This window comes from Muscardinus avellanarius (assembly GCF_963383645.1).
Source record: "Muscardinus avellanarius genome assembly, chromosome: X".
NCBI classification, from domain to species: domain Eukaryota; kingdom Metazoa; phylum Chordata; class Mammalia; order Rodentia; family Gliridae; genus Muscardinus; species Muscardinus avellanarius.
Window position 1 is genome coordinate 40,299,901 of NC_137792.1, and position 126,975 is coordinate 40,426,875.

At 48.7% G+C, this 126,975-nt stretch overlaps 3 protein-coding genes and 2 pseudogenes across 7 annotated transcripts; 2 read left to right on the forward strand and 3 right to left on the reverse strand.

Annotated features, from left to right (window-relative positions):
• Positions 1–26,288: 26,288 nt before the first annotated feature.
• On the reverse strand, positions 26,289–28,657 carry NDUFB11 (NADH:ubiquinone oxidoreductase subunit B11; the record flags this gene model as incomplete). Its single annotated transcript, XM_080718760.1, has 3 exons — positions 26,289–26,412; positions 26,586–26,716; positions 28,451–28,657. 3 exons carry the CDS (start codon positions 28,655–28,657, stop codon positions 26,289–26,291), a joined length of 462 nt encoding a protein of 153 aa, XP_080574886.1.
• A 711-nt stretch (positions 28,658–29,368) lies between these two features.
• Positions 29,369–74,521, forward strand: RBM10 (RNA binding motif protein 10; the record flags this gene model as incomplete). Of its 3 annotated transcripts, none has more annotated exons than XM_080719374.1 (24): positions 29,369–29,453; positions 31,133–31,274; positions 56,259–56,484; positions 57,990–58,220; positions 59,865–59,934; positions 61,642–61,715; positions 63,056–63,142; positions 65,277–65,337; positions 65,469–65,645; positions 65,919–66,079; positions 66,252–66,349; positions 66,436–66,523; positions 67,224–67,410; positions 67,513–67,652; positions 67,768–67,885; positions 67,964–68,055; positions 68,154–68,318; positions 72,213–72,362; positions 72,455–72,520; positions 72,596–72,784; positions 72,877–72,951; positions 73,998–74,104; positions 74,183–74,312; positions 74,396–74,521. In XM_080719374.1, 24 exons carry the CDS (start codon positions 29,384–29,386, stop codon positions 74,519–74,521), a joined length of 3,030 nt encoding a protein of 1,009 aa, XP_080575500.1. The 3 variants fall into 3 exon arrangements, with proteins under 3 accessions (XP_080575500.1, XP_080575501.1, XP_080575502.1); XM_080719375.1 differs by having other exon boundaries at positions 29,384–29,453; positions 56,301–56,484; XM_080719376.1 differs by lacking the exons at positions 29,369–29,453; positions 31,133–31,274; positions 56,259–56,484; positions 57,990–58,220 and having other exon boundaries at positions 59,901–59,934; positions 65,919–66,076.
• On the reverse strand, positions 37,897–52,680 carry LOC308279406 (HIG1 domain family member 1A, mitochondrial-like; annotated as a pseudogene). Its single transcript has 2 exons — positions 52,664–52,680; positions 37,897–38,208 (listed from the first exon to the last, which is right to left on the reverse strand). The product of its transcript is annotated as an HIG1 domain family member 1A, mitochondrial-like (transcript).
• A 362-nt stretch (positions 74,522–74,883) lies between the features above and the next one.
• LOC308278856 (small ribosomal subunit protein eS1-like) lies at positions 74,884–86,550 on the reverse strand (annotated as a pseudogene). The gene is made up of 6 exons: positions 86,547–86,550; positions 82,908–82,993; positions 82,602–82,758; positions 82,015–82,369; positions 81,604–81,750; positions 74,884–75,069 (listed from the first exon to the last, which is right to left on the reverse strand). The product of its transcript is annotated as a small ribosomal subunit protein eS1-like (transcript).
• Positions 86,551–104,711: 18,161 nt separating this feature from the next.
• On the forward strand, positions 104,712–118,434 carry UBA1 (ubiquitin like modifier activating enzyme 1; the record flags this gene model as incomplete). Its single annotated transcript, XM_080719110.1, has 25 exons — positions 104,712–104,828; positions 104,953–105,011; positions 105,108–105,276; positions 105,368–105,502; positions 106,216–106,322; positions 106,558–106,648; positions 106,759–106,891; positions 107,392–107,489; positions 107,585–107,731; positions 107,816–107,992; positions 108,101–108,205; positions 108,290–108,370; positions 108,728–108,883; positions 109,627–109,792; positions 109,933–110,129; positions 112,949–113,013; positions 113,252–113,447; positions 114,302–114,376; positions 114,481–114,670; positions 116,160–116,248; positions 116,520–116,612; positions 116,738–116,929; positions 117,872–117,973; positions 118,073–118,173; positions 118,299–118,434. The coding sequence occupies 25 exons, from the start codon at positions 104,712–104,714 to the stop codon at positions 118,432–118,434; spliced, it is 3,177 nt and encodes a 1,058-aa protein (XP_080575236.1).
• Between the last annotated feature and the right edge of the window lie 8,541 nt (positions 118,435–126,975).

Consider the following 126,975-nt stretch of genomic DNA (forward strand, 5'->3'; position numbering starts at 1 on the left):
CAAATTGTGTATGGATACCCAGGCTAAAACTCAGCCTGCAAAGGTGATTTCACTACGGGTCTCCAGGAAACATGGAGCACCTGAAACCCCGGGCTGGCCTCCTCCTCCTCCTCACCCCAACCCTCCCTGCCATCCACTAGTTGTCTTGTCTCTAATCCCATCCCTATTTCTCAAAAGAGAGGCCTGATGAGTCGGATCCCTCTCCCTTCCCCACGTGATCTCACAGCGAAGGCAGGAGGCGGAACCCTGGCGGTGGAGAGTCCACTCAGCAGACTACAGATATCGCGAGAGAAGCGGCGTTCTCACGCTTAGTCCCACCCCCAAGTCACCCCCTTTTAAGAAGCAGCTTTTGCACTCTGGCCTCAGATGGGCCTGCTGGTCGCCACTAACTCCGAGAGGACAGCACCACCCACCGTTAAGAGCTGATATAGGCATACTGGACTCCTCTCCTGTTTTACACCGCCTCTCCACACAAACCCTAACAAGGCCCAGAGAGCAGTAAGCAGAGACAGAGAGCTTCCCAGCTCTCCTAAGAGGGCATGGAGAACCAAGCGTGGTGCGCGCCTGTAATCTCAGTACTTGGGAGGCTGAGACAAGAGGATCGCAGGTTCGAGGACAGCCTCAGTAAGACCTTGTTTCAAAAACTAAATAAATAAACCAGCCACGGTGACCCACGCTTTGTAATCCCAGCATTTGGGAGGCTGAGACAGGAGGATCACAGTTAGTGGACAACCTCAGCGACTTAGGCCCTTTGCAACTCAAGGAGACCCTGTTTCAAAATAAAGAATAAAAAACTAGGGTTGGGGGTATAGCTCAGCGGTAGAATGCCCCTGGGTTCCATTCCCAGTACCGTAAAAAAAAAAAAAATAAATAAATAAATAAAAATAAGCCGGGTGTGGTGGCGCACTCTTGTAATCTCAGCAATTGGGGGGCTGAGACAGGAGATTAGCGGTTCACGGCCAGTCTCAGCCTCTTGGTGAGGCCTTTTGCAGCTCAGTGAGACCCTGTTTCAAAATAAAGAATAAAACTCGCCGGGCGTGGTGGCGCACGGTTGTAATCCCAACATTTGGGAGGCTAAGACCGGAGGATCGCGGTTTGCAGACAGCCTCAGCTACTTAGTGAGGCCCTCTGCAACTCAGTGAGACCCTGTTTCAAAATAAAGAATAAAAAATAGGCCTGGGGGTGTAGCTTGGCAGTAGAACACCCCTGAGTTCCATCCAGAACCGAAAAAAAAAAAAAAAGAATAAAACTCTAGATGAAAAAGGAAATCCTATGGAGGAGCAAACAAGACAACCTTTCAAGGAGGGGGGAAGAGGGAAATCTCTAAAACACACAATGTACTTAAACATATCGAAGTCAACCTCTAAGCCAAGCAAGGAAAGGACGGACAGGGAGGGAATGGGGTGGGAACTGGGTAGGGGCTAAATCAGCGATGAGTACATGTATGTACACAAAAGTTCTTTACTCCAACATGATGTATGAATATAATGCACCAATAAAAAATAAAAAAATAAAGAATAAAAAATAGGGTTGAGGATGTAGCTTGGAGGTTGAATGCCTCTGGGTTCTATCTCCACTACTGCAATAAATAAATAAATAAATAAATAAATAAATAAATAGTGAGCTAGGCGTGGTGGAGCACACTTGTAATCCCAGCATTTGGGAGGCTGAGACAGGAGGATCACAGGTTCGCGGACAGCCTCAGCTACTTAGTGAGGCTCTCAGCAACTCAGTGAGACCCGGTTTCAAAATAAAGAATTAAAAATTAGGGCTGAGGGTGGAGCTCACAGGTATAATGCCCCTAGGTTCAGTTCCTAGTAACTTAACACACACACACACACACACACACACACACACACACACACAACATAGAGCCCTTTATTGTGGCCCCTCAGAAGAATCAAAATGATCTGAAACCCAAAATGGGAGCCCTCCCCCGTGCAGCTGGCTAGCCTCCCGGCCTAGTCCCTCCTGTCCATTGCCGTCAAGGTGAGTGGGAGAGGAGCGAGTGCCCCGCCGGCGCCCAGTGTCTTTCTGCTGCAGGAGCCTGGCCTGGGAACCTAGTGCCACGCATCTAATTATTTAGGATTTTTTTTTTTTTGGTATTGAGAATCGAACTCAGAAAGTCTATTTATTTATTTATTTATTTATTTATTTTTGGTCCTGGGGATGGAACCCAGGGACTTTCTACCTCCGGGCTATACTCCCAGACCTATTTTGTATTTTATTTGGAAACAGGGTCTCACTAGGTTGCTGAGAGTCTCAGTAAGTAGCTGAGGCTGGCTTCGAACCCGTGTGATCCTCCTGTCTCAGCCTCCCAAGCGCGGGGATTACAAGCGTGCGCCACCAAGCCCACCTAGGAACAGTCTACTTCTAAGCTATAACCCTTTTTTGTTTTCTATTTTCTTTTCTTTTTTTTTTTTTTTTAGGTACTTCAAATTGAACCCAGGGGCATTCTAACTTCGAGTTACACTCCCAGCCCTATTATTTTTTTCTTTTTTTTTCTTTTTTTTTTTTTGGCAGTACTGGGGGTGAAACCCAGGGTAATTCTACCTCTGAGCTATACCCAGCCCTATTTTTTATTTTTTATTTTGAAACAGGGTTATACTGAGTTGCAAAAGGCCTCACTAAGCAGTAGCTGAGGCTATCCGTGAACCGCGATACTACCATCTCGGCCTCCTGAATGCTGGGATTACAAGGGTGCACCACCACACTCCACCCCCAGCCCTATTTTTTATCCTTTATTTTGAAACAGGATCTCACTAAGTTGTACAGTGCCTTACTCAGTAGCTGAGGCTGGCTGTGAACCTGTAATACTCCTGTCTCAAGTGCTGGGATTACAAACCTGCGCTGCCATACCTGGTTTATTCTTTTTTATTTTTTTATTTTTTATTTTTGCAGGTCTGGGGATGGAACCCAGGGGCATTCGACCTAGGAGATACACCTTCTGCCCTATTTTTTTTATTCTTTATTTTGAAATCGGGTCTCACTGAGTTGCAGAGGGCCTCACTAAGTAGCTGAGGCTGTCCACGAACCGCGATCCTCTGTTCTCAGCCTCCCAAATGCTGGGATTACAAGTGTGTGCCACCATGCCCAGATTGGCTTATTCTTTATTTTCTCTTTTTCTTTCTTTCTTTCTTCTTTTTTTTTTTTTTTTTTTTTTGTGTGTGTGGTGCTGGGGGTGGAACCCAGGGGCTTTCCTACTGCCGGGCTATACTCCTAGACCTATTTTATACTTTATTTGGAAACAGGGTCTCATTAAGTTGCTGAGAGCCTCACTAAGTAGCTGAGGCTGGCTTTGAACCTGCAATATCCTCCTGTCTCAGCCTCCCAAGTGCAGGGATTACAAGTGTGAGCCACTACGCCTGGTTTATTCTTAATTTTCAAACAATGTCTCACTAGGTTACTGAGGGCCTTGCTAAGTTGCTGAGGCTGGCCATGAACCTGCAATCTTCTTGTCTCAGCCTCCCAAGTCAATCAGAATTCTAAAAAGCACATCTGGTTGACAGTAAATCAAGACATCTGGTCAATCTGTAAATATATACCTAAGGTAAATGCCCACATCAGAACATGGTATCAAGCCAGGCACATTGGCCCACATCTGAAATCCCAGTACTTGGGAAGCTGAGACAGGACAATCACAGGTTCAAAACCAGCCTTGGCAGTTTAGCAAGACCCTATTTCAATATAAGAAGGGCTGAGGGCATAGCTTGAAGGTAGAATACCCCTATGATTAATCCCCAGTCCTGAAAACAAAAAATCTTGTCAAACCGCAGAGCAGGCTGTCTGGTTGATCTGCCAAAAATCAATCTGCCAAGGTCCCTGAGGGTCCCTACACATTCTTGCCAAGAATGTAAGACCTCGACCCCTCTTTTCGCAGGCAATTTATCAGCAAGCTCCTTTGGGAAATGAGGTAACCTTTCCTTCCAGACAAAAAGCAGACTTGTTACTGCTTTTTATAAAAGCAATGAATCCTCTGCACTCAGTGTCCTTCTCCTGCAACAGACATGCCTCTAGGCCCCCCGCATCTGGCCCTGACAGCTGGGGCCATGGAGACCTGCCCGAAAGACATGCTCATACTATGGCTACTGCTGTGTGTGGGTGTGTGTGGGTGTCACTGGGGATTGAACCCAGAGGCATTCTACCTCTGAGCTAAATCCCCAGCCCAATTGATTGATTGATTGATTGATTGTATTTGGTTCTGAGAATTGAATCTAGGGGCATTCTACCTCCAACCTACACCCCCAGCCCGATTTTATTTATTATTTGGAAACAGGGTCTCACTTGATCGTGGAGGGCCTCACTAAGTAGCTGAGGCTGGCTTCGAACCTGCGATCCTCCCGTCTCAGCCTCCCAAGTACTGGGATTACAGGCATGCGCCACCACGCTCAGCTTTAGCCTATTTTATGTTATGTTATGTTATGTTATTTACTTATTTATTTGCAGTACTGCTAATAGAACTCTGGGGCATTCTTCCTCTGAGCTACACTCCTGACCTTTTATTCTTTATTTTGAAACAGGGTCTCACTAAGTTGCAAAGGGCCTCACTAAGTAACTGAGGCTGTTCTTGAAATGCAATCCTCCTGTCTCAGCCTCCTGAATGTTGGGATTACAGGTGTGCTCCATAACGCCCGTTTTTTTATTTTATTTTATTTTAGTGGGTTTAGGGATGGAACCCAGGGTCATTTGACCTCTGAGCTACTCCCTCTGCCCTATTTTTTAATTCTTTATTTTGAGACAGGGTCTCACTAAGTTGCAGAAGGTCTCACTAAGTAGCTGAGGCTGTCCGCGAACCAGGATCCACTGGTCTCAGCCTCCTGAATGCTGGGATTACAAGCGTGACCACCACGCTCGGCTTTTTTGTTTTGTTTTGTTTTGTTTTTTATTTTAAAGCAGCATCTCACTAAGTTCCTGAGGGCCTCGCTAAATTGCTGAAGCTGGTCTCCAACCTGCGAACCTCCTATCTCAGCCTCCCAAGTACTGGGATTACAGGCCTGCACCATCACACGGGCTATTGTTTTGGCTGTGAACAGCAACTCCTTCATCTCTGACCCAGGCATCTCACATCTTCTGAAACAAAATAGTTGTCCTGTCTTCATCCTGGCAGGTATCAACTCCTGACTTAGGCCACCAACCACTGCTTCCCAGTTGCCACTGCAGACGCGAAATCTACACTCTCAGCTCTAGAACCTAAGTCCGACTTTTTGTTTCCAAGACTAAATTTTAGCTTCTTCCTCTAGAGACTGAGTCCTCGCCTCTCCTGCCAGAAATCAGGCTCAAATCTCGATCTGCAGAGGACAAGTCCCAACTTATCCCACCAGCACCAGCTCCCAAAATTTCTTCTCCAGAGGTCAAACCTCCAGTCCAGCCAGGCGTGGCGGCTCACGCTTGTAATCCCAGCATTCGGGAGGCTGAGACCGGAGGATCGTGGTTCACGGACAGCCTCAGCTCCTTAGTGAGGCCCTCTGCAACTCAGTGAGACCCGGTTTCAAAATAAAGAATAAAAAATAGGGCAGGGGGTATATATAGCTCAGAGATCAAATGTCCCTGGGTTCCATCCCCAGACCCGCAAAAAACCCAAAACCAAACAAAAAAAACTCCAGTCCTCCTCCAGATACTATTTTCTGATTCCAGCCCCGAAGTCTAGACCCTACTACTGTGTATGCATGTGTGTATGTGTGTGTGAGAGACAGACAGACAGAGACAGACAGAGAGATAGATAGATGCTGGGGATTGATACCCCCAGCACAATTTTCTTTGCTTTTTTTTTTTTTTTTTTGTGGTACTAGGGCAGAACCCAGGGGCTTTCTACCTCCAGGCTATACTCCCAGACATATTTTTTTTTATATTTTATTTGGAAACAGGGTCTCACTAGTTGCTGAGAGCCTCACTAAGTAGCTGAGGCTGGCTTCAAACCTGTGCGATCCTCCTGTCTCAGCCTCTCAAGCGCACAGATTATAAGCGTGCGCCACCACGCCCGGCTTCTTTGCTTTTTTTGTGGTACTTGGGATGGAAGTCAGGGGCATTCTACCTCCTGTCCTATTTTTTATTCTTATTTTGAAACAGGGTCTCACTGAGTTGCCAAGGGCCTCACTAAGTAGCTGAGGCTGGCCGCGAACCGCGATTCTCCAGTCTCAGCCTCTCGAACGCTGGGATTATAAGCATACACCACCACATCCAGCTTCTATTTTTTATTTTAAAACAGAGTCACACTAAGTTGATGATGGCCTCACTAAGTAGCTGAGGCTGGCCGCGAACCGCAATCCTCCAGTCTCAGCCTCTCGAACGCTGGGATTATAAGCATACACCACCACACCCGGCTTCTATTTTTTATTTTAAAACAGAGTCACACTAAGTTGATGATGGCCTCACTAAGTAGCTGAGGCTGGCTTGAACCTGTGATCCCTCCTGTCTCTGTCTCCCAAGTACTGGGATTATAGGCATGCAGCATCACTCCTGATCTGATTCCTTTTTTAATTTTTTTTTTTTTTTGGTACTAGGGATAGAACCCAGGGATGTTCTACCTCCAAGCTGTACTCCCAGGCCTTTTCATTTTTTATTTTGACACAGGTCTTAGTCGGACCTAGTGGTGCACGCTTGTAATCCCAATACTTGAGAGGCTAAGACAGAAGGATCTGTGTTCTCAGACAGCCTCAGCTACTTAGTAAGACCCTCTTTCAAAATTAAAAAAAAAAATGTGCTGGGGGTGTGTAGTCTAGACGTAGAATGCCCCTATGTACAATCCCCAGCACAGGAGAAGAAGGAGAAGAAGAAGGAGAAGGAGGAGGAGGAGGAGGAGGAGGAGGAGGAGGAGGAGGAGGAGAAGAAGAAGAAGAAGAAGAAGAAGAAGAAGAAGAAGAAGAAGAAGAAGAAGAAGAAGAAGAAGAAGAAGGGCATGGTGGTCCATGCTTGTAATCCCAGTATTTGGGAGGCTGAGGCAAGAGGATCACGGACAGCCTCAGCTACTTAGTGAGGCCCTTTGCAACTCAGTGAGACCCGGTTTCAAAATAAAGAATGAAATATAGGGCTGGGGGTGTAGCCCGGATGTAGAATGCCCCTGGGTTCCATCCCCAAAACCACAAAATAAAAAAATAAAATAAAATAAACTGGAGGCACTGGCAGAGGTACCCCTGGAAACTCCCAGAGAAAACGCACGCTCCTTTTAGAACAGACTCCAGGGAAGGGAGGAGCAATTAGGGTCCCTGAAGCTGGGTGTGGTGGTCACATCAGTATTTGGGAGACTGAGACAGGAGGAGCACAGGTTTGAGGCCAGCCTCAGCAATTTAGTGAGACTTTCAGCAAGTTGATGAGATCCTGTTTCAGAATAAAAAATAAGCCAGGAAGCTAGGCGTGGTGGCGCACGCTTATAATCCCAGTACTAGAGAAGCTGAGACAGAAGGGTCCGGATTTGCGGCCAGCCTCAGCTACTTAGTGAGGCTCTCTGCAACTTAGTGAGACCCTGTTTCAAAAATAAATAATAGGGGCCAGGTGTGGTGGCGCACACTTGTAATCCTAGCATTCGGGAGGCTGAAACAGGAGAGTCAGGATTTGCGGACAGCCTCAGCTATTTAGTGAGGCCCTTTGAAAATCAATGAGACTCTGTTTCAAAATAAACAATAAAAAAATAGGACTGGGGGTGTAGCTCAAGTAGAATACCCTGGGTTCCATCCCCAGTACCACAAAATAAATAAATAAATCAATAATTCCAGGCATGGTGGCGCACGCTTGTAATGAAATTGGAGGATCACATTTTGCAGACAGCTTCAGTTACTTAAGCCCTTCTCAACTCAGTGACACTCTGTTTCAAACTAAAGAATAAAAAAATAATCCAGGCGTGGTGGTGCACGCTTGTAATCCCAGCATTTGGGAGGCTGAGACCAGAGGATCGTGGTTCGCGGACAGCCTAAGCTACTTAGTGAGACTCTCTGCAACTCAGTGGGACCTGGTTTCAAAATAAAGAATAAAAACTAGGGCAGGGAATGTAGCTCTGATGTTGAATGCCCCTGGGTCCCATCCCCAGTACTGCAAAAAAAAAAATCTATATGTAAATAAAATAAAGAATAAATATCGGGAAAAAATAAAATAAGCCAAGCATGATGGCACATGCCTACAACCCCAGTACTTGGTAGGCTGAGACAGGAGGATCCCAGATTTGAGATCATCTCAGTAAGTAAGTGATGAGGAGGTAGAAAGGAAAAAGGCAGATAGGGAAAAGTCCTTGGTAGAAAAAAGCTAATTTCCTGAGTTTCCTGACAGGCGACAAATGCCTGAAACTCCAAAGGCTCAGAGATAAGAAGGCCAGAGCTTCACAAAGCCATCTGTTTACTAATCAACAAACCCAGGAGCCAGCACAGAGCAAGTGGACACTCCTACTGAATGAAAGGAGAAGAGACCCTTCAAAGGACTTGCAAATACCCTATGCAAATTCTCCTTGGAATCCCAAAAATCACCCTAACCAAAAGCGGACATGCAAACGGTGAGGCCTTGCCTGACCTAACCACAAAGGGGACTTTCCCTCTCAGGACCCCCTCCCATTTTGGGGAGCTGTTCTCTCTCTTACAGGTTGTGTTGGCCCTGAGAGAAGGCAAAGTGCATCTGAGGGCACGTGGCTCGGGCGACTCTGGAGTAGTGACCTGAAGGCCTCTGCTGGACATCATGGCTGACCAGGCCCCTAGGGGTGACCTGACCTGAAGGCCTCTGCTGGACATCATGGCTGACCAGGCCCCTAGGGGTGACCTGTACCTCTTTTCTGGCAGATCACGTGGACTCTGGGAGAAAGTAGTTTGCAACTGATGGGCACTTGGCTCGTGTGACACTCTGGTAGTGACCCTGAAGGCAGCTACTGGACCCTGGAGTTCCGACAGCCCCTATGGGGTGTTCGGCCACTTTTCTCTATTCCCTTCTGGCAGATCGCGTGGACTCTGGAAGAAAGCAGCCTGCACCTGAAGGCTATGTGGCTTGGGCTACTCTCAAGTATTGTCCTGAAGGCAGCTGCTGGGCCCAGAGTTCCAGCCCCTTTGGGGTGTTCAGCTACCCTCCCCCCATTCCCTGCTGCTTCCAATAAACCTTTTACTCCCCTTCCTGAGGTCTGCGGGTGTCATTCTTCGCTCACCATAGACAATAACTCACCGGGTTTCCTCTCAAGAAACCCCCATTTCAGTGAGACTCTCAGCAACCTAGGGAGTCCATTTCCAAACAACAACAAAAAATTTTTGTTGTTATGGGTGTGGTGGCACACACTTGTAATCCCAGCATTTGGGAGGCTGAGACAGGAGGCTCGAGGTTCACGGCCAGCCTCAGCTACTTACTGAGGCCCTTTGCAACTCAATAAGACCCAGCTTCAAAATGAAGAATAAAAAATAGGGCTAGGGGTGTCGTTCAGAGGTAGAATGCCCCTGGGTTTTATCTCCAGTACCAATAAAATAAAATAGGGCTGGGAAAGTAGCTCAGAGGTAGAATATCTCTGGGTTCAATTCCTAATATCACACACACACACACACACACACACACACACACACACACAGGCTGGGGGTATAGGTTGGAGGTAGAATGACCCTGGCTTCAACTGCCAGTAATGCACATGAAAATAAATGAATAAAAAAACAACCAACCAACAAAAAGGGCTGGGGGTGCAGCTCAGAGATAGAATGCCTCTGGATTCAATCCCAGTACAACAAACACACACACACACACACACACACACACACACACACACACGTGGCTGGGGGCACAGCTCAGAGGTAGAACGCCCTAGATTCAACCCCCAATACCATAAGAAAAAAAGAAGCCGTGAGTGGGGCCCCCATACTCAGGCTGGCTGGACTTTAAACAATGCAGGCAGCTGTTGGCTCCATTTTAAAGGGGTTTTGAGAACAGCAATGCTGACACGTGACAATACCAGGGACCAACATTAAGTGCGCAGAGGCCATTTAGGAAGGGCCCACTAGGGAACAGAGACAAACCCACATATACCAGCACGTGCTTCCCCAGCAGAGCCAGGACACATGCACCCTGTGCCTGGGCACCTGCTGGCCCTGTATGTTGGTACCGAAGGAAAGAGTTTGGGAACAATAGCACACACTGGCCCTGGCATTCACCACAGCAAGTGCTGTGGCCTTTCAGAAGGGCACTACAGGAAGTGGGGGACTGAAACCCCGAGAAGCATGAAACCAGCTGGCTTTCCCATAACCAAAAACAATAAAATGAAAACTAAAAAGCCAGCCGGGCGTGGTGACGCACGCTTGCAATCCCAGCATTCGAGAGGCTGAGTCTGGAGGGTTGTGGTTCGCGGACAGTCTCAGTTACTGTGAGACCCTGTTTCAAAATAAAGAATAAAAAATAAAGCCAGGCATGGTGGCGCACGCTTGTAATCCCCGCGCTTGGGAGGCAGAGACAGGAGGATCGCGGAGGTTCGAAGCCAGCTTCAGGTACTGAGGGAGGCTCTCAGCAACTTAGTGAGACCCTGTTTCCAAATAAAGTATAAAATAGGTCTGGGAGTATAGCCTGGAGGTAGAAAAGCCCCTGGGTTCCATCACCAGTACTGCAAAAATAAAATAAATAAATAAAAAAAGAAAAGAAAAACAAAAAAAAAGAAGTATAACATCTTAAAAAAATAGAGCTTAGAGCTGGGCATGGTGGCGCACGCTTGTAATCCTAGTGAGGAGGTAGAAGGAAATAGGCAGATAGGGAAAAGGCCTAGGTAGAAAAAACTTAATTTCCTGAGGGGCAAATAATATCAGCTCTTCAGTTCAGAGATAAGAAGGACCAAAGCTTCACAAAACCATCTGTTTACTAATCAACAAACCCAGGAGACATCACTGGAGCAAGTCTGACACTCCTACTGAAAGGAGATGAGACCCTTCAAAGGACATGCAAATACCCTATGCAAATTCTGAGAGCTGCTTCCCAGAATTCCCAGAAATCCCCAACTCACCACAACCAACAGAGGACATGCAGACATATATAAACCCCTAGCACAGTCACCAAGACGGGATTTCCGTCTCTGGGAATCCCTCCCCTTTGGGGAGCTTTTCTCTTGCAGCGTTAGCCCTGAGAGAAGGTGGAGTGCAACTGACAGCCACGTGGCCCAGGCTACACTCGGGTAGTGGCCTGAAGGCCTCTGCATCAAGGCCGACCAGGGCCCCTAGGAGTGACCTGCACCTCTTTTCTGGCAGATTGCGTGGACTCTGGGAGAAAGCAGCTTGCAACTGAAGGCATTCGGCTTGGGCTACTCAAGTATTGTCCTGAAGGCAGCTGCTGGACTTTTCCGTATTCCCTGCTGCTTCCAATAAACCTTTTTACTCCCCTTCCTGCGGTCTGCGGGTGTCATTCTTCGCTTGCCGGAGACAAGAATCCAGTAAGGAAACGCCGAGTTTCTTCTCAAGAAACCCCCGTTTCATCTTGGGGGCTCATAAGAAACCCCTGTTTCACTAGTACTTGGGAGGCTGAGACAGGAGGATCCCACAGGCTTGAAGCCAGCCTCATGTACTGAGTGAGGCTCTCAGCAACTTAGTGAGACCCTATTTCCAAATAAAATAGAAAATAGCTGGGCGTGGTGGTGCACGCTTGTAATCCCTGCCCTTGGGAGGCTGAGACAGGAGGATCGTGCAGGTTCAAAGCCAGCCTCAGCTACTTAGTGAGGCTCTCAGCAATTTAGAGCCTGTTTCCAAATAAAATATAAAATAGGTCTGGGAGTTTAGCCTGGAGGTAGAAAGCCCCTGGGTTCCATCCCTAGTACCACAAAATAAATAAATAAATAAATAATAAATAGATAAATAGAAAGAAAATAGGTCTAGGCGTGTAGCCCGGAGAAAGCCCCTGGGTTCTATCTCTAGTACCAAAAAAAAAAAAAAATAGGGCTGGGGTGTAGCTCAAAGGTAGAATGCCTCTGGGTTCCAACCCCAGTACCACAAAATAAATAAATAAATAATAAAAAGGTAAAATGCTCCTGAATTCAATCCCCAGTGCTGCACAAAAATAGATGATAGATAAGAGGCTCGCAGGTCCAAGGACAGCCTCAGCAACTTAGCAAGACCCTGTTTCTAAATAAAAAATAAAATAGGTCTGGGGATGTAGCCTGGAGGTAGAAGGCCCCTGGGTTCAACTCCTAGTAACCCCCTCACACACAGAGGACACAATTAAAAACATAAAAAGGGCTGAGAGTATATAGCTCTGAAGTGGAATGCCTTTTGTTTAACCCCCAGTCACACACAAAAAATTTGTGCGCACACACACACACACACACACACACACATCCTAAGAATGTGTATTTTAAAAAGAGTGGAAATGTATTTTGTCAGAGATAGAATTCCTACAGATTGCAAGGGCCATCTGAAACTCCAGACCAGTGTCCCGGTCACTCTCCTACGGAGTGCAGGGTCTGGAAGGTAGATTGACTTACTCAGACCCCCAGGGCCTGCACCTTCTTGACTCTAGCAAAAGGGCCGGGGGCGGCTCCTGCAGCCCAGGAGGCTGCTCTTCCGCCTCCCCCAGGGCCTTTTGGGCCCTGTCTCTGGTCTCTGCGGGGGAGCTCAGAGAGACTGGAACAGGCTGCTGGGCCTTGACAGGCTCCTACTGTGCTCAGCAGGACCAGGGGCCTCCTCAAAGGGTACAGAGGCCTTTCATGTGTGTGTGGGAGGGCGGTACTGGGGACTGAACCCCGGGGCACTCTACCACTCAACCATATCCCAGGCTGAGAAGTTTTCCTTCTGAAGCAGGGTCTTGCTAATTTGCCTAGCTGGCCTTCAACTTGAGATCCTCCTGTCAGCCTCCTGAGGATTTAGGATTCCGAGAACTTTTTCTCCTTTTTTGATATTGGAGATGAAACCCAGGGGCATTCTACCTCTGAGCTACACCCCCAGCCCTATTTTTATTCATTTATTTGGAAACAGTGTCTCACTGAGTTGCAGAGGGCCTAAGTAGCTGAGGCTGTCCGCGAACCATGATCCTCCGGTCTCAGCCTCCCAAATGCCCGGCTTATTTTTTTATTTTGAAACAGGGTCTTGCTAAATTGTGGAGGGCCTTGATAACTGCCGCGGCTGGTGGTCAATCTATAATCCTCCTGTCTCAGCCTTCCAAGTACTGGGATTACAAGTGTATACCACCACGCCTGGCTTCGGAGGCCCTTTTGAGGGGAGACTCGACATTCAGGGATGGGTCCTGTATCCAGACAAAGCTCCTGCAACTTCAGCAGAGTAACCATGCCTGCCCAGCCTGGACTCAGCTGGGAAAGATCAGTGTGCCCAAGGCCTCCACAGTGATTGATGAAAGAAGGCTTTAAACCAGGTGTGATGCCGGGCATGGTAGCGCACGCTTGTAATCCCCGCGCTTGGGAGGCTGAGACAGGAGGATCGCACGGGTTCAAAGCCAGCCTCAGCTACTTAGTGAGGCTCTCAGCAACTTAGTGAGACCCTGTTTCCAAATAAAATATAAAAAAGGTCTGGGAGTATAGCTCAGAGGTAGAAAGCCTCTGGGTTCCATCTCCAGTACCACCAAAATAAATAAATAAATAAAATAAAAAAAACAGGTGTGATGGCACATGCCTGTAACCCCAGCAATTTGGGAGGCTGAGGCAAGAGGATCACAAATTGGAGGCCAGCCTGGGCAATTCAGCAAGATCCTGTCTCAAGATAATAAGAGCCGGGATGTAGCTCAGCAGTAGAGCACATACCTGGCATGTGGGAGACCCCGTGTTCCATCCCCGGCTCAGCAAATCAAAAACACCAAGAATTCTCACTTTGTGCGAGGGTTTGCTTGCTTTGAATAAAGTGTCACCCACGCGTTAAAGGCTTGGTCCCCATCTCATGGCACTACTGGGAGAAGGTGAAAGAGTGGAGCATTGCAGCCCGGGCGTGGTGGCGCACGCTTGTAATCTCTGCATTCGGGAAGCTGAGACCGGAGGATCACGTTCGAGGACAGCCTCAGCTACTTACTGAGGCCCCCTGCAACTCAGTGAGACCCTGTTGCAAAATAAAGAATAAAAAAAAATAGGGCTGGGGGTGTAGCTTGGAGGTAGAATGCTCCTGGGTTCCATCCCCAGTACCACACACACAAAAAAAATTAAAATGGTATTGGAAGTCCTTACTGGATTTATCAGTGAGTTCTATCAAATATTTAAAGAGGAAAAAAAAAAGGCCAATCCAACACAAACTTTTCCAGGAAAGATACGACATACCATAAAATTCAACATCCATTTATGATAAAAACACTGCAGAGAATTGGAATAGAAGGAACATATCTCAACATTATTAAGGCAATCTACAATAAGCCCACTGCCAACATCATATTAAATGGGGAAAAACTTCAAGAATTCCCCCTAAAAACTGGAACGAGACAAGGATGTCCACTATCACCACTTCTCTTCAATATAGTACTAGAGACTCTAGCCAGAGCAATAAGGCAAGAAAAGGAAATCAAAGGAGTACAAATAGGAAAAGAAGAACTCAAGCTTTCACTATTTGCAGATGACATGATACTATACTTAGAAAACCCAACAAACTCAACCAAAAGGCTTATAGAACTGATCAACAAATTCAGCAAGGTATCTGGATACAAAATCAATCTTAAAAAATCAGAAGCTTTCCTGTACACCAACCATAAATCCACTGAAAAAGAAATTCAGAAAACACTTCCACTCAGGATCTCCCACAAAAAAATAAAATACCTAGGAATAAACTTGACCAAGGAGGTAAAAGATCTCTACAAAGAAAATTATAAAACACTGAAAAAAGAAATCGAAGAAGATCTTAGAAGATGGAAAGACCTTCCATGTTCATGGATTGGCAGAATAAATATTATTAAAATGGCCATACTCCCAAAACTGATCTACAGATTTAATGCAATGCCCATTAAACTACCAAGATCATTCCTCACAGACATAGAAAAATCAGTCCTTAAATTTATCTGGAATAACAAAAAGCCCAGAATAGCCAAGGTAGTTCTCAGCAACAAAAACCACGCAGGAGGAATCACAATACCTGACTTTAAACTATACTACAAAGCCATTGTAATAAAAACAGCATGGTACTGGCAAAAGAACAGATATATAGACCAATGGAGCAGAATAGAAGACCCAGAAACAAGTCCACACACTTTCAGCCAATTGATTTTTGACAAAGGGGCCAAAAACATACACTGGAAAAAAGATAGCCTCTTTAACAAATGGTGTTGGCAAAACTGGTTAACCATATGCAGAAAATTGGATGTTAATCCCACTTTTTCACCCTGTACAAAAGTCAACTCACGATGGATCAAAGACTTGGAAATTAAACCAGAGACTTTGAAGCTCCTTGAAGAGGGCATAGGTCCAACACTACAACACATAGGCACAGACAAACATTTCCTCAACAAGACCCCAAAGGCACAACAAATTAAAAGGAGAATCAATACATGGGATTGCATGAAACTGAAGAGCTTCTGTTCAGCAAAGGAAACTATCAAGAATCTCAATCGAGAGCCAACAGAATGGGAGAAGATTTTTGCCACCTACACCACTGATAGAGGACTAATATCTAGAATATACAGAGAACTCAAGAAACTCAACACTAAGAAAACAAAACATCCAATAACAAAATGGGCAAATGAACTAAATAGACACTTCACAAAAGAAGAAATTCAGATGGCCAATAAATGCATGAAAAAATGCTCAACATCACTGGCAATCAGAGAGATGCAAATCAAAACTACCCTGAGATTTCACCTAACTCCAACTAGAATGGCCATCATTCAAAACACAAACAACAACAGATGCTGGCGAGGATGTGGAGAAGTGGGAACTCTAAGACATTGTTGGTGGGATTGCAAATTAGTGCAACCACTTTGGAAAACAGTATGGAGAATCCTCAGAAGAATGGGAACAAATCTACCATTTGATCCAGCAATACCACTGTTGGGTATCTACCCAAAAGAAAAGAAACCAAACTATCAAACTAATGCATGTGTATCTATGTTCATAGCTGCACAATTCACCATAGCCAAACTATGGAACCAGCCAAGATGTCCATCAACAGATGAATGGATTACAAAACTGTGGGATATGTACACAATGGAATTTTACTCAGCCATCAAAAAAAACTCAATTACATCATTTTCAGGGAAATGGATGGAGCTGGAGGACATTATGCTAAGTGAGATTAGTCAGGCACAAAAAATAAGAAATCAGATGCTTTCCCTAATATGTGAGAGTTAGGGAGAAATGGGTCATAGGAGGAACTCTTGGAAGAGCATCAGTAACTTTTAACTCTGTTTACATTGTCTTTGGATATACAATATTTTTTTATTTTTTAAGGGAGTTTATTTACCCTTTTGTTGCCTGTGCCATTGAAATCATATCCAAGAAATCACTTCCAATTTCAATGTTGTGAGGTTTTATGACCCAGATTTTCTTCTAAAAGCTGATAGTATTAAGATTTATATTTAGGTCCTTTATCTATTTTGAGTTAATATTTGTATATGTGTTAGGTAAGGGTCCAATTTTATTATTTTTCATTTATTATTATTTTTCAACAATATTTAGTTAAAAGACTAGTATTTCCTCCACCAAAAGTTCATGGAAACCTTGTCAAAAATAACTTGACAATGTATGGAAGAATTTATCTCTAGGCTTTTATTTAGCTCCAATGGTTTATATATCTGCCTTTAGAACAGTACTACACTGTTTCAATTATTGTAGCTTTATATGGTTTGAAATCAGAAAATATACATCTTCTAGCTTTGTTCTTCTTTGAGACTTTTTTGGGTATCTAGAGCCCATATTCCATATCAGGATAGATTTTTTTTCTGAAAAATAAATAAATAAATGTATGATAGTTTCACCTAAAAAAAAAAAAAGAAAAAAAATATTCTCTGGTAAGAAAGAAAGCAAAAAGAAATATTGAAATGTTATCTTTAAGTCATCAAAAGTTTGGTACCAGACAAATGAAACTGTTATGTGAGATTATCAATGTTAATATTGTATAAATTGCTATAATACTAGATGTCAACCACTAAGCCAAGCGTGGGAAGGAGGGATGGGGAGGGAATGGGGTGGGGATCGGGTAGGGGCTAACTGGGCGATGTGTGCATGTATGTCTACAAAAGTATCTTATTTATACCACTATGATGTATGAATACATTGCACCAATAAAAAATAAATTTAAAAAATAAAATAAAATAAAATAAAATAAAATAAAAAAATAAATAAAATCTAAAAAAAAAAAAAAAAAAAAGAAAAATGATAAGCCTCCCACCAATACTTTCACCCTCTCCTTCTAACTGAATATGAAAGACCGTGATGTGATTTCTCATATTTTAGGACACAGATTAGGATTCCTTTGCTGGTTATGGTGGTCATTGTACTACAATGGTGTGGCCACCTCTCAGGCAAAAAAATGGTTTTCTTTCAGATATGCTTTTGCATTTCTCTGTGCTTTTATGAAACAGACTGAATCGTCATGTCCTGTGATTTTCTTTAGGACTTACATACAGGTCAGGGAAGGCTGGTGAAGAGGCCTTGCAATTACTTAGGTAGTGTCACATGTATCATTCAAAAAAAAAAAAAAAAAAAAAAAAAAAAAAAAAAAAAAAAAAAAAAAAAAAAAAGATACGACATACCTGAGATTGCACAAATAGTATAAGAAGGAATCGTGTCAGAAACTATTTTTTTTTTTTTTTTTTTTGCAGTACTGGGGATGGAACCCAGGGGCATTCTACCTCTGAGCTACAACCCCAGCCCTATGTTTTTTATTCTTTATTTTGAAACAGGGTCTCACTAAGTTGCTGAGAGCCTCACTAAGTAGCTGAGGTTGTCCTCGAACCATGATCCTCTGGTTTCAGCCTCCCAAATGCTAGGATTACAAGCATGCGACCATGCCCAGCTCTGAGAAACAATTTTACATGAAGAAATGCACATGCTCTTTCTGGACGCACCTCCCACAGTCTCAAATACCATTCCCTTTTGAATGCATACCTCAAACCTTTCTGCAGAGTTCCAGACACACAAATACCTATGGAACATTACCAAGTGGTTAGGAATATATGAAATTTATTATACACACAGCCGGATAAGGTGGTGCACATCTATAATCCTACTACTTTAGATGCTGAGACAGAAAGATCACAGGTTCAAGGACAGCCTCAGCAACATAGTGAGACTCCCAGCAAACAAGCAAGACCGTGTTTCAAAACAGTGCCAAGTGTGGTGGTGCACTCTTGTAATCCCTGCACTTGGGAGGCTGAGACAGGAGGATCGCACGGGTGCGAAGCCAGCCTCAGCTACTTAGTGAGGCTTTCAGCAACTTAGTGAGATCCTGTTTCCAAATAAAATAGAAAATAGGTCTGGGAGTGTAGCCCAGAGGTAGAAAAGCCCCCCGTAACACACACACACACACACACACACACACACACACACACACACACACACACGGGATTGATGGTGCAACATGGAGAACTGATGGTCTAGTTTGGGCTAGAATGCCCCTGAGGTCAATCTCCAGCACCACAAAAATAAAATATATATACAGAGAACATATATTTTCTGTCTACGGGAGCTCAAAGAGAACAAAGTCTTTGCCTATCATGTTCACAACTGTGAATGTTAATCGGTGCTTAACACAGTATATGCCTAAAGTGTGTCTTTTTTTGTGGTACTGGGGGTGGAACCCAGAGGCTTTCTACCTCTGGGCTATCCTCCCAGCCCTATTTTTTTATATTTTATTTGGAAACAGGGTCTCGCTAAGTTGCTGAGAGCCTCACTAAGTAGCCGAAGCTGGTTTCAAACCTGTATTATCCTCCTTTTTCAGCCTCCCAAGCCGGGGATTACAAGCGTGCGCCACCACGCCCGGCTCCCTAAAGTGTTTCTTTATACCTGGATTTCGTGACACAGGTTTGTAATCTCAGTACTTGGAAGACTGAGAAAGGCGGATTACAGGTTTGCAGCCAGCCTTAGCGACTTGGTAAGACTCTGTTTCAAATATAAGATGTATGACTGCAATGCAGCAATAAAACAATTAAAAAAAGAAAAAGGAAAAAGAAAAAAAAAGAAAAAGAAAATAGGGCTGGGGGTGGATCTCAAAGCCTCTGATTTCAAACCCTAGCATAGAAAGAAGAAATGAAGGAAGGGAGGGAGGAAGGAAGGAAGAAGAGGAAAAAAAAAAGAATTGAAGATTGAACAACAGAGCAGGTAGCAACATCCCCAGCCCTGTGTTATTTTGAAACAGGGTCTTACTGAGTTGGTGAGAGTCTCACTACTTGTTAAGGCTGATTTTGAACCTGTGATTCCCCCGTCTCAGCCTCCCAAGTACTGGGATTACAGGTGAGCATCACGACATCCGGCTAAAGCAACAGAATTTTGAAAAAATGGATGAACACACACACACACACACACACACACACACGAAATGTGCTCTCTTATGGTTATGGAAACTAGGAATGTGAAGTCCAGTTGTCAGCAGGACTGAGCTCCCTCTGAATCCTGTGGAGCAATCCCTCCTGGACTCTTCTCAGACTCCTGTGGCTTGCTGGCAATCTTTGGTGGGTTTTGGCTTGCAACTCTATACCTCTGAGCTACACCTGCAGTCCTTTTTGTTTTTTGTTTTGAAACAAGGGGCTCCTTAGGTTGTTGAGTCTTGATACAGTTTTTTTTTTTTTTTTGCAGTAGGGGGGGAATGGAACCCTTAGGGCATTCTATCTCCAAGTGACACCTCCAGCCCTATTTGTTTTTTATTCTTTCTAATTTTGAAACAAGGTCTCACTCTGGCTTAGTAGCCAAGGCTGTTCCTGAAGCCTCCGCAATGCGTGGGCTACCAGGCCTGGTTTTGATACATTGTTAAGGCTGGATTCCAACTGTCATTATCCTGTTTCAGCTTCCCAAGCACTGGGATTGCAAGCATGTGCTACCACACCTGGCTTTATCTCAGCAATTCTGAAGAATTAATATCAGATTTGTAGCCAGGTGTGGTGGTACATGCTTATAATCCCAGTACTTGGGAGGCTGAGACCAGAGGATCTGTCAGTTCCAAAACAGCTACAGCAGCTTTAGTGAGGTCTTGCTTCAAAGTATAAATAAAAAATAGGGCCAGGCATGGTGTCGCACACTTGTAATCCCAGCATTTGGGAGGCTGAGACAGGAGGATCGCGGTTCGCGGACAGCCTCAGCTACTACTTAGTGAGGCCCTTTACAACTCAATGAGACCCTGTTTCAAAATAAAGAATAACAAGCGGGCGTGGTGGCGCACACTTGTAATCCCCGCGCTTGGGAGGCTGAGACAGGAGGATCGCGCAGGTTCGAAGCCAGCCTGGCTGGCCTATGAGACCCTGTTTCCAAATGAAATATAAAATAGGTGTCTGGGAGTGTAGCCAGGAGGTAGAAGGATTCCATCCCCATACCACCACTAATAATAATAACAACAACAACAACAACAACAACAACAAATAGGGCTGAAAGTGTAGCTTGTAGGTAGAACACCCTGGGTTCCATTCCCAGTACCGCAAAATAAATAAATAAATAAATAAATAAAATAAAATAAATTAAAAAAAAGATAGGGCTGGGCGTGGGCGTGGTGGCACACACCAGCATTCCGGAGGCTGAGACAGGAGGATCATGGTTCGCAGATAGGCTCAGCTACTAAGTGAGGCCCTTTGCAACTCAGTGAGACCCTGTTTCAAAATAAAGAATAAAAATAGGGTTGGGGGTATAGCTCAGAGGTAGAATACCCCTGGGTTCCATCCCCAGTACTGCAAATAAATAAATACATAAATAGGGCTGAAGATGTAGAATGCCTTTGGATTCAGTCCTCAGTACTCCCCCCCCCCAAATAACCAGATAAGTAGGGTAGGGTAATGGTGAAATCGTGTTCTTTAAGCAAAATAAGCGTCAGTAAAGGACTCTGCTTTTTCTTCAATCAGCTGCCCTGCCTCCAGCTCAAGGAGACAAGCTTGTTGGAGACAATAAGTGGGTTGGTTAAGCAAGAACCACCGCTTTACTCCCCAAAGACACGTGCTATTCAGGGGCCTCTGGCGTTATGACTGGCTGGGAAGATTATCAATCAAGTCTGAATCCCCGCCCCCTTCGCGCGGGATAGGGGCGGGTGCAACCTGGATCTCACCGCCCACCCCGTTTGTCAGTCCGCCCTCCTCCACCAGCTCAGCGCATCCCGGCGCCTCAGAGCAGTCTCGGGGCTCTTGATTGGTCCGCCCGGTCCTCTTTCATCTTTCAACCCACCCTTTAAAGGCGTCCAAGCAGCTTCAAAGACCAGAAGATGAACCCCAGGGCTGTCCCTGGCTCACAGACACCTGTCGCAACTGGCTCCGCTTCTTCCTACATGTCTGCGGGCACCAAGACTGCTGGGCCTGGAAAGTGGCTTTGAGCCTATCCTGGCTTCTCTCTGCAGGTGACTTTTAAGATGACTTGTTCCATGTCCAATGTCATTCGGGGAAGGGAGACAGCCAGGCAGTGTTGGTTTTTGTGACTGTAAATTTGCAGCCACTGTATGGGAAAACAAAAACCTGGGGGAGGGGCCCAAACACTGAGATTAACTTGTGCTGCTGTCTCAGTGTCCGCTTAAGGTGTTGGTTTTTATCTAAACAGCTAGGATTGAATCTTGGTATGAGATATTATGTGTGTGTGTTTTAAATATATATATGTATATTTTTGCGGTACCCAGGAGCTTCTACCTCTGAGCTACACCCCCAGCCCTATTTTTTATTACTTATTTTGAAATAAGGTCTCACTGAGTTGCAAACAACCTCACTAAGTAGCTGAGGATGTCTGCAAACTGTGATCCTCCTGTCTCAACCTCCCAAATGCTGGGATTACAAGCGTGTGCCACCACACCTGGCTTAAAGATATATTTAAATTTGATAAAACAATTTTTTATGGGATCATATCCCAAACTGACTTCTCTGAACTCATTTTTTTTTCAAACTGAAACCTTTCCCAAAGAGTTCACATTTGTAGGGCAAGTAGGATTTTTTGGAACAAGGAGGAAGAGAAGCCAGGTGTGGTGGCGCACGCTGTAATCCCAGTACTTGGGAGGCTGACACAGGAATATTTCAGGTTCACGGACAGCCTCAGCTACTTAGTGAGGCTCTCTGCAACTTAGTGAGACCCTGTTTCAAAATAAAGATTAAGCCGGGCGTGGTGATGCACGCTAGTAATCCCAGCGCTTGGGAGGCTGAGACAGGAGGATCATGCAGGTTCGAAGCCAGCCGCGCTGGCTTAAGAGACCCTGTTTCCAAATAAAAATATAAAAAACAGGTCTGGGAGCATAGCCCGGTGGTAGAAGGGCTTCCAGGAACCCCAGTACCACAAAAACTAAATAAAGATTAAAAATAGGGCAGGGGGTATAGCTCGGAGTTCAAATGCCTCTGGGTTCCATCCCCAGTCCTGCAAATAAATAAATAAATAGAATGGAGATTTCCTGAGAACCCAAGAGCTTGATGAGGCAGAGCCTGGGGGAATGAAAAGTAGTTATGCTCTGGGGTGTAAACCTTTAGGGCATGGATAAAAAGAGGATGTCACCTACACAGGAGATCACATACCAAATGTTTATCAAGAACACACTGTTCTGATCACTGTGGTAAGTGAGCAAGTGAGCAGAGCCTACCTGAACTCATGCCCTTCTGCCTTCTGAAGTGTGCAACCTGGGGGAGGGGGAGGGGAGTGGGGCTGCATTCTCTGCGCCACAGACTGAGCTTTATTTACTTTTTGGTTCTGGAGATTAAATCCAAGGGCATTCTACCTCCAAATTAAACCTTCAGCCTTATTTATTTATTTATTTGTTTATTTGCTTACATTTTTGTGGTACTGGGGATGGAACCCGGGGGCATTCTACCTCTGAGCTGCACCTCCAGCCCTATTTTTTGTAGTTTTTTGTTTTTGTTTTTTGGTACTGGGAATGGAACCCAAGGGTATTCTACCTCCAAGCTACATCTCCAGCCCTATTTTTTTATTCTTTATTTTGAAACAGGGTCTTACTGAGTTGCAAAGGGCCTCATAAGTAGCTGAGGCTGTCCTTGAACCATCATCCTCCTGTCTCAGCCTCCCAAATGCTGGGATTACAAGCGTGTGCCATCATGCCTGGCTTGTAGTTTATTTTGAAACAGGGTCTCACTAAGTTGCAAGGGCCTCACTAAGTAGCTAAGGCTGGCCGCAAACCTGTGATCCTCCTGTCCCATTCTCCCAAATGCTGGGATTACAAGTGTGTGCCATCATGCCCAGCTCCTATTTTATTTTAATTTTGAAACAGGGTCTTGCTAGATTGATGAGAGTCTCACTACTCGCTGAGGCTTTCCTTCAAACTAGCAATCCTCCTGTCTCAGCCTCCCAAGTACTGGAATTATAGGCATGTGCCACCACATCTGGCCAGACTGAGGTTTATTATAAGGACATTCCTCTGGTATACTTGGTAGTTGGTGCTGGACTATGGTGCCCCTTTCACTTTTTTTTTTTTTTTTTTTTTTTTTGGTACTGGGCATTGAACCCAGAGGCATTTTACCTCTGAGATGTACCTCAGCCCTATTGTTTTATTTTTTATATTTTTATTTTTTGCAGTACTGGTGATTGAACCCAACGGCATTCTAGCTCCGACCTACATGACCAGCCCTATTTTTTTATTCTTTATTTTGAAACAGGGTCTCTCTAAGTTACAGAGGGCCTAAGTAGCTGAGGCTGGCTGTGAACCTGGATCCTCCTGTCTCAGGCTCCAAATGCTGGGATTACAAGTGTGCTCCACCACATCAGGCTTTTTTTTTTGCATGTCTGGGATTGGAACCCAGGGGCATTCGACCTCTGAGCTACACCCCCAACTCTATTTTTAGTCTTTATTTTTTTGTAACAGGGTCTCACTAAGTTGCAGAGAGCCTCACTAAGTAGCTGAGGCTGTCTATGAACCACCGATCCTCTGGTCTCAGTCTCCCAGCCTCCCAAATGCTGGGATTGCAAGAGTATCCCACCACGCCTAGTTTATACCCGGCTATTATTATTAGTATTAGTATTAGTATTAGTATTAGTAGTAGTAGTAGTACTGGGGATGGAACCCGGGGGCCTTCTACCTCGGGGCTACATTCCCAGACCTATTTTTATATTTTATTTGGAAACAGGGTCTCTTAAGCCAGCTGAGGCTGGCTTCGAACCTGCGTGATCCTCCTGTCTCAGTCTCCCAAGTGCGGGGATTACAAGTGTGCGCCACCACGCCCGGCCGGCTTTTATTCTTATTTTGAAACAAGGTCTCACTAAATAGCTGAGGCTGTCTGTGAGTCGCAAGCCTCCTGTTTCAGCCTCCCAGATACTAGGATTACAAGTGTGTGCCATCATGCCCGGCTTTGCCCCTTTCACTCTGTAGTCTCAGCAATTACAGGCTGAAGAGCGCTCCTCTGGGCAATTGGGGGATTGGTGGTCCCACAAGAAAACACTCCAGGTGACCTCTCACAGGAAGGCTCATATTGATAAGGTTCCTGCCTTAGAGAAGCAGGGCCAAGGAGGGAAACAGATTCACATGCACGGAGGGGGATCTTTTGTCCTGCAGTACTGGGGATGGAACCCAGGACCTCATAATGCCGGGCAAGAGCTCCATCATCCTGAGGTGTGTCTTGAGTTAGAGCATAACCCGCTTTGGGCAGAAGAGAACAGACAGGCGTCCAGACTAAGACACAAGACAGAAGCAGAAACCCCAAAGCCCAGAGAGAAGCAGAGAAGGGAGAACGCGCTACTCTCATGCAGTATCCTCAACCTCTGGTTGCCCCAGCCCATTTTCAAATGTAGGTGAGAGCTGGGTATAGTCGGACATGCCTATAATCCTAATAATTGGGAGGTTAAGGAAAGAGTATTGCAGGTTCAAGACTAGCCTCAGCAACTTAGTAAGGCTCCGTATCAAAATAAATAAAAGCAGGGGCCGGGTGTGGTGGTGCACACTTGTAATTCCAGTATCTGGGAGGCCGAGACAGGAGGATCACAAGTTCGCAGTCAGCCTCAGCTACTTAGGCCCTCTGTAACTTAGGGAGAGTGTATTTCAAAATAAAGAATGAAAAATAGGGCTGGGGGTGTAGCTCCAAGGTAGAATGCCTCTGGGTTCCATCCCCAGTATCGCAATAAGTAAATAAGTAACATCAGGCTGGGGGTGTAGCTCAGAGGTTGAATGCCCCTGGGTTGAATTCTCAGTACCCTTCAACACACACAAAATGTTAAGAGCATGGCGTGGTGGCGCATACTTACAATCCCAGTACTCTGGGAGGCTGAAAAAGGAGGAGCACAGGCTCCAAGGCCAGACTCAGCAATTTAGTGAAACCTTGTTTCAAAATAAAAAAAAAAAGGGGGTGGGAGGTATAGATCGGAGGTAGCAAGCATGCCATTGGTTCCATTCCCAATTCTAAAAGTGGCTGCCATCGATTTCTTCCTATATGCTACAACACCATCCAGAGGAGCCCTGAACAACCCTGGAAGAAGCCCACTCTGCTGGAGAGAGACACATAGAAGTAGCAGAACTGTGAGTGAAAAAAAAAAACATCTTAAGCAGGGCACAGTGGTGCACAGTTGTAATCCCAGCATCCGGGAGGCTGAGACTTGGAGGATTGCGGTTTGTGGACAGCCTCGGCTACTTAGTGAGGCCCTCTGCAACTCAGTGAAACCCTGTTGCAAAATAAAGAATAAAAAATAGGGCTGGGGGTGTTGCTCAGAGATAGAATGCCCCTGGGTTCCATCTCCAGTAACACACACACACACACACACACACACACACACACACACACACACAAAATATCTTAACACATCCAGCCCAAGCCAGGTGTGGTGGCACACGCCTGAAATCCCAGTACTTGGGAGGCTGAGATAGAAGGATCACAGCTTTGAGACCAGCCTCAGCAACTCAGCTAGAGAGACCCTGTTTCAAAATTAAAAAGGCCCCCCGGGTATAGCTTAGAGGTAGAATGCCCCTGGGTTCAATCCTCAGAATCATAACAGAAAGTTCAGCCCAGTTGAGCCTTAGATGTCTCCAGTCCCAGCCATCATTATGTGCAACCACCCAGAACCCCAAGAGGAGCCACCTACCTCAGCCCATGCAACTCACAGGACCTTGAACAATAATAGTGTTCTGTGGTTTTAAGCCATTAAGCTTTAGGGCATGTGCTACATAATGACAGATAACTAGAACACCCAAGAAAGGCTGCAGTGGCACCCCCCCCCCATAGTGGCCTCACAAAAAAAGCAACAGTAGCCAGTCAGACTTTCAATCCCTTTAATTCGGTGCTCTAAGGAGCTGGCAGAACAGCAGGCAGAGGATGGGGAAGGAGATGTATCTTGAGCCCGGCTCAGCAGCTTGTCAGTCATCGTCTGGCAGCTGGATCTTGCTAGGGTCGAAGCAGTTGGATTCCATGATGGGGAGGCCATTGGCCTCTCGGTACTTCAGGACCCTCTCAGCTTCCCGACGGGCCCATTCCCGCATCCTGGAGGCAGCATCAGTGGGAATACATGTGAGGGAGTCTCACTAGATACCAGTACCTCACCTCAGCACGCCATTCCCCAATGGTGCAGAATCAGGATTCCCAGAAGAGACCCCTTCTATCCCCACCCGGTTCTCTGCCCCCTACCCATCCCACTGTCTCAGACAGCCCTGCACCTGTAGTCTGGCAAATAAGCCACAAAGGTGGTGCCTAGGACCAGGACGATAGAGACGCCAAAGAAGAAGACGACTCGCATGTTCCAGAGGTCCACAACAGGGTCCCTGTCAAAACCATGAGAGTCTGGGTTCTGTGGACAAAAGAAGTGAATGAGCGTTTCCCGCCGATACAGTCATACGTTGGCCCTGCTTAACCTGGTCTCCATCTCTGCTCAGCCCCGTCTCCTCCCACTCGAAACTCATTCCCATCACAGGGCCTTTGCACTGTTCCCTCTGCCTAAAAAGCCCTTCCCCTAAATTTACTCATGGCCAGCTCCACCCGCATCTCCTCATTCAAAGTTTAATCTTCATTGTCAAATGAATACCTGGCTTTGCTGATTCTTTTAGAAGGCATCCCCTAGTCACTTTGTCTCTTAAGTGGAACCATAAAAAAATCTTTTTTTTTTTTTTGGTGGTACTGGGGTTCCTGGAAGCCCTTCTACCTCCAGGCTACCCTCCCAGACCTATTTTATATTCTTTATTTGGAAACAGGGTCTCTTAAGCCAGCGAGGCTGGCTTCAAACCAGCACAATCCTCCTGTCTCTGCCTCCCAAGCGCGGGGATTACAAGCGTGCGCCACCACGCCTGGCTAAAATCATTATTTTTATAGGTTAAAAATAGCTGAATGCTGGCAATTCCCTATGATTCAGCCTAATAAAATATCACCCTGCACCCAAGTTGCTCTTCATCTGCTTATCCTATACACCCAAGCCCCTCACAGGTGTTGGTGAAGTACTTATTATAAGCCAGTCCTTTTCAAACACCCAGACCTCACTATATCTCACTGTAGGGAAGGTGGCAATAACAAACACCTTCTAGTTCTGGGTACCTTTGAAGTGCCAGCTGATGTTCTGAGCTTCTGTGGAGGTGTGGCACTGGGGCTTGAACTCAGGAGCTTTCTGCCTCTGAGCTATACCCCCAACCCTATTTTATTTTTAATTAATTATTTTTTTTGCGGTACTGGTGATTGAACCCAGGAGCATTCTACCTCCGAGCCACACTCCCAGTCCATTTTGTATTCTGTATTTTGAAACAGCACCTAAGTGGTGGAGGGCCTCATGAAGTAGCTGAGGTAGGCTGTGAACCTGCAATCCTGTTTCAGCCTCCCATGTACGGCCACCACATCTAGTTTGTTTTGAGTATTTGGGCCCATTTTATTACATGGGAGCAGGTGTATTTTAGTTTTAGGTGTCCTATTACTTGTCCTATTTTACAAAGAAACGAAGGCACCAAAGGGTAAAGTTACTTGCCCAAGGTCACACAGGTGAGTAACTGTCAGTGCTTGGATTCCAAAGCCGGCTTTCTGACTCGAGTATCTATTTATAATAACACCCAGTATAATTAAACCAGGTAGCTCTAAGTTCAAATACCGGTTCCACCGTTTATTCAGTTACGTGAGCTTAGGCAAGCAACTTCACATCTTCGTGCTTTCAGTTCCCTCGTCTGTAGAAATGGAATAGTGCCTCCCAGAATCGGGTTGTTTTGTGGACTAGATTAATTAATGTATAAAAAGTGTCTAGAACAAATACTGGCACCGGGCAAACGCCGTGTCAGTGATAGTATTATCGTGATTCTACTACTCCTAACCGTTTTGAGCGCTGCGCTCTTCCAAGATTCTTTTTGTCTCTAAATTAAGGCCAATCCTTACTGTGGCTCCTGACCGAAGATACTATGGCACAAAGACAAAAATAAGCTAGGCGAAATCCCAAACTCTTCAAAGATTTCGCCAGAGGCGCGTTCCTCTGCCACCTAAGAACGTCCTCTACAACGCCCCGTCCGCCGGTCCCCGATTGACCCCTCCGGCGTCCCGTCATCCCCCCCCTCACCGACTCATAGAGGTTTTCCTCCTCGGGTTCTGGGTCCTCCTGCCAGCGCATGGTCGGTTCCGGCTCCCGCTTTCCCGCCATAGTGGAAGGAGCGACCACGGCCCTGGAGGAGCTGGATTGCCAGCGAACGCGGGCCACCGGGAGCCCTCGCGTCGCCGCTGCCGTCCAAAGGCGGCGAGCGCACAAACCGAACAGCTCCGCCGCCATGATGGAGTGTGCTGCGGGCCCCAGGGGGCGGGGACGGAAATGCGACTGCACGCAGCTGCAGTAGCTCCAAGTGCAACCAATGTCGCTCCGCTCCACCTCGCTAAATAGATCCCAGGGCTGGAGCTTGGGTTCAAATAAGGCGGGGCGTCGGGAAGCCCTCCTTCGCTAGCATGTCACGGCCTCTTGGGACCAACCATTTTCTCATTCTCTCGGTCAGGCTGAGAAATTTCGTCTTGATAGGAAGAAAGTCGTGACATCGGAGCCGTCCTTTGGGAAAAGAGGCGGAGCTTCCGCTTGTCTTTCAACTTCAAAGGAAGCCAAGCTTCTAAAAAGCGGGTCTTGCCCGATTGGCCAATCACTACTCTTTTTCGGAGTATCAGGGCGTTCCCATGGGGAGTGGGGAGGTGGCATGCACTTGCCAATCAGAGGAGGCCAGGGCCGGCCGATGGCGGGCGGCGACCAATAGACAGGGCCGGCCAGAGCGCGCTCCCATAGTAGGTGGATGGTGGTCGGAGCACCGGCTCCCTTCTCCTCGTCGCCATTTTGTGCTGGTGATTGCGGCCGGCTGGGAGTAGGCGGCAGTGAGTTTCCCTGGGAGGGCAGCGCGCTTGGCGCTTCTCCCCTCCCCCTCCCCTCCCTTCGGCCTCCAGCTTTGGACTTGATTGTTGCACGCTCCGGCCTCCACTGAGCTGGGAGAGTTGAAGGAGGTGGCGGTGGGCCGTGGTGATGCCTGGGAGCCCTCCTTTGACAGCCCGGGCCGAGAAGGTGAGCGTCGACGCTGGTCGTGGGGGCGGAGGTAAGGGGCCCCGGCCGGGGAAGGGTGCACAAGAAGAGGCGCGAGTGCGGACTGCGGGGTTCGGGGTACGCGCGGAGCGGAGAGATGTGTGCATGGCCTGAACCCAAGAGGGGCTGTCTTTTTTTTCTTTTTTCTTGTGCGAGCAAAAGCGCGTGCGCGATTGGAACACGGGATGGGTGCACGCGGGTTGGGGGAAGGGAAGGGACGAATGGGAGTGGGTTACTGTTGCTTAGTGCGTTTGCTACACCGAACTTTATCGGTGGGAAGGCGCATGTGTGCGACTTTGTTTTTTATGTACCTGGGAGGAGGTGCGGTGGCTGATCCGTGTTACTTTGTTACTTGTTTGGCCAGGGGGAAGTGTCCTGTATCTCGTCCTTATTCGTGGGGGTGGGGGCGGGGGAGGGAGCGGTTGCGGAAAGAGAATGTGACTCTGGTCTTTATCCTTGGGGTGTGTATCTGTGACTCCGGTCCTCATTTCGCCTGGGGGCTGGCTGTCCTATTACTTGCCCTAATCCACTTAGTGACTTAGAGGTGTGCTGGGAATGTGTGTGTGACTTTTGCCCCTTCGTCTGGAGAGTTAGTATCAGTGTCGCGGAGGTTCGTCTGTTGAAAGGGGGCTCGGGGTGTGATTACGGCCCCTATTGTGGGTTCCTTTCGTGGTTATGGCCCGATAGCGCTCCCGTCTGTAACTTTGGCTTCCGTCTGTGTGAATGCCAGTTGAGTCTGGCCCCTTTGCCAGAGTCTGTTGAGGGTTTTGTGTCTGGCTCTCAGCTGCTGGGGCTCCTGGTTGTAATTCCAAGTATTACCCATCTGGGAGCAGGTAACTCTGGTTTCCCGTGGCTTGTGGAGGAAGAGAAAATCAGTGTGTGTGCTTGGAGGAAAGGTGTGGTGGCAACCTAGTGTTGGGCAGGTGCTCTAACCGCCTGGCTTCGCCTGATTCAGAGGGCGGGGACTGAAGATTCTGGGGTGTTTTCTGACCCTTGGCTGGATCATATGGCTCTCAGAAGTCCCTTCCTTCTCAGGGCAACCCTTGAGAGTTGGATGAAGCAATTGCTTCTCCATCCCAGCAGAAGAGCACAGTGTTTTGGAACAGCCTCAGAAAGGGCCCCTTTTGCCTCCGGAAAACTTGGCCTCAGAGCCCTGGGGAGAGAGCCACCTTGGGACCCGGCAGCACATCAGAGCTGAGCTAGTTGTTGTGTGAGGCCAGGGCTGTGTTGGCCAGGAGCCCAGGGAGGTGGCAGGGGAGTTGCCAAGTTAGCCCCTTTTCACGCACAACCTGAAAGCCTTTTATGGCCATGGTCTCTGACTGCCTTGTTGAGGGCAGCCAGCATCTTTTTGAGAGGCCGTAATGATACCTTGGGTGGGTAGAAGGAGTCTGGCGGGGACCGGAGACTTCCAGTGTCATGAAATGTTTGTTTCCATACCTAACGTGAGATGGACAATTGGGCACTGGGAGACCCCTAGCAGCCTGTCCCAGGCTTGAACTTTTCTACCCGTCTCAGGTGACAAAACCTTCGTTACATGGGCTCTCTGCAAGATGTATGCACAGGAGCACTAGGAGGTGAAAACCCAGGTCCCTGGGCTAAGGGACAGCAGACAGCTCTGACAATCAGGGTCTTTCAAGGAGGTCCTCTCTGCCCTAACTGCCCTGACCCCTTTCTTCTTTCTGCTCTTCCCAGAGTCCCTGCAGGAGGCATCACCCAGGCTGGCAGATCATGGTGGCAGCAGCGGGGGTGGCTGGGAAGTGAAACGGAGCCAGCGGCTGAGGAGGGGCCCCAGCAGCCCCCGCAGGTCCTATCAGGACATGGAGTATGAAAGACGGTGAGTTGTCCATTCCCACCCCTCCCCGAGTAGCCTAAGCTGTCCCCACGTGAGAAGTGACCCGGGGGATGCTAGGAAGGACTTGTGGGCAGAGGAAACAGCACAGCAGATGAGTGATTTCTCTTCATCACACATGTATTTGACATAGGCTGTGAGGCAGGGGCCGTGCTCTGGAAGTGCAGTGATGAATGACACCTAAGATCGCAGGTCTTGGCCGGGCATGGTGGTGTATGCCTGTAATCCCAGAACTTGGGAGGCTGAGATAGGAACATTGTAAGTTTAAGGCCAGCCTCAGCAAGTTAGCGAGGCCATGTGTCAAACTAAAAAAGGCTGGGGGTATAGCTTGGAGGCAGCTTGCCCCTGGGCTCAATCCCCACTACCACAAAATAAACCTTTGTGGGATAAAAATAAACTCTTGCAGCTGGGCGTGGTGGCGCACGCTTGTAATCCCCGCGCTTGGGAGGCTGAGACAGGAGGATCGCACGGGTTCGAAGCCAGCCTCAGCTACTTAGTGAGGCTCTCAGCAACTTAGTGAGACCCTGTTTCCAAATAAAATATAAAAAAAGGTCTGGGAGTATAGCCCGGAGGTAGAAAGCCTCTGGGTTCCACCCCCAGTACCACCCAAAATAAATAAATAAATAAACTCCTGTGTGTCAGACCTCCTTGGTACTCAGAGTCTCACAGAAGAGACCTTACGTTTCACAGGTAATTACAAAACAGCTTGACAAGTACCATGGTTGGATGTGAGGGTGGGAAGAGATCAAAAGAAGGAGAAGCTGAGGGCCAGGTTTCCCGCTTGGGTGACCCGGATAGGTATGTGGTACCATTTCCCAAGGTGAAGGCAACCTTTACACATCCTGTAGATGTGTAATGGAGAGGGGGAGAGGCAGATGTCAGGGTTACGGCCTAGGGTTTGAGGGGTGGGTGGCAGTGGTACCTTCAGAGTCCAGAATTTGCCTTGGCGACAGCTGTGTGGTAGCACATGCCTGTAATCCCAATAGTTGGGGTCTGAGACAAGAGGATTGCAGGTTTAAGGGTAACCCCAGCAACCTAGTGTGACCCTGTTTCAAAACAAAAAAAGTAAGCCAGGTGTGGTGGCGCACGCTTGTAATCTCAGCCTTTGGGAGGCTGAGACTGGAGGATCGCGGTTCGCGGACAGCCTCAGCTACTTAGTGAGGCCCTCTGCAACTCAGTGAGACCGGTTTCAAAATAAAGAAGAAAAAAAACAGGGCAGGGGGTGTAGCTGGAAGGTCGAATGCCCCTGGGTTCCATCTCCAGACCCGCAATTAATTAATAAAAAGAGCTGGGGTGTAGATCGGAGAGAGAATGCACCTGGGTTTCATCCTGGTGTGTGTATCTGTCTGTCTGTGTCTGTCTGTCTCTCTCTCTATCACACACACACACACACACACACACACACACACACACACACACACACGTTTTTGCCCGGGAAAAATGTGAAATGAGCCAAATCAGATAGTGGGAGAGTCCAGAGACAGGGTGGGCTATGGTTGCTATGATACTTAGCTTGGAAGGAATATTTACATAGAGTTATTTTTTTTCAACTCTGGTAAAAACAAGAAACATTTGGAATGCTGGGTACAATACAGAGATCCAGCTGGGCATGGTGGTACATGCCTGTAATCCCAGTACTTTGGAAGGCAGAGGCAGGAGCATTGCAAATTTGAGGCCAGCCTCAGCAACTAGCAAGACACTGTTTTAAGATAAAAACAAAAAGGGCTGTGGGGCAGTAGTCCAGAGATAGAAAACCCTGGGTTTCCTCCCTGTCTTTTTATTCTTTATTTTGAAACAGGTTCTCAGCTGATTGTGGTGGCGCACGCTTGTAATCCCAGCATTCGGGAGGCTGAGACAGGAGGATTGTGGTTCGTGGCCAGCCTCAGCTACTTAGTGAGGCCCTCTGCAACTCAGTGAGACCCTGTTTCCAAATAAAAAATAAAAAATAGGGCTGGGGGTGTAGCTCAGAGGTCGAATGCCCCTGGGTTCCATCCCCAATCCCACAAAATAAAATACAATAAAATGGCATTTGATTGGAAGCCATAGTCACTAGAAGCCGCTCTGTGGCTATTTTGAGTTTGAGTAGGTGACAAAATTGCCTCAGGCTTTATTCCCAAGTAAAGTCAATTGCTTTCTTTTGGCTTTTAAAGGACCTGAAGTGCTGAGGTTTGAGTTAAGCACACTTTTTAGCGCGAGGTAGATTTCTATTAAAGATCAGTCTGCACAAGCCCTCCTCTTGTGTTTATTTTTTTTCGTTTTTATTCCCAATTCCCACCTCTGTGGGCAGCTGCAATGTTGTGCTTGATCGGTAGCCTTCTAAAATAGAGTGTCTGCGCTTTCAATTTACACAAACTGCATAGTGCTACAGGCTTGTGCTGTTTCCTGAACTCCGTATTACTCAGCGCTGTATTTGCAAGCGCTTGTCTATTGCCACGTGTGTATTAGTGCCTGGCCTCTAATCGCTGCCAAGGGCACCATGGGCCGTGCCTGGTGCATATTCCTTAATGATTCCCCAAGGATGGATTACCTGTTCTGAATTTTGCTGTGCTAAAGTCATTACTCTTGTGTCTTATAACTTGTTCTTCCAGAATCCTCTCTCTTCCTTCCCTAGATTATAAAAGATTCGTTCATTCTATCGTTTTCTATTTTGCATTCAGGTCTTTAATCCATCTAGAGTCCATTTTTAATATGGACTAAGATAGGTCCTGATTTTGTTTTCCTTCATTATACGGTGGGCACTTTGCCCAGTACCACCTCGTCAATAGTCCGTCCTTTCTCTATTGATTGGTGCTACCTTGTCTGATTTCAAGTTCCTTTATGGACATGGATTTGTCTCGAGTTATCTGTATTGGTCCTTTGATCTATTTGGTTATTTTTTTTTTGTACTGGGGCGGAACCCAGGGGCTTTTCTACCTCTGGGCTATACTCCCAGACCTATTTTATACTTTATTTGGAAACAGGGTCTCACCTAGCTGAGGCTGGCTTTGAACCTGTGTAGTCCTCCTGTCTCAGCTTCCCAAGCACTGGGATTACAAGCGTGTGCCACCACGCCCAGCTTTTTTTTTTTTTTTTATACTCCTGATGATTAAACCCTGGGACAGTTTGCCTCTGAATTACACTCCAGGACTTTTTATTTTGTTTTATTTTTATTTTGAAACAGTTTTGCTCAGTTGCTGAGGGCCTCACTAAATTGCCAAGGTTGGCCTCAAACCTTTGATCCTTCTGTCTCAGCTTCCTAAATGCTGAGATTATACACTTCTTTTTTTTTTTAACTGAAACACACCTCCAGCTCATAGAATGTCTTAACTCCCTCTTGGCTCTTATTTTTCAAAGCTGATTTAGCTATTTGTATAGCTTTTGTTTTTTGCAGTACTAGGAATTGAATCCAGGGGCATTCTACCTCCAAGGTACACCCCAGCCCTATATGTTTTTTATTTTGAAACAGTCTCACTAAGTTACAGAGGGCCTCACTAAGTAGGTGAGGCTGGTCACAAACCTGTGATCCTCCTGTCTCAGCTGCCCAAGTACTGGGATTACAAGTATGCGTACCACCACATCCAGTTTATCTTTATTTTATATAAAAAGCTCATCAAGGGGCTGGTGGTGAAGCTCAGTGTTACAGCCTGTGCTTAGGATGCATGAGGCCCTGTATTCAATCTCTAGCACCACCAAAAAATATTTTTAACTCCCTCGGAAACGGTCAGCAAGAATTTGGATTGAGATTGCATTAGGTTTCTATATTTGGGGGAAATTGTCATCTTTGTAAAATAGTCATCTTGTGTAGGACCTATATTTGTTTGAAAAGCATAAAAATCTGAATAAATAAAAATAGAGGTTCTCTCTCTTCGTGTGTGTGTGTGTGTGTGTGTGTGTGTGTGTGTGTGTGTGTGTGTGTTACTGGGGACTGAACCCCAGGGGCATTCCACCTCTGAGCTACACTTCTGGCCCTAATTTTTTTTTTTTTTTTTTTTTTTTTTTTTTGCGGGTCTGGGGATGGAACCCAGGGAGAATTCTACCTCTGAGCTACACCCCAGCCCTATTTTTTATTCTTTATTTTGAAACAGGGTCTCTAAGTTGCAGAGGGCCTCACTAAGTAGCTGAGGATTACAAGTTTGCACCACCACGCCCGGCTTCCCAGCCCTATTTTTTTTTTTTTTTTTTGCGGGTCTAGGGGTGGAACCCAGGGTTATTTGACCTCCAAGCTACACCCCCTACCCTAGTTTTTATTCTTTATTTTGAAACCGGGTCTCACTGAGTTGCAGAGGGCCTCACTGAGTAGCTGAGGCTGTCCGCGAACCGCGATCCTCCAGGTCTCAGCCTCCCGAATGCTGGGATTACAAGCATGCGCCACCACACCCGGCTATTTTATTTTTATTTTGAAACAGTTCTCACCAAGTTGATGAGAATCTTACTACTTGCTGAGGCTGTCCTTGAACCTGCGATCCTCCTGTCTCAGTCTCCCAAGGACTGGGATTACAAGCGTGCACAGGCACCACCACGCCCTTCAAGTTTTGTCTCTTTTTTGTGACATCCTTAAAAATTTTTCATGATGCTATTTCAGGGTTGAAAAAAGCTGTTGTGTTTTGTAAAATGTTAGCTTATTCCAACTGTACTCTTTTTTTTTTTTTTTTTTTTTGGCAGTTCTGGGGTGGAACCTAGGAACAGCCTACCTCCGAGCTATACCACCAGCCCTATTTTTTATTTATTTTGAAACAGAGTCTCACTGAGTTGAAAAGGGCCTCACTAAATAGCTGAGGCTGACTGTGAACTGTGATCCTTCTGTCTCAGCCTACCAAATACTGAGATTATAAGAGTGGGCCACCACTCCCAGCTCTTTTTTTTTTGGGGGGGTGGTACTGTGGGTGGAACCCAGGGGCCTTCTACCTTTGGGCTACACTCTCAGACATAATTTTTTTTATTTTTATTTGGAAACAGGGTCTCTTAAGCCAGCTGAGGCTGGCTTCAAACCTGCGAGATCCTCCTGTCTCAGCTTCCCAAGCAAGGGTATTACAAGGGTCTCTTGTTATTTTTAATAGTCCATTGTTGACTCTGTTAGTCTGAGGTAGTTGGTCATGTTGAATGCAAATACACTCTGTTACTTATTTTTCTTCTATATAGTACTGTCTAGAATTTTGAATACTTTATTATATAGTATCAGTGATTCTAGATACACAGATGAAGATTCCTTTTGGGAGCTGGGCCACTATGGTGGCTGCATACTTATAATCCCAGTACTTGGGAAGCCGAGACAGGAGGATTGTGGTTTGCAGCCAGCCTCAGCTATTTAGTAAGGCCCTTCACAATTTAGTGAGACCTTGTTTCAAAATAAGGAATAAAATATAGGGTTGGGGTAGCCAGGCATGGTGGCACATGCTTGTAATCCCAGCATTGGGAGGCTGAGATTGGAGGATCGCAGGTTTATGGGCAGTGTCAGCTACTTAGTGAGGCCCTCCGCAACTTAGTGAGGCCCTGTTTCTTTTTTTTTTTTTTTTTCGGGTCTGGGGATGGAACCCAGGGGCATTTGACCTCCAAGCTACACCCCCTGCCCTATTTTTTTTAATCTTTATTTTGAAACCGGGTCTCACTGAGTTGCAGAGGGCCTCACTAAGTAGCTGAGGCTGTCCGCGAACCGCGATCCTCCAGGTCTCAGCCTCCCGAATGCTGGGATTACAAGCGTGCGCCACCATGCCCGGTTTACCCTGTTTTAAAATAAAGAATAAAAAATCGGGCTGTGGGTATAGCTTGGAGGTAGAATGCCCCTGCAGTACTGGGTTCAATATTCAGTACTGCAAAAACAAAACAAAACAAAAAACAGGGCTGGGGTGTAACTCTGAGGCTCAACCCCCAGTACTGAAAACAAAAGGAAAAAAATAGCTGGACGTGGTGGTGCACACTTGTAATTAATCCCTGCGCTTGGGAGGCTGAGACAGGAGGATAACACAGGTTCGAAGCCAGCCTCAGCTACTTAGTGAGGCTCTCAGCAACTCAGTGAGACCCTGTTTCCAAATAAAGTATAAAATAGGTCTGGGAGTATAGCTCAGGTAGAAAAGCCCCTAGTTCCACTCCCCGTACACCCCCCAAAAAAAAGGAAAAAAAGATTCAATGGAAAATCCAATGAATAATGGCTTAAACTAGATTAACTTTTCTTTTCCATATAGGCCACCTACAGAGCCTGGTATCATAGCCAGCCCTGTAATTACATGCCTGTAATTTCAGTACTTGGAAGGTTGAGACAGGAGGATCACAGGTTAGCAGCCAGCCTCAGAAACTTATCAAGGCCCTCTGCAACCTCGTGAGGCCCTGTTTCAAAATTTAAAAAAATATAAAAATAGGGCTGGGGATATAGCTTGGACATAGAATACCTCTAGGTCCACCCCCCCACACACACACACAAAATGACAGTAGAGATTCCAGCGCTTATAGGCAGCCCCTTCTGTATCGCCATCCTCAGCACCTGGTACTCAAGGAACATGAAGAAGATGGGAATAAAAGAAAAAATTTCTTCTCCTAAGAACACTTCTTAGAATATTTTATTTACTCATATTTGCCAGGATTTAACTACGTGGTCTTTAAGGATAATCATGTAGGCAGGTGCGATGGTGCATGCCTATAGTCCCTGTACTTGGGAAGCTGAAACAGGTTTAGGTTTTGCGCAGAATCCCTTATACATGGAATAGCCCATACAGCGTCTCTGCACCTACTACGAAGCCTTGGGCAGCCACAAGCATGTGGATCAGGTGAACGGATATCTTAGTATTTTTCCTGCTCTTCCGCTTGCATAATCCATACACAACATAATCCATACACAACAATTGCTGTAAAACCTGCCGTTCCAATTGGTACAAATGGTACCTCTTTTGCTTTTCGGGTAAGTTTAGATCCTTGATCTTCATCATGTGAAGAAAGGGAAACATCTTTACTGGATGACACAGTGATTGTTTGAAGAAACTTCCAACACCAGTGAAACCCCTCCCTGCCCAACTGGCTTCTCAAAACAAAAATTTTAAAAAGGGTTAGGGATATAGCTTGGAGGTAGAGTGCTTCTGGGTTCAATCCCCTGTGCTCCCGAAAAAAAGAAAAGAAGAAAGGTGAAGGGAGGAATGGATAGATAACCATTTAGCTGGTGCAGTGGTGTATACCTGTGATCTTAATCCTTGGGAGGCTAAGACAGGAGAATTATCATAGGTTTGAGGCCAGTCTTTGCAATTTAGACCCTATTTGAAAATAAAAATAAGCCGGCATAGTGGTACATTCCTGTAATCCCAATACTTAGGCTGAGATAGAAGGATCTTGAAGGTTCAAAGCCAACCCCAGCAACTTAGCAAGGCCCTCAGAACTTAGGCGTTGTTTCAGAAATTAAAAAAAAAAAAAAAGCTGGCAGTGGCAGCACATCCCTGTAATCTCAGTACTTGGGAAGCTAAGACAGGAGGGTTGCAGTTTTGAGGCTACCCTTGGCAATTTAGCAAGGTCCCTCAGCAACTTAGCAAGACCTTGTGGCAAAATAAAAAGCAAAATAGGGCTCTGGGAGCCTGGTATGGTGAGCCCTTTAATTCTAGTCCTTGGGAGGGTGAGACAGGAGGATCACAGGTTCAAGGACAACCTCAGCAACTTAGTGAAGCCCTCAGCAATTTAGACCCTGTTTCAAACATTAAAAAATAAGCTGGAGCTGGGCGTGGTGGTGCACGCTTGTAATCCCTGTGCTTGGGAGGAGGAGACAGGATCACGCAGGTTCGAAGCCAGCCGCGCTGGCTTAAGAGACCCTGTTTCCAAATAAATAGTATAAAATAGGTCTGGGAGTGTAGCCCGGAGGTAGAAGGGTTTCCAGGAACCCCAGTACCACCAAAAATAAAAAAGCTGGGCGTGGTGGTGCATGCTTATAATCCCAGTACTTGGGAAGCTGACAGGAAGATCGTAGATATGAAGACAGCTTCAGCAAGTAGTGATTCTCTTATTAGCCTAGTTTGAACCTGTTTGAAAATAAATTTTAAATAAATGGTGCCTGGCAGTTAGAGGTAGAATGCCTCTGAGTTCAACCCCCAGTACCCCCCAATTAAAAAAAAATAGGGCTGGAGTATAGCTCAGAGGTAGAATACCCCTGGGTTCAATCCTCTATACCACCAAAAATGGGGGATGGGTGAGCTGGGGATATATCTCAGAGTTAGAATGCCTCTGGGTTTAGCCTTCAGTATCAAAAAACAAAACAAAACAAAACAAAAATTAAAAATAAAATAGGATGTCGGGCGTGGTGGCGCACGCTTGTAACCCCCGTGCTTGGGAGGACTGAGACAGGAGGATTGCACAGGTTCGAAGACAGCCTTAGCTACTGAGTAAGGCTGTCAGCAACTTAGTGAGACCCCGTTTCCAAATAAAATATAAAATAGGTCTGGGAGTGTAGCCTGGAGATAGAAAAGCCCCTGGGTTCCACCCCCAGTACCACAAAAAATAAAATAGGATTGGGAATGTAGCTCAGAGGTAGAATGCCCTGGGTTCGATCCCCAGTACCACTAAAAACTAAAAAGAGCTGAGTGTGTAGCTTTAAGGTTCAATCTCCAGTACCAAAAGAATATAGAATCCACAGAATTAATTAACATTTTTATTTTTTGCAGTCCTGGGATGGAACTTGGGCATTGTACCTCTGAGGTACATCCCAACCTTTAGTTTTTATTCTTTAATTTGAGGCAGGGTCTCACTGAGTTGCAAAGGGCCTCACTAAGTAGTAGGAATCTAAAGGGCCTGGGCTGGGGTGAGCTCAAAGGTAGAGTGCCTATCGTGGTCAAGGTCCTAGGTTCAATCCTCAGTGCATAAAGAAAGCGGAAAGGGGAAGGGAGTAAAATATATTGGGGACCAGATACAGTAGGCATTTTTATTTTGTCCCTAATTTTAAAGGAAGTGTGCGTAAAGTTTTTCCATTAAGGATCACATGTACAGAAGGTTTTTAGAATGTAGCCTTTAATAAACCAGAAGATTGTCTATTATTAGTTGGCTAAAGTTGAACGTGGTCGAGCGCTTGCTAGTGTGTATGAGGCCCCAAGCGCCATGAGTACTGAGCTTCATAATCATGTGTTTTCTTCTCTTGTAGTCCATTAATTCCACAAATTGCTTTCATGAGCTAAATCTACTTGATTGTGATTTGTGTATGCATATTTATAACTTATTTAGAAAAAGTTCAAATATCTAAAAGTTATAATTACCAGGAACTACTCTTCTACCCACAGTCACCACTTATGTGTGTTTTACTATATTTGTATTATCTATACGCATAAACACACACACTAGTTTTTTGTCTGAATCATTTGAATTAGTAGTAAACATAACCTTTATTTTTTGTGTGTGGTACTGGGAATTGAATCCTGGGGTGTTCTGCCACTGAGCTACATTCTCAGTACTGTTTCTTCGTGTGTGTGTGTGTGTTACTGGGGATGGAACCCAGGGGCATTCTACCTCCGAGCTGCACCCCCAGCCCTATTTTTGATTCTTTATTTTGAAGCAGGGTCTCATTGAGTTCTGAAGGGCCTCACTAAGTAGCCGAGGCTGTCCTTAAATCATTATCTTCCCTCCTGTCTTACCCTCCCAAATGCTGGCATTACAAGCTTGTGCTACCACTTCCGGCCTGTTTCTCTTATTTATTTACTTACTTACTTATTTGGTGGTACTGGGGTTCCTGGAAGCCCTTCTTTCTTCCTCCTGGCTACACTCCCAGACCCTTTTTTTTTTTTTTTTTGGTGGTACTGGGGATGGAACCCAGAGGCTTTCTACCTCTGGGCTATACTCCCAGACCTTTTTGTATATTTTATTTGGAAACAGGGTCTCACTAAGTTGCTGAGAGCCTCACTAAGTAGCTGAGGCTGGCTTCGAACCTGTGCGATCCTCCTGTCTCAGCCTCCCAAGCGCGGGGATTACAAGCATATGCCACCACGCCCGGCTCCAGACCTATTTATTTATATATATATATATATATATTTTTTTTTTAATTTGGAAACAGGGTCTCTTAAGCCAGCATGGCTGGCTTCGAACCTGTGCAATCCTCCTGTCTCAGTCTCCCAAGAGTGGGGATTACAAGCGTGCACCACCACTCCTGGCACTCTTTTTATTTTAATTTGTAACAAAGTCTCAATTCTCCTATCTCAGCCTCCCAAATACTGGAATTCACGTGTGAGCCACTGTACCCAGCTAGAGATAACTCTTTAAGCCTGGCAGCTTGTATATCCCAAGAACAAGGACTTTCTCTTGTATAACCACAGTACATTTATCAATATCAGGAAACTCAGCAGTGACATGCTTTCCTCTTGTTTAAAGCCCACGCTTCGATTTTATCGGTTATCTCAATAATGTCCTTTGTAACTGGTTTTCCTCAATCCAGGATCTAATTCAAGATCAGGCATTACATTAAACTAGTTTTAGTCTTCTTGAATCTGGAATGGTTACTCAGTCTTTGTCTTTTATGACATTGGCATTGGTTTTTTTTTTTTGTTGTTGTTGTTTTTGTTATTGTTTTTGCAGTACTGGGAATTGAACCCAGGGGTGTTCTACCTTTGAGCTATACCCCCAGCCCTATTTATTTATTCTTTTTTTTCTTTTGCGATATTGGGGATAGAACCCAGGGGCTTTCTACCTTTGAGCTATACCCCCAGCCCTATTTTTTATTCTTTATCTTGAAACAGGGTTTCACTGAGTTGCGAAGGGCCTCACTAAGTAGCTGAGGCTGGTTGTGCACTGTGGTCCTCCTGTCTCAGCCTCCCAAATGCTGAGATTACAAACATGAGCCACCACACCAGGCTCTTTATTCTTTATTTTGCAACAAGGTCTCACTAAGTTGCAGAGGGCCTCACCAGGTAGCTGAGGCTGTCTGCCTACCATGATGCTTCTGACTCAGCCTCCCAAGTACTGGGATTACAAGCATGTGCTACCATGCCCTGGCTCATTGGCGCGCGCGCGCGTGCGCGTGTGTGTGTGTGTGTGTGTGTTTGCAGTACTGGGATGGAACCCAGGGGCGTTCTAAGTAGTAGCTACACTCCCAGCTCTATTTTTATTTATTTATTTATTTATTTATTCATTTGTTTATAGTACTGGGTATGGAACCCAGAGGCTTTCTACCCTCTGGGCTACATTCCCGGACCCATCTTATATTTTACTTGGAAACAGGGTCTCACTAAGTTGCTGAGAGCCTCACTAAGTGGCTGAGGCTGGCTTCGAACCTGTGCAGTCCTCCTGTCTCAGCCTCCCAAGTACTGGGATTACAAGCATTCTCCAACACACCAGGCTTTTTATTCTTTATTTTGAAACATGGTTTCAATACGTTGGAGAGGACCTCCTAAGTAGCTGAGGTTGGCTTGGAACCTGCCATCCTCCTGTCTCAGCCTCCTAAGTACTGGGATTACAAGCGTGCACCACCATGCCCAGCTTTGACTGGCATGTCTTAAGGTCAGTGGTTTCATAGAAAGATTCTCAGTTTGGATTTTATTTAATATTTAAGAAATTTGGGCAGAAGTTACACGAAGTGATTTATGTAGTTTTAAGACTGCTAGATTTGATTACTGTGTTATTTAGGATACTGATTTGGGTTCATTCTTATCACCACATTGTTTCTGGTTTGTGTGGGGTTTTTGTGGGGGGTGATCCTAGGGATGGAACCCAAAGGCCCTCTTATCACTGAGGCCAGGTCTTGCTAAATTCCCAGTTCCCTAGACTGGCCTCCAACTTGGATCCTCCTACCTAAGCCTCCCGAGTAGCATCCATGTTTATCAGGGAGGTGGACCTATAATTTTTTGTATTTATTTGGCCTTTGAATAAAGGTAGCCTCATGACACAACATGAGTAGCTTTTGCTGTTTCTCCATTTGGAAACTTACCTATTACCTAAGAATTTATTTTACCTTGAAAGTGTGTGTGTGTGTGTGTGTGTTTTACTGGACATTTACCCAGGGACATTCTACCTCTGAGCTACATCCCCAGCCCTATTTTTTTTTTTTTGGTGGTACTGGGGGTGGAACCCAGAGGCTTTCTACCTCCGGGCTATACTCCCAGACCTTTTTGTATATTTTATTTGGAAACAGGGTCTCACTAGGTTGCTGAGAGCCTCGCTAAGTAGCTGAGGCTGGCTTCGAACCTATGCGATCTTCCTGTCTCAGCCTCCTGAATGCAGGGATTACAAGCATGCGCCACCACGCCCGGCTTCTTTTTCTTTTTTTTTTAAACAAAGTCTCAAGGTCTTTCTTTGAAACAAAACCCTGTTTTATTTATTTATTTTTTGGACCCAGGGGAATTCCGCCTCCGAGCTACACCCCCAGCCCTATTTTTTATTCTTTATTTTGAAACAGGGTCTCACTGAGTTGCAAAGGGCCTCACTAAGTAGCTGAGGCTGTCTGCGAACTGCAATCCTCCTGTCTCGGCCTCCCAAATGTTGGGATTACAAGCCTAAATGCTGGGATTGCAGGCACCACCACGCCTGCCCCAAAACCCTGTTTTAAAAACAAAAAAACTGGAAATGTAGCTCAGGTAAAATGCCCCTGGATGATTCATTTCCCACTACCACACAAAAAAAGTGGGGGGAGAGCCAAGCATGGTGGTGCACGCTTGTATTCCCCACGCTTGGGAGGCTGAGACAGGAGGATCGCACAGGTTCGAAGCCAGCCTCCGCTACTTAATGAGGCTCTCAGCAACTTAGTCCCTGTTTCCAAATAAAGTATAAAATAGGTCTGGGAGTATAGCCCGGAGGTAGAAGAAAGAAAGGAAAGAAGGAGGTAGAATGGTCCTGGGTTCCATCCTCAGACCCGAAAAAACAAAATAGCGGGGGAAGTGGGGGCTGGGAATGTAGCTTGGTGTTAAGAGTCCCCCTGAATTCAGTCCATAATACCATTAAAAAAAAAAAAAAGGAAAGCTCAGCCGGGTGTGATGGCTCATGAGACCAGAGGATCATGGTTCGTAGACAGCCTCAGCTACTACTTAGGCCCTTTGCAACTCATTGAGACCCTGTTTGAAAATAAAGAATAAAAAATAGGCGGGGGGGTGCAGCTCGGAGATAGAATGCCCCTGGGTTCCATTCCCAGTACTGCAAAAAAAAAAAAAAAAAAAAAAAAAAGGAAGGCTCTGGGTCTGGGTTTTTGTTTGTTTTTGCAGTGTTGCAGTGTTGGATAATCAAGCCCAGATTCTTGTGCATGCTAGGTGGGTGCTCTACCACTGAGCTACACCCCCAGCCCATGGCCTAGGTATTTGGTTACCATTTCATCTCTTTTGCCAGTTTTTGTGTTTTATGTTTTATAAATATGCTCATTTGCCGGGCGTGGTAGCGCATGTTTGTAATCCCAGCATTCGGGAGGTGGAGACCTGAGGATCACAGTTCGTGGCCAGCCTCAGCTACTCAGCGAGGATCTTTGCAGCTCAGTGAGACCCTGTTTCAAAAATAAAAGACTAAAAAGTAGGGCTGGGGTGTAGCTCGGAGGTAGAATGCCCCTGGGTTCCATCCCTGGTACTGAAAAAAAAAAAAGAAAGAAAGAGAGAAAGAAAGAAAAGAAAAGAAAGCCGGGCATGGTGGTGCATGCTTGTAATCCCTGCGCTTGGGAGGCTGAGACAGGAGGATCGCACAGGTTCGAAGCCAGCCTCAGGTACTGAGTGAGGCTGTCAGCAACTTAGTGAGATCCTGTTTCCAAATAAAATATACAAAAAGGTCTGGGAGTATAGCCCGGAGGTAGAAAGCCTCTGGGTTCCACCCCCAGTACCACCAAAAAAATAAAAATAAAAAAATAAAAATAAAATATAAAATAGGCCTGGGAGTGTAGCCCAGAGGTAGAAAGCCTCTGGGTTTCATCCCCATTACCACCAAAAAATAAAAACAAAAAAAAGGAAAGAAATATGTTCATTTTATCAAATTCCTAATGTATTGTGATTCATTCTAACTTCCTACAATTTTATTATAAAAGAAAATCTATCTTTGGAAAATGTTTATTCAAAGTGATCTGTGGCCTATTAAAAGTATTCTTCACTATCCAAATATGTTTTCTTCCTTAGTTTATATAGCAAGAATTTAATATCTAAAATTCTTGGTTTGGATTTTGGATGTCAGAGAGCAGGAATTCATCAAATTTAGGGGGGAAGGGGTATAGTTCAGTGTTTAGAGCACATGCCTAGCACGTGTAAATCTCAAGGTCTAATCCCCAGCATTGCCCAATAAATAAATAGGTACATAAATAAAAATAACCTAGATGAGTGTGGTGGCGCACGCTTGTAATCCCAGCATTTGGGAGGCTGAGTCGGGAGGATCGTGGTTTGCGGACAATCTCAGCTACTACTTAGTGAGGCCCTTTGTAATCAGTGAGACCCTGTTTCAAAAGAAAGAATGAAAAAATAGGCTGGGGGTGTAACTTAGAGGTATAATGCCCATGGGTTTCATTTCCAGTACCACAAAAAAGTAAAAATAAAAATAACTTATTCAAAGCTGGGCGTGGTGGCACATGCTTGCAATCCTAGCATTCGAGAGGCTGAGACCGGAGGATCTGGGTTTGTGGACAGCCTCGGCTATTTAGTGAGGCCCTCTGCAACTTAGTGAGACCCTGTTTCAAAAAAAAAAAAAATACAGGAGGGGGTGTAGCTCAGAGGTAGAATGCCCCTGGGTTTCATTCCCAGACCGGCAAAAAAAAAACAAAACAAAACAAAAAAAAAACCCCTTATATCAACTCAGTTCTTGAATTCTGTCCAAATAGCAGGAGATAACTATAAAAGACATGGGAAAATTGCATGCATAACCTTAAAAATATTTGTGCCGCTGACACTGACTTCTTTTTCTTGTGGTAGTACTACAGATGGAACCCAGAATGCTCTGCCTCTTACCTATAGCCCCAGTCCTTCTTTCTTTTTGATTTTGAGACAGAGTCTCCCTAAGTTACCCCACGCTGGCCTCAAACCTCTGATCCTCTTGCCTCAGTCTCTCAAGTACAGGGGCTGCGGGCATGCATCACTACACCCGGCTGACAGTGACTTCTTGTCTCTAGACTTCTCAAAAAGGAAATGATTTGGATTATCAGCAAAGCTCAGGCGCCCAGAGGAAGCTGGGGGATTTCATTTTCTTCAGAGCGGTATCTGTAACACCTAGGATGGTGCCTGACTCATTGCAAGTGTTACATTAACACTTGTTGAATGATGAGCAGTTGCAGAAAATAATAAACCAAAACAAATGTCTGGAGACTTGTTTGGGTTCCTTTTTACTTTTTAATGCTGCAGATTGAACCTAGGGCCTTCAGCATCCAAGATACGTGATCTACCACCGAGCTACACCCTGGCCCTGGCCCTTTTTTTTTTTTTTTCTTTTTTTCTTTTTTCTTTTTGGTACTGGAGGATTGAGCCCAGGAGCAGTCTGCCTCCAGCCTACACACCTAGCCCTTTAGTTTTAAACAGGTTGCCGAAGTTGCCCAGTCTAGCCGTGCACCTGTAATCCTCCTGCCTCAGGCCTTTAGGTTCTTGAGATTACACACATGAGCCGCTGCGTCCTTATGGAAAGACTCTGAAACGATATTTTTCCGTTTGTTCCTTATCGTTTAACGTTATGCTTCTTTCCCCATATTTTTGTATGGAATTTCCAGCATGTAGCACAGTTGCAATGAATACATGTCTTCCTAGCCACTGGATTCTACGTATTACCGAAAATGCTTTATCCCGTGTTTCGGTTCATTTCTCTCTTACTTTGTGTGATACTAGGGGTTGAACCCAGGGGCGTTCTACCTGAGCTCCACCCCTAGCCGTATGTATGTATGTATGTATGTATGTATGTATGTATTTTGTGGTGCTGGGGTTGGAACCCAGGGGCATTCTACCTCCAAGCTACACCCCCAGCCCGATTATTTTTTTATTCTTTATTTTGAAACAAAGTCTCACTAAGTTGGGGGAGTGCTTCACTACTAGCTGAGGCTGGTGGCGAGCTGGGATCCTCCTGTCTCAGCCTCCTAAGTACTGGAATTACAGGTGTGTACCACCACACCTAGTTTCCAGGTGTGTGTGTGTGTGTGTGTGTGTGTGTGTGTGTGTGTGTGTGTTTATGTGTGTGGTATTGGGGATTGAACCCAGAGGCATTCTACCTCCAAGTCATGCCCCCAGCCCTGTTTTATTTTTTTATTTGGAAAACAGTGTCTTGGTAAGTTACTGAGGCTGGTCTCTAACCCGCAATCTTCCTGCCTCAGCCTACCAGGTTCTAGGATTACAGGTGTGTACCCCCATACCCAGCCTCCTGTTTCTTTTAAGTTGTCTCTTCTTTCTTTCTTTTTGGTGGTCCTGGGGCTGGAACCAGGGTCTTCTGCTCCTGAGTTACATATATCCCCAGCCTGATTTTATTCTTTTATTTTGTGTTTGTGTGTGTGTTTGGTTTTTTTGGTACTGGAGATTGAACCCAGAGGCATTCTACTTCCGAGCTACACCCTAGTCTTATTTTTTATTCTTTTTTTTTTTTGTACTGAGAATGAACCCCAGGGGCCTTCTACCTCCGGGCTATACTCCCAGACCAATTTTATATTTTATTTGGAAACAGAGTCTCACTAAGTAGCTGAGGCTGGCTTTGAACCTGCTCAATCCTCCTGTCTTAATCTCCCAAGTACTGGGATTATAAGCATGTGCCACCACGCCCAGCTTTTTATTCTTTATTTTGAAATAGGGTCTCACTGAGTTGCAAAGGGCCTCACTAGGTAGTAACTGAGGCTGTCCTCGAACCGCAATCCTCCTGTCTCAGCCTCCCAAATGCTGGGATTACAAGTGTGTGCCACCATGCCCAGGCTCTCTCTCTCTCTCTCTTTCACTCTCTTTCTCTTTTTTTTCTGTACTGGAGATTGAACCCAGGGACATTCTACCTCTGAGCTACACCTCCAGCCCCATTTTTTCTTCTTTTATTTTGAAACAGGCCACGAACCTTTGATCATCCTGTGTCAGCCTCCCAAGTACTGGGATTACAAACGTGTACCACCACGCCCAGCTTTTTTGTCCTTTTCTGATTTGGAGGGGATTTTGTGGTGGTGGTTTGTTTTTACAATGCTAGGGGTTAAACCCAGGGTCCCAAGCATGTAAGCATGTTAAGCAAGCACTAGTACAAAAGTACACGCCCGCCCTTTTAAATTTTCTTTCTCAATTGATCAAGCTGACCTCAAACTTGGTGATCTTCCTGCCTCAGCCTCTCAAGTGGCTGGGTATACAGGCTCATTCATTATCACTTTGCCTGGCTTCTTTACTATCTTAAATAGACTTTAAGATGAATAATGTCTTGGCACACATGCAAGTATATCTGTATGTTAAACTCCTAAAAGTAGAATTGTGGATCAGAGGGTCTATAGATTTTTAGTTTAGCCAGCAATTGCCAAATCCTTCATAGAGATTTTCCATCTTTACCCCGACTAGCCCAATTATTGAGAGCTTATTTTCCACACACCCTTGCCAACAGAGTCAAACATTTGGACTCTTGCAGATCTGTTGGGTTAAAAATGATGTCACAAGCCTTCCTTACAGGAAACTTCCAAATAATATTTGTAGCTATTCACCCCCACACACCCCAGGAGGGAGAGCCAGTTCCCCCTTCTAGTGTGACTGGTCTTAGTGACTGGCTTCCACTGAACAGAGTATGGAAAGGCACAAACCTGGCCTTCACCAAGTCAGTCGATTGTCTTTCTTTATGGCTGAGTAGAATATACCTGTTTTTTCGGCCATTCATCTGTTGACGGACACCTGCTTTGATTCCATAACTTGGCTATTGTTAATTGTGCTGGTATGAACATGGGTAGACACTCAATTCATCGGAAGCCAGTCACCTAGGCCAGCCACACACAAGAAGGGAATTAGCTCCCCATCATGGTGTGTGGAGGGGGGAATATCTACTCGTGGAAGGGGATTGAGATGGGGAGGAAACAATTGAAATAAAACTATGAGGCCAGGCGTGGTGGTGCACGCTTGTAATCCCCGCGCTTGGGAGGCTGAGACAGGAGGATCGCACAGGTTCGAAGCCAGCCTCAGCTACTTAGTGAGGCTCTCAGCAACTTAGTGAGACCCTGTTTCCAAATAAAGTTTAAATAGGTCTGGGAGTGTAGACCGGAGGTAGAAAAACCCCTGGGTTCCATCCCCCCCCCCAGTACCACACACACACAAAAGAGAAAACTGACGAATATGTAAAGGTATTACCCGCAATTGCACTGGCATGGGGGGAGGGAGAGGGGAAGCAGGGTGGAATGCGGAAAGAAATACACCCCAAACTAGAACTGTGTGTATGTGCGCTTGTATCACGTTGAACCTCGCTATGATGTATAATTGCAGTGCACTAATAAAGATGGGTTTTAAAAAAATTAAATTATATAAGAAAAGAAGCTCTTAACAGACTTCAACTCTTAACAGGCCAGAGACTAATGGGACATGATGACTCTAAAAGCATTACAGGAAGCCGGGCATGGTGGCGCACGCTTGTAATCTCCGTGCTTGGGAGGCTGAGACAGGAGGATCGCATGGGTTCGAAGCCAGCCTCAGCTACTTAGTGAGGCTCTCAGCAACTTAGTGAGACCCTGTTTCCAAATAAAACATAAAATAGGTCTGGGAGTATAGCCCGGAGGTAGAAAGCCTCTGGGTTCCACCCCCAGTACCACCAAATAAATAAATAAATAAACAAATAAATAAATAAAAAGCATTACAGGAAAAGGACCTGTGTGAGAAAACTGGTGGAATCCTAAGACAGTCTATATTTATTTATTTATTTATTTATTTATTTATTTATTTTTGTGGTCCTGGGGATGGAACCCAGGGGCGTTCTACCTCCAGGCTACACTCCCAGACCTTTTTGTATATTTTATTTGGAAATAGGGTCTCTTAAGCCAGCTGAGGCTGGCTTCAAACCTGCGCGATCCTCCTGTCTCAGCCTCCCAAGTGTGGGTATTACAAGCGTGCGCCACCACGCCTGGCTTAGACAGTCTATACTTTAATCTCTTAGTTTTGGAAAATGTGCCGTGATTCTGTGAATATTATGAAATGCTTGGTTAAAGGTATTCAGGGTCCCTGTTATTCTTAAGCTTTTCTGTAATCAAGAATTATTTCAGTTGGGTGTGGTGGCACATGCTTGTAATCTCAGTACTTGGGAGGCTGAGAAAGGAGGTTCGCAGGTTCATGGCCAGCCTCAGCAACTTAATAAGATTCTCATCAACCTGGTGAGACCCTGTGTCAAAATAAAACAATAAAATATGGCTGTGAGTATAGCTAGAAGGTAGAATGCCCCTGGGTTCAATCCCCAGTACCACACACAAAAAAATTTCAAAATAAGAACTTTGACTTGAGCCAGGCATGGTTGCATATGCCTGTAATCTCAGTACTTAGAAGGATGAGACAGGAGGATCATAGGTTTGCGGCCAGCCTCAGCTACTTAGTGAGGCTCTTTGCAAATTAGGCCCTTTTTCAAAATAAAGAATAAAAATAGGGCTGGGGGTATAGCTTGGAGGTAGAATGCCCTCTGGGTTTCATCCCCAGTACTGCAAAAAAAAAAGAAAAAAAAAGAAGTAGTTTGACATTATGAAGATTAGAAACTTTTAGCCAGGTGTGGTGGTGCACGCTTGTAATCCCCACGCTTGGGAGGCTGAGACAGGAGGATCATGCAGGTTCGAAGCCAGCCTCAGCTGGCTTAAGAGACCCTGTTTCCAAATAAAAAAGTATATATATAAGATAGGTCTGGGAGTGTAGCCCGGAGGTAGAAGGCCCCTGGGTTCCATCCCCAGTACCACCAAAAGAAAAAAAAAATTAGAAACTTTTGAGCCAGGCATGGTGGTGCACAACTGTAATCCCAGTACATGGGAGGCTAAGACAGGAGGATGGCAGGTTCAAAGTCATCCTCAGAAACCTTGGGAGGTTTGCATCAATTCAGCAAGACCTTGTTTCAAAATAAAAAGTGAAACAGGTTCAGGATAGAATGCTTCTGGGTTTAATTTCTAGCACCACACATACAAAAGGTATTTAAGCCAGGTGTGGTGGCACATGCCTGTAGTCCCAGTACTTGGGAGGCTGAGACAGGAGAATCACAGGTTCGATGTCGGCCTCAGCAACTTGGCGAGACCCTGTTTCAAAATAAAAACAATATAGAGCTGGAGAGAAAGCCCAGAGGTAGAAGGGCCCTCTGTACCTAAATAAATAAATAAACAAATAAATAAAATAGAGCTAGGGGTATAGCTCAGAGGTAGGACTCCCTGGTACCATTTTTTTGGTGATACCAGGGCTCAATCCCTGGTATCACCAAAAATAAATATTTTTAAAAAGGGCCATACATGGCCGGGCGTGGTGGCGCACGCTTGTAATCCCTGCACTTGGGAGGCTAAGACAGGAGGATCACACAGGTTCAAAGCCAGCCTCAGCTACTGAGTGAGGCTCTCAGCAACTTAGTGAGACCCTGTTTCCAAATAAAATAGAAAATAGGTCTGGGAGTAGAGCCCAGAGGTAGAAAGCCTCTGGGTTCCACCCCACAGTACCACCAAAAAAAAAAAAAAAAAAAGGACCATACATGGAGTGGGCGTGGTGGCACACGCTGGTAATCCCAGCATTCGGGAGGCTGAGACAGGAGGATTGTGGTTCGCAGCCAACCTCAGCTACTTAGGCCCTCTGCAAGTCACTGAGACCTAGTTTCCAAGTAAAGAATAAAAAAATAGGGCTGGGGGTGTATCTCGGAGGTCGAATGCCCCCTGGATTCCATCCCCAGTACTGCAAAAAAAAAGGGGAGGGCTACACACATGGTGGTTCATACCTGTAATCCCAGTACCTGGGAGGTTGAGAAAGGAGAATTTCAGATTTTAGGCATGACAGAGTTTAGCATGACAGAGTTTCAAAATAAAAATTGCTGAGTGCAGTGGCACATACTTGTAATCTCAGTAGTTGGAAGGCTGAGACAGGAGGATCAATGGCTCAAGGATAGCCTCAGCAAGTAGTGAGATTCATCAACCTAGGGAGACCCTCTTTCCAAATAAAACTAAAATAGGACTGGGGTGTAGCTTGGAGGAAGAATGTCATGGATTCAATCCCCAGTACAAATAAATAAATAAATAAATAAATAAATAGGCTGGGAATTTAGCTCAGATAAAATGCCCCTGGGGAGCCAGGCATGGTGGCACATTCGTGTAATCCCAGTATTTCAGAGGCTGAGACAGGAGGATTGCACAGGTTCGAAGCCAGCCTCAGCTACTTAGTGAGGCTCTCGGAAACTTAGTGAGACCCTGTTTCCAAATAATATATGAAAATAGGTCTGAATGTGTAGCTCAGAGGTAGAAAGCCCCTGGGTTCCATCCTCAGTACCACAAAATAAAAATGCCCGTGAGTTCAATTACTAGAATGCACACACACACACACACACACACACACACACACACACACGTCCATGCATCAAAGTACACTTACGCCAGGCCTGGTGGCATATGCCTGTAATCCGAGTGCTTGGGAGGCTGATGCTAGAAAATAACATGTTTGAGTCTAGCCACAGCAACTTAGCAAGGTCTTCTCCAACTTAGTGAGACCCTGTTTCAAGTAAACAATAAAATTGGGATGGGGACATAGATCAGAATACCTCTGGGTTCACTCTCCAGTATCATGCCCCCTCAAAAAACAAAAAAAGACAGAAGCAAGAGACTGAAAAGACAACACAGAATGGATCGAATGGGAGAGTATATCTACTAATATATCCAGTAAGGAATTAATATCCAGTATATGTAAAGAACTCTTACAACCAAAAAAAAACAAAAAAAAAAAACCCAGGTCAACGTACAAGGGCTAAGGGAGTTTAGTTCAGTGGTATAGCCCTGCTTATCATTTTGAGTTCATGGGTTCAATTCTCAGCACCAAGAAAAAATCGCAAAGAAATTCTTCTGAGCCAGGCATGGTGGCACATGCCTGTAATTATGTAGGAGGTTGATGCAGGGGAATGCAAATCAGTGAGGCACTGCTTCCAAAACAAAAATAAAAAAAAGGGCTGGGAGTAGCCAGGCATGGTAGTGCAAGCTTGTAATCCCCATACTTGCGAGGCTGAGACGGGAGGATTTCAGGTTGCGGCCAGCTGCAGCAATAGAATTAGGCCCTCTGCGATTTAGTGAGACCCCGTTTTAAAATTAAAAAATAAGCCAGACATGGTGACCTGTAATCTCAGTACTTGGGAGGCTGAGACAGGAGGACTTCAGGTTCAAGGTTAGCCCCAGCAACTTGTGAGGCCACCCGCAACTTACTGAGACTCTGTTTCAAAGTAAAGAATCAGCCGGGTGTGGTGGTGCACCCTTGTAAGCCCCGCGCTTGGGAGGCAGAGACAGGAGGATCGCACAAGTTCGAAGCCAGCCCAGCTGGCTTAAGAGACCTTGTTTCCAAATAAAGCAGTATAAAAATAGGTTTTGGCATGTAACCTGGAGGTAGAAGGGTTTCCAGGAACCCCAGTACCACCAAAAAAAAAAAAAAAAAAAAAACCAAAGTAAAGAATCAAAATAGGGCTGAGGGTATAGCTTGAAGGTAGAATGTCTCTGGGTTCAACCCCTAGTACTACAAAAAAAGAGAGAACAAAATACATAGTATAATATAACATATATACTACAAATGCACCACTACACCCTGCTGTTTAGTCACTTTTTTAATGTTGCTGGTGATCCATCCCAGGACCTTCCACATGCTGACCACAGGATCAACCACCTAACTGTATCCCCAGCCCCATTATTATTAAATATGGGGTCTCACTATGTTGCCCAGGCTGGCCCCCACCGTTCCTCCTGTCTCAGCCTTCTGAGCAGTTGAGACTACAGGCATAATATTTTTTTTTCTTTTGGCAGATTGAACCTAGAGCCCTGTGTATCCTAGGCCAATACTACCACTGAGCTATACCCTAGCTCCCATGGCAACTCTTTTTATTTTTATTTTTTGTGCTGGAAATTAAACCTAGTGGCATTCTATCTTTGAGCTCTACCCCCAGCCCTTTTTATTTTTTATTTTGAAACAGGATATTTCTAAGTTGATGAGGCTGGCCTCGAACTTGAGACCCTCCCATCTCCACCTCCCCAGTACTGGGATTACTTACCATGTGCCACTGCACCCAGCTCCCCCCAAATAAATTTTCTTAACACATTAAGGAAATGCAAACTAAATCAACTTTGAGGCAATTATTTTACAGTTATTGCAGTAGTGTATATTTGGGGTTGCTGGGGGTGGAACTCAGGGCCTTTCACTTACTCAGCAAACTACTAAGCTATACACCCGGCTTCATTAGATTTTATGTATGTGGGTGGGTACTAGGGATTAATCCCAAGGGTATTCTTCTACTAAGTTGTACCCCTAGCCCTTGGTTATCTTTTTTTTTGAAACAGGGTCTCATTATGTTGCTGAGGCTGGCCTTGAACTTGTAATCCTATTGTCTCAGCTCCCAAGTCCTAGAATTAAGGGTACACCGCTGCGCCCAGCTCCCAGTTATAGAATTTTTAGCAAAAGACCTGTCAGTGGAGTAGGGTACCGCAGTCCATACCTGTAACCCCTTACTTGGGAGGCTAAGACAGGAGGATTGCAGATTTGAGGACCGCCTCAGCAAATTAGCAAGATTCTGTTTTAAAATTAAAAGGGCTGGGGGTATAGCTCGGAGGTTTTCTCTAAAGTGTAAAAAAAAAAGAGAGAGAGCTAGGAATCAAGGTGACTGTGAAACAGACGTAGCTTGGCATGTGTGATGAAGCAGACAGGGAAAGAGGTTGGACAGGGACCTCACTGCGCACGGTACCCTGCGGGACCTGGTGAGATCTTAGTGAACATTTTGGTGTTTTATCTGGAGACTAGAGAAAGAGCCATCAAAGGGCATGGTGAGGTCAATTTTGATTTGCTTTGCCTTGGAGAACACACACGCTTGTATTTGGAATGCAGAGTCTGAATTGGGGGAGGTTTGGATATACCTGGCATGAGGGAAGCCTGAGGTGTGGTGGTGAGAGGTGGAGGGTTGAGCCAGGCAGGCTGGCTTGAGAGCGATGTGGCGGTCAGCCCACGTTGTGGGGTGAGCTTTTCAGAATCGCTATCTGCAGGCGGGACTTCGGGGTTTCCCTTGCCTCTTGCGCCTTTCAGGAAGGGTGGCCTGGAGCCAGGTGCAATGGTGGACACTTGTAATCCTAGCGTTTGGGAGATTGGAAGATCACAAGTTCGCAGCCAGCCTCAGCAGCTTAGCGAGGCCTCTGCAACTTAGACCCTGTTTCAAAATAAAAGAAATAAGCCGGGCGTGGTGGCGCACGCTTGTGATCCCTGTGCTTGGGAGGTAGAGACAGGAGGATCGTGCAGGTTTGAAGCGAGCCTCGCTGGCTTAAGAGACCCTGTTTTTCCAAATAAAAATAAATAAAAATATAAAAAGTAGGTGTCTGGGAGTGTAGCCCGGAGATAGAAGGGTTTCCAGGAACCCCAGTACCACAATAAATAAATAAATAAATAAATAAATAAATAAATAAATAAATAAATAAAATAGAGCCAGGCGTGGTGGCACGTGCTTGTAATCCCAGCATTTGAAAGGCTATGACAGGAGGATTGTAGTTCACAGACAGCCTCAGCTACCACTTAGTGAGGCCCTTTGCAACTCAGTGAGATCCTGTTCCAAAGAATAAGGGGCCAGGCGTGGTGGCACACGCTTATAATCTCAGAGCTTTGGAGGCTGAGACAGGAGGATCGCACGGGTTCATAGCCAGCCTCAGCTACTTAGTGAGGCTCTCAGCAACTCAGTGAGACCCTGTTTCCAAATAAAATATAAAATAGGTCTGAGAGTATAGCCCGGAGGTAGAAAGCCTCTGGGTTCCACCCCCAGTACCACCAAAAAATAATAATAATAACATTTTAAAGAATAAAATATAGGAAATAAATATAGGGCCGGGGGTGTAGCACAGAGGTCGAATGACCCTGGGTTCCATCCCCAGTACCGCAAAAAAAAAAAAAAAAAAAAAACCTAACAATAAAATAGGGCTGGGGATGTAGCTTGTAAGGAGTACCGCAAGAGAAAAAAAAGAAAGAAAAGGCAGCCCTCTGATCTCCGTCCCTCTTCCCCTAGAGGTGGTCGTGGTGACAGGACGGGCCGCTATGGAGCCACTGACCGCTCGCAGGATGACGGTGGGGAGAACCGGAGCCGAGACCACGACTACCGGGACATGGACTACCGCTCGTACCCTCGAGAGTACGGCAGCCAGGAGGGCAAGCACGACTACGACGACTCGTCCGAGGAGCAGAGCGCAGAGGTGAGGGCCGGCCGGGCCTGGGACAGTGTTCCCAGGGGCCTGTGTGTTTGGTTTTGCAGCACCAGGTGCAGGCAGTGCTCGGCTCCCGTGCCTTCGGACTGTGCTCGGTGGCTTTACCACACCTGGAGGCTCTGTCCCCATGCCCCTCTCTGAGGGCTCCTCTCCCAGGTTGGGTCTCCCTGGCTTCCTCACGCTTGCCTCTGTACTTCTGCGGGCCCCTGGCCACCACCTCTTTCCCTTCTTCCCTGTTGTTCAGTCTGGGCCCACGGCTCACTGCAAGCCCAGTACTGCCTTGCTCCCGGCCAATTTAGGGCACTGGAAGTCTCTTCTGTGGAACCCGGCGTCTAGGGTTGGGAGGACAACTAGGGGCGGGATATCACCAAGCAGCAGTTCTGGAAGGCCAGCCGTGGGCATGCCTGGTGTTGATGTCCTCTAGATACAGAGAAGGGGAGCACCCTTGGGGATGAGCCAGCTCCACCTGCGGTAGTTCCCCTAGCCCAAGGGGTTAGACATGGTGCCTCCATTGGGAACCTCCATCTGAGGAGATGAAAACCTTGCCTGGGGGAACCCCTGTTCCAGGAGTGGGCTAATTAGGGCCTTCATTCAAGCAAGCAAATAGCTCTCTGTCTAGTAGGGTGGGAAGGGTACTCTTGCAAGCTCAGACCTGGGAGGGAGCAGGGCACAAACCATTCTCCGCCCTCTGGAGGAGCCAGTGCAAAGGTCCTGTGGTTAACCGCCAGCTTTGATCAGGGGTCAGAGGCTTTAAGTAGCCAAGCTTCCCCAGTGGCCACTGCTGAGCTGCACCTGGATGTCTCCTAGGACAGAGTGGCCCCTCGGAGGGCCCTTTGGCAAGTGTGGGAATGGAACACCCGGTTTTCCAGCTCTGGTCCCCGAGACAGGAAGGTCTAAGCCCAGACAGCCTGCTTAGTCTTGAAAAGCGTGGATTGAGCAACAACCCAGAACCCAGCAACCACACCCTATTTTGAAAATGGTGACAGAGGCTTGGCTAGGGCTGGGGACGGGGACCAAGGGGAAGTGTCCGAGGTCCTCATGTCTTTGTTAGTTTCTGCTAGCTGCCGCTGGCCCCAAAGTGAAACCCGTTCCCATGTCCTTAGCTTGGCAGCAGGTCCCAGGCTGGGAACTGTAGGAAATAGGTGGCCTTCACTGGCACCAGGAATACTGTGCATTTACCAGCTGAGCTGGTGAGGGAGCAGGAGGGGAGAACTGGCAGGCAGAGTCTGGTGTGCCGACCCCAGAGGTTTAAGCTGTGTCTTGTCACTTGCCTTTGGGAATTCCTGCCCCCCACCAGACAGCCTGTGGAGCCTTCCCAGCCCCAGGAGGTTAGCAGTTCAAGACCTACCCACCCTGCCTGCCTGAACCTTTAGCCGGAGCCCGCCCACCCCTGGCTTTCAGAGCCTGCCTGCCTCAGAGAGCCAGCGGCCAGGCCCTAGGCCCGCCCAGACTGACTGCCCGTCTGGTGTCTCTCGTCTCATTCTGTCGGCCAGGATTCCTACGAGGCCTCCCCGGGCTCCGAGACCCAGCGTAGGCGGCGGCGGCGGCACAGGCACAGCCCCACCGGCCCGCCAGGCTTCCCCCGAGACGGCGACTATCGGGACCAGGACTATCGGACCGAGCAAGGGGAGGAGGAGGAGGAGGAGGAGGATGAGGAGGAGGAGGAGAAGGCCAGTAACATCGTCATGCTGAGGATGCTGCCACAGGCAGCCACTGAGGATGACGTACGTGCCCCCCCGTGGCCCTGGGCAGGCGGCAGAGCAGGAGGCCAGGCTGGGTCTCCTCCAGGGCTCTCAACTTCTCCCCACCCCACCCTCCCCCATGCCCTCAGCATCCTTCCTCCCTTCTCTGCCACGGGATCTGGGCCTTGTCGTCGTCCACTCTCTGTGGGCAGGCCCTGTTGGTTCCCTCCCATGCAGCAGGGGGAGTGGCGCATAGGCTGGCTTGGCCTGGGGGCAGCAGCCGTGGGTGTCTGCTGCTGGCCGGTGTGGAAGGGAGAGGAACGTCCCGCCTGTAAAGTCCATCGGTGGCCATCCTCTCTTCCTCTCTGTGCGTGTGGCTGGAGGGCCAGGCCCTTACCATGCCTGGTGCTGGGTACTGCTGGTAGCGAAGATGACGCCGGGGGCCCTGCGGCCATGGGAGTGGGCTGGGCCGTGGGACTTCTGAAATCCTGTTCTCATTCTTCCTTTGTCAGCAGCATCAACTCTGATCTCTGACCTGGCCCCAGCACCTCGGGTGGCTGCTGATGGCCTCCCCGCCCCGTTTGCTAATGACCTTCTCTCCCTTCCATCTCCCCCCCCCCCTTTGCTGCTGTTTCCTTCTCCTGACGAGCCCGTTAAATCCCAAGAGGGCCACTCGGCCAGCTTCCTGGCTCGCCTCCCTGATCCTTGGCCTTGTCAGTGCTCCCACCAGCTCTCTGCGCAGCGCTCCTCTGGAGTCAGCCTGCTGCTTGTTCTGTGGCAGTAGACATCCTTGTCGGGTACATTGAGGGCTTCTGAGGTCTGGGCTGCCAAGCCCCAGGCAGCGAAGTGACTTTCCCCAGCCCCACAGCCAGCCAGCGGCAGAGTGGAGCCTGCACCTGGGCAGCTGAGCCCACACCGTGCTGCTTCCTGCGCCCTCCCTGAGCATTTGAGGTCCCCATGAGCTCTTCCACGTCTCTCCTTTTTATCCTCATGTGTGGGTGCGTGTGTGCGAATGTCAGGCCGCTTTCTTGCCTGTTGTTTACCCTGATGAGGAAAGTGAGGCCCAGAGGCAGGGGCTCCCTGCCCGTCTAGAGGCGCCGCCAGCCAGGAGGCCCGCAGTGTTCCCGCAGCTCCCCGCACCCAGGAAGCTTCCAACCTCACAGCCTCGCCTTTTTGTCTCCACCCTAGATTCCTGCTGCTCCCAAGGTCTAGGGCATGTGACTAGGATTTGCTCATGCGCCTGCTCTCCCCAGTTTGCGTCTTCTGTCCTGGGTGTCTTTCCATGCAAGCCAGAGGAGGGGATGGTCCTCTGTAAAGGGCAAAGAGACTCGCATCGCAGCTTTTCTCACTTCGTGGCTGCCACTGAGCCCTTGGTCAGATGGCCCTGCCCGTTGCTCTTGAGTCGCCGGCTCACTTGCTTTCCCACTGTCTTTTGTGCCCCTGGGGGTCATCTTGCTGCCGTTTTTCTCCCTGCGCTGTGCCCGTCTTCGTTTTGACTCACTCTCGGCTGGAAGCCGAGGCTGGGCACTGGCATGGGTCTGGGTCACTTGAGGGGAAAGCTCAGAAAGAAGCAACCAGTCTGTGCGTATCACTGAGGACCACTCGGGGTTGGAGGCCTTCGGCCGGCCTCACATACACGGCTGCCCCCTTGTGCTGAGCCTGCTCCCTCTGTATCTCCCCGTACAGATCCGTGGCCAGCTGCAGTCCCACGGCGTCCAAGCGCGGGAGGTCCGGCTGATGCGGAACAAATCCTCAGGTGAGCTTTCGTTCCCAGTGCCCTCCCCTTCTGCTGGCCAGCCTCAGCCTCCGAGTCTCCCTCTGCCTCTGCCTCTCCTCTCCTTCCCTACCCCACCTTCTCGCCACAGCTGAGAATGGGCAGCTTTGGGGGGTGCCCTGTCTTCTCTCCCCCCCACTCTCCTCACAGCTCCAGCCAGCAGCTTCTTGGGGGGCGGGCTGTCAGGGAGGGGGTGCGGCTCTGGGCTGAGCTGAGTGCTCCCCGGGGGCAGGGCCAGGGCCAGGCCCCGGGGAACCTCCTCCTTGGGATTCTGAGTATCTGAGATGGTGGCCCCTCCCAGGATACTCCCTTCCCTCTCCTTTCTTCTCCTTCCTCTGCCCCTTGTTCTCCTCCACATTTTTCTGGCAACAGCCTCTGAGCAGAAAGTAAGTCTGACATGGATCCACCCATGCGCCCCAAGAGGGAAGGCAGGGATGGCTGCCATCCAAGGGCGCATCCCAGGAGCAGCCGGAACTTTCTGGCCTCGCCCATTCCCCCCCCTCCCTCTTGCAGGCTGCATGGAGCTGGCCTGAGGGTAGCATGGTGGTGGGGGAGTTGTCTCTGCAGGACCTCTGCCCAGGCTCCCCAAGGCAGGCACAGTGGGGGCGCACTCTGCCTGGGCTTCTCTCTCCATCTCAGCCTCTCTCCCGACCCACACCTCCTCCATTTCTCTCCCTCTCCCTGCCCCGCGTCTACATCTGTCTTTCTCTCTGAGTATACCATCCCATCCTCTCGTGCATCCTGATGGTGATTTTGCTGGAGATCAAGCATGCTCCTCCAGCCCCGCCACACGCAGGGCTTCCCCATGTACCCACCTCTGAAGGAGCTGCTTTCCTGAGACCTCAAGTCCCGGCCCCCTTTCCCAGCCCTGGCCAGGCCTGGAGTCTCTCTTGGTGGCATGCAGGTCTTGCTCCGCTGCACTCCAGCAAGGCCGCTCACTGACAGATTCTGTGTCCCCCTCTCTCTCACCCCAAGGAGGCATTCCTGGTGTGGCCTCTCTATGGCCCTAGACACTTCTTGCAGGCGCCCACTGACTCTTACCTCTAGGGTCCTCCTGAACTGTTGGTGACTGTAGTCTCCCCACTGTGGCCCTGGGGTGGCTCCATAGAGAGCCCTCCCCTTCCCCTGCACCATGGTGAGGCTACCTCCCAGTTCCCCATGGGCCAGGAGCCCCCTAGCCTCACGGAGCAGCTTGGCCTGGCTTCTCTTTGGTTCCTTTGATTAAACGCCTGCTCCAGGACCCCTCCTGGTACCTAGCCTTGTGCTGGGCTCCCCTCTGAGCTATTTGCCCTCCCTCCTCCGGAGCTAGATCTCTCCTCGTATCCTCTCCTGCCCAACTGCTGCTTTTCGTTTCTGTCACCCAGGCCGGCCAGGCCGGTCTTCCTGAGCCCTGGTGCTCCGCTCTCTGCCCAGTTGGGGTGTGTCTCTCCCCCTTACCCTGCTCTCTCTCCTATTCTGTTTTCCTCTCTCCCCTTTCCTTTCCCACCCCTCCCCCAGGCCATCTTCCTTGCCTCCCATAGCCCCGACTTTCTCTCTCTGATTGCCTTTTTCTCTTCCTTTCTTCCTTTCTCCTCTTTCCCCTTCCCTCTGTGCCCCTGGTCCTCTCCCCTCGGGTCCCGCCCCCTGGAACGCCGTGTGTCCAAAGCTGTTGACTAACCCACTGCGTCTGTATCTGAATGCTGTCTCCAGGTCAGAGCCGGGGCTTCGCCTTCGTCGAGTTTAGTCACTTGCAGGACGCTACACGATGGATGGAAGCCAATCAGGTTGCTTTGCCGCACTTGAACCCCCCCCCCAAACAAATACTACTTTGTAATCGAGCGCTCCCCATCGCCTGATTCTTATGGACACAGTTCCCTGCCCTGTGTCCCATCCCCTCTGCCCCTCTCTCCCCCTTCCTGACCCTCACTATCTCCTCTTCCCATCTCTTGCTACCCTACTGGGCTTCCCATCCAGAGCCCACACTCACCACCGGCCCCTTCCTCCTGCCAGACACCAGTGCCGCCTGCCACCTCTCGTGGCCGAGCTTTCAGAGAAAGAGCTGCCTGGGTGGGTTGTTTTCCCGAGCTGCCCACGGCCCAGCGGGCAGGCGGGTGGGGTGAGTCCCAGGGGGACTGCCCTGCTCGGGGAGTCCAAGAGCCACTGGAGAGCCCGCCACTGGAGAACCGAGCTGTTGGCACGCTAGCTTGCCCCCGCTCCCTGCATGGGAATGTGGCCCTTTGAGTTCCCTGCGAAGGGACAGCACTGTTCTCTCTGTTGGTGGACAGGTCCAGTCGAGCGCCGTAGTTTTGGTGACACCCTGGACTCACTTTGCTCGCCCTACCCCTGCCCTTCTCACCCACAAGGAGGCACCACCTCTGCCTTCCCTGCGGCCGCAGAGTCAGCGCCGGAGGGAGCCTGCTCCCCTAGCCTGGCAGCTTTGGGGCCTTCTGAGACCCATGATCTGCCCTGGCCACCGCCCCACCCCAGCTCCCTGGTGTAGAACACTGGAGAGCAGCTTCTAGGGAGGAAGGGGCAGCCACGGTGAAGTAGAGGGTCCCAGCAGAGGCCACTCTGGGGCCAGCTCTGCGGGTCGGTAGACTGGCGCGGTGGGCCCAGGACCCAGCCAGCCTTGGGAAGGCGGCCTCACTCATGGCGGGAACTTGCCGTCTGTTAAATATGGCTCTTTCTTTTTCCCCTTCTCCAGCACTAGCGCACGTGCGCTCTCTCTCTCTCTTCTCCCCTCCTCTCCCCTCCCCTCCCCAGCTCCCCTTGTCCCCAAGTGTAGCCTGTGTAGTGCTGGCCCTGGGTGTGGCCTGGCAGTGTCAGGGCCGAGTGGGGGATTCTCCCCACTGCCCGACAGGCGTCGGTCAGCCGAGCACCGTGTGCCTGGTGGTGTGTGTTCACATGTGTGCGTGTGCCCGGAAGAGCAGCGAGCAGCTGCGCCCGAGAGCGGTGGCGCTTTCCCTCCCTCCCTCCCTTCTTCCCTCCGTCCGCTCTCCAGCCTCCCTCCATTCCCTGTCCCTCATCCATCCAGCTGAAGGGCTCGCTCACTCTCTTCTCCTTTGCTGAAACGGTGTGTGGGGCACTGCCGCCGGGCCTCACTGTGCTCTGCTTTTTCCCGCAGCACTCCCTCAACATCCTGGGCCAGAAGGTGTCCATGCACTACAGTGACCCCAAGCCCAAGATCAACGAGGACTGGCTGTGTAATAAGGTACAGGGGTGGTGGGCAGCGGGTGGGCGCGTCAGCCCGTGCTGATGAGGGCTCCCCTCCAGCCCTAGCCAACCAGGCTCTGCCCTCCACATGGACAGCCCTGCCTGGAGTCCCAGGAGGCTGGAAAGAAATAGTCGCATAGATGGTCAGTCAATGTCAGTGCGGGCCCAACTCGGTATGCCGAATATGGGCTTCAGAGCCGGGCTGGCTGGGACCAGACCGTCCAGGTCTGCCTTGGTAGTAGTCAAGGTGCTAAACCGCTCCCTGCCTCAGTTTCCCCACCTTTACAATGCGCAAACGTCAGGTGCATGAAATTGTCATGGGAAGGTCACATTTAGACTCCTGGCCCACAGTCGACACGGGGAGCATTCGTAGGTACCGTTGAAGAAAAGCAGAGTGTGCAGAGAGAACCCATGTCAGGTGCCTCGACCTTAAAGGCCACCCTGGCACAGCCGTGGCAGACCTAGCCTGGAGGGTATGGTGTGGAGGTTTTTGTAATCACCTTCTTGCTCCCTAAGGAGAAGCTGAGGCCCAGAACCATGGGCGTGCCTTCAGCCAGGACTTGTTCCTGATCATGGCACCATGGGTACCCCAGTGGTCTCAGGTCTGCCCTTGGTGGCAGCTTGGCAGTTCCACAGTCCCCCCTCCCACAGCCATCTGTCAATCCTAAAACTTAATGGGGAGACTGAGAGCTAGTGGGGGCCCCCGGCCTCGCCCCAGAGAAGTGCTCTGTCTAGTCAGGTGGAGTGGCACCTGTTGTCATAACGAAAAAGAAAAGTCCTGAGCCTGTGAACACATATCGTCCCAAGACTTGGGAGGCTGAGGCAGGAGAATTGCAGATTCGAGGCCATCCTCATCTTAATGAGACCCTGTTTCAAAAAAACAAAAAGAAAGAAATGAAAAGGGCTGGAGGTGTAGCTCAGAAGTAGAATGTCCTTGGCTTCATTCCCCAGCACCACACAAAAAAAGTGCAGTGAGAGGGTGAGTGCTCAGTCTCCCTGGATAGGTAGGGACAGAATGAGCGGCACTCCATCCCCCTACAATTTCACACATAGGGTTCCCTTTGCCTCCTCCTCTTTTATGCCCCACATTCCTATTGGTTACGGGGTCCGGTGGCTTCCATCTCAGACATGCCACCTTCTCTCCCTTGCCATTCTTGCTGCTCATTCCAGTCCTCATGCCCACCCATCCGGTGTGCGGGCGCTCTCTGGCATGCCAGCCTCTTGGCTCTTTCTCCCGCCCTTACCTGTAACATCACAGCTGCAGCCCAGCTCTGAGCCCGCCCCCGCTTAAGCCCTGCTGACTCCGAGCATAAGCATGAGATCCTCCATCGCCTGGCATCATCTTCCTTTCCCAGCCTCGGCTCTTTTGCCTCTCTGCTCACCCCTCTGTCCCAGCTATAGCAAATCCCTTGTTCCCTCTGCTCAGAATCCCCTCCCAGCAAAACAAAACTTCTGAGCCTCCCAGATGGACCATCCCCACTTCTGCACAGTGCCCCCTGACTGTCCTCCAAGCCAGCCCAATGAGCTACACCCCGCGAGCCCCGGCCTTCTAGCTGTGAGGCCCCAGGACGGAGGCCTCACCCTGGCTGGCCACAGGAGCAGTGCTTCCTGCTGGGCTCTGGAATGGAACAGGATTCAGTGGAAGCTAGGGGGAGTCTCCAGAGACTGGACTATCCACGGGAGATTTTGCAACACAGTCCTAGAGATAATGGGGGGGAGTGTGGCACTCCCATGTGATTGCAGTACTTGGGAGGCTGAGACAGGTTTGAGGACAGCTTCGGCAACTTAGTAAGACTCCAGGACTGAGCTCAAAGGTAGAGTACCTCTGAGTTCAATCCCCGGTAGCACAAAAAAGTGATAAGAGGCTGCTGGCTTCCAGGGAGGATAAAGGTTTCTGATTGAGAAGCAAGCCTTGGGAAGGGGAGCCTCCTAACAGGACTGAGGGAGGCAGCCCTGGGAGTTGATAGCCCCAGGAGGTAGAAGGGAGGGGAAGCGGCGGCAGCTGTTGATTCCTGCGCTAAGTGGGGTGGCTCCGAGGCTGTGACGGGGTGTGCTGGAGGCTCTCTGGATCCAGGTTTGGAGGGTGCCGAGAAAGCCCTGCCCCCTCTGATGACCCGGCCTGTGCCTCACAGTGTGGCGTTCAGAACTTCAAGCGCCGAGAGAAGTGCTTCAAATGTGGCGTGCCCAAGTCAGGTGAGACCCACCTGCCCCCTCCCGCTGCCCAGGTCCTGGGAGTAGGCATGAGGGTGAGGGGCAGTGCTCGGGGTCTGCTGCACAGGGCAGCCAGAGGTGCTCAACAGCCTGTCTTCCACCGCCCCCGACAGAAGCGGAGCAGAAGCTGCCCCTCGGCACGAGGCTGGATCCTCAGGCGCTGCCCCTGGGTGGGCGGGAGCTGAGCCAGGGCCTGCTCCCACTGCCGCAGCCCTACCAGGCCCAGGGAGTGCTGGCCTCCCAAGCCCTGTCACAGGGCTCAGAGCCAAGCTCGGAGAACGCCAACGACAGTGAGTCAGTTGTTCCACCCTCTTCTTCTGTGTTTGGGCCAGGCCCACCAAGGCCAGAGGCACGGTAGTGAGCAGGACGTGGGCCTTGTGGAGGTCTCTGCCTGGTACCGGGAAAGCCGGGGGAGGAGCAGTCCCTAGCCCGACTTCAGGGGGATAGTGGAAAAGTGCTTGGCACCTGGACTGACTGGCAGGGCTGACCCGGGAGGAGGGGAGGCAGCAGGTGCACAGGCCTGGAGGCCAGGGAGCTCCCTAACGCCGGGCCCCTTCCCACAGCCATCATTTTGCGCAACCTGAACCCACATAGCACTATGGACTCCATCCTGGGGGCCCTAGCACCCTACGCGGTGCTGTCCTCCTCCAACGTACGAGTCATCAAGGACAAGCAGACCCAACTGAACCGAGGCTTCGCCTTCATCCAGCTCTCCACCATCGTGGTGAGGGCGGCACAGGGGGGGGCCGGGCAGCCAGGGTCCCGGCCCCCGGGGGAGGGGGAGGAGGGACCCATCCCCTGCCTCCCACCGCGGCCCCAGGCCTGGAAGTGGGGCAATGGAGCCGGGGGCCTCCCCGGGCCTGACCCTCCGGTCCCCGCTGTCCATCCACCCGTAGGAGGCAGCCCAGCTGCTGCAGATCCTGCAGGCCCTGCACCCGCCGCTCACCATCGACGGCAAGACCATCAATGTCGAGTTTGCCAAGGGTTCTAAGAGGTCAGGGCCCCACCTGTGTCCCCTCCCAGCTGACCCCCCGGCCTGGGGCCTCCCATTTCACTCCTGGTCTCTACGATTCTCCCCAGGGATATGGCCTCCAACGAAGGCAGTCGCATCAACGCTGCCTCTGTGGCCAGCACTGCCATTGCTGCAGCCCAGTGGGCCATCTCACAGGTACTCCGCCCCCTGCCCTGGCATCCTGGCGCCTAGCTTCTCAGCCCTCCCGCACCCTCTCTGCACACAGCAGGGCTGGCTTGGCTAAGGACGCAGCAGCTGCTGCAGCTCCTTCGCCACCCTCTCTTTTCCAGTCACCTCCAGGGCTTTCACTGACCACACCCTTGGGACTGGTGCTATGTTCTCTTGGGTGAAACTTTTATTGTTCTGTGTTCTGTTGGGTGAAAGTATTGATATTTCTGAATTCATATGATGTATTACACATTTATGCATATATACATATATGCACACACATGATGTATATGTAATATATGTATACCATGTATACCATATTTCTGAATAAAATATGTATACCATGTTTCTGAACAAAAAAGAATTGATAAGTGGTTTGAAGGAAAATTGAGAGACGAGGATAAGGAAGTTTGAAGATGGGGTGTCTCAGTCTGATGCCAGCGTATGTACCGCACACGCCAGTGTCAGCCTCGGTAGCATTTGGGCGCACATCCTCTCTCCAGCTTCGGTTCCGCCACCACCCTGCTCTCTGCTGGCTGGGCAGCCCTCGCATTTCACTTGTCTTAAGGCTGCATGCTTACCTGTCAGGCAGAAACACTAGCCTCACATATAGGACAGATGCTTCCAGCGGGTCCCCTCATCTCATGCCCCCTCCTGTTCTAATGAGCCCCTCCCACCTGCCCCTCAGGCCTCCCAGGGTGGGGAGGGTGCCTGGGCCACCCCCGAGGAGCCAGCGGTCGACTACAGCTACTACCAACAGGATGAGGGCTATGGCGGCAGCCAGGGCACAGACTCTTCCCTCTATGCCCATGGCTACCTCAAGGGCACCAAGGGCCCCGGCATCACTGGAACCAAAGGGGACCCAACTGGAGCAGGTGAGCCCCAGCAATTGTCCTTGAGCCCAGGTGGGGCCTGTAGGCATAGGATCCCGTGCCTTGCCATTCACAAGCATTCTCTCTCCCCATCCACCCTTGCAGGCACCGACGCCTCCCTGGACCCCGGAGCAGACTCAGTGTCGCTGCAGGCTTTCTCCCGTGCCCAGCCTGGTGCTGTCCCTGGCCTCTACCAACAATCCGCTGAGGCAGGTGGCAGCCAGGGCGCTGCTGCCAACAGCCAGGTGAGTGGGCTCCAGGGGTATCCCTGGGAGGCAGGGGAGCAGAAGGAGCATCCTGGGTGGGCAGGGCTGGCCTTGGCAGACACTGAGCCCTGTTCCCGTCTGGCCCCATGACCAGTCATACACCATCATGTCACCTGCCGTGCTCAAATCTGAGCTCCAGAGCCCTACCCATTCCAGCTCTGCCCTACCACCGGCCACCAGCCCCACTGCCCAGGAGTCCTACAGCCAGTACCGTGAGTAGCTGCAGCCTGTGGGCAGGGAGGGGAGTCCTAACGCAGGGGGGAGTGTGACTCTCGCCTGTCCGCTTCCAGCTGTTCCTGACGTCTCCACCTACCAGTACGATGAGACTTCTGGATATTACTATGACCCCCAGACTGGCCTCTACTATGACCCCAACTCCCAGGTGACAGTACAGCCCCAAGGGAGTCTGGGCTGGGGTGCTGGTGTGCCCTTCCTGAATCCCCCCTCATGCCCCCTCTTTGCCCCCCTTCCTTCCCCCAGTATTACTACAACGCTCAGAGCCAGCAATACCTATACTGGGATGGGGAGAGGCGGACCTATGTTCCAGCCCTGGAGCAGTCCGCCGACGGCCATAAGGAGACGGGAGCGCCATCAAAGGAGGGCAAAGAGAAGAAGGAGAAGCACAAGACCAAGACAGCCCAGCAGGTGAAACCCAGTGTCTGGTTCTGTCACCTCTTGCCCCTTCCTGCTGAGGGTGGTGAGGTGGTGGGTGGATAGTAACTGCTGGAGACGTACCAGGCTCTGAAGCGAGCGAGAGCAGTCTCCCGGGTACACACAGGACTGCCTGCAACCACAACGAGCCCCATCGGCTTCCCTTCATCTCCCAGTAGAACCCTCGCGCTGCTGGGAGATGCCCGTACATCCACATGAATTCTCATAGGCCCGTAAGGGAGTGGGCAGAAGAGCCATTGCGGTGATCTGTCAGAGTGGGCGGTTGCCGGGAACCTCAGTATCTCGGGAGAAAAGATAACATGTGGGGTAGAGCATGTAGGTATAAGCACCAAGTGTTTCCTCGGCAACTTGGGCAATTCTAAACATGGTGGCATGGCCTGAGAAAAACGAGTGTGCCGGGCGTGGTGGCGCACGCCTGTAATCCCCACGCTTGGGAGGCGGAGACAGGAGGATCACGCGGGTTCGAAGCCAGCCGCGCTGGCTTAACAGACCCTGTTTCCAAAAATAAAAAAAAGTATAAAATAGGTCTGGGAGTGTAGCCCGGAGGTAGAAGGGTTTCCAGGAATCCCAGTACCACCAAAAACAAAACCAAAAAAAAACAAAAAAAAAAAAAAACAAGGACCGTGGCCAGGTGTGGTTGCGCACACTTGTAATCCCAGTACTTGGGAGGCTGAGACAGGAGGACTGCAGGTTCGTGGCCAGCCTCAGCTACTTAGGCTCTCTGCAACTTAGTGAGATCTTGTTTAAAAATAAAGAATAAAAAAATTGGACTGGGAAGCCGGGCGTGGTGGTGCACACTTGTAATCCCAGCATTTGGGAGGCTGAGACCAAGACCAGAGGATCGCGGTTCGCAGACAGCCTCAGCTACTTAGTGAGGCCCTGTTTCAAGATAAAGAATAAAAAATACGGCAGCCAGGCATGGTGATGCATGCCTGTAACCCCCGAGCTTGGGAGGCTGAGACAGGAGGATCGTACAGATTCAAAGCCAGCCTCAGCTACTGAGTGAGGCTCTCAGCAACTTAGTGAGACCCTGTTTCCAAATAATATGTAAAATAGGTCTGGGAGTAGAGCCCGGAGGTAGAAAGCCCCTGGGTTCCACCCCCAGTACCACAAAAAAAAAATGAAAAATAGGCCAGAGGGTGTAGCTCAGAGGTCGAATGCCCCTGGGTTTCATCCCCAGATATCCCTGGGTTCAATCCCTAGAGAGGGGGTGAGGGGGAAGAGGGAGGGAGGGAGAGAGAAATAAAAGAAAGGCGTGGGATGTGGCATTGTGCCACATATACAGATTGAAATGACACAAAGGTAGATGGTTCTTTGCATTTTAGAAAGGTAAAATAAAAATACATAGCAAACATGACAGTGTAGGTACCTGTCAGAAGAGGCACACAAAACTGGGTGTGCTGACACACGCCTGTAATCCCAGTACTTGTGAGGCTGAGATAGGAGGATCATAGGTTTGAGACCAGCCTCGGCAATGTAGTAAGGCTCAGCAACCTGGTGAGGCCCTGTTTCACAACCAAAAAATTAAAAGGGCTAGGGGTATAGCTCAGAGGTAGGGCAAGAAGGAGCACTGAGCTGAGCGTGATGCCACTCGTCTGTAATCCCAGTATATAGGAGGCTGAGACAGGAGGATCATAGGTTCATGGCCAGCCGCAGCAATTTAGTGAGGCCCTCTGCAACTTATTGAGATCCTGTTTCAAAAATAAAGAATAAAAAATAGGATCAGAGGTGTAGCTTGTAGGTTGAATGCCTCTGGGTACAATCCCCACTATCACACACACAAATAGGGCTGGGGGTATAGATTAGAGGTAAAATGCCCCTGGATTCATTCTGTAGTACCAAGCTGAGCATGGTGGCACACACTTGTAATCCCACTACTTGGGAAGCTTATACAGGAGGATCATAGGTTCTAGGACAGCCTCAGTAAGTAGTGAGAGTCTTATCAACCTAGCACAATCCTGCTTTAAAATAAAAATAAAATAGGGCTGGAGGTGTAGCTCGGAGGTAGAATATTCCTGGATTCAATTCCCAGTACCACACACCAAAAAAAATCTCTAGTACTTAAAATAAAAAATAATCCAGGCATGATGGTATGCTCCTATAATCCCAGTACTTAGGAGGCTGAGACACGGGCATTATAGGTTGACAACCAGCCTCAGGAACATAGTGAAGCCCTCCACAACTTAGTGAGACTCTTTCAAAATAAATAAAATAGGACTGGAATAGTTGGGTGTGGTGGCACACACCTGTGATCCCAGCATTCGGGAGGCTGAGACCAGAGGGTCATGGTTCGTAGACAGCCTCAGCTACTTAGTGAGGCTCTCTGCAACTTAGTGAGACCCTGTTTCAAAATAAAGAATTAAAAATAGGGCTAGGGTATAGCTCAGAGTTTGAATGCCCCTGGGTTCCATCCCCAGTGCCTCAAAAAATAAGGCTGGTATATAACTCAGAGGTAGAATGCCTCTGGGTTCAGGCTCCAGTACCACAAAGATGATAGATAGATAGATAGATAGATAGATAGATAGATAGATAGATAGATAGATAGGGTGGTATAGCTCAGGTAGAGTGCCCCCTGGGTTTAAGCCCTAGTACTGAAAAAGAAAAAAAAAGGGATGCAGCCAGAGAGGGGCTTGAAGAAGAGCACTAGGCCGGGCGTGGTGGAACATGTTTGTAATCCCAGCATTCAGGAGGCTGAGACCAGAGGATTATGGTTCGCTGCTAGCCTCAGCTACTTAGTGAGGCTCTCTGCAACTTAGTGAGACCCTGTTTCAAAAAAAGAATAAAATATAGTGCAAGAGGTGTAGGTTAGAGGTAGACTGCCCCGGGGTGCCATCCCCAGACCTGCAAAAAAAAAAACTAGTTAGCCAGGTGTGATGGTGCACATGTGTAATCTCAGTGCTTGGGAGGCTGAGACAGTAGGATTGCAGGTTCAAGGCCAGGGCCTGGTAACTTAGTGAGACTCTGTTTTTTCAAAACAAAACAAGGCTGGGTTGCACTTCGGAGCTAGAATGCCTCTGGGTTCCATGTCAGTAGCACACAGGCCCTGGTGACCGTCACCTCTGTCCTACTTGTTCTGCCTCCAACTCCAGTTGTCTGCCCACTCCGGTGTGTGAGGGCACTGTTGGACCGAGAGGGAAGTATTCGGAGATGGGACGAGTGGGAGCCAGGGTGTCCAAGCACCTTGCAGACGCTGATCACGAGTTGGAGTTTGTTCTTGATGTGGTGGCACACCAAGGAAGGGTTTGAAGAAAGATGTGTTTGGGGGTGGTTTGTAAGAAACCAGTCTGCTAGCCGGGCGTGGTGGCACATGCTTGTAATCTCTGCGCTTGGGAGGCCGAGACAGGAGGATTGCGCAGGTTCGAAGCCAGCCTCTGCTGGCTTTAAGAGACCCTGTTTCCAAATAAAAAATATAAAAAGGTCTGGGAGTGTAGCCCGGAGGTAAAAGGCCCCTGGGTTCCATCCCCAGTACCACCAAAAAAAAAAAAAAAAGAACAAAAAAGTAAACCAGTCTGCTGGGAGAGAGGTACGGGAACTGTGGTCCAGAGGCCATGTACAGTCTGTGGCTGGGGTTCTGAACGTGGTGCTGTGGATTACATCCAGAGGTTCTCTATGTCCAAGCTGTATCCCCAGCCCTTTTTATTGTTGAGGGTCCTGCTAAGTTGCAGAAGCTGACCATACACTTAGAATCTTCCTGTCTCAGCCTCCAAAGTACTGGGATTATAGCAAGCCGGCCCGGCTCCAGTGCCATGGTCCTGACCAGCGGCTTCAGGGCAGGAGGGATGGTGGGCTGCCTCAGGGCCTAGAGTCGACAGCCCCAGCGGTTTGAGGATGGGTACGTAGGAGTCTCACCTCCCTCCTCCCCCCCAGATTGCCAAGGACATGGAACGCTGGGCCCGCAGTCTCAACAAGCAAAAAGAAAACTTCAAAAACAGCTTCCAGCCTATCAGCTCAATGCGCGATGACGAAAGGCGGGAGTCGGCAACCGCAGATGCCGGCTATGCCATCCTGGAGAAGAAGGTGTGTTGCGGCCGCCCATCCGCACCCTGCGCATGCCTTCCCATTCCTCCGGGCCCTCTGTGGAGCCCTGCATGTCTGTCCTTCCTCCCCAGGGAGCGCTAGCTGAGAGGCAGCACACCAGCATGGAACTCCCGAAGTTGGCCAGCGACGACCGTCCAGTGAGTGCCGGGGCAGCAAGGGGCAGGGAGTTGTGCTCTTGCCGGGCCTAACTGCCCACCCTTGTCCTCTAACAGAGCCCACCTCGGGGGCTGGTGGCAGCCTACAGCGGGGAGAGCGACAGCGAGGAGGAGCAGGAGCGCGGTGGCCCCGAGCGGGAGGAAAAGCTCACGGACTGGCAGAAGCTGGCCTGTCTGCTCTGCCGGCGCCAGTTTCCCAGCAAGGAGGCGCTCATCCGGCACCAGCAGCTCTCAGGGCTCCACAAGGTGACCAGGGGAGGGTTGTCAGGGCGCCCCACGCCGGCCCGGCCCAGCCCCACACCGGCCCGGCCTCACTCTATGTTCTGTCCCCCTCGCAGCAAAACCTGGAGATTCACCGGCGAGCGCACTTGTCAGAAAATGAGCTGGAAGCGCTAGAGAAGAATGATATGGAGGTGAGACATGGTTCATTCCTGGACTCCATCCCTCTGCCCCAAGGCCTCGTTCCCCAGGCAGAGGACTCAGCCTCTTAGCTGGGTAGAGCCCGGTGGCCACCAGTCAGTCCTACCTCTGTGAGGCCCCTCCACAATCCCTCACCCGCCTGCTTGTGCCCACTGTGTGCTGCCCCTCAAGTCTGAGGCCTGGGGGCTCCCAGGGGACTCCACCTCACCCACACCCATGTCCCTGAGAACAGCCAGCTCCCCAGCATTCTCATGCGCTTACACTAAGCCCGGTATGGTGGTACGCACCTGGAATCCCAGGACTTGGGAGGCTGAGACCGGAGGATAGCAGGTTCAAGGACAGCCTCAACAACCTAGCCAGACCCTATTTCCAAACAAATAAATAAATTAGAGCCAGCAGTGGCAGCACACACTTGTAATCCAAGTACTTGGGAGGCTGAGACAGGAGGATCATGAGTTTGAGGCCAGCCTGGGCTATTTAGTGAGGCCCTCTGCAATTTAGCGAGACCCTATTTTTAAAATAAAGAATAAGCCGGGCGTGGTGGCGCACGCTTGTAATCCCCGCGCTTGGGAGGCAGAGACAGGAGGATCGCGCAGGTTCAAAGCCAGCCACGCGCGCTGGCTTAAGAGACCCTGTTTCCAAATAAAAATGTAAAAATAGGTCTGGGAGTGTAGCCCGGAGGTAGAAGGGCTTCCAGGAACCCCAGTACCACCAAAAAATAAAAAGAAAGAAAGAAAGAAAGAATAAAATTGGGTTGGGGGGGGTGTGGTTCAGAGGTCAAATGCCCCTGGGTTCAATCCTCAGACCACTAAAAAGAAACAAAGGCCAGTATGGTGATGCAGGCCAAGACAGGAGGATCGCAGGTTCAAGCTGACCTCAGCAACTCAGCGAGGCTCTCACCAACCTAGCAAGACACTGTTTCCAAATAAGTAAATAGGTTTGGGAGTATTAACCTGGAGGTAGAAGGGCCCCTAGGTTCTATCCACGGTACCACACACACAACACCAAAAAAAAAAAAAAAAAAAAAAAAAACTTTTAGCAAATGAAATACCGGGACCGAGCAGCTGAACGCAGGGAGAAGTATGGCATTCCCGAACCACCGGAGCCCAAGAGGAGGAAGTATGGAGGCATATCAACCGCCACCGTGTGAGTGCCGGGCCGGGGCCGGGTGAGGGCCCTGGGGCCCGCGAACCCTCCGCTCACACTGTCCATCGCCTCCCTCAGGGACTTTGAGCAGCCCACCCGCGACGGGCTGGGCAGTGACAACATTGGCAGTCGCATGCTCCAGGCCATGGGCTGGAAAGAGGGCAGCGGCCTGGGCCGAAAGAAGCAGGGCATTGTAACGCCCATTGAGGTGAGTCTGCACGAGCCCGTCCCTGTCCCCAGTGCCAGCCACCGTACCCCCACCACCTCACAGAGCCTGCCTCCCTCACACAGGCCCAAACACGGGTGCGGGGCTCCGGCCTGGGTGCCCGAGGCAGCTCCTATGGGGTCACCTCAACCGAGTCCTACAAGGAGACGCTGCACAAGACGATGGTGACCCGCTTCAACGAGGCCCAGTGAACACCTACAGGAGCAGCTGCTGCCGGTGTCGTGTGTCCCTCTGGGAGCAAAGGAGGATAAAATGTGGGGTGGCCCGAGGGGGACGCTGCTTTCATTTACCAGCCTGCTCACCAGGCAGAGAGGCCCTGACCAAACTGAGTCGGTGACTTTTGCTGGGAAATCGGGCTGGGATCATGTTTTTTTGTAATAAAAGCTAAAAAGCCTGCATCCCGCATCTCCTCTCTCTGATGCCCTAGTACAGCTTGTGGCCCACACAGACACAAGGCAGGAAGCCTTGCCAGGGCAAGATGGGTAACGGGTGGCATTCGCGGTGTCTGGCACACGGTGGCTAGCAGAGCATGAGCGTCCAGCCTCAACCCTCGTCATGGCCTTGCTCCTTTGTCAGGGTGCAGCAGGGCCTCCTGGATCAGGCCTGAGGTCACCCGGGACAGAGCAGGCCTTGGCACCCCTCTCCTGTCCTCGCTGCCCCCTAGCTGCACCGAGCCTGTGATTTCAAGTAAAAACTGCATTGCCGTCCCTGGGCCTGGGGACATGTCCTCCGGCATCTCCTGGGCCCTCAAGATGCACATGACCCTCAAAGAGAGGAACCTCAGCCTGTGAATTGCAGGCCTCAGAGATGCCCCACGAGGGCTGTTGAGGCCCACCCTCATCCCCATCCTCCATAGTTACTACGGCAGCGCCCCACCGCTCTGCAAACTGGCTCCCAAGCATGCACCTGTTGTCATCTTCCAGGCCTTGAGGGCTGAGCTTTGAAATGGGCCGGGAATACCCAGATGCCCCTGGCACATCCATGCTTTGGATATCAGAGGGTAGAAGGAAGGTGGTATTGGAAAATGGATTGGTTGGATTGGTGTGAAGCCCCTTCCCCACTTTTTTTTTTTTTTGCAGAACTTGAGATTGATTGAACTTGGGGACATTCTACCTCCAAGCTACACCCCCAGCTCTATTTTTATCCTTTTTATTTTGAAACAGGGTCTCACTAAGTAGCAGAGGTTGGCCGCAAACCTTCAATCCTACTGTCTCAGCTTCCCAAGTATTGGGATTACAAGCGTGCACCACCATGCCCAGCTCTTTCATTCTTTATTTTGAAATGGAGTCTCACTAAGTTGCAGAAGGCCCTACTAAGTAGCTGAGGCTGTTCGCGAACCTGTGATCCTGTCTCAGCCTCCCAAGTACTGGGGTTACAAATGTGCACCCACCACGCCCGGCTCCCTTTTCCACTCGATACCTATTGTGACACCATCCTGCATGTGTTGGGGGGTGGCTAGAAAGAAGGGAGCCCTGGATGTGGGGTGTATTGATCTAAGATGACAGCACTACCCAATGAAAAGGATTGGAGAGAGAGGGAAAGGAAATGTCAACAAAGATATGCTCTGGCCGGGCGTGGTAGCGCACGCTTGTAATCCCTGTGCTTGGGAGGCTGAGACAGGAGGATCATACGGGTTTCAAGCCAGCCTCAGCTACTGAGTGAGGCTCTCAGCAACTTAGTGAGACCCTGTTTCCAAATAAAATATAAAGGTCTGGGAGTGTAGCCCGGAGGTAGAAAACCTCTGGGTTCCACCACCAGTACCACAAAAAAAAAAAAGAAAAAGATACACTCTGAGCCTGAGTCCCAGGAGGCTGTGCCTCTTAGCTGAGTTACCCCCACATTCCCTTCCTTCCCCAGAGCACCAAGAAACCCTCATGCCTCACTGGTGGTAAGTGACCAATGTTACAGCCACACTACAAAACTGTTTCAAGTGAAGTTAGACCTATGACCCAGTAATTCCACTCCTGCATATTTAACCAGCATAAATGAAAAGGTGTCAACAAAAGACAGCCAGGAGCCAGGCGTGGTGGTGCACACTTGTAATCCCAGCATTTGGGAGACTTGAGACAGGAGGATCACGGTTCGAGGACAGCCTCAGCTACTTAGGCCCTTCGCAACTCAGACCCTGTTTCAAAAATACAAAGACTAAAAAATAGGACCGGGAGTGTAGCTCAGAGGTACAATGCCCTTGGGTTCCATTCCTAGTAGCCCCAAAGAAAAAATAAGTCCAATAAGAGGCTTGATAAGTTTTGTTATATTCATATAATAAAATAGAGCTCAGCAAAAAAAAAAAATACTGATAGAACTATAATATGGATGGATCACAAACATCTTGAGTGAAAGAAGCCGAACACGAGCGCACACTGGATGATTCCATTTAGTGAAGCTGGAAATCCGAGCAATATGGGTTGAGATGGGAAAAGGTCGTTACTGACAGGGAAGGGTTGCAAGGTATGTTTCTGGAATGGCACAAAGGGAAGGCACTCTAAGCTTGTATATAGATGTAGATACACATATGTATATACCTTGTATAAAAATGGAACAGGATACCCAGACCTGGTGGTGCGCGCTTGTAATCTCAGTCAGTATTTGGGAGGCTGAGACAGGAGGATGGCAGACTCACAGCCAGCCTCAGCTACTTAGGCTCTCAGCAACTTAGTGAGACCCTGTTTCTGAGGGTGTAGAAGGCCCCTGGGTTCCATCCCCAGTTCCACAAAAAAATAACAATAAAAATCCAACAGGCTGCTGGGCATGATGGTGCACGCCTGTGATCGAGACCAACCTCAGCAAGATCCTGTTTCAAAAACAAAAAATGGAGGGGGGCTGAGGATATATCTTGAAGGTAGAATGAATCGGAGTCCAGTCTCCAGTACCACACACACACAAAAAGTCCAAAAGGCTCTATAATTAAAACCTCAGCATTTTATATATAAATTCTGTTGGAAAAAATTGTCAAGCCAGGTGTGGTGGTGCATGTTTGTAATTCCAGCAGGATCGAGTTTCAAGGGCAACCTCAGCTACTTAATGAGGCCCTCTGCAACTCAGTGAGACCCTGTTACAGAATAAAGAATAAAAATAGAGCCGGGCGTGGTGGCGCACGCTTGTAATCCCAGCATTTGGGAGGCTGAGACCAGAGGATCACAGTTCGCACACAGCCTCAGCTACTTAGTGAGGCCATCCGCAACTTAGTGAGACCCTGTTTCAAAATAAAAGAATAAAAAACAGGACAGGGGGTGTAACTCGGAGGTCAAATGCCCCTGGGTTTCATCCCCAGACGTGCAAAAAAAAAAAAAAAAAGAATAAAATAGGGTTGGGGGTTTAGCTCAGAGGTCAAATGCCCCTGGGTTCCATCCCCAGTACTGTAAAAAAAAAAAAAAAGTCAATAAAAAAGGAAGGTAGGTGCCATGGGACATACCTGTAATTCTAATACTTGGGAGGCTAAGAAAAAAAAAATCTGGGCATGGTGGCACACGCCTATCATGCCAGTACTTTGGAGGATGAGACAGAGGATCACAGGTTCAAGGACAGCCTGAGCAATGTAGTGAGGCCCTCACCAATTTAGTGAGAGCTTGTTTCAAAATAAGGAGTAAAATCGGGCTGGTGATGTAGCTCAGAGGTAGAATCCCCAGTACCTCAAAAGGGGGGGGGTAAGGGTGTATCCATTACCAGGAGGAGAAGTGGGGGGACATACAGTGGTCCTTTGCAGGGATTTTGATAGCAAAGCCCTGGATGCTCAACTCCCAGGTATATTATGGCATAGTAAAGCTGGACGTGTTGGTGCACGCTTGTAATCCCAGCATTGGGGAGGCAGAGACAGGAGGATCCCAGTTAGTGGACAGCCTCAGCTACTAAGCAAGGCCCTCTGCAACTCAGTGAGACCCTGTTGCAAAACTAAAAAGACTAAAAATAGGGCTGGGGTGTAGCTCAGAGGTACAATGCCCCTGGGTTCCATCCCCAGTGCTACCAAAAATGGTAGAATATGTATGACAGAGTATGCATAGAATCTATGAATATTTTTTTTTTTTTTGCGGGTCTGGGGATGGAACCCAGGGGCATTTGACCTCCGAGCTACACCCCTGCCCTATTTTTTATTCTTTATTTTGAAACAGGGTCACACTGAGTTGCAGAGGGCCTCACTAAGTAGCCGAGGCTGTCTGCGAACCGCGATCCTCCAGTCTCAGCCTCCCAAATACTGGGATTACAAGCGTGCGCCACCACACCCAGCTCTCTACCCTATTTTTATTTTTTTTATTTTGAAACAGGGTCTCACTAAGTTGCTAAGGCTGTCTGCGAACCATGATCCTACAGTCTCAGCCTCCCAAATGCTGGGATTACAAGCGTGTGCCACTACACTCCGCTATTTTATTTATATTTATATTTTACATTTACATTTGTTTTTTTTCTTTTGTTTCTGAGCTATACCCCAGCCCATTTTATTTTATAATAATATTATTTTGCTGTACTAGGGATGGAACCCTACATTGTAATCCCAGCATTGGGGAGGCAGAGACAGGAGGATCCCAGTTAGTGGACAGCCTCAGCTACTAAGCAAGGCCCTCTGCAACTCAGTGAGACCCTGTTGCAAAACTCTGAGCTACACTCCCAGCCTTATTATTTTTTTTTATTCTTTATTTTGAAGCAGGATCTCACTAAGTTTCAGAGTGCTTCACTAAGTAGCTGAGGCTGGCTGTGAACTTGTGAACTCTCTCAGCCTCCCAATTACTGGGATTACAGGCGTGCGGCACCACGTCCAGCTATTTTTTATTTTAATTTATTTTATTTTTTGTGGCACTGGGGATGGCACCCAGGGGCATTCTATCTCCGAGCTACACCCCCAGCCCTATTTTTTTTCTTTATTTTGAAACAGGGTCTCACAAGTTGCAAAGGGCCTCACTAAGTAGCTGAGGCTGTCTGTGAACCGTGATCCTCCTGTCTCAGCCTCTCAAATGCTGGGATTACAAGCTTGCGGCACCATGCCTGGCTTATTTTTTTTATTTTTGAGACAGGGTCTTACTAAGTTGCTGAGGCTGGCCTTGAATTTACAATTCTCCTCCCTTAGCCTCCCAAGTATTGGGATTACAAGTATATGCCACCACGCTGGGCTTGACTGCACTTATTTTCTCTCTCTCTCTCTCTCTCTTTTTTTTTTTAATTTGTGTGTAGTACTGAGGATAGAACCCAGGGACATTCTACCTCCGAGCTTCACTCCCAGTCCTATTTTTTAATCTTTATTTTTTATTATTTATTTTGCGGTACTGGGGGTGGAACCCAGGGGCATTCTACCTCTGAGCTATGCCCTCAGCCCTATTTTTTATATTTATTTATTTATTTTTTTTTTTTATTTTTGGTGGTACTGGGGTTCTTGGAAGCCCTTCCCCCTCCGGGCTACACTCCCAGACCTATTTTATATTTTTTCATTTGGAAACAGGGTCTCTTACACCAGCGCGGCTGGCTCTGAACCAGCGCGATCCTCCTGTCTCCGCCTCCCAAGCGCGGGGATTACAAGCGCGCGCCACCACGCCCGGCTTATTCTTTATTTTGAAACGGTCTCACTGAGATTCAATGGGCCTCACTAAGTAGCTGAGGCTGTCCTCGAACCTCAGTCCTACTGTCTCAGCCTCCCAAATGCTGGGATTACAAGCGTGCGCCACCACCCCCGGCCGGCAGCACTATTTTTTATTTTTTATTCTTGATTTTGAAACAAGGTCTCACTAAATTGCAGAAGACCTCACTAAGTAGCTGAGGCTGGCCACAAACCTGTGAGCCTCCTGCCTCAGACTCTTGAGTAGCAGGATGACAAGCGTGTGCCCCCAAGCCTGGCTAGCCTATGACGTTTTCTACATACTTGTCTCCCCCACTGGACTGAAAGCTACGTGAGGGAAGAAACTTTTTTGAATTGATTGATTGTTACTGAGGATTGAACCCAGGGTCATTCCACTTCCTCGTCATACACCCAAGCCCTTGTTGGGTTTTGTTTGGAAACAGCCTCGCCAAGTTGCCAAGACTGGCTGAGAACACCTGTGATCCTCCTGTTTCAGCCTCCCAAGTACTGGGATTACGGGTGTGCAGCAGCACGCCCATGTGCCTGGCTCACCACTGTCCCCAGTACCTACAACAGGGTTTGGCACGTACCAGACATTGGAAGCAGGGATAAAAGCACACACCACTACTGTCTGAATTCCTCTCTTATTCAGGGTGTGTGTGTGTGTGTGTGTGTGTGTGTGTGTGTGTGTGTGTGTTGCTGGACCTCACACAGGCTAGGCAAGTGCTCTTCTGCTGAGCTACACACAGTCTTTTTTTTTCCCCTTGGGGTACTGGGGATTGAACTCAGGGCCATTCTACCTCTGAGCTACATCCACAGCCTTTTTTTTTTTTTTCCACAAATAGGACTTTTTGTTTGTCACTATTAAATATCTGGACTTTTTTAGCCGGGCGTGGTGGTGCACACTTGTAATCCTTGCACTTGGGAGGCTAAGACAGGAAGATTGCACAGGTTCGAAGCCAGCCTCAGCTACTTAGTGAGGCTCTCAGCAACTTAGCAAGACCCTGTTTCCAAATAAAATATAAAATAGGTCTGGGAGGTAGAAAGCCTCTGTGTTCCACCCCCAGACCAACAAAAAATTTTTTTAAATAAAAATAAATAAAAATCTGGATTTGTGCTGGGCGTGGTGGCGCACGCTTGTAATCCCAGCATTTGGGAGGCTGAGACAGGAGGATCAAGGTTCACAGACAGCCTCAGCTACTTAGTGACGCCCTTTGCAACTCAGTGAGACCCTGTTTCAAAATAAAGAATAAAAACCAGGGCAAGGGGTATAGCTTGGAGGTCAAATGCCCCTGGGTTCCATCCCCAGACATGCAATAAATAAATAAATAAATAAATAAATAAATAAATAAATAAATAAAAAGCCGGGTGTGGTGGCGCACGCTTGTAATCCCCGCGCTTGGAGGCTGAGACCAGAGGATCGCGGTTCGCGGCCAGCCTCAGCTACTTAGTGAGGTCCTCTGCAACTTAGTGAGACCTGGTTTCAAAATAAAGAATAAAAAAAAGGGCAGGGGGTGTAGCTCGGAGGTCATATGCTCCTGGGTTCCATCCCCAGACCCGCAAAAAAAAAAAAGAGACCCTGTTTCCAAATAAAAATATAAAAAATAGGTCTGGGAGTGTAGCCCAGAGGTAGAAGGGCTTCCAGAAACCCCAGTACCACCAAAAATTTTTAAATTTAAAAAAATTTAAAAATTTTTAAAAATAAAAAAATTAATATCTGGACTTGTAAACTGATTCCTGGACCGGTGGTTCACATCCATCAGCTCACTTGACTTTAATGCCCGTCTCATCTCCAGTAGCTTTTCCAGAACTACTACCTCCACCATGAAGCTCCACAAGTTTTCCCAATTCAAACTTGGGCTTCTTCAGCATTTTTACTTTTCTTTTTTTTTTTCTTTCTTTCTTTCTTTCTTTCTTTTTTTTTTTTTTTGTGGAACTGGAGGTGGAATCCAGGGACTTTCTTTCTACCTCTGAGCTACACCCCAGCCCTATTTTTTCTTCTTTATTTTGAAACAGGGTCTCACTGAGTTGCAGAGGGCCTCACTCAATTGCTGAGGCTGTCGGCGAACCTCGATCCTCCTGTCTCAGCCTCCCGAATGCTGGGATTACAAGTGTGCGCCACCACGCCCAGCGCATTTTTACTTTTCTAATGAAGACACCATAAAGAGGATAAATAGACTGGCAAGCTTTATCTATGTCCTTCCCAATGATTCCCTACCTGGAATCAGCTTGTTGACTACTTTTAAGACATTTGTCTGCACCTTGCGGCTCATAATTTCCATCATCTTCCGGATTTGGCGAACCTGTTGGTGCTGAGTGTAAGAGGTCTTCCATATTTTATTGTTGCGGTTTTTGGTAAAATCCAACACAGAAGAGACACAGCAAATAATCATCCGTAGTCTTGACATCAACATGAGCTTCAATCATGGTCTGCCATTTTTTGACCATGGAACACATCTTGTCGCAATAAGATCCATGCCATGGAACTTAGTGTGTTCTTTTTTTTTTTTGTGGGTTTGGGGATTGAACCCAGGGGCATTTGACCTCCGAGCTACACCCCCTGCCCTATTTTTTATTCTTTATTTTGAAACCGGGTCTCACTGAGTTGCAGAGGGCCTCACTAAGTAGCTGAGGCTGGCCGCGAACCACGATCCTCCAGGTCTCAGCCTCCCGAATGCTGGGATTACAAGTGTGCGCCACCATGCCCGGCTACTTAGTGTGTTCTGTACCCTGGACATCCTCAGTGATTAACTTGAATTTCCTAAGTGCAACTTCATCGTTCTGCAGACCAGCAAGGCTTACCTCAAACACACGACCCTTGAGGCCATCAGATGCAATTTTAGTTCCTTCAGTCCTCGTGACTAGTGTTTTCCCAATATTTTTTATGTATATATATTTTTTGTGGGTCTGGGGATGGAACCCAGGGGCATTGACCTCCGAGCTACACCCCCCGCCCTATTTTTTATTCTTTATTTTGAAACAGGGTCTCACTAAATTACGGAGTGCCTCACTTAAGTAGCTGATATATTTCTTATATTGAACATGGCTCGTGCTTTCCCATCATACCAATTTTTCTTAGAAAGTGGATCAACCACTTTCTTCTTGGCTCCCTTCTTGCTGCCTTTAGGGTCTCAAGCTGGGCGTGGTGGCGCACGCTTGTGATCCCTGCATTCAGGAGGCTGAGACAGGAGGATCGCACAGGTTCGAAGCCAGCCTCAGCTACTTAGTGAGGCTCTCAGCAACTTAGTGAGACCCTGTTTCCACATAAAGTATAAAATAGGTCTGAGAGTATAGCCCAGAGGTAGAAAGCCCCTGGGTTCCACCCCCACTACCACCAAAAAAAAACAACAACAAAAAAAATAGGGTCTCAGCCGGGCGTGGTGACACATGCTTGTAATACCAGCATGGGAGGCTGAGACAGGAGGATCGCGGTTTGTGGACAGCCTTAGGTGAGGCCCTTTGTAACTCAGTAAGACCTGTTTCAAAATAAAGAATAAGCCGGGCGTGGTGTTGCACGCTTGTAATCCCAGCATTTGGGAGGCTGAGACCAGAGGATCACGGTTCAGGAACAGCCCCACCTACTTAGGCCCTTTGCAACTCAGTGAGACCCGGTTTCAAAATAAAGAATAAAAAATAGGGCAGGAGGTATAGCTCGGAGGTTGAATGCCTCTGGGTTCCACCCCCAGACCCACACACACACACAAAAAAAGAAAGAATAAAAAAACAGGGCTAGGGGTATAGGTCAGAGGTAGAATGCCCCCTGGGTTTCATCCCCAGTACTGCAAAATAAATAAATAAATAAAATATTTTTTCATGGGGGAGTGGTGAGTTGGCCCGGGCCACCCTCCCCCCTCATGCCATTTTGGCATGGGGCTGTAACTATTTTCTGTATTTTTATTTTTTGTATTTCTATCTTTTTAATAAACTTCTTTAAATCTTCAAAAAATATTTTTTCATGCCAGACATGGTGGCACTTGCTTGTAATACTAGTCTTGGGAGGGTGAGACAGGAAGATTACAGATTGGCAGCCAGCCTCAGTAACTTTGTGAGGCCCTCTGCAAACTAGTGAGACCCTGTTTCAGAAAAAATAAAATAAAATAGGACTGGGGGTGTAGTTCAGAGATAGAATGCCCCTGGGTTCCATCCCTAGTACCATAAAATAGGGTCTCACTAAGTTGTTGAGACTGGCTGTGAACCTGCCATCCTCCTGTCTCAGCCTCCCAAGTATTGGTATTACAGATGTGCACCACCATCCCTGGGGGTCTTTTTTTTTATTTTGAGACAGGGCCTCACTAAGTTACCTAGGCTGGCCTTGATCTTGAGGTCCTTTTTCCTTAGCCTCCTGAGTCACTGGGATTACAAGCATGGGCCACTCACTGCACATAGCCCAGGACTCCCTTTCCTTTTTTTTTGCAGTACTGGGGATGGAACCCAGGGGCATTCGACCTCTGAGCTACACCCCCTGCCCTATTTTTTATTCTTTATTTTGACAGGGTCTCACTGATTTGCAAAGGGCCTCACTAAGTAGCTGAGGGTGGCCGCAAACCATCATCCTCCTGTCTCAGCCTCCCAAATGCTGGGATTACAAGCGTGCGCCACCACACCGGGTTCCGGGACTCCATTTTTATGAAGGTTATTAGTGAATGGTGGCAGGGCCCTATAGTCCCAGCCACTCAGGAGGCTGGGGCAGGATTGCTTAAGCCCAAGAGTTAGAGACCAGTCTGAACTCTATAGTGAGACCCTGTCTGATAAAAAAATAAAGTTAAAGCCGGGTGTGGTGGCGCACACTGGTAATCGCCGCGCTTGGGAGGCTGAGACAGGAGGATCACACAGGTTCGAAGCCAGCATCAGCTACTTAGTGAGGTTCTCAGCAACTTAGTGAGACCCTGTTTCCAAATTTAATAATTACATACATACATATATTATATATATGAGATAGGTTGGGGTGTTGCCCAGAGGTAGAGGCCCCTTGGTCCCATCCCCAGGACCACAAGAAAAGATAATATATAAGTTTTTAGTTTATTTGTTTGTGGCACTAGGGATCAAACCCAGAGATGTTCTTCCTCTGAGCTACACCCCCCTGCCCTATTCTATTTTTTGTTTGCAATCAATATCTCACTAGGTTGTCGAGAGTCTTGTTAAATTGCTGAGGATGGCTTTAAACCTGCAATCCTCCTGTCTCAGTGTCCCAAGTACTGGGATTACAAGTATGTGCCACCATGCCCAGCTTATATAAAGAGTGTATTTTTATTTATTTAGTTAGTTATTTTGCAGTACTGAGGATAGAACCCGGGGGAATTCTACCTCTGAGCTACACCCCAGCCCTATTTTTTATTCTTTATTTTGAAACAGGGTCTCACTGAGTTGCAGAGGGCCTAAGTAGCCGAGACTGTCCATGAATCGAAATCCTCCTGCCTCAGCCTCCCAAATTCTGGGATTACAAGTGTGTGCCACCACGCCCGGCTCCCCAGACTTTTTTGTTTTTTGTTCTGAAATGGTCTCAGAGCCAGGCATGGTGGCCCATGCTTGTAATCCCAGTACTTGGGAGGCTGAGACAGGAGGATCGTGAGTTAATGGCCAGCCTCAGCTACTTAAAGAAGCCCTCTGGAACTTAGTGAAATGCTGTAGCTTGGAGGTAAAATGCCCTTGGGTTCAATCTCCATTACCACACAAACAAAAAAAAGAGAAAGAAAGAAAGGAAGGAAGGAAGGAAGGAAGGAAGGAAGGAAGAAAGAGAGAGAGAGAAACAGTCTCACAAAGTTGCTGAAGGTCTTACTAAATTGCTAAGGCTGGCCTGCTATCCTCCTGTCTCAGGTTTCCAAGTACTGGGATTACGGGTGTACACTGCCACAACTGGCCTTTTATTATTATTACTATCTGTGTGTGTGTGTGTGTGGTACTGGGAATGGAACCCAGGGGCATTCTACCTCTGATGTATACCCCTGGCCCCATTTTTTCTTCTTCATTTTCTTTTTTTCTTTCTTTTTTTCTTTTCTTTTTTTTTCTTCAGTACTGGGGATGGAACCCAGGGGCATTCTACCTCCAAGCTACACACCCAGCCCTATTTTTATTCTTTATTTTGAAACGGGGTTTCACTGAGTTGCAAAGGGCCTAAGTAGCTGAGGCTGTCCATGAACAGTGGCCCTTTGGTCTCAGCCTCTGAAATGCTGGGATTACAACCCTGCACCACCACACCTGGCCATCCCATTTTTTATTCTTTATTTTGAAACAGAATCTTATTGAGTTGCAAAGAGCCTCATTAAGTAAGTAGCTGAGGCCATTAGCAAACTGCGATCCTCCTGTCTCAGTCTCCTAAATGCTGGGATTACAAGCATGTGCCATCACGCCTCACTTGTTATTATTTTTATTTTGGGGGAGGTCTGGGGATTGAACCCAGGGGAATTCGACCTCTGAGCTACACCCCCTGGCCTACTTTTTATTCTTTATTTTGAAACCGGGTCTCACTGAGTTGCAGAGGGCCTCACTAAGTAGCTGAGGCTGCCCGTGAACCACGATCCTATGGTCTCAGCCTCCCAGAATGCTGGGATTAAAAGCGTGCGCCACCACGCCCGGCTACAAGATGGACATCTCTAATCAGATGTCTAATAGGCATCTCTTGTAACACAGCCAAGAATGAACTGATATCGCCTCACTCCTGCTCTATGGATCGTTACCCATGTCAGTTGATGGAGATTCCATCCTTTCATCTGATCAGGCTAAAAATCAGGGCGGGGGAGAAGGTTAGCCAATGGATTCTATTTATTATTTTACTCTATATGTGTGTGTGAGAGAGAGAGAGACAGAGACACAGACACAGACAGACAGACAGACCGACAGGGGATTGAATCCAGGGGCATTCTACCTCCGAGCTACACCCCCAGACCTATTTTTTATTCTTTATTTTGAAACAGGGTCTCACTAAGTTGTGGAGGGCTTCACTAAGTAGCTGAGGCTGTCCGCGAACCGCGATCCTCCGGTCTCAGCCTCCCGAATACTGGATTATAAGCCTGCGCCAACACGCCTGGCGTCAAGCATACCTTTTTTTTTTTTAAAGCGCTGATATATAAACACTGTCTCTCATTTTCCTTTAAACAGTTTTCACAATATTTATCAGGAAAAATAAAGAGCCAAGCGTGGTGGCATACACTTGCATTCTCAGCATTTGGGAGGCTGAGACAAGAGGATCTCAGTTCGCAGTTAGCCTCAGATACTTAGTGAGGCCCTTTGCACTCAGCGAGACCCTCTTTCAAAATAAAGAATAAAAGCCGGGCGTGGTGGCGCACACTTCTAATCCCCGCGCTTGGGAGGCAGAGACAGGAGGATCGCGCAGGTTTGAAGCCAGCCGTGCTGGCTTAAGAGACCCTGTTTCCAAATTAAAAAATATATAAAAAATTGGTCTGGGAGTGTAGCCCGGAGGTAGAAGGGCTTCCAGGAACCCCAGTACCACCAAAAAATAAAAAATAAAAAAAAATAAAGAGCCGGGCGTGGTGGCGCACGCTTGTAATCCCCGCTGAGACAGAAGGATTGCGCAGATTCAAAGCCAGTCTCAGCTACTTAGTGAGGCTCTCAGCAACTTAGTGAGACCCTGTTTCCAAATAAAGTATAAAATTGGTCTGGGAGTATAGCCCAGAGGTAGAAAGCCCCTGGGTTCCACCCCCAGGACCACAAAAAAGAAAGAAAGAAAGAAAGAAAGAAAGAAAGAAAGAAAGAAAGAAAGAAAGAAGGAAAGAGCTGGGTGTGGTGGCACATGCTTGTAATCCCAGCATTTGGGAGGCTGAGACCAGAGGATCACGATTAGTGGACAGTCTCAGCTACATAGTGAGGCCCTCTTCAACTCAGTGAGACCCTGTTTCAAAATAAAGAATAAAATATAGGACAGGGGTTGTAGCCTGGAGGTTGAATGCCCCTGGGTTCCATCCCCAGACCTACAAAAAAAAAAAAAATAGGGCTAGGAGATGTAGTTCGGAGGTAGAGTGCCCCTGGGTACCACACACATACAAAATAACAGTAATAAATAAAAGATCCGGGTGTGTTGGTGCACACTTGCAATCCCAGTATTTGGGAGGCTGAGAGAGGAGGATCACAGGTTAAGTCCAGTCTCAGCAGCTTAGTGAGGCCCTCCACAACTTAGCTAGACCCTGTTTCAAAATAAAAAATAAAATACGGCTAGGGGTTTAGCTTAGAGATAGAATTCTCCTGGGTTCAATCCCCAATATCACACACACAAAGATAAAATAAACAACATAAAATATAATTTATAAAGCCGGGCGTGGTGGCGCAGGCTTGTAATCCGGGAGGCTGACACTGGAGGATCGCGGTTCGTGTATAGCCTCAGCTATTTAGTGAGGACCTCCGCAACTCAGTGAGGCCCTGTTTCAAAATAAAGAATAAAGGCCAGGCATGGTGGCTCACGCTTGTGGCTCACGCTTGTAATCCCCGCGTTTGGGAGGCTGAGACAGGAGGATCGCACCGGTTCGAAGCCAGCCTCAGCTACTTAGTGAGGCCCTCTGCAACTCAGTGAGACCCTGTTTCAAAAAAATAAAGAGCTGGGCATGGTGGTGCACGCTTGAAATCCCAGCATTTGGGAGGCTGAGACAGGAGGATCGCGGTTTGCGGACAGCCTCATCTACTTAGTGAGGCTCTTCGCAACTCAGTGAGATGCTGTTTCAAAATAAAGAATAAAAAAAATTGGGCAGGGGTATAGCTTGGAGGTCCAATGCCCCCGAGTTCCATCCCCAGACCTGCAAAATAAATAAAGAAATAAATGAATAAATAAATAAATAAATAAAAAAGAGGCCGGGCGTGCCGCACTTGCAATCCCTGCGCTTGGGAGGCGGAGACAGGAGGATTGCACAGGTTCGAAACCAGCTTTGCTGGTTTAAGAGACCCTGTTTCCAAATAAAAATATAAAATAGGTCTGGGAGTGTAGCTCGTATGTAGAAGGGTTTCCAAGAACCCCAGTACCACAAAAAGAAAAGAAAGAAAGAAAGAAAGAAAGAAAGAAAGAAAGAAAGAAAGAAAAATAAATAGGGCTGGGAGTATTGCTCAGAGGTAGAAAAGCCCCTGGGTTCCACCCCCAGTACTACAAAAACAAAGAAAGAATAAAAATAGGGCAGGGAGTGTAGCACAGAGGTCAAATGCCCCTGGGTTCCATCCCCAGATCCGCAAAAAAAAAAAAAAAAAAAAAAATTATATTCCATGACTTCCTTCTAATTTTTTGTGGCACTGAGAATTAAACCCAGGGGCATTTTACCTCTGAGCTACACCCCCAGCCCTATTTTATTTTATTTTGAAACAAGGTCTCACGAGGTTGATGAGAGTCTCACTATTTACTGAGGCTGTCCTTGAGCCTGTGACCCTCTTGACTCAGCCTTCTGAACACTGGGGTTATGGGTGTAGCCAACCAAGCCTGGCACCTCAAGGCAATTTTTTTTTTTTTTGGTGGTACTGGGGGTGGAACCCAGAGGCTTTCTACTTCCGGGCTATACTCCCAGACCCATTTTCTATTTTATTTGGAAACAGGGTCTCACTAAGTTGCTGAGAGCCTCACTAAGTAGCCGAGGCTGGCTTCGAACCTGCGCGATCCTCCTGTCTCAGCCTCCCAAGCGCGGGGATTACAAGCGTGCGCCACCATGCCCGGCCTCAAGGCAATTTTGCATGTGAGGTTTCCTTTCCTTCCGTATCCCCGCATGGCTGACTGCCTCCCTTTTCACTCTCTCCTCTGAAAGACATCGTCTGACTACTGCAGACAGGTTACCAGGAAGATCTTTCTGAGGCAAGGCAAGGGAGAAATAGGAAGGAAAAGGTGTGAGGGAAGAGCATTCTCGGCCATTGCAATGTTCCTTCATGTGTCCCCAGGCTCCTGAACTAATAGGTACTCAAGGAATCTTTTTGCAAGTGCACTGGGGATTGAACCCAGGGGCATTCAACCTCCAAGCTACACATCCTGCCCTATATTTAATTCTTTATTTTGATTTTTTTTTTTTGGTGGTATTGGGGATGAAAGCCAGGGGCCTTCTACCTCTAGGCTACACTCCCAGACCTATTTTATATTTTTTATAAAATAAAAAATATAATAGAAACAGGGTCTCTAAATCCAGCAGAGGCTAGCTTCGAACCTGCAGGATCCTCCTGTCTCCTCCTCCCAAGCACGGGGATTACAAGCATGCGCCACCACACCCGGCTTAATTCTTTAATTTGAAACGGTCTCACTAAGTTGTGGAGGGCCTCACTAAGTAGCTGAGGCTGTCTGCGATTCTCGGGTCTCAGCCTCCCAAATGCTGGGATTACAAGCGTACGCCACCATGCCCGGCTATTTTTTATTCTTTATTTTGAAACGGTCTCACTGAATTTCAAGGGCCTCACTAAGTAGCTGAAGGCTGTCTGCAAACCGCGATCCTCCTGTCTCAGCCTCCTGAATGTGGGGATTAGAAGCGTGAGCCACCATGTCCGGCTTCCCCCAGCCATTTTCTATTTTGAAACAGTCTCTTTAGGGTGTTGAGAATCTCACTTGCTTTGAACTTTCAACCCTCCTGTCTCAGGATCTCAAGTACTGAAATTACAGACATGGTGTACCATGCCTGTCTCCTTTTCTTTTTTTAATTAATTAATTAATTCATTCATTTATATGTTTATTTCTTTGTGATACTAGGGACTGAACCCAGGTCTTCTACCTCCAAGCTACACCCCTAGCTCTTTTTATTTTTTGGGTCTTGCTAGGTTGCTGAGATGCTCCCTACATTACCAAGGCTGGCCTAGATTCTGCAATTCTTCTATTTCAGCTTCACAAGTACTGGAATTTCAGCTGTGCACCGCCATGCCTAGTTTTAATAAATCTGTTCTAGCCGGGCGTGGTGGCACACGCTTGTAATCCCCGCGCTTGGGAGGCTGAGACAGGAGGATCGCACGGGTTCGAAGCCAGCCTCAGCTACTTAGTGAGGCTCTCAGCAACTTAGTGAGATCCTGTTTCCAAATAAAATAGAAAATAGGTCTGGGAGTAGAGCCCGGAGGTAGGAAGCCTCTGGGTTCCACCCCCAGTACCACAAAAAAAAAAAAAAAAAAATCTGTTCTTTTTTTTGTCATATTGGGGATTTATTCCAAGGCATTCTACCCCTGAACTACACCCCAGCCCCCCTTTTTTGCAGTACTGGGGATGGAACCCAGGGGCATTGTACCTCTGAGATACACCCCCATCCCTATTTTTTATTCTTTTTTTTGGGGGGGGTGATACTGGGGGTGGAACTCAGGGGCTTTTCTACCTCCGGACTATACTCCCAGACCTATTTTATACTTTATTTGGAAACAGGGTCTCACTAAGTTGCTGAGAGCCTCACCAAGTAGCTGAGGCTGGCTTCGAACCTGCGTGATCCTCCTGTCTCAGCCTCCCAAGCGCGGGGATTACAAGCGTGAGCCACCACGCCCGGCTTATTATTCTTTATTTTGAATCAGGGTCTCACTGAGTTGAGAAGGACCTCACTAAGTAGCTGAGGCTGGCGAACTGTTATCCTGGTCTCAGCCTACTGAATACTGGGATTATTAGTGTGCGCCACCACACCCGGCTATCCCCCAGCCCTTTTTTATTTTTTGGGTTTTTTTGGGGGGTGGGTTACAGAGAATTGAACCCAGAGGTATTCTACCTTCAAGCTACATCTCCAGCTCATTTTCTTTTCTTTATAATTTTTTTTTTGTGTGTGTGTGTGGTGCTGGAAATGGAACCCAGGGATATTCTACATCTGAGCTACACCTCCATCCCTGTTTTTTATGTTTTATTCTGAAACAGGGTCTCACTAATTTGCAGAGGGTCTCATTAAGAAGTGGAAGCTGTCCAAATGCTGGGGTTACAAGCGTGTGCCACCACGATCGGCTTATTTTGTGTTTTATTTGGAAACAGGTCTCAATAAGTTGTTGAGAGCGTCACTAAAGTAGCTGAGGCTGGCTTCGAACCTGCATGATCCGTCCCGTCTCCGTCTCCTAAGTACTGGGATTACAAGTCTGCACTACCATGCCGGGCTATTTCAGAATATTTTTATCTTGAAACAGAATCTTGCTAAATTGATGAGCCCCTCATTAAATTGCTGAGGCTGGCCTCAAACCTGTGATCCTCCTGTCTCAATCTCTCAAGTACTGGGATTACAGCCCTCACTACCATGCCCAGCGTGTGTGTGTGTGTGTGTGTGTGTGTGTGTGTGTGTGTGTGTGTGTTTAGTACTGGGGAGTGTTCTGCATCTGAGCCATACCCTCATCCTTATTTTATTTTTATTTATTTATTTATTTATTTATTTATTTATTTATTTTACGGGTCTGGGGATGGAACCCAGGGACATATGACCTCCGAGCCACACCCCCTGCCCTATTTTTATTCTTTTTTTTTTTTTTTGGTGGTACTGGGTGTGGAACCCAGAGGCTTTCTACCTCCGGGCTATACTCCCAGACCTTTTTTTTTAAAAATATATTTTATTTGGAAACAGGGTCTCACTAAGTTTCTGAAAGCCTCGCTAAGTAGCTGAGGCTGGCTTCAAACCTTTGCATTTTTATTCTTTATTTTGAAACAGGGTCTCACTGAGTTGCAGAGGGCCTCACTAAGTAGCTGAGGCTGTCCACGAACCGCGATTCTCCCGTTTCAGCCTCCCGAATGCTGGGATTACAAGCGTGCGCCACCACGCCTGGCTATCCTTATTTTATTTTATTTATTTACTTATTTATTTATTTATTTATTTATTGGTGGTACTGATGGTGGAACCCAGAGGCTTTCTACTTCCGGGCTCTACTCCCAGACCCATTTTCTATTTTATTTGGAAACAGGGTCTCACTAAGTTGCTGAGAGCCTCACTAAGTAGCTGAGGCTGGCTTCGAACCTCCGCGATCCTCCTGTCTCAGCTTCCCAAGCGCGGGGATTACAAGCGTGCGCCACCACGCCCGGCTATCCTTATTTTATTTTATTTTTTTATTTTGAAATAGTGTCTTGCTAAATTGCTGAGGCTGGACTTGAACCTACGATTCTCCTGTCTCAGCCTCCCAAATACTGGGATTACAGGCATTCATCGCCAAGGCTGGCGCAAAACTATAATTTTTATTTGTTGTGTTTACGTCTGTCTCACTGCAGAATGTTGGTTCCACGAGTACAAGGAAGAATCCCTGCACTTGGCCAACAGTTTGAATTCCATGAGGAAAAATGAATGAATTTCTTTGGCTTTCTGAGCCTCAGTCTTTCCAGCTGTGGGACTGGCGTGCCTTTTCATGAGGAGACAAGGCCACATTTCGTTCCCTTTTCCCACCCACACAGAGCACGGGTCCCGAAAATTCTCAGCCATATTTAACGTTTTTCTCAGACGCCGGGCGCGGATGCCCACCACGTGCAGCAAGCCAAAGCTACACAGGACTACGACTCCCAGCATGCCTCACGCGTTTGGGACGTACCACAACGTGCAGGGTGATTTGTCTCTGCGACGCCCGCCAGAGGCGCGGGATCAGAGGCAAACCCCCCTTAGCAAAGCATCGATGGTACGTCCCAGACCCGGCGCCCTCTAAAGCCCCGCGCTTCCGAGCTCCGCGCAAACTGGTCTTCGAGCGGGACCGGGGCGGTTCGCTCTTCCGTTGCCCCGTGGCGCCCGGCTCATCTCCAGCAGGAAGGCGAGGCTTCCGCCCGGCGCAGGGGGTGAGCTCCAACACCTTGCCCCCAGCCCCTGGACGGCGGTTGGAGGAGGGCACTCCCCTAAGCCCAACTTTAGGGATCCCCTCAGGGGGACATATTTGGAGGCTCCGGGCCCGGGGTAGCACTTGAGGGGGCGTCCGCTTTGGCGGAGACGCTTAGGCGGAGTGTAGGGACTCAGGTGGAATTCGGAGTTCGGGCTGAGGAGGATGTCGAGGGGGACTGGTAGCGTCGGTGTCAGGGCGCTCTGCCCGTGTGCAGGATTCGGGAGTGTTCCCCAGGGAGAGAGAAGTTGGCGGTTGCTAAAGTCGAGGCGGGATTTGGGGCGGGCTGGTCTCGGGACGGGACCCGGTGACAGAAACGTTCGGGACCGACGTGGCACGGTGGCGGTCTCGGTGGCTTTTGTGACCTAGGGTTCTGTGATGAAGTCTGCGCGTGGTTACCCGAGACCCTAAAGCCGGACACGTCGGGGCTCGGACCCGGGGAGGGGAGCCCTTCGGCTCAGGCTGGGAAAGAAACCGTCCGCCCGGCTCTTCCTGAGCGGACGCCGGGCCACCCGGCCTTCGTGGGTCGCGGCTTTATTTATTATTCATGAGGAGGTGGGGCCGTGGCGGGAAGCCGATTTTTGCCTCTTTAGCACCTGGTCCACCGGAGTCGCGGGCTCGTGAAAGCGAGAGCCTGCGGAGTATGCTGAAGGGGTGTTCCGAAGTCTGCCGCACAAGCTAGAAATTATTATTTGTACAAAAAATCAGTCGAGGTGAGTGCCGCACCGAGTTTTCCGAGGCTTTTTCATAAATTACGCTGTGCATAATTTATGAGGGGCGTGGATTTTACAAAGCTTCCTCTGCAGGATCTGCAGTTAAGCTTTCCCTTATAGGTTCTAGGATTTAAGCCCCTTCTCGGGGTTGGGGGGGGGCGGGGCGGGATGAGGCCTCCGGCATTGTTCGTTCTTTCTAGCTCCGTAATCCCAGATTATCCACCAGGGCGCTGGATTCAAATCCCACAGAGCCTTGCCAGTTGTGTGATCTTTAGCAAATCTCTGGGAGCTTGAAAATGGGTGTGCGAATAGTAAGATTAGCTTACTCTCATTTAGTTACTCTATTAGTCCATTTAACCTTCACAACAGTTCTAGGAGGTAGGTTGTTATTATCTCACTTTATAGACGAAGAAACTGGGACACAGGCAGGCCAAGTAATTTGCCTAAGATCACACAGTCAGTGAGTGGTAGAGCCAGGATTCAGACCTAGTCATTCTCGTTCCAGAGACTCTTTGTTTTTGTTTTGGTACCAGGGGTTGAACCTAGGGGCCTTCCACCTCCAAACTCCACTCCAGCCTTTTTAAAATTTTTTGTTGCCTGGCGTGGTGGCGCACGCTTGTAATCCCCGCGCTTGGGAGGCAGAGACAGGAGGATCGCGCAGGTTCGAAGCCAGCCGCATGCGCTGGTTTAGGAGACCCTGTTTCCAAATAAAAATGTAAAAATAGGTCTGGGAGTGTAGCCCGGAGGTAGAAGGGCTTCCAGGAACCTCAATACCACCAAAAATAAAATTTTTTTTTGTTGCCTGGCGAGGTGGCTCAGGCTTGTAATCCCCGCGCTTGGGAGGCGGAGACAGGAGGATCGCGCTAGTTCAAAGCCAGCCACACTGGCTTGAGACCCTGTTTCCAAAAAAATATATATATATATATATATATAAAATAGGTCTGGGGAGTGTAGCACGGAGGTAGAAGGGCTTCCAGGAACCTCCAGTACCATAAAAAAAAAAAGTTTGAAAAAATTTTTGTTTGTTTTGAAGCAGGGTCTTACTAAGTTGCTGAGAATCTTGCTAAATTGCTGAGGCTCTCTTTGAACCTGTGATTCTCCTGTCTCTGCTTCCCAAGTACTGGGATTACAGGCTTGTGCTACCATGCTGGGCCAGTCTGTAGCCTTAACCAAATGTTATAATCTCCTCCTCTGTGTGTGTGTATGTGTGTGTGATTCTGGGGATTAAATCTGAGTGTAGCTTTCTACCACTGAGCTACATCCCTACCCTATTATTATGCTGTTTCAGCCTCCCAAATACTGGGATTACAGGTGTGTGCCTCTATGCCCAGCTCTCCCTTCACTTTTAGCAGTACTACTGCTGGGCACAGTGTCATACACTTTTAATCTCAGCTGCTCTGGAGGTTGAGTAAGGAGAATGCTTGAGCTCAAGAGTTCAAAGCCAGCCTGGACAACATCCTGTCTCAAAAAAAAAAAAATAAGTAGTACTGTTAATGTTATATAGCACTATGTGTCCGGCAGTGTTCTAAATCCTGCCTACAAGTTTATACATTTAAACTCCCATCACAGCACAGCATGCTGGCATACATCTGTAGCCCGTAATCCCATTACTTAGGAGGCTGAGACAGGAGGATCACAGGTTTGAAGCCAGCCTCAGCAATTCATACCCTGTTTCCAAATAAAAAATTATAAAATAGAGTTGGGAGTGTAGCTCAGAGGCAGAATGCCCCCTGGGGTTCAATCTCCATTACCATTAAAAAACACAACAAGCCGTGTGTGGTGGCTCACACTTGTAATACCAGCATTCGGGAGGCTGAGACCTGGAGGATCGTTCGCGGACAGCCTCAGCTACTTAGTGAGGCCTTCTGCAACTCAGTGAGACCCGGTTTCAAAATAAAGAATAAAGCCGGGCGTGGTGGCGCAAACTTGTAATCCCCGCGCTTGGGAGGCAGAGACAGGAGGATTGCGCAGGTTCGAAGCCAGCCATGGGCTCTGGCTTAGGAGACCCTGTTTCCAAAATAAAAATGCAAAAATAGGTCTGGGAGTGTAGCCCGGAGGTAGAAGGGCTTCCAGGAACCCCAGTACCACCAAAAAATAAAAAAAATAAAATAAAGAATAAAAAATAGGGCAGGGGATGTAGCTCGGAGTTCAAATGCCCCTGGGTTCCATCCCCAGATGGAACAACAAACAAAGCCAGGGGAAGCTAGCATTGCTGGCTTAAGAGACCCTGTTTCCAAAATAAAATATAAAAAATAGGTGTCTTGGAGTGTAGCCCAGAGGTAGAAGGGTTTCCATAAACCCCAGTACCACAAAAAAAAAAACCAACAACAACAACAAAAAAAAGTGAAAACTAAACTCCATCACAAGATAAAGTTATTTCGGTTTTCTGGATGGAGAAACAGTGGTTCAAGTTGGGGGAATTCTCTACTAGCTGGGTATATCCTCCTGCATAACTTTTTTTTTTTTTTTTTCGCGGTACTGAGGATGGAACCTGGGGTATTTCTGCCTCCAAGTGACACCCCCAGCCCTATTTTTTATTTATTTTGAAACAGGTCTCACTGAGTTGCAAAGGGCCTTACTAAACTGAGGCTGGCTGTGAACCTGCTATCCTCCTGTCTCAGCCTCCCAAATGCTGGGATTACAAGCATGTGCCACCATGCCTGACTTACACATAACTGGTTTTATATTAATGTAAATTTGTGTTTATATATTGCCTTTATAGTAATAGTGTAACATTTAAAAAATGTAATAGTGCCTTGTCACGGCACCATGTAAGGCTTATTCTATAATTCCCACTTTCTGAGTCCATAACGCATGTCATCTCTATCAAATGGATGGGTTCTGTTACTCTCTTCAGTTTGCAGTTGTAGAAACCGAGTGAGTCTGGATTTAGTTGAACCAAGGAAGCCCCAGTCCTAGAGCAGTTAGTCCCTAGGTTTCCCCTATGGTTCTGCAGGATCATCTTTTATTACTCTTGGGCAGGAAGGTATTCTGATGTCGCCTTGACTATAATATCACAATCCCCATTTACTGGGAGGGCTATCTTGTGTGTTTCTGTCCACCCAGCTTCATGACTAATTCATGAATTGGGTGGGACTTTGACCTGAGTGTCCAGGTTGAGCCACTGCAGCGGTGGCGGCCACATTCATTATTCAGGAGTCAGTTGAGTGCGTTTTCCCTGCAGCGGCCCTTTTTCCCTGCGTGCAAGGTAGTAGATGCCGCAATAGGCGGGTTTGCCCCTTTTGTTCCAGCCCACCGGGATTCATGCATTATTTATGAAGATGTAGACCCGGCTGCTGCAAGATCATTTATTATTCATGAACAGTGGGGTGTGGCTGCCATTTTTTAACATCTGCATTCTGGTTGCATAGGGTTAGTCAACCAACTAGCCGGCTTCATGCATAATTCACTATTAGGATGCCTAGCCTTCAGGTCTTCCCTTGGTTTCCATGACAGCCTGGCTACAACAATTCATTCTTTATTCACATTCCTGGGGTAGGGCCTCCTGTCTTACCTGTCTTCCTAGTTAGTGCCACAGGAGCCACCAGGTGGAGCTGTTCCCCTTCTAACCGCGTGGGTCACTGCAGCCTGGGAACTTCATGCATGATTCATGAATGGGCGCGGCTCTCTTGCATCCGGGTTTCTGGGGGTGGGGCCCAAGGTTTTGTTCCGGCCTTGGGCTCTGCAGCCGCCATCTTGTGTCAGCTGCGGAAGGGAAGGAGGTGGCAGGGAAGACCACAACCATTACGGCCGGGGGAGGAGAAGGCGGCGGCGGTGGTTCCAAGAGGCCCAGGCGGCGGGGAGGAGGAGGAGGAGAAGGAGGAGGGTGGCGGCCGGGCTTCGCTTCGGCTCCTTGAGGAGTTGGCGGCGGCACGACCCGGGGAACCGGCATTGGTAACAAACAGTTTTTCTCAGCACTTTGCCTGGGGCAGGGGTTTCGGGAGGCATTAGAGGGAGAACACCTGGGCCAGCTTTGTGCCATGCTGATGTCTGGGTGGGCCGCCGTGACTCCAGCACCGGGGATCAGTGGAGATGGGATGGGGGCCAAATCCTGGGGCGGGGCCGATATTTTCTGTCAGGGACCACCCCATTCTGGGGCTGCAAAATCTGACCTTGGGGTCAGACCCCCGGGTCTGCTTATGGAGACTCAGCCTGATCGTCTCTAATCGCCTCTAATCATGTACCTACCACCCGCCTCAAACCTCTTATCTCTGATCAGAACTTTCCCTAGTCTCTGATAAAGGCACCTGGGGCTTCATAGCTGGTGAAAGCCCATTACCATTGTATGCCATTAAAGACCCGCCCCTAATCTCCCTTGATACAGTATTTGCCTTCATGGCTTCCAAGAGGGGCCAGACCTCAGGGAGGGTCCATGTGGTCTTCGTTTCTGAAGGAGCGCCTTCTCTAGTATTTTCCTTCAGACCCCCCACCCACACACTATCCACTCTAGAACTGCCATGGGGATTAGACCCTGTGGAAATCCATTTGGGTTTGGCCTACCATCAGCAGCCGATCGATCGTTTCCCTCATCCGAGATCCTCCAACCCCACCCTGGCCCCAGCATTCTCCCTCAGAGACCCTGTGGGCCCTGCGTTTCAATTCAGAGGACCCCCCCACCTTACCATCTGATTTTAGAGACTTCTTCAGTCCCTAGAATCTGACCTTAAGAGACTTTACCTACTTGTAGGGAATTCCCCCTTTTCCAGGTTCCCGCTGTTATCTTTTGATACTGCCCTTCAGGTCTTAGCATCTTTCTCATCACACATCCTTAATGCCCAGTATCTAATCCCAGAGCCTCCTGGGGGATCAGATACCAGAAAGGAACTGATTGGACACATAATTCTTCATTAAAGATCCCCTGCCACTGTCTGCTCTTGCAGACCCTGTTGGCTCCTAGTCCCTCTGCCAGACACTCTGCTTCTTAGTCCCATCATCTGCCTTCAGAAGCCAGCCAGAATACTACCTTCTCATTTCGTGGATCCTTCAGTATCACATCAGCCTTCAGATCCTTTCAAGGTCCCCAGCACCTTCAGTCAGAAGCCCTCAGCTTCTTATTTCAGCCTCAAAGAAACCCAGTATCATTGTCGGATGTCCCTTCCCCCACCAGGCCCACTTGTCCTCCATCAGAGTAGAAAACCCCCTTCTCAGCATCTACTGGCAGAGCTACATGGGATCCAACAGAATTGGTCAGAGAAACCCAACTCCATTTCAGGACCTAGCCAATGTTTGCTTACCAACCTTTTAAAGACTCGAACTGTCTGGGCTCATCCTCCTTTCTCCACCTTATCACAGTAGCTGTGGTACCTAGCATATCCTGTCAGATCTACACAAGGCCTTTGTGTGCCATTAGAAGTTCCTCACCGAGGGTCTGTCCTCAGAGACAGCATCCACCCTCAGCCTCCTGGGGCTCTTGCATCAATATCAGAGACGCCTCTCTTTCTGCAAATCTCTATTCCATTGTTGGAGTTTCTCTCCGACCAATATCTGTTCCCAGAGCCCCAACCTCCTCCTCATGGAAAATGCTCTCTCCAACATCTTTCTGCAGCAACTTCAGAGCCTAGCCCCCCCCCAACCCCTGTCTCATTCTGTGTGTATCTTCCTCCAGCAACTGACCTTCTACATCCTTGCAGCCTCTGGGGGCTCTACTGCAATTCCCAACCCTACCCCAAAAGATCTTTCTTTCATAGTTCAGATTTGAATCTTTTCTAACACTGGCCCAGTCCCCCACCCCTTGGGACTTCTGATATCTCCTTTCCAGAGAGCTCCATGGTCTCAAGCAACACTTCCTGATTCCCTCTCACATTCTCAAGGACTTCCCAGTTAACCCTTCCCAGGAAACTTGACAGGCTCCAGCATACCTTCTCTGTGCCCTAGTTTCTCCAACCTAATCACTTGACCCTGTGCCTGCCCTCTCTCAAACCTACTCCAGGACTACTCCTTCCCTCAATCCTCCTATGGTTTTGGAGTAGAGCATGCTCAGGCTTTACAGTCATTAATTTGGAGACCCCAGGTAAGTTTTGAAACTGTCTAAGCTGCAGTTCAGCTTCGCCAGACAATTTACACAATATAGATTTTCTTTTTTTGTACTAGGGATTGAACCCAGGGGCATTCTACCTCAGAGCCACACCTCTAGGCCATTTATTTACTTACTTACTGATTTTTGTGGTGCTGGGGATGGAACCCAGGGGCATTCTGCCTCTGAGCTACAACCTTAAGTGCTATTTTGTTTTTATTTTGAAACAGTGTTTCACTAGATTGATAGAGTTGCTATTTGCTTAGGTTAACCTGGAACCTGAGATCCTCCTGTCTCAGCCTCCCAAGTACTAGGATTACAGGCATGTGCCACCATGCCTGGCTTATATTTTATTTTTGAAACCATGCCTCACTAGCTGGGTGGGGTGGCATATGCTTGTAATTCCAGTACTTGGGAGGCAAGACAGGAGGATCAAGAGTTCAGCTACTTAGGCCCTCACAACTTAGTGAGACCCTGTTTCAAAATAAAGATTAAAAACAGGACTGGGAGTTTAGCTCAGTGGTAGAATGCCCCTGGGTTCGGTTCCTAAAACAATGAATGTCTTGCAAAGTTGCTGAGGCTGGCTTCAAACCTGCCCTCCTGTCTCATCCTCCCAAATAATGGGATTACAGGAGTGTGCCATCACACCCAAGGAATGTCTTAATAGGGGCCTGAGGACATACATGTTGAGGGAGATAAAGAATATCGGTTATTTTTGTGTGTACTGGGGATTGAACCCAGTGGCCTTCTGCCCCAGCCCTTTTTATTTTTCATTTTGAAACAAGGACTTACTAAATTGTTGAGGCTGTCTTCAAACCTGGGATTCTCCTGTCCCAGCCTCCCAAGTACTGGGATTACAGGCACGTGCCACCATGCCTGGTTTGTGTGTAGATGATGATATCAGCCTTTGCCTTTTTGCTAGAGGTGGAGGTTTTTTTTTTTTTTTTTTTGGTGGTACTTCAATTCCATCTCCAAGCTACACCCCCAGCCCCATTTTTTATTCTTTTATTTTGAAGCAGGGTCTCATGCAGAGGGCTTTACAAGTTGCTGAGGCTGCAAACCTTTGATCCTCCTGTTTCAAGCTTCCTACCACACCTGGCTTGAGGTGGGAAATTTTTAGCTGCTCTCCAGAGCTTTCTGTCCCAGACTACTCCTGCTTGCCTTGAGATAGGGTTATTCCAAACCTAAGCAATTGAAATCTACTTTTTTTTTTTCAATCCTGATACTAAGTGATCAAACTCTGGGCATTCTATCTTCGAGCTATACCCCCAACCCTATTTTTTTTCTTTATTTGGAAACAGGGTCTCACTAGGTTGTTGAGGCTGGCCGTGAACCTGTTGTCCTGAACCTGTGGTCCTGCGTCAGCCTCCCAAGTGCTGAGATTATAGGCGTATGCCACCACACCCAGCTTGAAATCCACTTTTGAACCATCATCCCAAACCTCTTTAGACCCTTGCTGCCGCACTGTGGATCCAGAGCTAAAGGTCTAGGTATTAAAGAGCTCTCTGGCCCTGTATCATCTCTGATTTAGGGAGTGAGGAGAGGATGTCTTCCAAATCCACTGATAGCAGCCGGGCGTGGTGGTGCACGCTTGTAATCCCTTTATTCGGGAGGCTGAGACCAGAGGATCGTGGTTTGCGGACAGCCTCAGCTACTTAGTGAGGCCCTCTGTAACTCAGTGAGACCCAGTTTCAAAATAAAGAATAAACAATAGGGTAGGGGATGTAACTCGGAGGTTGAATGCCCCTGGGTTCCACCCCCAGACCCTCAAAAAAAAAGAAAGCAAATCCACTGATAGCAAGGCAAGGGGATAACTAAATAGTGGATGCCTCTGCAGGTGCCCAGGGAGGAGCTCACAGCTTCAAATCCCTGAGTTCTGACCACAGGCATTGGCTTCTTGAACCCTCTCAGCAACCCCTTGAGGACAGTTCCATTTGTGTTAGCTTTTGGAGAAAATGGGGCTCTGAGGAAATGAGATCCCTACATTGGGTCAGAGAACCAGTAAATGGAAAACAGGAATTGTCTTTGTCTCCTTCCTAACTCACCAAGCCTCTTTCTATCCAGGGTGCTTCTTAGCATTCTCAGAAGTTTGACTGGCAGGTTCAGGGGCCCTAGCCAGCCCCCTGCCTTCTCTCATCCCCCTTCTCTTACCCCCTTATTATCCCTTAGCCCTCTGGGCTGGTCCCAGAGCCAGGTCCTGACTCAGTTCACCCAGGAAAATTCCAACTCTTCCACATCAGCTGTGTGACTTCTTTATGTTCACATTTGTGGTGTGAGCATTGTTGGAATTAGACAAAATCCTTTACTCTAAGATTGATAGGCAGTAAAGTCTGGATAGATGGTAGGGAGCGCTTGCCATTTTTTAGTGCTAGTGTGTGACAGGTGCTGAGACAACTCTCAGGCATGTTGGTCATTCTTGGTGTGATTTAGATATCAGGAAAGAGAGCCGGGCATGATGGCGCACACTTGTAATCCCAGTACTTGGGAGGCTGAGACATGATCTTGCAGGTTCAAAGCCAGCCTCAGCTACGGAGTGAGGCTCTCAGCAACTTAATGAGACACTGTTTCCAAATAAAACACAAAATAGGTCTGGGAGTATAGCCCAAAGTTAGAAAGCCCCTGGGTTCCACTCCCAGTAAAACACAGGCGCGCGCGCGCACACACACACAGACAGACAGACACACACACACACACACACACACACACACACACACATATCAGGAAAGGCTCAGTGTGGTTGCAGTCATGTGAACAGAATATTTGGATGTAAGCAAAAGCTCAGTGCCTCTGGGAGCATTGGGGTGAGGGGAGATGATTCTGGTTCCTTTCAGCTCTAGCATCTGGATACTGCCCTCCCCACCGCCACAGTTCACTGCCACCATGGGCTGTATTGTTCTGTCTCTGGGACATAGGGTGTGACCCCCTGACAAGTCACTGACCCTGTGAGCTCAAGTTTTCCGATTTGGATGCCAAACCTTACCTTGTAGAGTCTTGGCCATAGAGGGGATGGACCTTGCTAACACTGAAAAGTAACTTGGGCCTCAGAGTCAGCAGATCCTGGTCTGGCCCCACAGTTCAGCCATTCTCTGATGTCAGCAAATGTCCCTGAATGAATTTTTACTTTTCTTTGCTTGGTTCTAGGGATTGAACTCAGGGGATTCTGCCTCCAAGCTACACCCCTAGCCCATTTTATTTTATTTTTTTTGTGGTACTGAGAATTGAACCCAGAGATATTCCACCTGTGAGCTATACCCCCAGACCGATTTTCTTATTTGGAAACAGAGTCTCACTATGTTGATGAGAGTCTCGCAAGCATGTGCCACCACGCCTGGCTTCTACTTTATTTTTATTTTGAAGCAGGATCTGGCTAGGTGGTTGAGGGTCTCACCAAGTTGCTGAGGCTAACCTTGAACCTGTGATCCTCCTGTCACAGCCTCCCAAGTACTGGGGTTACAGGTGTGCCCACCATGCTCTGTTTCCTGTAGCCTAGTTTTTTTGACGTAGGCTGGGTTTCCTCTCCCAAATCTGAGGCGGGGCGGGTATTTTCCCAAGCCTCTCTGGGTACTGGATTCTCAGCAGGGTGTCCCCTGCCATGGTGTCACCCTGATGGGTGTCTAAGCCTCAGCTTCTCTGATGCACACCCCTACACCCTAGAATTAAGGGTGGCGGAGAGTGAGGAGAATGGTTTCTTGGCATGCCCACCTCTGCAAGGTCTGTGATCTGTGTTTTTGTACTTCTCAACGACCCTGTAGGGGAGGTGATATTTTACCGGTGAGGAAATGAATCCCTTAGGGGTTAAATGATAACTGTTGAGTGGCAGGATCAAAATTTAAAACCAAGTCTGTCCTGAATCAATGTGATACCTCTTCTTTATTTTGTAGTGCTGGGGAGATAGATGGAACTCAGGGGCATTCTACCTCTGGGCTATGACCCTGACCCTGTTGTTTTTTTTTTGTTTTTGTTTTTAATTTGGAAACAGGGTCTCACTAAGTTGATGAGAGCCTCACTAAGTTGCTGAGGCTGGCTTTGAACCTGGAATCCTCTCTTAGCATCCTGGTATTGGGATTACAAGCATGAGCCAGCATGCCCAGCTCCAGCCTCCTTTTTCTGACCTCCCCACCAGGACTGTCTTGTCTACTTACCCAATAGGATTAGAGTGTTTCCCTTATCTTGAGCTGGGGAGAAGCAGATGGTATAGTGGTCAGCAGCATAGATTTGCAAGCCAGATCCCCCCCCCCCCCCGGTTCAAATCTTAGCTCTGAGGGTGATGCGGCCCTGGGCAAGTCACCTCAACTTTCTGTGCCAATCTTTTGTGTAAAGTTGGGTTGCCAGTGCTTTAGTCTTCCTTCCCTTGTATTCATGTTAAAAAGCTGAACGTTCCCACAGTCCCTGGGCTCACCTCTGACCCTCTTTTTCTCCAGATGTCCAGCTCGCCGCTGTCCAAGAAACGTCGCGTGTCCGGGCCTGATCCAAAGCCGGGTTCTAACTGTTCCCCTGCACAGTCCGTGTTGTCCGAAGTGCCCTTGGTGCCAACCAACGTGAGCGTCCTCTCTTTGGAGACTGGCAGGCGTGGGGCTGGTTGGGAAAGGTGTTTGTATTGTCATAGCTTTCCATGCCCCACTCCTGTGCATCTCCTTGAGCCTGTTCTTGCCCCCGTTCTAGGGAATGGCGAAGAACGGCAGTGAAGCAGATATAGATGAGGGCCTTTACTCCCGGCAGCTGTGAGTGGGGCTGAAGCCTGGCTGGGGTGGGAAAAGGCACTGAGGATAGGGTTGAGGGGGCCAAGCCCTGACCTGGAGTGTCCGCTTTCCTGGCAGTTATGTGTTGGGCCATGAGGCAATGAAGAGGCTTCAGACATCCAGTGTCCTGGTCTCAGGCCTGCGAGGCCTGGGTGTAGAGATCGCTAAGAACATCATCCTTGGTGGAGTCAAGGCTGTTACCCTGCATGACCAGGGCACTGCCCAGTGGGCTGACCTCTCCTCCCAGGTACTTCTCCCCAGCCCCTTTCTTCCTGCTGAAGCGCCAGTGCGGCTGCCTGGGCAGCTGCTTTCACGTGTCCCTGTTCTCCCTCTTGCAGTTCTACCTGCGAGAGGAAGACATCGGTAAAAACCGGGCTGAAGTGTCCCAGCCCCGCCTTGCTGAGCTCAACAGCTACGTGCCTGTCACTGCCTACACTGGGCCCCTTGTTGAGGACTTCCTTAGCAGTTTTCAGGTACTTGAGGCACCACCCAGCCTTCTGCCCAATTCCCTCTGAGCTCCTCTCTGGTCTACTCAGTACTGTTATTAACAGGGCTGGGTGCTGTGGCATCCACTTATAATCTCTGTATTTGGGAGCCTGGGAACCTAGTCTCAAACCATGTTTCAAAATGAAAAAGGCTGTGGGGGTATAGCTCGGGTAGAATATACTTCTGGGTTTAAGCCCCGATGCCACCAAAGAGAAAAAAAAGCGTGAGCGGGAAAGAGGGGCTGTGGGAACTGAGGTTCTGCCCCAGGGGTCCCTGAAGGCAGGACACTAGATGCATCCTGATGCAACAGTAGGAGCCCAGCCTGTGTGCTCAGTGCTGGGGCGGAGAGCAGTGTCCTACAGGTTGGTGCAGAGTGGTCGTTGCCTTGAGAACCAGTTGTGGGAGTGAGCTCAAATTGTGGCTGGAGACAGTTTTACTTTGTCTGCGTCTCTCAGGGCGTGACAGCATTGTAGGCAGGCAGCAGTGGGTGTTTGTCAACCAGCACGTAAGTCCGCTGCTCTCCAGACTCTGTGCCCAGCTGCCTCTTTGGCTTTCCTCACATGGTCTAGAGATTCATTTTTCTGTTCACTGAATTCCATCCTGCCATAGCAGGTCTCTGTGAAAAGCCAGAAAGGCCTGAGTGTGTCTGCCTAAGGCCTCCCTGGGCCCTGGAGACGTCTGAGCCTCTGCTTCTCCGCAGGTGGTAGTCCTCACCAACTCCCCCCTGGAGGACCAACTGCGAGTGGGTGAGTTCTGTCATAGCCGTGGCATCAAGCTGGTGGTAGCAGACACACGAGGCCTGTTTGGGTGAGTGTTAACCCCTACCTCTATTGTACCCCCCTCCCCCAAGAGGAGGCTGTCCTCGCCTTCAGCCCTCCTTGAACCACCCAGGTTTGGGGCTTTGTGCTCTGTGCTCACCTTTTCCCTGATGGTGCCAGCACCATCTAATACCTGCGGTGGTGGGCCGAGTTCGCCCAGCACTTGCTCTCTGCATCTTAAAGGACACGTGGGTCCTGTTTGTGGCCCTGTCGCCTCTCTACAGGCAGCTCTTCTGTGACTTTGGAGAGGAAATGGTCCTCACAGATTCCAATGGGGAGCAGCCACTCAGTGCCATGATTTCTATGATCACCAAGGTGAGGAGACCAGCCTCAGGGGGCCAGGCAGGCAGCTGGGCAGCGCCAGTCCTTCTTGTCTGCTCCTGGTGCCCTGAGCCTGCTTCTGAGGCTCACTCCTCTTTGACCAGGACAACCCCGGTGTCGTTACCTGCCTGGACGAAGCCCGACATGGGTTTGAGAGTGGCGACTTTGTCTCCTTTTCAGAAGTACAGGGCATGATCGAGCTCAATGGGAATCAGCCCATAGAGATCAAAGTCCTGGGTGAGCTGGGGCTGTGGGGGAATCAGGGGGGCCGGCTAAGAGATTAGAGGGAGGAGACCAGCCCCTGGGGTTAGAGTGAGGGGAGGCATGTTTTAAGTGTTCGAGATGAGCCGGAGGCAGAATCCCCTGAGGTCCGTCCCACCCAGCTTGGAGAATGAGCCCCTGGTATCTCAGCTGAACAGGAAAAGCTCTAGTGTTGGGATAGGGCAGGACAGATCAGGTAATTCACTCACCTCAGCTGATGTGGGCAGGAACAGAGATGGTCTTCCAGTGTAGACTTGGGATCAGGGACATCAAAGTCTCATGAAGACTTTCTGGGGCTGGGGCTGGCTCTGGGGCAGAGGAAAGATGGTTTCTGACATCTAAATGAAGCGCCGGTGTGGAGAAGAAATGACTGTTGGTGTCTGAGCTGGATTAGGGGTGGTTTTTTTTCCTTCTCTTGGGGGCATTACAGACTTTAGGGAGAGTGGGTAGACCGACAGCCTCCCCATCTACCACAGGTCCTTACACCTTTAGCATCTGTGACACCTCCAACTTTTCTGACTACATCCGTGGAGGCATCGTCAGTCAGGTTAAAGTACCCAAGAAGATTAGCTTTGTGAGTATCTGTGGCGGTGGGGTGGGGCATTGTTCTAGACATTTGTAAGTTCTTTTGTTCTTCTGGTTCTGATGCCCTATCTCCCGATCCCACAGAAATCCTTGCCGGCTTCACTGGCAGAGCCTGACTTTGTGATGACGGACTTCGCCAAGTTTTCCCGCCCTGCCCAGCTGCACATTGCCTTCCAGGCCCTGCACCAGTTCTGTGCTCAACACAGCCGGCCCCCGCGGCCCCGAAATGAGGTAGATGGGCGGCCCACCACACCTCTGTCCTCTCTCCCTGACAGTGACCTGTCGGATCCTCATTCTGTTCTTTCTGCCCTCCAGGAGGATGCAACAGAACTGGTGGCCCTGGCACAGGCTGTGAATGCTCGAGCCCTGCCTGCTGTGCATCAGGACACTTTGGACGAAGACCTCATCCGGAATCTGGCCTATGTTGCTGCTGGGGATTTGGCACCCATAAATGCCTTCATTGGGGGTCTGGCTGCCCAGGAGGTCATGAAGGTTAGCATGGGAGGGAGTGGGCCAGGTACCTCACTGACTCTATCACTTGCCATTTCTGAGTCAGGCCCCAGTTAACATTGACCCGTCTCCCCTCTTTTCCCTTGCCAGGCATGCTCTGGGAAATTTATGCCCATTATGCAGTGGCTGTACTTTGATGCCCTTGAGTGTCTCCCAGAGGACAAAGAAGCCCTCACAGAGGACAAGTGCCTCCCGGTACAAAGTGGAGCCTTTGGGGAAGGCATTGTTGGGGGCATTTCTGGGGAGGCCCTGTCTGATCCTCTTTTTCACATTCATTAGCGTCAGAACCGCTATGATGGGCAGGTGGCTGTATTTGGCTCAGACCTGCAAGAGAAGCTAAGCAAGCAAAAGTACTTCCTGGTGAGTGATCCTGTTGGAAACCTACTGTGTTCACCTCCTTCGCCTCTGGCCGCTTCTTCTGGGCCTTCTGCATCCTGGGAGAAGGGTCTCTTTGTTCATGTACCTGTATCCTGTCCCCTTTAACATTTTTGTTGTCTTGAGGAAAAAACTAGGCATCGCCCTGTTTTTTGTTTGTTTGTTTGTTTTCCCTCTGATGCCTCTTCAGATGAGTGTGGGTTGTTTCTCAAAGCCCTGGTACCTGCAGATGTAGTGCTGGACTCTTCCTCTCTCCTGCTGGCTCCAGGTGTGAGGAGCCATGGGGGTTTTGCAGCAACCTGTGTTACTCTGACTGACCTCTTTGTTACGGCTATTTCTTAGGTGGGTGCTGGGGCCATCGGCTGTGAGCTGCTCAAGAACTTTGCCATGATTGGGCTGGGCTGCGGGGAGGGCGGAGAAATCATCGTCACTGACATGGACACCATTGAGAAATCAAACCTGAACCGACAGTTTCTGTTCAGGCCCTGGGATGTCACGGTGAGTTGGGTGGGGGTAGATGATGAGACCTTATCATCTGTGTTCTCTTTCTGTTTGTTTTGTAGCACTGGGGATTAAACCCAGGGCTTCCTGCATGCTAGGCAAGTGCTCTACCACTGAGCTACATCCCCAGCCCTTGTTCTCGTTCTTTCTGGTGGTGGTCTCCTGTCCTTTCTTGGTCTTTCTTTCCCTCAGTTTGTCTGTTACTCACTCAACAAACATTTATTGAGTATCCCTGCATTGAGTCTATCATTTTTTTTTTCCTTTGATCTCTAATCAGTTCTGCTTGGAACAGTGTTGGTTCCCAAAACCACCCCCAAGCTTAGTGATTCACTAAGAGCGCGTAGTTGTACTCATGGCTATGATTTATTACAGAGGGAAGCACAGTCAGGAATGGGAAAAGGCTGTGGTGTCAGCTGCCAGGTTTTCGGAGTCCTTTCCCAGTAGACTTGTGCAGGACATGCTTAATTTCCCCAGTCACAAATTAAAACAATACACTTGAAATGTTTGCCAGCCAGGGGAGCTTGTTAGAGAGTTATACCCAGGCCTTTTACTGAAGGCTGTGTGGGCTGTGTCGCAGACTTAACCTTTCCAGGGACCTTTTGAGCTCAGGACCTGGTTCCTTTCTACCATTAAAATAAATCCCCAGGAGGAGGGTTCTCTGTAGATGTTTACTGAGTGCATAAATAACTGAGCTCTGCTCCCCTTCCTCACCCTGGACCTGCACCTCCTCACCTCCCTAGAAATTAAAGTCTGACACGGCCACTGCAGCTGTGCGCCAGATGAATCCACACATTCGCGTGACAAGCCACCAGAACCGGGTGGGTCCCGACACAGAACGCATCTATGATGACGATTTCTTCCAAAACCTGGATGGTGTGGCCAATGCTCTGGACAATGTGGATGCCCGTAAGTCTGGAGGCGAGAGAGGAGGTCAAGGGCAAAGTCATGCATGTTTGGGTTGTGTGTATGAGAGCTGCTGGTCTGCCTGTCCTTTGCCGATGTTCCTGTCCCTGCTCTCAGGTCCTCCCCTTCTCCACTCCCCACAGGCATGTACATGGACCGCCGCTGCGTGTACTACCGGAAGCCGCTGCTGGAGTCGGGCACGCTAGGCACCAAGGGCAACGTGCAGGTGGTGATCCCTTTCCTGACAGAGTCATACAGTTCCAGCCAGGATCCACCAGAGAAGTCCATTCCCATTTGTACCCTGAAAAACTTCCCCAATGCCATCGAGCACACCCTGCAGGTGAGCAGCTGGTGGGGAGAGACAGGGGCGGGCACCTGGTCACCTCAACTTCTCAGCCATCAGGCACTTCTTGGCCTTCCAGTGTTCTAAGCCTAAGCATAAGAAATGATTTTCCTCCAACCTCTCCCTGTCTCCTTCCCACCTGGCAGCCTAGGTTTCTAGGATGACTCATTCTTTTTTTCCACTTCTATTTTTAAATTTTTCCAACACATAGGCAAGTATAAAGAATACTATGGTGAATACTCATACCACTTCTCACCTCAGTTTAACAATTGCTAATGTTTAAACCACATTTACTTCTTAGATTGATAGTTTTTCTTCTTTGTGCTAGAATGTGTCATGGATATAGCAATACTTTACTTTCTACTGTTTGAGTCAGCCTCTGCAAAGAAAGAGTATATTTCTGTGTGATAGGGTTTTTCAGTCTCACTACTATTGGTATTTAGGACTGGGTATTTCTTTGTCCTGGGGCGTACTGGTCTGTTCACTATAGGATGTTTCCTGGCATCTCTGGCTTCTACCCACTGTATGTCAATAACACCCCCTCACCACTTTAACACCTAAAAATGTCTCCAGACTTTCCCAGATGTCCTCAGGGGTGGGTGTGTGCAAAATCACTCCCAGAGAGAGCGAGAACTACAGTTGTCTAAATGAAACACCATTTTCATGCTGAACAAATTTATGTCATTTTTGAATTATCCTTTCTGCTATTATTTGTTTCTAATGCTCAATCCCTATTCAGGTTTCCCCAGCTGTTACTTGAAATGAGCTTAATAGCTGGTTGGTTTGTCAGGATGATTGGGTATGATGCACACGTGCAGAACAGTTTACATAGCTTTTATGCCAGGCTATGAAATGGAACCTAAGGATAGCCAGTGAGCTATCAGAGTAGTTCTCAGTGCATTGTTGGAGGCCAAACCATTCAGAATGGTTAGGAGTATGGGGGTGGGGAAAAGACCACTTCCACCTGTCACTTTCCCTTCTGGCCCTGTTCATCCAAAGTGGATGTGTCTATATTTGTGTACCCAGCACAGTCTCACTAGACCATGTGTGACCTTAAGCTCAACCACTTGGTGCTTTATATTTTTCTCCTAAAATGGGGATTGCTGTAAAGGCCTTAATAGTTTCTATGTAATTGGCACTGTTTTAAGTAACCTTTGAATATCTGTGTACAGGAGCCAGGCATGGTGGTGCATATGTGTCTGTAATCCCAGTACTTGGGAGCCTGGGACAGGAGGATCCACGGGTTCAAAGCATGTAGTAACTTAGGGATACCCTGTTTCAAAATAAAAAATAAAACTGAGGGAAGCAGAGTTAGAATTGTATCTGATTTTCTAAAATATCTTTCTTTTTTTTTCCAGTGTGGGGGATTGAACCCAGGAGCGTTCCACCTCTGAGCAACGCCCTGAGCCCTATTTTTTTTTTTTTAATTCTTTATTTGGAAACAGGGTCTCACTAAGTTGCAGAGGGCCTTCACTAAGTAGCTGAGGTTGGCTGCAAACCTGCAATCCTCCTGTCTCAGCGTCCCAAGTACTGGGATTACAAGTGTCCTCCACCACACCTGGCTAAAATACCTACATTCTGTAAACCACCTCACTAATGACTGTGTTTACTGTCCTGGGAATACTCAATGAATGGAGTTTCTGTCTTGTTTTCTACTGAGTCCCCAGAGCCTGGATCAGGGATCATTTTTAGTTTTAGTTTGAGGTTGTTTTTTTAATTTGTCAGTAAAATATACATAACTTACATATATATGTGGTTTTATTTTTGGTACTGGGGATGGAACTCAGGGGCCTTCTACTCCAGAGCCACAACCCAGCCTTATTTTATTTTTTATTATGAAACGGGGCCTCAATAAGTTGTCAATATTGCTAAATTGCTGAGACTGGCCTTGAACCCATGCCTCAGCCTCCCAAGTACTAGAATTACAGTTGTATACTACCATTCCCAGTTATTTGAGTGCATGTACTTTAAAAAAAAAATCAAAGCATAGCATATTTCAGAGTAAGATACACAGATGTTTTATCTTTTTGGTACTGGGGATTGAACCCAGAGATGTTCTGCCTCCAGGCTATACTCCCAGCACTTTTTACTTATTTTGAAATGAGGTCTCACTAAGTTGCTGAGGCTGGCCTGAGCCTACAGTCTTCCTTAGTATTGGAATTACAGGTGTGAACCACCATGCCTGGCAAAATAAATATATCTTAATTTTTTGTGTGTGTGTGGTACTCCGGGTAGAACCCAGGGGCTTTTCTACCTCGGCGCTATACTCCCAGACCTATTTTATACTTTATTTGGAAACCGGGTTTCACTAAGTTGCTGAGAGCCTCACTAAGTAGCTGAGGCTGTTTGCGAACCGCGATCCTCCTGTCTCAGCCTCCCTTAATTATTTTTTCACAAATGTATTGGTCTAACTTCTGCCCAGATCAAGTTCATTGCATTTATTTATTTAGTTATTTTGGTACTGGGGATTGAACCCAGGGGCATTCTACCTCCAAGATACACCTCTACGTAGTTTTACTAGAAACAGGGTCTTGCTATGTTGCTGAAACCCTTTACTAAGTTGGTGAGGCTCAGTCCGAACCTGCAATCCTCCTGTTTCAGCTTCCCAAATACTAGGATTACAGGCATGTGCCACCACACTCAGCTTCATTAGTTTTAAATTGTGGCACCAGGGGTGGGGGAGTGGGGAATGTTGGGGGCTTCTGCTTTCACAGAGTGGCTGTGTGCTTCCTGCTACATTCACTGATGGGCTTTCTCATGCTGTGGAATCATTTTGTATACCGTTGCCCCATGTAATCCTGTTATTCTGTCTGCAGTGGGCTCGGGATGAGTTTGAAGGCCTCTTCAAGCAGCCTGCAGAAAACGTCAACCAGTACCTCACGTAAGTGCCTCGTTTGCCCCTCACCCTCTCTGCTGCCTGCAGTTAAGGCATCCCGTCTGTACTCTGCCACTGTCACCCTCAGCACCAGGCATGCTTTTCAAAGAAATGAGTGAATGCTTGGGTCTCATACTGCAGGGGGTCAGGAATAGATTGCCATGAAGAAGGTGGGGTTGCCTTGGAGCCTACTCCTGGGGCTGCTGTGTAATCCTGCCCCTCGGCTCCCTCCGCTCCCTGATAGAGACCCCAAGTTTGTGGAGCGGACATTGCGGCTGGCGGGCACCCAGCCATTGGAGGTGCTGGAGGCCGTGCAGCGCAGCCTGGTGCTGCAGCGACCACAGACCTGGGCTGACTGCGTGACCTGGGCCTGCCACCACTGGCACACCCAGTACTCTAACAACATCCGGCAGCTGCTGCACAACTTCCCTCCCGACCAGGTAATGCCCACTTGCGGGGTCCATTTGGCCACGTGTGTTTCCCTGCAGTGGGAGCCTGCCATGGGCTCTCATTTCCCTTACCTGCAGTGCAGGCTAGGTCATACCAGACGCCTCAAAACTGTAGGGACCATGGAGGAGAGATTCTGGAGTTAAGGAGCACAGGAGTCCATGTGGGCTCAAATCCTACCTCTCTTTGAATTTATTTGGGCAAGTCACTTTACTTTTCTGCACCTCTCTTTACTTGGCTGTGAAGTAGGAACAGTGGTAATTAATATACTACTTCATGGGATACTTTGCGAGAATTAAATATGGTGCTTATTAAGCACAGTGCCAGGTAATCCATTAGAATTTGTTAAATTGCTCTCTACCTTGCACACAAAGCAAGCACCCAGAAATTGGTTGTAGTTTTTCTAAGTCCCTGGTTTGCCCGGCTTTGTAGCTTCCATCCATAGGACCTTACAGTGTGGGTTTTTTGATTGACTCCGGTCCCCTCAAGTATCCAGCCAGGAATAGTGAGTCTGGCACATTGAGACCAAGGCAACAAGTCAGGATTGTTAGCAGCACCTCTGCATGTCCTGCTTCTCAAATCAGTCTCTTGGGTATGGTGGTACATGCTTGCAATCCCAGTACTTGGGAGGCTGAGATAGATATTTCAGGTTTGCAAAGTGAGGCCGTCTGCAACTTAGCAAGACCTTATTTCAAAATAGACAACAAATTAAAATAGGACTGGGAGTGTACTCAGAGGTAGAATGGCCCTGGCTTCAATCCCCAGTACCACACACACACAAAATAAATCTCTCTCTCTTCCCCATCCCTCTCTATCTTCTCTGTTTCTCCTTCCCTCCCTTCCTTAGCTCACAAGCTCGGGAGCACCATTCTGGTCTGGGCCCAAGCGCTGTCCACATCCACTCACTTTTGATGTCAGCAACGTAAGTCTTCTTGGGGTCAGGTGGAGGGTGTGTGGGTGGGAAGAGGTGGTGGCTTCCTGCCTGAGGGCTGCCATGCTTACCCTGCCCTGCCCTGCCTTCCTCAGCCCCTGCATCTCGACTATGTGATGGCCGCTGCCAACTTGTTTGCCCAGACCTATGGGCTACCAGGCTCTCAGGACCGAGGTGCAGTGACCACACTCCTGCAGTCTGTGCAGGTCCCCGAGTTCACACCCAAGTCTGGTGTCAAGATTCATGTTTCTGACCAGGAGCTGCAGAGCGCCAATTCTGCTGTTGGTAAGAAATTTTGGCCAGTTGGCCAAGAATCCCCACCCCAACTTTTCTATAGCATAATCTGTACAGTCCTCTGTCCCTGGCTCTGTGTGATAAAGAGGGTTGGTTGGGATAAATTAACTCTTTCTCTCTTCTTTCTCCTTTCCACTCCTTGGCCCCCAGCAAAATTTATTTATTTTTGTGGTGCTGGGGGTGGAACCCAGGGGCTTTTCTATCCCCGGGCTATACTCCCAGACCTATTTTAAATTTTATTAGGAAACAGGGTCTCACTAAGTTGGTGAGAGCCTCACTGAGTAGTTGAGGCTGGCTTTGAACCTGTGCCATCTTACTGTCTCAGCCTCCCAAGCGCTGGGATTACAAGTATGCGCCACCATGCTCAGTTTCTACCTGCTTTTAGATTTCCCCATCTACACAACTCTGTCCCTTCCCTACCCATTTCTGTGTATCCATCTTCACCCAGTTTTGCCCTCCGCACTTGGGCTGAAGTTTGACACTTAGTTCATGTATTTACCCACGTCCTCCCTTCTGTATATCTGTAGTGCATCTCACTCTCTGCATTGACCTTCCATCTATCTTCTCCCATGTCCCCTTCCCTGTCCCCGTTTTCCTTTTGAAATATCTTTCCCTAGCTGTATGTGGTGCCACACGCTTGTTATCCTAGTACTTGAGAGCCAGGGGATTTTAAATTCAGAGGTAGAATGCCCCAGAGTTCCATCCCTAGCACCACCCCAGAGAGAGAGAGAGGTGGGGGGGGGGATCTCCTTCACTTCTCTGTATATTCTTCCTGTCTCCCCTTCACCTCCATTTTTCTTCCTAGCTCTCTGACCATCCATATATACTCCCTTTTTATATCTATCTTTCTTTTTATAACTTTCCTATTCTCCCCCCTTCCCTTCGTGTGTGTGTGTGTGTGTGTGTGTGTGTGTGTGTGTGTGTGTGTGTGTTTCTGGTGCTAGGGAACCTAGGGCCTTGCACCATGCTAAGTACACTCTGCCACTGAGCTACATCCCAGCCTTATTTTATTTTGAGACATGGTCTTACTATGTTGCTAAGGCTGAGCTTGAACTGAACTTATGCTTCTGCCTCTGAGTAGTTGGGATTACAGGCGTGAGCACTGTGTCCAGCTTGTATATCTTTTTCATCCTCTCTTGTGCCCCCATGTTCTCTGTCTTCCCATCTCCCTCTATAGAATTCTTCCAGGATCTAGACCTTTGATTCTATCATCTCCTCTTTCTCCTAAGGTCTTCATTTCTGCTTCTTAGAGAAACCTCTCTTGTTAGCCTTTACACCTGTCTTCTTCAGGTTTACACTCTGTTCTTCTATTCTTTCTACCTCTCTGCTTTGCCCCTCCACTCCCCCGGGATGTGTCTCCTTTCCAAATTCTGTATCTTGTATCTATCTTCATACTTTTTTCCCCTACCCTGGGCTCCCATTTCCACCACAAACCCTAGCCTGGATCTAAAGTACTGACAGTGTCCTTCTCTTTGTGCAGATGACAGCCGTTTGGAGGAGCTCAAGGCTACACTACCCAGCCCAGACAAACTGCCTGGATTTAAGATGTACCCCATCGATTTTGAGAAGGTGCTGAGAAGGTTCCCTGGCTAGGGCAGAGGGATGAGCTGAATGAACACTTACAGGCTGGAGAGAATGGGTGTCTAAGGGTCTAGAGCCAGCCCCAAGCCTTTGTAGGGATCAGATTTTGAGTTTGCCACATAACTCTGAATCAGTAGGTGTTCAGTGCCATCCTTCTGTAATCTGAGGGAGTCCAGCAGGTAATTGTGGTAGAAGATACTTGTCCCTAGAGGCCAGGAGATTTCTTTTTCATCTGATAGACTCTTCCCACTCATAACAGGATGATGACAGCAACTTCCATATGGATTTTATCGTTGCTGCATCCAACCTCCGTGCAGAAAACTATGACATTCCCCCTGCAGACCGGCACAAGGTAAGGGCATCGAGGCCTGATGTTCTCCCTCTGCCCTGGCTTGAGTTCTCTACATTCACCTCCTTATGTAGCCTCTGAGCCCCTTGCTACTTGATTACTACCTTCCTTGGTCCCTTATCCCACAGAGCAAGCTGATTGCAGGGAAGATCATCCCAGCCATTGCCACAACCACGGCTGCTGTGGTTGGCCTCGTGTGTCTGGAGCTATACAAGGTAGTACAGGGGCACCGACAGCTTGACTCTTACAAGAATGGTTTCCTCAACTTGGCTCTGCCCTTCTTTGGCTTTTCGGAACCCCTTGCTGCACCTCGTCACCAGGTATGGGCCTGCATTGGGAATAGGGTTTGTGTGTGGGTGGGAGAGGGTGTTGTCTGTAGAGCTGGCTCTAGTTTGCATCATGCCCTATCACTGGCTGAGGGCATATGTTAAGTATGCCTACGCCTTTTATGCAGTTCTCATTCACGTATCACACTGTTCAAGTACCTGCTGTGTGATGTGTACACTGGTCTGTTTCTCTGCCTATGGATACCCTGAGAGAAAAACCAGGGGGCATTCAACCTCCGAGCTAAACCCCCTGCCCAATTTTTTATTCTTTATTTTGAAACAGGGTCCCACTAAGTTGCGGAGGGCCTCACTAAGTAGCTGAGGCTATCTGAGAACCGTGATTCTCCTGTCTTAGCCTCCCAAGTGCTGGGATTATAAGCGTGCGCCACCACACCTGGCTTATTTATTTTATTTCATTTATTTATTTATTTTTTGGTGGCACTGGGGTTCCTGGAAGCCTTTCTACTTCTGTGTTACACTCCCAGACCTATTTTATATTTTTTTAAATTTGGAAACAGGGTCTCTTAAGTGCTGGCTTTGAACCCGCGCGATCCTCCTGTCTCTGCCTCCCAAGCGCGGGGATTACAAGCGTGTGCCACCACGCCCTGCACTGGCTTATTTATTTTAAAACAGAGTCTCATTAAGTTGCTTAGGCTGGCCGGAAACCTGTGATCCTCCTATCTCAGCTCCCCAAGTACTGAGATTACATGCCACTATCCCCTGCTGGGTTCCAGTATCTTGTTAAGTCAACCATAAAGGAAATCATAAGGGTTTCTGAGCTTACTTGGAATGCCACAGGGTCCAGGAGAGGGTTTTGAGCTAAAAGAGGGTTGTGATCTAACTTGCCTGTCTGCATGAGACATGGCTGTGGATGGAGACAGGCAGGTTGAGCCCTCATGAGTGATCCCATCTTACTCTTCCCCTCTTGTCTTGCAGTACTATGATGAAGAATGGACACTGTGGGACCGCTTTGAGGTACAGGGTCTGCAGCCTAATGGCGAGGAGATGACCCTCAAACAATTCCTCGACTACTTTAAGGTAGGCCCTCACTCACTTTCTGATCCCACCTAGGGGATGGGTGTGCCAGTAACTTGCTGGCCTGTCCATCCCTGTGACACTGCTGCCCCGTCCCTCCAGACAGAGCACAAATTAGAGATCACCATGCTGTCCCAGGGTGTGTCCATGCTCTATTCCTTCTTCATGCCAGCTGCCAAGCTCAAGGAACGGTTGGATCAGCCGTGAGTAGGGAGAGGGCCTGTTTCAGTTGGGGGGTCCTGCTCCTCCCTTTTCATTGGTCTACCCTCACCTCCCTCCCTGCCTCCTCCTCTCTGCCTTCCTGACCCTCGCCCCGCCCCACCCCCAGGATGACAGAGATTGTAAGCCGTGTGTCGAAGCGAAAGCTGGGCCGCCATGTGCGGGCGCTGGTGCTTGAGCTGTGCTGCAACGACGAGAGCGGCGAGGACGTCGAGGTCCCCTACGTACGCTATACCATCCGCTGACCCTGTGTATCCCTAGGCTGTCCCAGTCCCCAGACCTTTCCAGGCCCGGGTTCCCAGTCGGCAGTGGCCAGCTAGCCAAGCCTAGTGTTCCCTCATCACTCCCTACCTGAATCCCTTTGCCGCTGCTTTCTACCTTGTTTGGAACCTGAATCCTAATAAAAAGATATTAACCCAGAAGTGGCCTACCCTGCTGGTTCCAGGGAAGGAAGGGGCTTCCTGGAGCTTTCTTGTTCTGATGGTAATCCGAAGGGCTTGGCCCCACTCCAGCTGCCAATTTCATAGGTACAGAAAATAGGGGAGTTGCCACCTGTTCTGCCCTCTGTGCTTACAAAGTCACAGAGGCACCAGTGAGGCCATAGAGAACAGGTACTTGGGTCTGTGTGGACTCGTTGATTTGAGCTGGATTCAAATCCTGCCTTCTCCCCTTTCCACCTGGATTAAAGCACTCAGACCCTGGACAGGCCTTCACAGTCACGGTTCCTGGTGGCAGCAGCAATGGCGGTGATGCCTTTAGTTCAGTTTCTCTGCTACAGGGGCCCTGAACAGCTTTGTGGCCTGAGGAATACCAGTGTCCTGAGACATTCACTGCTGGGTTTTATGGAAATACTTGGCTGAGAACATTGAGAGAAAAGCTCTTTGACCTCACCCTGCCCTCCTAGGCCCCAGGTCTGTTCACCACCCCTTCGGGATGCTCAGGCCTCCTACTTTTTGGGGGGAGGGTGGAAGAGGAGTAATCATTGTTAGTTTGTGAAGGCAGCAAGAGGCTCACCACCAACCCCACAGAGATTATAGCGGCCGAGCTCCATCCTTGGCCTTGGCTGAGCACTGCAGATAGTTGAAGCCCCCAGTCTGGCTGGCCACTTTGGTACCTTCCCCCATTGGTACTGGCTCCTGGTACCCAAAGATAATGTATATATCTGTGCCTTACTTAGCCAGAAACCATTTTCTCTGTCCTACTTAAAAAACGAGACTCTTCTACTCAAACTTCCACCTGTCCCTGACCCTGGCCTGCTTGTCTGTTAAGCCTGGCTCCACATCTGCTTCCTTGGCCAGTTTCTGGTGCACTTGCCCACATTCTCATGACCCATTTATTTTCTTAGCTTGCTTTGCTTGGGTTACTTCATCTTTCCATAGTTCCATTTTGGTCCTCACAAGGACATAGGGGCTGACACAAGTGCTTTACCTCTGGTATCTATTTGCGTGGTGGTGGTGGTAGCTGTCTAGGTCAGGTGCAGATGTTTTCCCATGATACGCACTTTTCCGTTAATGCTCTCCGCTGTACCCCAGGCATTCCACACGTCTGCCCACTGTCTCCCCATTACAGTAGCCCAGGCTTGCACTAACATTTAATTCCTCTCCCTCATTTCTCTACCATTGCAGCTCTTGGCTCTCCAGGCAATTCTGTCAGGCAGCTCATGGATTCCTTTGATACTTTATACCTGACATGCTGCCCTTCTCCATCAAAACCAGCTTCTGACTCACCCACTGATCTAGCCTACTCTTATTCCCTCCTCCACCTGCTGCTTTGCTTCTCTTTACTGTTCTCACACTAGCCAGGTAGACCAGAGCTCCGCAAGCCTTGGTTGGGTTGCTGTACTGAGCCTCCTGCAGGGACAAAGGACAGAGTAGAACTTGTCTCTTCCTGGAACTGTCTACCATTCAACTGTTTTCCACAAACATTTAAGTTCTGACTGTGTGCCAGGCACTGTTGTACACATTTGAGACACTGCAATGGATTTTAAAAACTCTTAATTTCCTGGGTTTATGTTCTGTTGGATAAAATCTCAGGTTAGAGCCAGGCATGATGGCACATACCTGTAATTGCAGTACTTGGAAGTTTGAGACAGGAGGATCACACGCTCAAGGCTAGCCTCAGCAAATTAGTGGGACCCTATTTGAACAGCCAGGTGTGGTGGTGCATGCCTGTAATCCCAGTACTTGGGATGCTGAGACTGGAGGATCACAGGTTCCAGGCCACCCTCCGCAGTTTAGCGAAACCCTGTTTCAAGTTTTTAAAAAGAAGCCAGGCGTGGTAGTGCATGCTTGTAATCCCAGATTTGAGAGGCTAAGACAGAATCCTGGATCGTGGACAAACTCAGCTACTTAGTGAGGCTCTTTGAAACTCAAAGAATGAAAAATAGGACTGGGGGTGTCGCTCTGAGGTAGAATGCCCCTGGGTTCCATCCCCAGTACCCCCTCCTCACACACACAGGCTGAGGGTGTAGCTTGGGGATACCACACTTCAGAGTTAAATCTCCAGTATCAGAAAAAAAAAATAGGCTGGGGTGTAGCTCAGAGCTAGATCATCCTGGATTCAATTCCCCGTATATCGATATAAAAACACCTCCAGGTTAAATAATAATAAAAGTAAATGTATGTTAGAGGGTGATCTGTGTTGGGGATGTGGATTAGTGGTAGGGAGCCAGAAGAAAAAGTTAAATCAGTACTTTAGAAGAATGAATAGTGTCGGGCGTGGTGGCACACTTGGGAGGCGGAGACAAGAGGATCGCGCAGGTTTGAAGCCAGCCAAGAGACCCTGTTTCCAAATAAAAATATAAAATAGGTCTGGGAGTGTAGCCCGGAGGTAGAAGAGCTTTCAGGAACCCCAGTACCACCAAAAAAAAAAAAAAAAAAAATGAACGAATGAATAGCTAGGCGCAGGGGCACGTGCCTGGGCAATTTAGGGGGACCTTGTGACAAAAATGGCTGAGGATGTAGCTCAGTGGTAGAGCTATGGCACATTAAGTCATTGATAACCCGAACCTTACTGAAAACCCCAACTTGTGTGACCAAAGCTTCTGTAAAGAGAATGTCTGAAAGGAGGAGAGGCCACCTTTGAAGGTGGGATGCAGTGTAAAGACAGTGCAGGACTGCCGTGGCTTTCTCTGGAGCTGAACTTGGGAATAGTGTAGCTTTCCAGGCAGAGAGGAGTGAGGGGTCAGATATGCCTTTCGGTGCTTGGTACACAGTACGGCCCAGTAAATAAACCGTAGAGTGAAGGATGCTACGGTGGGGCTGTGTCGGTGGGGCTGTGTCGGGCCAGAAGGGGTGGTTGAGAGGTGGCAGGAAACCCCAAATCTGGGAGTGTACGCAAAAACTTGAAGCAGGAAGGGGCCCCGCCCCACCCAAAGTTACAGGCATGCGCAGCAGCTGAGTCCGGCCCCCTGAAGATCCACCTTTTCTCAGCCTAGGCTCCACCCCAATAGGGAAAATGGGAAGGGCTAACGGCGGGACGGAGCTCGATTGACTCTTCTATGGGCCAATCACCTTGCGGAGTACGTAGCCCTTAAAGAGAGGATCTCAGAACAAAAAGGATTCCCTCCCCCCCTCGATTGTGAAGGCCAATGAGAATTGGCCCGAGAAGGGGAGATAAGGGGGAAAAGCTCAGCCACGCCTCTACAGCTCAGCCACGCCCTTCATTCTTGTCCTGCCTCACCACAGGGAACCAATCCTATTGGCTCGGCGACAGCCTCAGAGGGCGGGGCTGTACACGTTCACAGTGGAAGTGAACGGTTGAGGGGGGTAGTAGGGCGGGGCTAGACTGCCCTATCTAAGGCGGTAAAAGCCAATGATTATCCAGGCCACCTCTCCCGGAAAAGTAATCTCTAGAACCTTTAAAATTCCTGCCTCCCGAGGCATCTCAAGGGAGTAAGACTGATTACTTCATCAGTCGTTTTCCTCGCAAAAGTCTCATTTGCCACCATGGGGACGTACCAAATGAGACGGAGTAGGGGGAGCGAGCGGTGACTGGCACACCTGGTCACCAGCCGCTGCTCACCTCGACCTTAGCAAACTTCTGACAGGATCGAACATATTAACCAACCTCTACATTTCCCCCTGGCGCCGTTCCAGGGCCGGCGCCACATTCCCCTGTGGGCACGCAATGGCCGCGTCCCCTCCCGCTGCGGACGGGTCCTCTGGTACGTGCAGTCCGAGGTGAGTCCCCTCCTTCTCACTTCACCCTCTCCAGCGCGTGCGTGCGCATGCGCGGAGCGCGGCGCGCGGGGCTGTTGGGCAGTTCGCTGTTCGGCCCTGGGATCCTCCGCGTCTCCGCGAGCATTCGGCTCTGCGCCGCGATCCGCCGTGAGCACTCAGATCGGAGCGGGTGCCAAGGAGCCTCCGGGCATCGCCCGCAGCGGCCAAGCTCATGGCTGGCTGAGCGGGACGCCGCCTCCGCCTCAGCCACCGCCGCCGCCGCCGCCTCCTCCTCCTCAGCCGGCGGCGGCCCGGGCCCAGCAGCCATGGCCGAAGACTACTGGGACGGGCGCCTGCGGCGATCTGGAGGAGAAGGAGGTTGCGCGGCCTCATCCCGGGCCGCCGCCCCAGGCACCGCCGCGCAGGCCCCGCGGCTCTGAGGCTGCTCGCGCGCCCCCGCCGGTGAGCGCGTCTCCGAGACCTGGGGAGGAGGCTGCCCCTCCTATAGAACTAACCCCCACCCGGGGCGATGCTCGGGGTCTGGGCTGCCGGGCTGACATGTGCCCCCCCAGCGAGTTTCCCAGAATGCGCCGGGGTAAGGGGGTCATTTGAGGCCTCCCTGACCTTGGCCCCGCCCTGGGCCCGTCCTGGGAGCTGGAGATGGGGAGTGTGGGAGCTCTTGGGGAACAGGGTGATCAAAGGGCCAAAGGTTGTGGGGAATGGTTGATAGAGCGGTAAAGGACTAGAGCTTTGCTAATGGTCCTGAGCTGTGCAGGATTCCGAGCATGTATGGTTTGAGGCCTAGTGTGTGCTAATGGAAGGGGGTTGCAGGGCCCTGAGGGACCTGAAGATGTGCGGTAGAGGATAGGGTCTCAGGGCAACTCCCAGACACACTACTGAAGGTTAGGGTTGCAGAGAGGCCCAGGGTAAATATGGGACAGGGTAGTAGAAGTACCAGAAGGTATAGTAATAGGATCAGGGCTTTGAAGCCCCGTGTATGGCGATGAGCGTCAGTATGGTGTTGATTCTGTGTGTTTGTCCATTGGGGGGCTGCAGCGTGTGAGGGGCCAGGGTGTGCTCATGGAGGGGCAGGTAGCCAAAGGACTCCCATTTCTAGTGTGCGCTTATAGGGCCCATGCTTGTAACAGTGTGTGCCTGTGCTAATAAAGGTCTGGGTAGTGTGAGGCTGAGTATATATATGCCAGTGGGGCCAGAGTGGTGCAGGGACCTGAGGGGGTATGTAATGGGAGCAGGAGGGTGGAAGCCCAGAGCCTGTGCTAATGACTATCAGAATTGTGTGTATGTGTTCCACGGGAGTGTCAGAGCTCTCGCTGTAAGAGCTCAGCAGGCTAAGGGTCAAGGTGAGGTGTCAGTCCCCGAAGACAGGGAATGTGAGACTCCAGAAGGTACAGGCTTATGCCGTATATGAAGTTTAGTGGCTGCTGATGTTGATTTAGAGTCACAGGAGCGCTTAGATGTGTACCACTGGAGAGTCCGCAGTATGCGGTCTGGAATACGCTAACGAGCATCCGAACGTTGTGAAGACAGTGCATTGCATTTGTGTGTATGTGGCACTGGATATATTGAGGTTCAGGGAGTACGAATGGAGGGTAGAGCCGCGAGGGGATCTAGTGTGTCATAGAGACATCAGGGCTACAAAGGGGTCGAACTAATGGTTATAGTTGTGGAGGAGCTGAAGCAAAGAGAAATAGAGGACAGAAATATGTGACGGTGTAGGTGTGCCAAAGTGGATTAGAGCCCGGGAGGACTAACGTGTGTGCTAATGGGGGTCAGGGCTGAATGGCTGTGTGTGCTAATTGAAGGGTCAGACCATTATAGAACCGTGTGTTCTCGTGTCCCGGAGGAATAGGGCTGAGTAAGGTTCAGGGTGTGCTAATGGGGAGGCAGGATTGTCTGAGACTCAGTGTGTTCAAATAGGGGTCAGGGTGGAATGAAGGTCCAGCTTAGGCAGATGGAGGGGACAGGGTGGTAGAGCAGCCAGAGAGAATGTATGGTAATGATGGTCAGAGCTGTGAAGAAGCCTGAGTATGGGCAAAACCAGTCAGGGATCTGCAAGGTTCACCTTGTGCTAAAGGAATTCAGAGCAGTGTGAAGGGCCAGGGAATGCTACTTCAGGTCAGGTGTAGAGCACTCTGCGTGCAGGGTTACTGAGGGTCAGAATTGTGTGGGAGAACGGTGCTATGGAGGAGTTACCAGGCAGCTGGGCCAGGGAGGGGCCCAAGAATGTGAAAGCAAGAGTTACTTAGAAGGAACCTAGCATGGTGGCGCATGCCTATAATCTCAGTACACTTGGGAGTCTGAAACAGGAGGATCGTAGATTCAAGGCAAGTGCATGGTAACCTAATGAAACCTTATTTCAAAATAAAAAGGGCTGGGGGTGAAGCTCAGTGGTAGAGTGCTCCTGGGTTCAAACCCCACTGCCAGCAACAACGACAAAAAGTTACTTAGAGGGAGGGGTCTGAGCCGATGCCGACAGAGTTGCATGCTCGAGGTTAGGGCCTGGAAGGCTGAAGGGATTTAAAGACCATAGGTGCTGACGGGTTAAGATGTAGTGAGGAAAGCCGGGCGTAGTGGCGCACGCTCGTAATCCCAGCATTCGGGAGGCTGAGACCGGAGGATCGCGGTTCGCGGGCATCCTCAGCTACTTAGTGAGGCCCTCTGCAACTTAGTGAGCTCCTGTTTCAAAATAAAGAATAAAAAACAGGGCAGGGGGTGTAGCTCGGAGGTTGAATGCCCCTGGATTCCATCCCCAGACCTGTAAAAAAAAAAAAAAAGGGGGAGAGAGATGTGGTGAAGAGCCAGGCGTGGTGGTGCACGCTTGTAATCCCAGCATTTTGGAGGCTGAGACAGGAGGATTGCGGTTTGTGGACAGCTTCAGCTACTGCTTAGTGAGGCCCGTTGCAACTCAGTGAGACCCTGTTTCAAAATAAAGAAGAAAAAGTAGGGCTGGAAGTGTAGCTTGGCGGTAGAATGCCCCTAAGTTCCATTCCCAGTACCACAAAAAAAGAAAGAAAGAAAGAAAGAAAGAGAGAAAGAAAGAAAGAAAAAAGATGTAATGAGGCCTTCTTGAAGGTCAAGTGTGTGCCCCGGAGGTCAGGACAGAATGAGGAGGTATGAATCTGGGAGCAGGAGAGTAGGATGGCTATATCCTCAGTGGTTTGTGTGGTAGGCGGCAGCAAGCGTCCTTGGCTGTGAGAATAGTCTGAGGATGGATATGTACCTTCAAGGGTCAAGAAGGACATAGACCCTTTTTGAGGGTGGAGTTGTATGTCCAGATGATTGCTCCCTCCTTTACTTCTTCTCAAAGCTATAAGTTCAGAAAGCTGAAATGATAATATTTAAAAGTTTTGCTGCAAGCTGGGCCTGGTGGCCCAGTCTTGTAATCCCAGCATTTTGGGAGGCTGCGACAGGAGGACTGTAGTTCGAGGACATACTCAGCCACTTAGTGAGGCCCTTTGCAATTCAGTGAGACCCTGTTTTAAAATGAAGAATAAAAAATAGAGCCAGGCATGGTGGCGCACGCTTATAATCCCAGCATTAGGGAGGCTGAGACCGGAGGATCGTGGTTCGTGGACAGCCTCAGCTACTTAGGCCCTCTGCAACTCAGTGAGACCCGGTTTCAAAATAAAAAGAATAAAAAATAGGGCAGAGGTGTAGCTTGGAGGTTGAATGCCCCTGGGTTCCATCCCCAGGCCCGCAAAAAAAAAAAAAAAAAAAAAAAAAAACCAAAACAAAACAACAAAAAAGAATAAAAAATAGGGCTGTGAGCCAGGCATGGTGGTGCACGGTTCAACTACTTAGTGAGGCTCTCAGTAACTTAGTGAGACCCTGATTCCAAATAAAGTATAACATAGGCCTGAGAGTCTAATAGCCTGGAGGTAGAATAGCCCCTGGGTTCCACCCCCAGTACCACAAAAAAATAAAAAAAGGGCTGTGGGTATAGCTCAGAGGTAGAATGCCCCTGAGTTCCATCCCCAGTACTGCCAAAAAAAAAAGTTTTGCTGCAAATAAATGTTCAAATGTCTCTGTTCTCAGAGACTGCCCAGGTCCCTCCGCCCTACCGCTGGGAGTGTTGCATGATATGTGGTTTTTGTACCCTATCTTCCTAAAATCCCCTCCAAAACTGGATTCTGGATCATGTCTAGCCCAGGGGGTTCCAGCTAGATGTCATGGACCCACCGCTACTCCTGATCCCTCCCCATCCTTCAGCCCTACTTACAGTTCCCCAGGCCCCCGCCCACTTACCACATGCAAAGCAACTGGGTATCTGTGCCATATGGGTACCAAGGTAGTCTTTGGGAGCTAGCCATGCTTCACCTTTCTTGGCCTTAGGTTCAGTGTTCCGTTTCCCAGGTCAGGATTTTGTTGTCAATACCCTGAGTTTGCTGTAGATAGATCTCATGCTCTAGCTGAGGTTTTTCTACTAAGCTGTCCCCCCTTAGCCAGGCAGAAGCAAGGTGGGAACTGCTGGGGCAAGCACTTAATTTCAGGGGAACAGATGACCCATTTCTCTCCTCAAATCCAGCCCCAGCCTCATCCTCTACCTCCTATCTAGCTCTACTTCCCTTGGGCCCAGCGCCATCCTGGGCCCTGCTGTGAGTCCAG